Here is a 144179-nt window from a genome sequence, read left to right on the forward strand (position 1 = left end):
TATATAGGATTTCAGAAGACAAATAAGTAAGACTAGAAAAAACCATTTTGATGATCTTAGATAAGAAGTCCTCAAGAGATATGCACGCTGTTTAAGAGATCAGTCACTGATGGATAAATGGCAAGTTTGTCATCTAACCCTATCCTGGGCAGTGCCTAGATATGCTTTTGTCAAGCTGGAATTAGAGAATACCACTGTTTGTGCTCTGCTTTCACTTTGCTCCTAGTTGATGTTGTTTTGAAAGAGAAGGAAAAAAGGTGGGGGTGATTTTCATTAGTTTTTCCCCTTTTATCTGTAATTCTCATGTTCTAGGCCAAAACCAGGTAAGATAATTTTATTGTTATTCTATATAAGAGTATAAATATAAAATCAGTCAGGGGAGAAAACCAGCATGCTTCATAAATAGAAAAAAAAGTTCTTAAATTACACAAGCGACAGTTGTCTTCAAGACACCACCTGCCCATCATTCCCACTTAAATGCATTGTAAATGTGTACACGAAAGAAGCAGAAGATGCAACATTTTGCCTCCCACAATGTTTAGTACTTCCAAACAAGTTAATAAATTCTTATTCATACAGGCCACAAAGATTTTTTTTCTTCATTATCATGGAGGTGACTAAGGTAGGATCTGATTTTATAACAATGTAGTCTGGCATAATTTTGGGTCTGTACTGGTGTACAATGCTCACACCATGTGCTATTCTAGCTTCCTTAATTTATTTGCAACTTGCAACTTTCTCAAAGTTGTAAGAGAGATCGAATCTTTGCCAAAAATCCTTAAAATTATCTGGTGCTTTACTGATCCATTCTTGTGAACACTGATCACACTATATGTGTAAATTCCTTACACCCTCAAGTAGAGAATGCTGGAAAGATAATTTTTAATTTCTTAAGTTACTGGGATTTAGTTGGACTGAAAATATTAGTATAAAAAGATCATATCATCCGTTCATTATCTCTGCACTGCTAAATTGTTTATAAGGCAGCAGCACTTCACATTCACTTTGACCCTGGGCAAATAAAACCAGTAGGTACAATTTAGCAGGAAATCAGAATCTGTTCTTTCTTACTGTTTTTATGATAGTTTACTATGTCTGTCCCTATCAAACTCCTAATGTAATGAACTGCAGTCTCAATGGTGGGCTGTTCTTCTATCTTGTAATCCAAGCAAATGAGTATGTGTGATTCAGTCAAAATAAACCTTTGAAGAACATCGTGTTGTAGTAATTTAAAGAAAAAAAAAAAAAAAAAAGAGAGAGAGAGAGGGGAAAAAAAACAATCAACATTGGTGTTCCTGACACCAAGAAGGGGCGAAACGCTATCTCAAGCTTGAAACTCCATTTATCCTTATGCAACATTGACCATACATCCTATCATGTATTCTTTCTTCTTGAGATCTGCGAAATCCACTTTACAAAATAGTGTATGTGAAACAGGTGTTTATTCAGATGTTTTCCTTGTGTGATAGGAGAATAGATTCCATGTTATTGTAGGACTCTTCACACTAAAGTTTTTGACTGGTACGTGCAGCCTTTTCCCATAGAAGGAGCAGTTCTGCCAATGGTACCTCTACTGTAGCAGGCAGCATTGCCAGCCAGCAAGAGACCAGTACTGTTTCCTCTGCTGCATCTACAGCTCTTGCTTCAGTGGGTGCTGAAAAAGGGAGGTGACTTCAGGATAAAAGTCCTACAGCTGTGAGAGAGAGGAAGAGAAGACGGTCACAGTATCTTCGGTGTTACCTTTCACTTAGTCTCAAACACCAATGTCTCCAAAGTTTTTAAATGTTGAAAAGGGGAAAAAAAAAGAAGAGAGAAACTGACTTTCCTCCTTACCCTTTCTCTCCCCTGTACTCTTGGAACTTCACTGCCAAAAAGCTTAAAAAACATTGTAATAACTGCTGATATCATTATACTGTTTAGGGTAGTCAGATACAATTATCACTGAGTAGTTACTTAGCCTTGATAATCTTTCCTTTTATGGCTAGATTATGACTATATAATTCCACTATGATTAGTGTCTTTTTCAGAGTTACATACAGAAGTTCAATGAGATGTCTATTCCATACTTTGTCTGCTGCTTCCTTTTACCTATCTTTATGGCTTTTTTTAGAGATTAGGAGGCTTTTTATGTTTCTTGTTACTGATGTTACGGCTGGTATAAGAAGGTATAACGCCAGCAAGCTCTGTCACATTACTCAAAAGATGTATGTGATTTTATGTCTTCAGATTCCTTCTGCTTCATATTTTTATACTTTATGCGCAGCTTCAGGATGCCCTATTTTAGCTAATGAGTTCAGCAGGCAGCATTCAGCATTGCAGATTTACATAAATTATCAGTATTTTGGTAAATGTTAAAGGTTCTGATCCCATCTATGTTTATTCATTATTAGAAGACATAAAAACAACAAGAATAACCTACCTTATTGTTGTTTGTCTAAGTATTTACTAATTACTATTAATTTGATTAGTACAGCAAATTAAAGCACAAAAGAGTCAGAGTTTATTCACTGTTAAATTGCAGAAATCAGTGGGTTATACAGTATTTGCATTTTAATTAAAGCATGAACATTTAACGCTATGTGCTTAAAATATAGATGGATTCTCTGACTTCATTGAAATTTAACATTCATCTCATGCTATTTAATTTTTGGTGGAATCTCATATCTGTGTGTCTGCATATGTCCACAGTATAAGCATGCAGTTTTGTTACTAATACAGATCCATAACATGCCAAGATTAACAGACAATTCTTTCCTATAAATCATTAAAACAATCCTAACTCTGCATGACAGGTAATGCAATAATTTGGTTTTATTATCATGAAATAAACTTTAAAATACTCCTTGATCCTTGGCTGTTCAGCTTGGAGGACAGGTATTAAGACAACCTTAGATCTGCAACACTATACTGTATGAAGGGCTGTTAAACTAAGGACCAGATAAGTTCTTCACCTTAGGGTCTGTGCAATGTAAATTCTAAGTAATAACATTTAGAGATCTGGTTTCCATTCTGAAATTCATCATAAAATTCTTTATAGGCTGTTTTTATGTAATACATAGAGGAAGTTAAAAATCTCCCAGGTTAATTCACAGCAACCACACAGCAGTGCAGAGAGGAAAGCCCTCTGTCCAGACCAACAGCCATCTCTGAGCTTCATACCTACAACCAAACACATTTTAATCCCAAACAGAACCTAGGGGACTGCAGCTTTTCTCCAAAATAACTTTTCTTGTTTGCTTTTGATGGATATCAGGAGGATGTAATACCACTCACTCTCTTGTGTACAACAGCCAGGATGAATTATTTCCACTGAAAGGAAGGGGGATATGTAGGCTTCACTATCTCCTCAACATGAGAGAAATCTAACCTGTAACCAAAAACCATTTGAAAACCATTTCCAGATGAAATGAAACCATTTCCAAAACATACTCAGACATTAGTGATATTTCAGGTAAGGAGATTAAACTGAAAATGGCTCTTAACCATTAAATTCTGTTAAATTCAAAGCTTCAAAATTCAATTCAAAACAGGCGAGAGCTTCATCTAGGTCCATTTTATCAGGTGATTGTCCTAAAATCTTATTTTTTTACATTGGTCAAGGAATATGTCTTACTGCCCCATGAAGACTGGAAGAGAGAGATTGGGGGAGTTAAAACATTCTTTAGGCAAATATTTGGCAGTTTTCTCTGATGGAAGAGAAGATCTTGATGCAAACTGGAGCTCTGAATTGGCTACCAAGTGGACACTGTTTTGTCATTCACACAAGCTGAAGCTGAGACAATGGTCCCTAAAGAGATCTGAACTTTTCAGCATGTCTCCTTGTAACTACTTGATAAGTCTGGGAGATCTGGACTTGTAAGTAGGTACCAGGAGATTCAGGGCTATGCAATGATATACTTCACTCAAAATTTATCATCACATTGCAAAAATAGTAAAGATGTTGCCAGGGGATTTTGTTGTACAGCTCTCATTTACACTAATGGAAGCTGTGTGACTAAATCCTTGTGATCAGCAATGAAATTCTGTCCCTTAAGTGAACATATTAGGAGAAATAAGGATTCTTGCAAGCTTATGGTGCAGTGATTGCCTTCTCCACTCTATAGGAAAACTACTTAACTAAACATACAGAAAATTTTAAACTGTGAAAGTACTGAATGTTACACAGCTTCAGTCCAAGCTCTGTCTCCGCTTGGTGCTGTTCTTATTGGTATATAACACATATACCATACAAAGTGCTGGCTTTAAAGGAGTTGGATAGAATAAATGTCAACACTAAATAAATCCTATTGCCAACAAGCTGCCAGGAAACATTTATCACACTTCTGGTAATGTTCAAAACAGTTACTGCACAATGATGAATCATACCTTATATTGCACACATGTTGATCGTAAACATTTATCAGACTTCTGGCAATTCCCACAATGTGGAAGAGACACTATAGTTTGTTGAAGGGAATGTCGTTCTTCCATACAGTATGTTGATTTCTTGACTTAAAGCACAACTTTAACTAGTGTTAGGTGGTTTTGCCAGAGATAATGGGATGATGGAGCTCTTTCTGATGTAGAGTACAAATTTGTATATGTAGAGATGTGCTAATTTTACTGTGTTCTGACAATGTTTTTTATTGTCTGATTATTATTTTTTCAATAAATCTTTGATTTTGTATTTCCTGATAAATCAAGTCGTAAGTTTTTCATGCTATCAGTACCATAGCGAACATTACATGAATTCCTGCAGGTCTTATTTATGAGACTTTGAAGTTAATGAAGTCTTGATTGTGGTTTAATTTGGTACAGACAGAGGCGGTAGTGTCTACTGCTGTAGAAGATACATGCTTCAGTCATAAATCGTGTATATTGAACCCACCACACAAAGGCCACAGTAAATAGACCTAAGTATATTGCTGTATATTTTATGTAGAACTAAGTATATTACATTGGTGACTATAGCAATGGGTTAACTGTTTGGAGAAGGATGATACGTACCAGCTTAAAAAAATAATAATAATAAAAAATTAAAAACTTCAAGTCAGGATCATGCTTCTCTTCCATTCCCATACAACATACGCAAAATGGGTTCTGAACTATAGTACTGAAAATTAAATAATGGCATGGATGAGCTTTGGTACATTTTAGTGTTGTAAACCTGTATGATTTTGTCCTCCAAGTTCTGATGTGTACCAGGCACATAACTTTATGCTACAGATGGAAACTGAGAGAGCAACTTAGTGGTCTATGACAGAAGAAAATAAACTTTTATCCATTTTTATATCCAGCCTCATGCCCTAGACGTCAGCTCATTCTTTCATTTAGACCTTGTCATCTGATCCGATGCTTGATGTAATATTGCTATGATAGATCAGGAGCAGGGAGAATTCAAAGGCATTTGAGGGCAAAGTGAGACTAGTAGTCTATATTTTCCCCAGTCTGAGAAGAATTGACAGTCTCCTTACCTATCCTTTGTTTTAATTAGAGCTGTGGGTTCACATTGCTTTTTCTTTTAAACATAGGGGGGTTTCTGCATTTATATTCTGTACAAAGAGAATGGATCTAAGAACAGGATTATGTTAGGAGAAAAGTTGCAACAAGCCCAGGTAATACAATAAAAATTAATAATTGCACACTTTTATTTTGGACAAAAATCAGAGAGTTTTAATATACTTCACTGGCAGATTTGAAGTACTACATCATAATACATGATCATCGGTTCAGTTATTAACTAAGAATTACTACCTGGTAACTTAGTTATGCAAAATTTAGCATTATTATAAATTTTGTTCTGATAATTTCTCCCTCTTTTAAAAATAAGGGCCAATTTTAAGGCATCAGAAATGGCAATTTCAAAATAGATAAGGGTTGGGTTTTTATTGTTGTTGTTCTTTAGCTGCTATTTCTTTTTGCTTTAGGAGTGCTTTGAGATGTTATAGAGAAGTCCTTTTTAATGAGGTATGTGCTTGCAATAAGAGCAAGGGAACTTCAGGAAATAAAATGAAAATGAGGTCTCATCAGAATTAGTACTGAAAATAATAACAATAAAAAAAACAAACAAACCAAAACACAACAAAACCAACAACCCCCCCCCAAAACCCCAAACCACCTGAGAGTCTGTTATCCAGTTACTAACCAGCTTTTCAATTATCTGTGAAGTCAGAGCATCTCTTACTGTATTATTTATAAAAATTTATCACTGTGGAACCCATACTGTATACTCAGTTCTCTGACATAGAGCAATACAAAGTTCCACACAGCAGTATGACCACATATTAAAAGCCCTTAGGCTCAAAATAACCTTTGCTTCCTGCAAAAGGAGCTTCTTGCAGTGATGAGGTAAAATTACCATGTTCCCTTACTATTTTTCTATTTCAGTAACTGAAGAAAGGAATGATTTAGTAATGGCTCTGGTAATGAGCCAAAATGCATTCTAGAAAGGTACAAAAATACATGCTAGGATTTGCCTGCCACAGCTAAAAAGTGTAAGCTAATGGAACCTAAAGTGATTCAATGTGGAAAGAGCTCTCACACTCCCTCTTCAACAGGATGAAAGAGGGAAGAGAGAAGGTTGTATTTTAGGAGGGAAATTTTACATGTCTTCAAGGGTTTCATCTTCCATATGAAGGGTTTTTCCACACCTTTGTAGTTTTTAAGTTATTTCATTTATTACAGCAGCCAGACTGAATATACAACGTAAAGAATAAGTCATGCCGCAAAGAGCTTACAAGCGGAAAAGCATGAGATGAAAGGCAAAGTGAAATAGCTGCTGTCTGGCTCTGCAAATGAGGAAATAAGGTCCAGGGAAATTAGGAACAAGACTTAAAAATTACTTAGACAAAATCATCATATATGAGAATTAAACCGACTTGAGTACAAATTAAACACTTCTGAAAATACCTGCCACATGCTTTCCTGTACCTGAAGGAAATTGCCAATTACCAGGACTATATACCAGAAACACACTGGTTAGCATAAAGAACTATCAAAAAGGTCATGATTTCTGATACATGCCACAAAACTCACATGCAGAATGACATAAAGTGACTAGGATGATTGCTAATCATGTTCAATTTAATCCCTAGTTGCATAAGGAATGCAGGCTAGAAGTCTTTGTAAGGACATTTATAGACATCCTGAAAAAATAGTAGAGAACATGAGAATTAGCTTTACAAATAACTTCTAAAGTGGGGTTTCAGCCATCATCGATACTGTGTGTTAGATGATTTTGTGGATCCTGAAAACAGCATTCTGAATTTCACCTTTATTCAGAGTATTGAATACCACTTGAAACTTAAGGATTCCATGTCTTTTTTTTTTTCTTGTTTTGCTTCTTCATAACTGCGGTGTTAATTCAGTATATTCTAGATGTGTTGTCTGTATACATATATTCGGTTGCTCAGTAAATGCTTCCTTTTGGCTTTATTTTACTAAAATAGTAGAACATCAGAAAGTAGATCATGAGTGAGTTGCCATGGTGATTCAGGCAGCTGGAAAATTACAAGATACATTGTGTTGTGCATGTAAAGGTACATATGAAAACAAAACCAAAAGTAATTTTTTTTTGAGAACAGTGTGGAACAATACAGTTATCTAGGTGAAACTGAAAAAATAACTACTTACTTTGTAACCACTAAAAAGTTACATGATCTTTTAAACGCAAAATAGTGAGCTCACACGAAATATAAGGCAAAAAAAATAATATAAGGATATTAATACAGAATACAGAATCTTCTTGGTTGGAAGGGACCTTTGAGATCATCGAGTCCAACAAACAACAACAAAAAAAACAAAACCAAAAAAAAAAACCAAACAAACAAAAAACCCAAAACCACCCCCACAACACCAAACACCAAAACCAAAACAAACACCCACAACTGCACACCACACCCACCCACAAACAAACGCAAACCAACAATCTCGGGCACTAGAGCATGCCCTGAAGTGCCACGTCTACACGTTTCTTAAATACCTCCAGGGATGGCAACTCCACCACCTCCCTGGGCAGGCTGTTCCAGTGCCTGACCACTCTCTCAGTAAATTCTTCCTAATATCTAATCTAAACCTCCCCTGCTGCAACTTTACACCATTTCCTCTGGTTCTGTCATTATTCCCTTGGGAGAAGAGTCCAACACCCACCTCTCTACAACCTCCTTTCAGGTAGTTGTAGAGGGCAATGAGGTGCCCACTCAGCCTCCTCTTCTCCAAACTAAACATGCCCAGTTCCCTCAGCCTCTCCTCATATGACTTGTTCTCTAGACCCCTCACCAGCTTGGTGGCTCTCCTCTGGACATGCTCCAGCACTTCAATGTCCTTCCTGTAGTGAGGGGCCCAGAACTGAACACAGTACTCGAGGTGAGGCCTCACCAGTGCCGAGTACAGAGGCACAATAACTTCCCTACTCCCGCTGGCCACGCTATTCCTGATACAGGCCAGGATGCCGTTAGTCTTCTTGGCCACCTGGGCGCACTGCTGGCTCATGATAAGCTGGCTGTCCACCAACACCCCCAGGTCCTTTTCTGCTGGGCAGCTTTCCAGCCACTCTTCCCCAAGCCTGTAGCATTGCCTGGGGTTGTTGTGACCAAAATGCAGGACCCAGCACTTGACCTTATTAAACCTCATCTCATTGGACTTGGCCCATTGATCCAACCTGTCCAGGTCCCTCTGTAGAGCCTTCCGACCCTTAATTTTGACACCTGACACTTTCAAGTGTCCTGAACACCATCTATCACCTTTGACCTTAGAATTTCAACCTCTGGATATAAATATTTTTTTTTTTTTTAGTGGATACAAATTTGGTTTTGTTATTATTTATTTTTTTTAGAACACTACAGACATGGACTAAGTATTAGCCAAAAAAATTAGCCTCTTCAAGTGCCAATTTGGGTCTTTTTATTTGTTCTTGCATGTACAGATTTATATACCATCACTTACACATACATAGATACAACAGTTACTTTTGTTCTGCTCAGTTTATCTTAAAGTTAGGAGTGAGATTTAAAAAGAAGTGGGAGGTTGGAAACAAAATGAAAATTCTACCTTAAAACTGTAGATAAACAGAGTTGAGGTGCATGGAGATGCCTTTGGGCTGTTGATAACAGGTTGATTAGGCAATGTAGAATATAAGGAAGACTGAAAATTTAGAGAATTTGCATCTATCTGGGTATGCCCAAAGGATAAAGCAAACTGGCTTATGTAAGAAGGTGATTTCCAGAACAGAGATAACCTTTTAGGAAAACAAAACAAGTAAACATAATTTTAAGCACAATTTGTGTGGCCAAAGAACATAAAGAAGATTTTAGTTTTGAATTTCAACTTTTATTGTTATATCACAAAATATTCTTTTCTTAGAGATTTATTCAAAGTTTCTGTAGTAGTTTTGAGAATGCACTGCTTTGTTGAAGAGGTCATAGCACAATGAGTGACAGTGTTGGGGAGTTGTTCAGGGCAGCAGTCAAAGCCTATATTGTCTGCATGGAAGATACCCAAGAGAAACCTGTTCTTTAGCATGTCTCAGTTTCTTTGAGAAAGCTTCTTGGATTGTATTTCAGAATCAAAATATGTGTATGTATCAGAGTCCAAAACTCTCTCGCCAAGTTCTTTTAGATATTCCACATCACAAGAAAAGGTGTGACGTTTGATATAAAATGTACTTATTGGAAGATATTTGATGTTACATGGGATTTCTGATTTAGTGGAGTTTTACAAGCTATACTGAAAACACAATATAAATGTAAGTTACACTTGACAAAATACAGTTATTGCAATACACAGTTCAATCACAATATCCATGTGCTTCCTATTACCCGTCTCTATAAAAACATTCTCAGTGTCATGACATGGGGTGTCCCCAGTTGCCAGGCAGGAACACGTGGGTTGAAGACAGCTCAAGCCCATTACTTGCTTTGAAATTCTTTTGTTAGTTATTCAGTTCTTATACACTATATTGGGTATCACTCTCCCCCATGCTGGTCTGGCACTCACACTCTTTTAATGAACTCAGGGAGAAATGTTTACATCACTAGCTGATCCACTCAACTGTTGGTAGCGGTTTATCTAAAATATAGGTCATCCTCCAGTCCCCTTTGTGTTGAGACAAAGTCGGTTTCTTTGCAAGAGCTGTGGTCAGTCTCAACCCACATTATTTCCTGAGCTTCATGGGCGCATAACTCTTCCTCATCTCCTCTAAGCCTTCTTCCATTCTAATGGTTTATTGGTCAGTCACAGTATGAAGAGTATGTACACAAATATAGAAAAACGTCATATATGATGGGGGTATCAGCAACTTTAAGAGCAATAGGAAGAAAGCCAAATTTATAGTGTGGAGAAACCCATAAACAGTAAAGCAAATGTTGCAGATGAGGTATTAACAACTAGTATAACATGATTTTGAAGAACTGTATCACAGCACCTCATTTACGTACACACTGATGTCCTGTTTCCAATAGACAAGGCTGACAAGCAAATCCTTCTTTTGTCGTGCCTTAACTTTAACAGTTATGCTAATACAGGAATATTGCTCAGAAGAGGACTCCAGATCTTAGTCAGAGCATATCCTGGTGAGTGTGGGGAAAGCATTCCCTTTTGTGCTTCTTCTGAACTGCTTTTGGTAAATGTCAAACTGAGCTATCTGGGGAACTTCCTTCATCTACAAAAGAATCCTTTAAAATGTAACCATGGAGCTACGTAAAAAATACTTCAAGCAAAAGAAAGCAAAAAACTATCGTTGACATTGAATAACTGTCTAATTATATGTTTAGAAACATTAGTTTTCAGAATGAACAATACAACTGAAGTTCTTCAAACAGCTTTTGCTTTTTAATTGTCACACAAGCAGTTTTATTTTATGGAAAAATATTGTAGTTTTTACTCAGTTTTCCCACCTGGATCTGTTGAATGAAAAGTCTTGTTACGTTCACCAAGGATAACAATAAAAGCAATTACAACCTAGCAGATTATATTTTTTTTCAGGCTGCATCTTAGAGCTTTAATTTTCCTTTGGTCTTCATCCCAAACTCCATTTTCTAATAACTTTCACTGTAGGAAGAAAAGAGCTTTAAGATCTGTCCTTAGCAGCAGGAATGAGTGCTAATCAGCTACAAATTAGTTCTAGTCATTCACAAACATTTAGAGCAGGCTCATTACATGGAAAGTAATCATGAAAAAGCTAGTCTTCTTGCTGTATTTAATTTCACTAGCAGAAACTATATGGATGATAGGCCAGAAAAGGCTGAGACTATAGAAAATATGAGGGTATTTTTGCTCCTTTTAAGATTTTAAGATCTGTCTGTCTAAGATGCCAAACTAGAGATAGTTCAGGGTGTGTGATTTTTCCAAAAAAAACCTCACCACTAAAAAATTATTGTTTCTCATGATGAATTTTTAGACTTTCAGACTATAAGTGACCTCTAAATACTTTGCTTTGACTGACTGCATTGTATACTTCAAAGTGTAGTTTGTGAAGTCTTGTAAAGTTCCTGCAAAATATAAGATCTAAATGTTTACATAGAGATACTCCTTGTCACAGAAGGAAAAATGATGTTGGGTTTCTGTGATTTTACTGATAGCTTTTACCAGGGCTTTCAATTTGTATCAGTAGGGAACAAATCAAAGAAATCTGCTTTTATCCTTAATTAAATATACTTCTCAAGAAGTCAAACACTAATTTTAAAGCTTTTCCTACCATTTTAGTACTTCACACTTCTACATTAGAGCTTTAGCTACTCAAGTATCAAAAAAGGTATATAATTTTAAGTTAAAAATATTCTAATCTCATTTTTGGTTAGAAAAACATTGTAATACTCAGCATGGTGCAAAAATTAAGATATTTTATTAAAATATGGGTCAGAGAAACATGCTTTTAAATATTGATTTGTATATGTATCTAAGTACAATTTCCACTATTGACATAGATTCATGTGAATGTATCTAGCTATAAATATGAATGATATTCTTACACACAAAAAAATGTCATTTGTTCACATTCAATTTTGGCCTCTGCAGTACAAGAAAGTTACTGACACATTAGAGCAACTTACCAGAGGACTTTGAAGGTAGCTGAGGGCTGGAGCACTGGATGTACAAATGAAAGCTGAGAGAGCATGGCTTGTTCATTCTGGGGAAAAGAAAGTGAAAGAGAGGCTTTATAAAGTTACCTAATGGGAAAATGTAGAGATGATGGAGACCAGACTTGGAGAAGTACAGTAAAAGGGCAAAATGCAACAACACAGGTTGCAAGAGTGTGAATTCAATTCTCATCTTTTTCCCTATGAAGGTAACACAACATCAGAACAGGCTCCCAAGGAGGTGCTGGAATCTTCCTGGGGATGTTCTAACATCAGAAGGACAAGGCCTGAGCAACACAATCTCACTGGATTTTCGCTGCATAAGGGGTTAGCAAAGATGATTTCAGGAGGTCACTTCCAGCCTTCATTACTGTGATTCTATGTTTCTACTTAATGAATGTTGCTAAGGGGTTTTAAAACATTTGTAGCCTAATCTGGTGAATTATTACAGTTCTGCATACAAAAATATTCTGTCTCTTTTATTATATGAGCTGGAAGCACTCCCCAGGCATTGACTACATAAAGTATGTCAGTGTGTGGTTGTCTGTCTGTCTGTCTGTCTATCTATCTATCTACTTATCTATCTTTCTATCTATCCATCCATCCATTCATCCATCCATCCATCCATCTATCCACACAATTATATATACATTTCACGTTCTGTGTCTATGCATTGTGACTATTAAGCAACGCTGTCCTTTTGTCATTGGAATAACTGAAAACATCTTATGATAGTGCAAATACTTCAAAACAGTGAATGCTATTTACTTTCTCTGGTTAACAAACAGAAGAAAAGAATTGGAATAGCATCCCAGTTTAGTGCTTGTACATTCTTAGCTTTGGTTTGCAGTGTGCAAGCTTTCTGAGTGACAGATAATTAAGCCATGAGAATCTCAGGCATAATGATTCAGAAAAGGTATTTTTGGCTTCTAATGGGAATTGTTATATTTCATTGTTAACGTATGTAAATGAAAATTCTTGTGCTGTACCATGGAGCACATTTCCTCCTTAGGCTCAAACTCTGCATGGGCAAATTGTTTTAATATGCAAGCTACCATTCCAGAATATGTCCACCATAGAAATGAAAAATCAATACACTATTTCAAATAGACTGATACCTAGTAACACACAAATGGCTCAACAATTCATCACTGACTGCAGGGGCATATCTGAGTGATATTGATATCAGTAGTATTAGAAGAGCTTAATGTAACAATAGAAAATAATTAGGTCAATGTATATGCATACACCTTTGAAAAAGAAAGAAAATGTTATTTTTATGAGCAATACTGTGCTACTTTGGCCAACAGTATCCACATGTGCATGTGTCAGAAACTGAACAGAAAAATATCTTACTAGAGGTATTTTTCTCCTTGATAAAACATGAGTAGTAAACTCAAAAAGTTATCTACTAATGTGCTACTATCTATTTAGTTTGGAACAATCATTTCAGAATTTAATGGTAAATTAAAGCATAATTTTACTTTCATGAAAGTTCACACAAGCAAGACAGAAAGCTTATTATTGCAGAGGAAAATAAAACTAAACTCCATCTCAATTTCCTCCATTGCCTAAGCACCAAATTACTTCACTTCCAGCACAATTCTTTAATCTAGCAGTTTCCCCCAGTGCTAGCTTTCCTGTGAATTATACATGGCCACGCAATCAAGTAGGAGCTGTCTCAGTTTTGTAATAGAAGTTGATTAAGCAGAGGTTACTTCAGAGTCTTTGAGATGAAGTGGTCTCTGCAAAAAAAAAAAAAAAAAAGAAAAAAAAAGTGATTTCTACATCTTTATGCCATCTCTTCTTCCTCGACTTCATAGGTATAGCGATAAAAGACAGCAGAATCCACACAGTATAGTGTGCTGTAATGTTCATATATGGAATCTATACATCAGCTTCCTTCAGCTGCCATCGATTGATCAACATGAGTCCTGTTTGCAGTAAATTTCCTTTAAAGATAGAATAACTGATTTCTCCTTTTGATATTCACTGGCAGTCAGCTGAGGCCAAGAGCTCATGAATCCACTTAAAAGTAGACTGAACAAAATACTGACATATACACCAGAGATAATTTGGCATTGGACAGAAAATGGATTACATGACCAAGTGGATCACTTTCGCTTCTAACTTTTCTGATTGTTATTAGAGTCAAACTTCTTGATTTTATTTCACCCTTTAAGGTATGTATTTCACTTTTGATTTGCTTCTTTGTCTGGCACAGAAAGAGCTGTCATGGTCAAGGAGAGGGAAAGTACAGTCTAGGAACAGAAAATGAAATATTTTCTTATTAAATGGAAGAATTTTCAAAATATTGTATTTTGAATGCAATCTTTTCACATATTTCTTGGTGATTAGATTCTTCCTCTAAGGAAAGCAAGGATATCTCCTTTGGCCCTTTCCTACAATAACTTTCTCATAATTTATATTTCATATAATATTTTTTTAAAATTTGAATGTTTACTCTGATTTGAGCTCTCCTCCCCAGATTAACCCCCCTACAAATTCAATATTTTTGTAGTATTTACTTTTTTTTTCCTTTTTTCTTTCTTTTTTTTTTTTTTTTTTTTTTTTCGCTTTAAGAAATAACCCACCTATAATTTGGCATATTCTCATGCAGAGTTATTTCCAATTGTTTCTTACTGGCCAGTCTTACTATCCATCATGTCTTATCAAATAAAAAGACCACATTCCCACCATAAAGTATGTACATTTCAGTAGACCAGATATCAGAGTCTGATTAGTTACAAAGACGCTTTAATTGCCAGCTGCACTAGTATAGCCTACTCCTTTTAGTACCATGCCACAAATTATCCATATGGTTTCTGCACATGTTCTTTCCTGTTCGTGGTGCTTACACATCAGATATTTAAACAGTAATAAGGTGAGTAAAAGAGATGCATAGTTAGTATCATAAGTGTGAAGGTGTATCAAAAAGATAACAAGCTATCCAGTTTTATCCCTCTGCAGATGGGGTTCCCCTACTTGTGCCTTTAATGAGGTCATGGCACTGCTGGGTCGGAGTGTTGCAGGCCACTGTCTGCTTTTTTCATTTTTTTCTCATTCTCCCCAGGGATACCTCTGTTTTCCTGTCTATATAACTCATTCATATTTTTTCCTATTATTAAATCTCATTTATTTATTTTCTTCTTACTTCACATGACACTCACATTACCAAAGATGCCATATGCCATCCTACAGTGTTACTTGTTTTTTTCAGGTTATCACACTGAAATGGCAGTTGCCTTCTATTACTCATGTAGTAGGAACATGGTAGTAGGGATAAAAAATTCAGGTTTGGCATTTTTTTTTCTATGAAACAACTAGTCACAGAGAGATACCTTTTCATCCAGTTTAAACATGGAATAAACCTGCTGATAATTCAAGACTGAAATAGACTCTAAAGGTAGCTGAGAATTATTCAAAAAAATATGTCCTTTTTTTATTGCTTGTCATTGAAATATGACCTATGTATACATGCATGTACAGATTATTGCATGTTCTGAACTGTTCAGAAGACAAGAACTGTTGTTCTTGCCAGAAACAGAATTAAGACAGCACTCCACCCATCTATTGCCAAAACGTTTCATTAATTGCCAGAAGGTTCTTAAATGGCTTGGCAGTGTTTTCCCCTTTACATGGATGTACCTGTGCACACTTAAACACACAAAAGAATTGACAGTCATATGTGCCTCAAAAAAACCCACCAAAAACTTTCACATAACATTTGTTACATAAAAGTCTTTAATACCAAAGATTCATAGGAAATAGTTCTGTGACATCTGAGACAAAAGTGGAGCTCTTATGTCTCAGGACTGCCTCAAATGGGACATGTTTTAGTTGCTTTTATTTATTTCTGTTATATAGAAATGATCTACATTAAATTATTAAAGGAACTTTTTCTTAATTTGGAGAAAAAATTTGTAATGAGTACAATTTTCATTCTGCTATACATGGATAGTGAATTCACTGTGAATTACAGGAAACTATGAAAATGTTTTTCTTGTTTGATTTCATAAGTCTTTGAAAGGGGAAGATTCCTAATTTTATTTTCTGTTCTTTCCACAGGAACCAGTTCAAGATGTCTATAGATAGTCTAAGGATCATAGACTCTGTGAGTCCACTCCAGAAAAAGTTATGCGCCCTAGCTATGCCACATGAGAAAGGAAGGCATTTTCACATTTTATTTACTTCAAAATATTTCTGAATTATTTATTTTTGTTCTAGTTTCATCCTGAATAAAGTAAAAATCCATAGATATATTGACTTAAAATAGCATGCTAATGTTTAGTCAGCTGTTTTGTACCACACAGCAGTCGGGAAAGGGGAAGAAACATATGGAGAGAAATAACTGATAGCTTCTCTCAGATACTGATACCTTCTTCCTCTACTAAGGCCAAACTCAGCCACTGGTAAAAGCTTAGAGTATTGGACTCTGATCCAACAATCCCCTTTCAGCTGATTTAAGGAGAATCAGCTCATAATAATCCATATATTTGTCCTTAGCACCTAAGACTGTGATGGGAAATGTCTTCATGGAGACAACAAGAAATAGAAAGATCTTCTTGCATCCTATGTCACCCTGCCAGGACAAAAAATGTGTGGCATATTCTGTTCCTTGTGCCCAGTCTTTTGTTAATTTTAGAGCAGCTTAGTATGTCTCTCCACATGTCCTCAGTGAGCACACAGGGCAGAAATTATTGAACAGTGGGAAAAGACTGACAAAATCTGACCCTGTAAAGCTTTTACATTCCAATCATCTTTAAATGGAAATTATTATCTTCTATCTTGTTTAATGATTGACATTGAACCCTTATAGAAAAAGGGCAGGAGAAATTTTTTAAAGTCTAAAGACGCTCAACAAGTTTACATTTTCAACCAAAGACTATATTCATAATTGCATATCAAGAAGCAGGTGGCTGCATGGGTTCAGTCAGGGCATAAGGAGATAAGTACTCCCATCATATACAGTTAGTAAAAGAGAAAGTCAGGGGAGCCAAATACATAGTGCATAAAACAGTATTTGTTTATCCATCTGCCTTATTTTTCTTCTCCATCCAGAGATTAAGGCATATACACATGCTACATTAAGCATCCTAGAGGAACAATTGCAAGTAGCTATCTTTTTCTAAGCATTGTCGATTTCCTTTTCTAATTACTAAAATAATTAAGAATTTGTGACAGTTATGTTCTGAATTAATGGCAAAGAAATGAGCTGTAACGCATAGAATGCTCTGTTCCATTGCCTAAAACATGCTTTGGGAGAATTATTTGTATTATGCTTATGCTCATTTCTGCAAATAGCGCAAGTTTGACTGGGTGCAGTGATAATTAAAAAGTGAACAAACTTACCTATTTGGCTCATCTGAGAAGCAAAGGAACTCTAAATTGCCCATCTTGAAAGTTGGAATACCTCATTTACTACCGCAGGATGTTTGCTATGCACTGGATGCCCATATACTGATAGTAGGAGTACTCTTAAAGTAAACCACATTTCTGCAGAAAGGTTAAATACATTGTGGAAGATAAGCAAGTGAGAAAGGAAACTGATTATTGCTTACAATTTTTTTTAGAATTATTTTTATAGGTAAAAATCATATTATGCTTTAAAGAAGTAGCTGGCACTTCGCAATCTGTACCTAGGTCTTTGCCCTTCCTTTGATGGCAAAAACTTAGAAGTAAAGCCAGTTCCTGTGGCAATCTCTTTGTCATGGCCATGAGGTCTGAATGAGATACACTTCCTTTTCAGATGCTGAAAATTCATCTACTTTTTTGGTGATGTTGGAACTGGAAGGGAAGCAGAGTCCTCTGTTAGAGGATCTGTATATTTCTGTTGCGAGTCCTCCTCAGTTGCCCAGGAACGTTCTCCTTCTATTTACCTTGCTGAAGTGAAAGAGATTTACCAAGTCAGCACCTATTTATCCTTCTGAATGTCAAATCTGTCAAAAAGGAAGCTTGTAAAATAATTTTTTTTTTTTTAATTAGAATTGTTAGCCACCAATCACATGAGCATAAGTAGATACCTTAAAATGAGGATGAGCTGCCAACTGATGAGAAGAAAATCATATTTTAGTGGAGAAATGTTACAAACTAAGACATATTTTTGACATTTGCTGCTGCGTAGTTGGAAAGGAATTAATGAAGCTGATTTCATGGCCCTTGAAGCTCAGAAATGACAGTGAGTCTGTTGTCTTCTGACAGAATTAAAACTTAAGTTTCACCAGAGACATTAATGCCTTGTGATTTCAGTAGTAGCACCACATTCATAGAGAACAAAATGTTCTTTACACAGTTAAGTACAGATTGGGTGTAGAAGCAGAAGTATTGGAAATCACCTGCAACACAAAACATAAGATATAAAGTCCAGCCAACTGGCTTTATTGGAAGAAAGTATCAATGGTTCTGTGGAAAAGTGAATGAAAAACATTGTCCAAATACTTACCTTCAGGCATACAATAACAATTTCTTATCTTAAAAAGTCATATCACATTTGCAGAGTCAAATAATTTCAGAACATAAAGTCAAGGATTTTGCTGAATAAAGTATTTCATTAATGTATACATTTTTATACCGACCTTAGCAGTCATTTGCACTGAAGGCCCATTAACATGTATGTGTGTCTTTGCCTACACCAAACTTCCAAGTTAGTAAAGACAGAATTACATCCAGGATGCTTGTCTATGTAATTCCTAGGATTTCAGCCATACGGTTGTCTCTGGCTGTTATACTTAATACTGAACTCAAGGATAAGCACAAGAATGTCTTTGTACCATACTCTTTCTTCCACTGGCAAAATTAAATTGTTTCACACTAAATCTTTCAGCATTATTTTTCTCTTTAGAAGAGAAATGAAGGCTGGGTGTATTTTGGATGGCAAGTTTGGTGGTGGAGGAAGGGTGTTTTGAGTTTTTGCTGCTTTGTTTGAAATCCATAATTTTATTAGGAAAACTTTTTCATTTGTAAACTCATCAAGCCTGGCTTTTCAGCAACTCAATATCCATTTACATTCTGATAGACTGTCATCATTACATTGGAAAAAACACATTTGGCCTTTTTGCATTCAGAGGATAAATTGAAGAGCTAATCTTTAATGAAATATTAAAGAAGTGCAAAAGTCTGATCTACCTTCCAAGCTGTCAACACCTAAATTATAGGAAAAGAGGACAGAAAATAGCTATTTATCCACTCTTATTTCGTAATGCTTGTCCTGTTTTGTACCTGTGTATGCACTGTTGAGGATTAGCATATAGAGGGTAAATATGAAATAAACATTAGTAATCATTCATAAATGATACTTCTGTGGAAAAAATTGCAAAACGAAAAAAAAACCAGAATAAAACTGAAACTTCTTGATTCTTCAGGGAAGTAGGAAGGGAAAAGGGGATCTCAGCTCACTACCATTCACTGAGCCAGTTAGTCACCAAAGCAAAAACAAAGCCACAAAGGCCTATGCACCCAAACAATCAATGACTTTTGGGACTATGTACGTATCACCATTATGAAAGCCATAGCTGCCCTTTCTGATTTATATATATGAATTGCATGCTGTAGGGGAAAGTTCCTCACATAAAAGAGGGACTTGTCTTCTATTCATGCATTGACTGAAATATGTCTATCGAGGAGCGATAAGAGGTCCTATATGAGGAAATTTTGCAGAGAATGTGGTGGGTTTTTTTGGTTTTTTTTTAAAATTTTTCCCAGATTCATGTCTTTTCAGATCTCCAGATCATACTTAAAATTAGTTTATATATCTAACTTCCCCCATGGAGTGAATTTTAGCAAGCAGTTCAAGCTAACTTTTGATCAAACCCAGTGAAACTGATACCTGTAACAGCTGGTAAAACTTGGCCTTCCTTTTTGTCATTAGTTGCTGTTATTGTCTTATTTCTATCAAGGATTTGATCTGAAAATATGCTCTAGCATTCTGCAGGATTGACTCTCCACATCCATGTCACAAGTTTACTGGGAAAGAATTCAAATATTGTAAGGAAAAATGCCAAGGTAATTTTTTGTTTGGAAAACATAATAATCAATTCACAAAATAGTTGGATATTGTAGGTTATAGCCTTTTAGAAAGAGCTTAATGCTGATGGTTAAGTGGTGTTCATCCAGCATGTATCTTGGCAGACTATTCTCAAGTGAAAATAGACATATTCTTTAACTAACTAGTAAGGAAAAAAAAATAAACAAAAAAAATCCCAACCCCCCAAGCCCTCAAATGAAAACCAAACCACACAAAAAAAATAGTCACAAAACCTCCAAAAAAAAAGCTGTAAGCAGTAGGTGGCTTCTTGGTTTCAGGCAACTAGATAAATTTATAAATTAAATTTATAAATTTAAATTTAAATTAAACACTAAAGTTTGGTTGATGGCTTCCAGTAGAAAAAAAATGATCAGGAGCAGCTGTCACTGCTAGCAGAAGAATTTAAAAACAAATAAGCAACAGTTAGGAAATATATCTAGAACATATTCCCTTAGCTAGCAGTTTGATCATTTATCCTAGAGACAAAATAATGTCACAGGTTCTCCTTTTACTATAAGGGTGAGCAGTACTGAGATATAAGGAAGAAAAAATTGAAAGGGAACTGTATGTTAAAGTGATCGAAGGTGATATGTAGAATGTGAAAATATTCTGGAGGCAGTGATTTTAGATAGCACAGCACTGGTTTGAAGTAAGTAGTGTCAATGGGCATCTGCTATGCAAGAGGGGACCTACTATCAAAACATGAATAAGAAAGCACAATGAATTTTCATTTTCAAGGTTGGGTACTCTTTATTCAGGAATGCTCTTGCAACTCCCCACAAGTGAAGAGGTACTACAAACAATGAGTGATAAGCAAAAGTGTAGAAACCACTGTCAGGCATAAAGAGATTCTAGGAAGAGGTGATTTTACTTGGAACGGCCTAGGAACACAGAATTTTGCAGTCCACACTCACCTACCTTCAGCCAATCTACCACACCATTGTCAGAGTGTGAAATACTGGTTCTGCTGTGGAAAATATAAGCTTGGCACTGATCCTGGTTAGGCCAGAGTTTCAAACCAAGTGAACAGTGGGCTACAGTAATAATCCTTCCTGTCTTATATTTGTTGTTCTCTTATTCATGATGAACACGTCTCAGTGAAACAAACTTTCAGAGAGGGATGGCCTAATGCATGTGAATTTATAAACTTAATTTGAAATTAGAGTGTGCCAAAAAAGTGTGCACCCAAATAGGTCCTGAGAAAAGCTGTTGGCAAATATGTAATTGTTTTCCCACTTTCCAAGATGGTGAACTAAATTGGGTCTTACACAGCACTGAAAAAGTGTTTTAAGTGCGGGGAGAAGAAAAATAGATTTTTAGTAGTTACGTGAAAAAGGGAAAAGTTTTCAGGAAAAATCCAAAACACTTCTCTATAGTAACTCAGGTGACTCATTCTCTTTTACTGACTGTGTTCCTATATTGCATTAGAGCTCTTCAAGAGAAGAGAGTTATTAAGAGTACTCCTATTAATGTCATGCTGAGCCAATTTAGTTCAGCCAGACACATTTGCTTCATGATAAACATTGAAAGTTGGAAGAACCAAACTAAAAGTACAACATGATATCACAGCACAGTTTGAAACAGAGTCTTTGGAAGTTTAGTGCTTTAGTGAGGAGACTTGAGAGGTGACCTCTTTGCTGTCTACAACTTCCTTATAAGGGGGAGCAGAGAGGGATTTCTTCTTTCTGATGTCCAGTTATAGGATATGAGTGAATGGTTTAAAGCTGCATCAGGGGAAGTTCAGATTGGATATCAGGGAAAAGTTCTTCACTGAGAGGGTGATCAATGTTGTATTTGGGGAGTCTGAGTTTATTGAGCGGAATAATTTTTTTGCTGTTTTGGGGTTTTTTCTATTTGTTTTCTTTTTTTTTTCCTCCCCCTTTGTATCTGCTGAAAAGTAACAGGATTGAATCCTTAAGTTATTATTTTAGAAAGTATTTGTTTCTGCACCAAAAACCCCATATTCCACATTAGTTTGAATCAGTGCGATTCAAAATAAGAACTAGTATAATAATATGTCTAGGAATCAAAGATATAGTAGAAGCAGACAAGTTTAATAGCCCAGAATGTAAGTACTCCAACTCATGCAAAATGCTTTGTTATCCCTGCTTGGAATTGGAGAATTATTTTTGTGAGTTCATGTAATATTTGAGATTGTTTGATAATTCCCAAGTGGACCATAGTGTGCTTCTATGACTGCTGCACTACCACATTGTTGTGTGCTCCTAAATCGGCCTTCAAACAACAGATTCAAAAGCATAAGAATAATTTTAAAGTTCATACATCAGACGTCTCCATTACAAAGACTGACACTGAGCTTGCTCCACTTTCAACATATAAGAAATGACATTTTTGAAGGTTCTGATAGATATTTTTATAGTGAGATTTGCTCATCGGGTGAATTTTTAATAATATGACTTATTTAAATCTGGGTGTTTGTAACTAGTTGCTGTAACTACCTCAGAAATGTTCTAATTACCAAACTGACTAAAATAAACACATTCACTTGTCTAAGCCTTCACTGTAGCAAGCCGTTATTCTCAAAAATAATATGATGAAATAGACAGACTAGACTTCATCCTGAAGAAATGCAGTATCTCCTTCAGAGCTGCTGCTCACAGCTGTGCTGCCTTTCTGCCTTAGTCAGATAACCAGCACTCACCATCCTGGAGACTCATGAAAAACTGGAGATGAAAAATAGGAATATTCTTCATGCTGTTCATTCATCAGGAAAAAAAAAAAAAAAAAAGAAAAAAAAAAAAAAGAAACATGAATTCCATTTATTCAACCTCAAATATGCCATCTCAGTGAGTTCCTGACCAGTACTTCCTCTCTCTCTTTGCTTTCTCTCATGTCTGTACAACCTATTCTGTAACATTTTTGCCTTCAAAATACAGAATTTGCTTTCAGGCACCATTACCTCCCAGCCCTTGTTTTTTCACTTTTCCAAGAAGAACTGAGCTTGCTAATTTCTCATTCCCTTTTTGGCTTGTGAAGGTTAAGTAATCTGCTTTAAAATTAGCTCTTTAGTTAACTTTTAGTTATTAGTACAGCTTTTTAATGTAATCCAGATGTGAGAAGAAAGCTTTCTTTTGGCTGAATGGACTTTTTGGGAACAGAAAGAAATAAAACTTCCATGAACAGAAGAAAAATAATGAGATGAATACTAATATGTATTAAATGAATTTACAACTTCTTAAACAAAAATAAGATACCATAGAATAAATTTTGAAATAGAAATTTATGTGTTTCCATTATATCTAATGGTGGGACTTCCAAAAATATGCAGCATGATTTTGTAGTTAGATAGTCAGAAAACTTATGAATCAAAATGTGTATTTCAATTTTACTCATATATTTTGACTTTTTAAGCCATTTTCTGTGACACCAGTTCATAGATTCATAGATTGGTCCAGGCCGGAAGGAACCTCCAAAGGTCATCTAGTCCAACCTCCCCTCAGTCAGCAGGGACACCCCCAACTAGACCAGGTTACCCAGGGCCTCGTCAAGCTTCACCTTGAATATCTCCAGGGAAGGGGCCTCAACCACCTCCCTGGGCAATCTATTCCAGTGTTCCACCACCCTCATAGTAAAGAACTTTTTCCTAATATCCAATCTAAATCTCCCCTTCTCCAACTTGAAACCGTTGCCCCTTGTCCTGTCACTGCAGGCCTTTGTAAACAGACCCTCCCCAGCCTTCCTGTAGGCCCCCCTCAGGTACTGGAAGGCTGCTATTAGGTCTCCCCGAAGCTTCCTCTTCTCCAGGCTGAAGAACCCCAGCTCCCTCAGCCTGTCCTCATAGGAGAGGTGCTCCAACCCCCTGATCATTTTAGTGGCCCTCCTCTGGACCTGCTCCATCAGGTCCATGTCCTTTCTATATTGAGGGCTCCAGATCTGCACACAGTACTCCAGGTGAGGTCTCACCAGAGCAGAGCAAAGAGGCAGAATCACCTCTCTAGATCTGCTGGCAACACTTCTTTTGATGCAGCCCAGGATGTGATTGGCCTTCTGGGCTGCGAGAGCACATTGCCTGCTCATGTCCAGCTTCTCATCCATCAGCACCCCCAAGTCCCTTTCCTCAGGGCTGCTTTCTAATCCCTCCTCCCCCAGTCTGTATTTATTCTGAGGATTGTTTTGGCCCAGGTGCAGGACCCTGCACTTGCTTTTGTTGAACCTCATGAGGTTCACCTGGGCCCACCTCTCCAGCTTGTCCAGGTCGCTTTGAATGACATCCCGTCCCTCTGGCGTATCGACAACACCACACAGCTTGGTGTCATCTGCAGACTTGCTGATGGTGCTCTCAATCCCTTTATGTCGTTGATAAAAATGTTAAACAGTACCGGTCCCAGCATGGACCCTTGAGAGACACCAGTTATCCATAAGTTCAATGTATGGGTAAGTGTAATTGCCCAGAAAAAAATAACTTAGAGCTGCTTTGAATCCCTCGGGACTAAAATTTGCCAGAAAATACTGGATAATATAAATTTCAATGTCTAAATAAGGAAAAGTGTCATTTTCATTTTGAAATAATATGTAGATTTCTGCGCATCATGAATACATATTCTGAAAGAACTGTCATATTCAAATGATTTGGCCTAAAATATAAAGATAAAGGTATGCAAGAACAGGAGAAAGCAACATAAATACAAGTAACTTATTTCCAAAGTCTAAAATCCAAAATCTAAAATAACATCAAGAAGGAGAACTGTAGTGCCAGTGAGAATGCATTACTGAAATAAATAACAAACTGGGAGGGGTGGCTGACACTCCAGAGGGCTGTACCACCATCCAGCGTGACCTGAACAGGCTGGAGAGCTGGGCAGAGAAGAACCTAATGAGGTTCAACAAGGGCAAATGTAGGGTCCTGCACCTGGGAAGGAAGAACCCCAGGCACCAATATAGGTTAGGGGTGGATCTTCTGGAAAGCACTACTGAGGAGAAGGATCTGGGAGTCCTGGTGGATAGCAAACTTTCCATGAGCCAGCAATGTGTCCTTGTCACCAAGAGGGCCAATGGGATCCTGGGCTGCACAGGGAAGAGTGTGGCCAGTAGGTTGAGGGAGGTCATTCTCCCCCTCTGCTCTGCACTGGTGAGGCCACAACTGGAATATTGTGTCCAGTTCTGGGCTCTCCAGTTGAAGAGAGACAAGGAACTACTGGAGAGAGTCCAACATAGGGCAACTAAGATGATTAAAGTATTGGAGCATCTCCCTTATGAGGAAAGGCTCAAAGAGCTGGGGCTCTTTAGCCTGGAGAAGAGAAGGCTGAGGGGAGACCTTATCTATGTTTACAAGTACCTAAAGGGTGGGATGGAGCCGGACTCTTTTCAGTGGTTTCCAGCGATAGGACGAGGGGCAACGGGCACAAGCTGGAACATAGGAAGTTCCATTTAAATATGAGGGGAAACTTCTTTACGGTGAGGGTGACAGAGCCCTGGAACAGGCTGCCAAGGGAGGTTGCGGAGTCCCTTACTCTGGAGATTTTCAAAACACGCCTGGATGCAGTCCTGAGTAATGTGCTATAGGAAATCCTGCTTCAGCAGGGAAGTTGGACTAGATGATCTCTAGAGGTCCCTTCCAACTCTAAGAATTCTGTGATTCCATGATCCCGTGAAGTTCTGATTTTATATTCCACAGAGATTAAACTGATGAACACTGGACAATTACATAATTTTGAAGGTAGATGGTACATTTTGGCCATGTGCTGAAAAATGAGCCATTTGGGAAACAGACTGGCCTGGCTGAACAGACAGATATGGTTACAACTCAGGATAAAAAAGAGAATTTATGTACTTTGGAAGAAGGGGTAGGCCACTCATGAGGACTACAAAGATGTTGTGAGGCTATGTACAGAGAAAATCAGAAGGGCCATAGCCCAACTAGAACTTAAGCTGGCTTTTGATCTTAATGACAATAAAAAAAGTTTCTATAAATACATTAGCAATAAGAGGAGGACTAAGGTTAATATCCATCCTTTATTAGGTGGGGGTGGAAAAATAGTGACAAAGTATCAGAAGGTTGAAGTACTTAATGCTTTCTTTGCCTCAGTCTTTAGTAGTAGGAGCAGTTTTTCCCAGAGTATACAGCCCCCTGAGCTAGTAGATAGAGGCAGAGAGCAGAATGAAGCCCCCATAATCCAAGGGGAAATGGTGGGGTACCTTCTAGAACACTCAGATATGCACAAGTGTATAGGTCCAGAGGGTATTCACTGAAGGGTACTGTGGGAGCTGGTAGAAGTGCTCACCAAGCCACTTTCCATCATTTGTCACCATGGCAAAGGCTGATCAGCATCCCTGGCTAACCAGGGAGGTCCCAGTTGATTGGTATGTAGCAAATGTGACGCCCATCCACAGGAAAGGCCGGTAGGACGATCTGGGGAACAAAAGGCCTGTCAGTCTGACCTCGGTGCCTGGGAAGTTTATGGAACAGATCATCCGGAGTGCCATTACATGACATATGCAGGACAACCAAGTGATCAGGCCCAGCGAACATGAGTTCATTAAAGGCAGATCCTGCTTGACAAACCTGATCTCCCTCTGTGACCCAGTGATCTGCTTAGTGGATGAGGGAAAAGCCGTGGATGTTGTTTACCTGGACGGTAGTAAAGTCGTTGATACCATTTCCCACAGCACTCTCATGGAGAAACTGGCTGCTTGTGGTTTGGGTAGGTGTACTCTTCGCTGGATAAAAAATTGGCTGGATTGCTTGGCCCAAAGAGTTGTGGTGAATGGAGTTAAATCCAGTGGATGGCCAGTCACAAGTGCCATTCCCCAGGGCTCAGTATTGGGGCCATTTCTGTTTAATATCTTTATCAACGACCTGGACGAGGGGATGGACTAAGTTTGCAGATGACACCAAGTTAGGCAGGAGCATCAGCCTTCTTGAGAGTAGGATGGCTCTGCAGGACAGGCTGGATGGATGGGTTGAGGCCAATGGTACGAGGTTCAACACGGCCAAATGCTGGGTCCTGCACTTTGGTAACAACAACCCCACGCAGCGCTACAGACTTGGCGAAGTGTGGCTGGAAAGCTGCCTAGCGGAAAAGAACCTAGGAGTGTTGGTCAACAGCTGGCAGTGTCCTCAAGTGGCCAAAAAGGCCAACAATATCCTGGCCTGTATCAGAAATAGTGTGATAAATAGGACTAGGGAGGTGATCGTTTCCCTTTACTCAGCACTCACTATAAGACAGATATTGAGGTGCTGAAGCGAGTTCAGAGAAGGGCAATGAAGCTGGTGAGAGGTCTGGAGTACAAGTCTTATGAGGAGTGGCTGAGGGAACTGGGGTTGTTCAGTCTGGAGAAAGGGAGGCTGAGGAGAGACCTTATCGCTCTCTACAACTACCTGAAAGGAGGTTGTAACAAGGTGGGGATCAGTCTCTTCTCCCATATAACAAGTGATAGGACAAGAGGAAAAGGCCTCAAGTTACACCACGGGAGGTTTTAATTGGATATTAGGAAAAAATTCTTCAGAGAAAGGATTATCAAGCATTGGAACAGATTTCCCAGGGAAGTGGTGCAATTGCCATCCCTGGAGGTAATTAAAAGACATGTAGATGTTGTGCTTAGGGACACAGTTTAGTGGTGTTTTTGGCAGTGTGACATTGATGGTTGCACCTGATGATCTTAAAGGTCTTTTCCAACCTAAACTATTCTATGAAACAGAAAAGTTTCCAGATAAAATAAAATAATTTGAATCAAAGAACATTGTCTTAAACACAAAGAAAAACAACAACAACAAAAAAGAATGATCAAAACTATTGTTCCTCATAAGGATGTTAAAGTAATTAAGAATAATTGAATAATTTAGGCTACTAGGATTGTAGAGACATTCAATATCTGGTTGGAAAAAATCTCACTGTATTGCACTTAGCATTAATCTATGACTTTATTAGCCATTATGTTAAAGAAGCAGATGTATTTTGGATTAATTTCCTTGACTTGTGCCGATACAAGACAGTTGCAAGAAACTGCCCTAAAGTGGGTGATTTTTTTTTCTCAGCCCTCACTCAGAAAGAGCAGCCTGTTCTGCTGCTTCTCTAAAAATGAATGTAAGCTTCCAGAAAAAGGGATTTTTTTTTTTTTTTTTTTTATGATTTCCTTACTCATTTGTGTTAGAAAATATTTCCAGGGTTTACCTCCACCTTTTCTCTGTGCAACAGGGTTTTATTGAAGAGATATTGAAGAGACCCCTATTTATGTTTTCCAATCAGGATCTTGTGTTACAACTGAATAACTGTACGTTTTGTCCCTGGTTCTTGATTAAGTCTAAACATTTGCAGCTGGTTCCCACAGCTTTTAACATCTTTCTGGACTCTTCTTTTTTCTACAAACTCACAACCCTCTGCTTTGGTACTTTCAATGAGGTCATATGGTTGTTTACTAGTCCAAAGCAAGCAGATACATGCATATGGATGAATGTCAATTTTCCATTTCCACCATTTAGTATACCTGCAAAAGACTAGAACAATACCGACACGCCTTATTTCACCGAGAGAGGTTTAAGTTTTCTTTACACTTTATATTGAAAGTTAAACTTGCTATTTTGACACCACCCTCAAAAAGACAACCTCACCCAAAACTGAAAGCTTAGCTCTCCATCTATAACTTCCTTTTTGTTCTCTAATAGCCAATGTCTGAATAATATCTGAACAGTAGGAAAAACACTTTTTCACAGGTTAGAAAGCTACATTACACTTAGTATGTGTTTCCTGGTTTTATTCCTTGCTGGTGTAGTCAACATTAATTGACAAGGTTTCTCTTTTTCCCTTCCCTTCCCTTCCCTTCCCTTTCCTTCCCTTCCCTTCCCTTCCCTTCCCTTCCCTTCCCTTCCCTTCCCTTCCCTTCCCTTCCCTTCCCTTCCCTTCCCTTCCCTTCCCTTCCCTTCCCTTCCCTTCCCTTCCCTTCCCTTCCCTTCCCTTCCCTTCCCTTCCCTTCCCTTCCCTTCCCTTCCCTTCCCTTCCCTTCCCTTCCCTTCCCTTCCCTTCCCTTCCCTTCCCTTCCCTTCCCTTCCCTTCCCTTCCCTTCCCTTCCCTTCCCTTCCCTTCCCTTCCCTTCCCTTCCCTTCCCTTCCCTTCCTCTTTCCTTCTGGTTTTCTTCATGTCTTTGGTTTTCTTGTTTCTTTGTTTCTTTTTTTTTCCTTTATTTTCCTTTTTTTTTTTCTTTTTTCTTCAAAGTTCTGAGAATGCTGTAATTGCTGCCGATTAACACAAAATTCAATTAAAGAAGCAGTTCATTGATCAGCTCAGTTCTCAATTGCCAAGTAGCATAGTGATAAGGCTAAGCTTATCTAAACTCTTTAAAGGTACAACCCAATCTATGTGTACAGTGTCTACAGGGCAGTAGAAGAAGCTTTCTAAACTGTACATAGCACACTGTTGTGTATCAAAGATAAATAAAACATTTTTGTCCTTTCCACTCTACCCTAGATAACATTTTAAGGCATCTACATCCATAAAGCTGGATTCTGTGTGATCTGTCCTCGTTGACAAGGAGGCAATTTGACATTAATGGCAAAGTTGGAATGAGGATATCCAAATACTTAAGTAGTTTCCCAGCTTTTGATTGAATAGAGATTCCATGCTGGCACATGAAACCAGTTTTAAATTTTCACTGAAAACAAGTTCTTCCAGAGAACTGAAAGTAACAACACAATATAGCTTCACGGGTCATTCAGATTATAAAATTATGTAAGGTACACCTGTTTTTGGGATGTGGTATGTTTTGATGATATTTTGATGTCTCTAAAGCTTCCACTCATTCAGGACATTCATGGGCATTACAGTAACTTTCAAAGGTATAGATACATATGAAGGTGAAAATTAATTATTGTCTTATTTACAAAATATTTATGTTAATATTTTTTCCCGAAAGAGACGAGTTGGTGAGGCAGAAATGTATGTTTACGCTAAAAGGTAAGAAGTGACTGGATTTTTAGAGTTTACGTAGACCAAATATCATATTGGAAGAGCTGTTCAATGACTTTCAAATGAATTGCCTTTATCAGAATTCTTTAAAGGTGGATTCATATCTTTAGAGCAAAGGGGGATACTAATCTTTGAATTTGAGTGGGTAAAATAATAAATTTATAGAGCTTGATTTTTCAGTTTAGAGGTAGCTTTCTCACTTTTGAAAGATAAAATACCATGAATCACTTCACTGATGTGTGAATTTAATTCATATATAATACAGATTTAACCTGAGATCCTAGTAATGGAAATTGGCCAATCTATTTGGAAAACTCAGTTGGAATTGACCCTGATCCAAGATTCAATACTTGGTGTGAAAAGTGGGTGGTACACACTGCTTTCACTAGTGTATCTTTGACCTTTTAGCTTTTTTTTTTTTTTTTTTTTTAATATATATTTCACCTCCATGCAATTTCTGTAGCAAGAGGCAAAGTCTCGGATGAGTTAGTGCTGTAGACTTAGTTGGAAAGGATGGAATAATCTCAAGCCTATTTCAGTTCATGAAGGGAGCAGCACTACCAATGTAGACTCTTACAATCATTATGGTCTGAAGATATTCATGTGGAAGAATAACCCAATGTAGTTTCAGTATGATTACCCAATCAAGTTTCAGAATGGTAAAGTCATTTAGATACTTTAAAAAATAAAAATTAGGACATACTGTCCTTTTGAGCAATAATATTTCTCTAAAATGTATTATAAATCCTAGGAGATGATACAGTTCTGGACATGGTCAGCTATTCAGCAGTCAATCCTCATTTATCCCACCAACAATTGGAATTGTAGGCAATTAAATGAGAACACTCCCAACAGATAACAGAGAAAAATTTTTTGCTTGCCTTTTCCTTATTTTTTTAGGGTTTCTCTTTCTTTTTTTTTTTTTCTTTTTTTTTTTTTTTTTAATGGAATATTTTTTATTCTGTTTATATGCATAAACAAGACAACATTGTTTTCAGCTGAGTCAGTTCAGTGTATTAGTATTAGTCTTGTGTGTATATTTAAGTGATGTAAAGCTCTGCATGAAGGGATCTGGTGGATAACATGCTCTGCTGTGTGCTCTTCCACGAGCTTTGTGGTCCATCTTTTCTTCTTTCTCTTTTGGCACCACAGCCAGCTTGCAAGAGCTGCTGGTATGCCATGATATTCAAGGAAACCTGAGTTCTAACTTTTTTTTTTTCACCTTGTTCAGTTGTTGACATCATATTAGATATGCAGGAACAACTTCTTACATCTAGGTAATCACATCTATAGCTCTTCCAAGGAAAAAAAACATGTTTTTCAGGCACTTTTATCCTTCTTTGAAATAAAACAAGTGTTGTAAGATTACTTAAAATCCAGTTTTCAGAGAATGAAGTAAGGGTTGCTGTTCAAACTCAACTTTTATTATAACAAATATTACATTAGTTCAAATGTTAATTCTTGAATAATCTGTTTACCTTTTTTTTTTTTTTTTGAGCGCTTTCCAACTTCTAGACTATTTTTCAGTCACTGTTGAACACCAACTCTCTTTTAGTAGTTTCCATATCGGTCTTAAATGTCTGTAGTCTAAATTAATATTTTACTTTGACCTCGAAAAAGATTATGAAAATAACAAATAAGGAATCTGAAGAGTAGTTTCACGTAAGCTATCCCATGTGGCTGACATAGATTAAACTCACCGAGTGTTTGTCAGCTTCAGGACTTTAGGCTGATGTCACTGCTTTTGTTATTACAATACCACATAATTCTGTGTAATTGTTAAATACGTCTTACTTGTAAAAAAGCCTAATTTATGCTAATTACTTGCATTTTAAATCTTATTTCTTTTGAATAATGTGAGTAGCCTGATTATTAGTTTCATTTTTTCACATTCTAGTTCTCAAATACGCAATTTTATTTTTCATGTGGACCACCCCATCCCATCCTTTTAAGAATCATAGTCTGAGTGTGTATGAAATATCCCAGGTAGCATAGGAATGTTAAATGATGTGGTATCATTTACACTATGAAAAAAAAAAAATTACTCTTTACATTATTATTTATTGCTATTTCTCACAAGAAAAATGAAATCAAACTATATTTTAATGGAAGTAGGTAACCTTCATATAAAAAAGGCAAAAAGCTTGTTTTGCATTTGTAAGCTGCTTTACATACATGAGCAGTACTGTTGGCTTACAATTACTTATACAGCTGGGTGGAGGATCACAACCTGCAACTGCAAAAATAACCCTGCTTTATATGAAACTAAACCCACACCCTAGTGCTTTGTAATATATTTTTTTAAAGAAGAGGCAAACAATTATTGGAAGTTCCTAAAATCTCCTTTTTTTTTTTTTCAATATATCTCTCTGAAAAGGTGATGAGAAAGTTGAATTTATTCTAAAGCTAACCTACTTAATAGTGTTATTATGTATCCAGCAAATGCTTTCCCTAGAAAATGAACTGAGTAAGCTAAATACAACTTACCTTCATTTGTGGTATTAAATGAAATTTACTATGCAGATCACAAAAAAACCAGACTGTTAGCTAAGTACTGGGGAAAACAAAAATCAACTTTACAGCAGGAGGGACTCACATACAGAAACATGAATGTTCAGGGTTAGTTAGAATATCCCATGATATCAAAGAGTGGCAGATATAGATGACAGAGCACTCCCTTCTGGAGCTGGTGGTGCAGGCTGTGTGGTATACAAACTGTGCCTAATATAAAAGAGGTTCCTTCTGTTTAATCAACTGAGTCATGCCCAACTACCCAAGAACTTCAGGGAATGTAAAACACAATAAATATATTGAACATATTTGACACAAACAATGGCTTCATAAACAACACATTAAACATTTCTTAGCATATGAATATGGCTTTTATGATACTTGTATATACTAATATTAATAAAATAGGAGTTTGAACATAAGAAGAACTAGATATCTAAGTCTCCTAGGCAGATTTAAAATACAAGGTGTTATGAGGAGCATGCACATGTAGATATGAAATCAGCAAAGGTAGCCATTAACATCTGTTGTTACATTCCTATAAAAATACCTTTTTTGTAGAAGGAATATCATGATTTTACACATTTGCCTGAATATTTTTCTTCTTAAAGAGAATAAAATGGGATATCACAGCAAATACTAATATCCAGAGCATAAAATAAGACTGTCTTGATTTTTTTTTTTTTTTTTTTTTTGCTGTCTTTATCATGATTGGAAATGTTTCTTAACATTGAAAGTGAAAGGCTACTGTTATTCATTCTCATAAAGAGGGCACAACTTCTCTTGGTTTGATTTTCTGCAAATGTTTGTAGTTTCATCTTGAAAAGGATTATGAATAGTTGGTTTATGAAATATATATCACTGAGGTGGAGAAATGACATAATGAGGAAAGAAGGGTGCCATTTTGCCTTGTCTCACTTACCAATTTGATATGACAGAAGAAACTGTTTGGACCCCTTCAGGTGTCAATATGATGGTTATTTCAGGAGCTGGATAAACTGTGTGAAAGGAAGGAAATATTAAGAAGCTGAGCATTGTCTGTGACTATATTGAAGGGTGTTTATATGCAAATGTTTAGCTGTATGTGTCATAATTGCATTGCTGCTCATGCATTAGTTTCTTGACTTTGCTCATAGACAACGAAATTGTACAGCTGTTGATCCTTTCTTTTATCATCACTTCCTGTTTGTCACTAGTGTGGCACTTTTTCTAAAATGGTTTTGGCTATGATCTTATGGCATAGACTTTGTCATGAGAAAGTCAAAAGACACCAAATGAGGAACCAGTATGGATCCGGACATAACTACTGTCTTACTTCTTGCAATGGAACAGACCAAACTCATACCTAACTTAGCAAACAAACCCCAGTTCAGATCTGCATGGAGCTCCTATAGACTGAGCCCTGCAAGCAGATGCATTTGACAGTACCAAAGGGATGAACATTCCTCACTGTAGTTGCAAATTTCATACAAAAAAATATGTCAATTTTCACAGGGTATAACCTTAAAAAAAAAGATATAGCTGTTAGATTATAACTGTTAGCAACAGCAATTAGCCTTTGAGAAAGAGCAATGCCTATCAGATCAAAAGAAGCCACAGAAAATCCTTGTGGTCATTTGCTGATAGAAAACTCTGTCCTTAAACTCCTAGCACCTCTGTCTCTGTGTGAGTTACTCAAGTGACACTTTGGTGATTTCAGGTGATGTCAGAAACGTGGCTGGTATGCAAGCACGTTTTCCTTATATCCCAATTGTCCAAGGAGAATGGACAGAGATATTAGTGAATAATGAATCCTTTCATTTCCTTATGTTTTTCCAACTTTAAGTTAGCCCACCTGTTATGGAGCTGTTAGTCTATGGATAATTTTGTGAGTCTGTATTCACTCTTGACATGGACAAAAATTCCAAATATAATCTGCAAGTAGGCCAATTAGTTAGCCCTCGTCAGCCTATAATGCTATTAGCTCTTACTTGTTCATTTTTAAACCTATCTTCTTCTGTATAGGTAAAAGAAAAACATTGCTTTTTCTTAACAGAACTCAATACACAGCTTGATTACCTGCTATTCACTGAATAGAGAATTGTTGCTTGCATGCTAATGTTAGGTGATACACTTAAATTTGTTTCTGAAGGAACCTTCTCAAATGGATGGTTTCTGATATTATACTGATAATCAGGAGGAGTTAAGAACATTTTAAAATTACTGAAGCAGATGCTGAAGATAAACTACAGGGGTTAAAACGTGTTTAAGTAATTTTTTCAACTAAGCCATGGAGAATGGTGTTCATAAGTGAGCCCTTAGTAACAAGATATGTTAAATAATTTTGAATTATGGTTTAAAATAAGACTGTCAAAGAGACTGCAAAAGCTGTTCCTAGAATCACTATAACCAAAGGGAGAAAAGAGAGAGAGGGTGAGGTAGCTAAACTAATTAAATGTCAATGCTATGCCCTGTGAAAACTCTTACTGAGCTCAGCTTCTGGGTTTCATTACTTTTGTTTGGCAGTGGCCTCCCAACATCTTAATTACTTCTTACCAACACAGAGACATGCAATTCTGGCTAAGTGATTTCTTCAAATTATGCAGTACAGCAATGGATCACATAATAATCTTTTGAAGGATGTGGAGCCCACAACTTCACCTTTAGGCATTTTTGTCTTCTTTTCTAGTAACCTATAAGTATTTAATTTCTATTGCATTTTGGGGGGCAGAAACAGTATCCTTGTTTGTACTTCATGAATCACAACATTTGTCCAAGATGGGTTCCACACATCCATAGAAACAATAAAAGGTCTGTCCCAGACTGAGCTTAATAGAAGATGCAGTGTTTGAATATTTGATCCCAAAGTAGGTCCACATTATGAAAACTAAGCAAGCACCCCTCAGTGTGCGGGCAAATCTCTCTGCTGCAAAAGGGATAGAATCTGATTAATTAGTCTTTGTTTGTGTTTTAATTATAGTATTGCCAGCCAATTTGATTTTATCATAATGTATATGATGGTATTCAGAGATTCCTGCCTGCCCACCTGAGACCTCGTTGGATTTTTAGTTTTGTATGTTGTTTCTCCCAAAACAAAAAATCAGCATCTCACATATGCTGTCTTTAGGAAAACCTTTGATTGCTTTTTAACTACTTTTTTCCCCAAAATTTCCCATCCTCTAGTCTCATTTCATTGTAACTATTGTTGAAACTTTACATGAAGACTGTTCTATGTCAGTACGCGTATATTGATTGAATAAAAAGAAGTAATTTATAATAAATCAATTTAAGTAAGGCTAGACATTAGTTGTTATTAGGCATAGCTCTAAGTCTCTCAAGGGTATGGAATGACATTACACTTTATAAGCACACTGACAATGTTAGCCTGAATGCTACTCTGGATCTGTCACTGCGCTTTGATCTACCTTCTCCCTTCTTCCCCACTACATTTCCTGTACATCTGGCTTCTGTCACAAAGGGACTGTTGATAGTCCTTCATCCTCCACTATTAACCTGAGAATTTAATGGTTTAGAAAACTTGCTTAATTACTGTTCCTTCATTGCCTCCTCCCTTCATTATGATAAACAGCATATTATATAGCCTGCATTTACAGCCATGAGGAGATTGAAGCTGTGTAATTCAATATGGCAAAGTTTAGTGATTTACACTGATGTGTGTGTTTAGATCAAATCAACCCTCAGAATATTTAAGTGAAGGAGGAAAGAATACCCGTGCTTAAGGTCTGCATCCTTTCTCCCCATACAACACTTCACTAAACTGATACACAGCACCACCACCAAAGGTTAATCATGTCCTCAAATTTGTAGAAGGCTCTCCTATAAAATTGGCTGAGAATTTGAAGTGCTAATTTAAGCACAAATGATGTATATGGGAGGGGAAAAAAAATAAATGACAGACTTACTAAAACTAGATCCGTAACTTATTTCTGGAGAAGGAAGAAAAAAAAAAAACAACCAAAACCCAAATACAGCAGCAGCTAATTAGAAGACATCAAAGACACTTGAAACAAGGATCCTATTTAAGGTCCAGCTGTGTTCTCCTCCAAGTGGTCTGTCCACTAGAGAAGATGCAGCTTGCTGGCCACCCGCTCTCCTTGGCTGAGAATGTGAAGAGGATCTTCTTGAGCCCACTGACTGCTCCTTAAGGATGAGTGAAATTATAGCATTGGATGATATGTCCAGACTAATGTATCAATCTGTAGTGTGCTTGATTATCAAGACTGGACACCTGGTTGGAGTATAAGGTAGCTTCTTTTTGCTCATGTTCTGCAGTGATAGCAGTAATAGTAATACCTGGAACACAATGTGCTCCTTCTGATTGTGGTGCCACTGCCTTGATTATGTCATCATGGATTTTTGTCACCACTTTAACCGAATTTTATCTTGTAGACAGAGATATTCCTTTCTTGCTCAATCTACCTAAAAACCAGTCTGTTCGGTCTGAAAAGCCTGTTGGTGGGACTCTGCAAATGCTGTTTTCTATTTCTGAAAAAAACAACCCCAAACTATGGGAATTATTTTTATGAAAGATGAAAGACAAAGGTCTGATATCAGAGGTTTTGGGTTTGGGTTATTTGGGTTTTTTTTTTGGTTTGTGGGTTTTGGTTTTTGTTTGGTTTGGTTTTTTGTTTTTTTTTTTTTTTTTTTTAGAGTATGCTAATATTCGGATCTTCTTATCAGCATACACAGAAAAAAATTCATACTGGTAAAAAAGCATCCATCAGCTGGGTAAGATACGTTATCCCCTACTAATATATGATTTAGGCTGTCAATCCCTGTATAAACCTTGCTAGACTGTTTTCGCACGAAAACATTGAGTTTGACAATATAGCATTTATCACATACGCAAAGTTAACTTTCTGAAAGTACAGGTGTATTGTTTTGCTCTATCACCTCTTCCCTCTCCAAACTGGCTTGGGTTTTTCATGAACTCTAGTGATATTGAACCCCCAGGAGAGTTAATATATCATTCTAGTCCAACAGAAAATCCATGTTTAGCACAGGAATAGTTCACTGAGAGTATTTGTGTGCTTGCAGATATTGTTTTACCTTGCATGTACACAACCTGTACATTGTTAAACATATTTCATTAAATGATTCTCCATGAGTGATGTGACTTCACTAGAAGCATTTAATTTTCATCAAGGGAAGAAGAGGAATTTATATTTCACCTTCACCACAGTAAAACAACAACTAAATGTTAGTAAAGGATCTGCAGTTCAGTTCTACTTAATTTAATATAAGGTCTCCAGCTCTTTTTATCACAACTCAATGAGGAATGACCTGTAGTTGCTTTGTATTTACTGTGAGAGATCTAAGCAAAAATAACAAAACAAATCTCACATTTTCATTATTATTTTAGTGTAAAGCTTTCCTAAATTAACAGACAGTTTGTGAAACACTTTCAAATGTCCCCCTGGTAAAAGGTTATTGGAGGTTAATTTACATATGTCAGGTAAACAAGTAGTGATTTACTTTTAGCCACAACCAGACACAGCTCATTTGGCTCACTTTTGCTGGGGGGAGGTTTAAAGAACTCCTTGGTTCAAAGTTATTTTTATCCTTCATAGATTCTAACATAACCAACATATTGTGTAAAGGAAACATTAATTAAATTAAATAAATTAGTGCTCTCTGGATTTGAAACATATAAAATCATGAATGATGGAAACATTGCTAAATAGCTCTCATAACACAAGAATCAAATTAAAGTACTAAATAACTTGATTAAGCAGCAGGTTTAAAGCTTGTTAAGCAAAGCAGATTTTTTTTATAATGAATAATTAATCATTGGAACACACTGCCACAGGACACTGTGGAGGCCAAAAGTTTAATACAGTTCAAAAAAAGATTAAATCATGTAATGGAATAAAAATTTACCAGGGGCCAGGAAGTGTGAGAAACTGAATGAGATCTTCAGCACCTAAACACATATTTTCAGAATCTGAGAGCATATATTGTGAAAGCATGACTGTGGTCTTGTAGCTTCTGTCAGGATCTTCATACTTGTGCTGGAGAGCTTTGGTTTTATCAAGCATTGTGTTTTGTTTTGGTTTGTTTGGTTGGGTTTTTTTTTGTTTTGGTTTTTTTTTTTTTTCCCTCCAGAGTGGAAAAACTAGCTTATATTATCTCATTTAGGCACTTCCTACATAATGGTCATAAATTACTGTTTCTCATGTAATAGACTATTTAATCTTCTATTTTCCTTTCTTAAGCATCAAGATCAAGCTTACTGCTCATAGCGTGTTTTCTAGTGAAATTCCCAATTAATTGCTTATTTTTTTCCTATTAAAATTTTACAGGGGAGTAATAGAGACAGCAATATCTTTAATAATTTCAGTGATAAATTAAGTTTTCAGGTAAGAGCAGGGTTTGATTTTCTTATATTTTAGAGGGAACTAAATATTTCTAAAAGAAAGTTAAAATTAAAGAATAAAAAGTGAGAGGATTCTCTTTCTATGCAAAGTGGCTAATAACCACACTAAAATATTTTTCAGATGCACAACTTGGGGAACACGTGCAGGTCAAGGAAGCTGATTCTGCCCCTCTACTCTTCTCTCATGAGACCCCACCTGGAGTACTGTGTCCAGCTTTCGAGTCCTCAACACAGGAAAGACATGGACCTGTTGGAACAGGTCCAGCGGAGGGCTGCAAAAATGACCAGAGGGCTGGAGCACCTCTCCTGTGAAGACAGGCTGAGAGAGCTGGGAGTGCTGGGATTGTTCAGCCAGGAGAAGAGGAGGCTCCAGAGAGACCCTATAAAGGCCTTCCAGTACCTGAAGGGGGCCTACAGGAGAGATTGGTAGGGACTCTTTATCAGAGAGTGTAGTGATAGGATGAGGGGCAATGGTTTCAAATTGAAACTTGATGATCTTTAAAGTCCTTTCCAACTCTAACCATTCTATGATTCTGTGATTCTAACATGCTGTTCACAGGTTTTGCTTGTTCTCTAGCAAATAGCCTTTCCCCTGTCTGTGATCAGTATAACTATCAAAGTAAATTACTATTATTGAAGATATTAAGAAATATTCCTTTAAATTTGAATATGAAAGATTCACCTGGCAATAATGTGTGACCTGCTGGAAAACAGAGATTCAAGAGGTCTATAAGAACAGAAGGCACAGACAACATGGAAGTGGATGGTGGCAGCTTTTTCTTCTCAAGCATTTTAATTAATATTTACTGTTAAGGGAATTAATTGGAAAAAAAAAACCCAAACCAACAACCCAAAACCAAAAAACAAACCAAACAAACAGACTGTTTGTATGTGCTGCCGATCCTCTTTTTGTCTTAAGAATTTTCCCAGAACTTAAACAGTACACTTTTTCTTTTGCTCGCATTTTCAAGAAAATATGAACGCACATGCACAGCTGAACATCTCAAACTTCTAACCCTGTAAGCAATGGTTCATCAGCAGTGCTTCTGGAAGGTAAAAGTGTAGTTTTCCATGAATAAAATCATTTAGATGCAGCTAGAAATGTGATTTATTGTGTAAAAACTTGGTTCCATTGGACCTTGATTCTTTGGCGATGTTTATGGCAGCTGAGATAGCAGGAACTTTACACTGAGATATTTGTTCAAGAAGTTTCCTAAGCATACAATTTTCAAGAAAACATCTGATCATAACTAAAATATTAAGTACATTCTTAAGCATTTTACTTGTTTATATGCTGGGATAATTTTCAGAACTTCTGATCTCACAGGTCTCATAATTATGATGGATGAAAAGCGGTGCATGAGCCTCCAATGTGAACTCGCAGCCCAGAAAGCCAAGCAGATCCTGGGCCACAACAAAAGAAGCATGGCCAGCAGGTCGACAGAAGTGTTTCAGCCCTTCTACTCTGCCCTGGTGAGAATCCACCTGGAATACTGTGTCCAGCCCTGGAGTCCTTAGAACAAGAAGGACATGGACCTGTTGGAATGGGTCCAGAGGAGAGCCACGAAGATGATTAGGGGGCTGGAGCTGGCTCTTGTATGAAGACAGGCTGAGAGAGTTGGGATTGTTCAGCCTAGAGGATGCTCCCAGGGAGACCTTATATCAGCCTTTCAGTACTTGAAGGAGAACCACAGGAAAGATGGGGAGGCACTTCTGGTCAGGGAGTGTAGTGATAGGACAAGGGGTAACTGTTTTAAACTGAAAGAGGGTAGACTTAGATTGGATATTAGGAAGAATTTTATGGTAACAATGGTGAAACGCTCGCCCAGGTTGCCCAGAGAGGTTTAGATGTCCCATCCCTGGAAACAGGTTGGCCAGGTTGGATGGGGCTCTGAGCAACCTGATCTAGCTGAACATTTCCCTGTTCACTGCAGGAGTGTTCGACTAGGTGACCTTTAAAGGTCCTTTCCAACCCAAACCATTCTATGATTCTATATTTAAGTTCATAAACAACCTGGAATATCTCCTAATAATATATAGCAGTGGTGTACTCCACCAGGATTATATGAAAATCTATCACAATTGGACAACTATTTATAAGATAGTCATGCAGGCTTTCCAGGCTCCTGCTGCATTGCTTCACAGTTCTTATGGGGAAAAGGTCTTCCTTACCTCCAATCACTCTAGCCCTGCTCAGCTCACTTCCTGCCAGGGCTGCCTTCTCCCGAAAACTGCCTCTGGCCCTGCTGGCATCACAGCTGACACTATTCTTGCCCCGAGTAGGACTGCACACTGCCTATTCCTGAATTGTATGGGGTCACAGTCTTTACATAGAGAAGCCTGTGAGAACTTGTTTGTGAAAACCAAGGCAAAGAAGGCACTGTTCACCTTAGAATTAGCTGTGTCCATTGTCTCAAATCATCTTGTGTTTGCCCTGTTCAGCTTTTTACCTTTAGTGTAGCCATAAGATCTCTTCCCTTGAATTCCCTTGTCAATCTCAACTCTAGTTAGGTTTTGCCTTCCCTAACACCACCCCTCCCAATCCCAGTCAACCTTTCTAAGTTTCTCTTTTGTCATCTGCCCCAGCTTCCACCTCCTGCGTGCCAATTTTTTTTGTACAGTTCCTCACTTAGCCATGCTGGTCTCCTGATGTGTCATGCTGAGTATGGGAATAGCCTTCTCTTACCCATGGAGAACATTACCTTTAAAGCCCTGCCAACTACCCCAAGCTCCCTGGCCCTTCAGATCTGCCTGCCTTTGGATCGCACCTACCTGTTCTCTGAGTAAGCCAAAATCTGCTCAGCTGAAGTCCCAGGTCTGTGCTCTGCTACTCCCATCCCTCATTCTCTGTGGGATCTCATATACATTACATGGTCACAATATTGATTGTTACCTCTTGTCCTGTTCCTCCTTCTAGGTGGACTGCAGATCCAGTTGTGTGTCAGCCCAGTTGGCCCGTCCAACACCTGTACTAAGCAGTTATCCCCAGTGACCTACAGAAATCTCATTGACAGCTTGTGTCCCACCACAATGCCCAACCAGAAGATGTCAGCAAGGTAAAACCTCCAAGAGAGACAATGCCAGTGACCCAGAGACTTATCCAGGTTGTTGAAGTTAGTCCACTACCTGTCCCTGACCAGGTGGTTGGTAATGGGCTCCCACCACAGTGTCCCATCCTCTCTGACCTCCAGCTCTCATGCCATTGCCTGTCCCATAGAAAAGACCCATGTGTCTGAGCTGCTCCATTACACCAAGGACCACCCTGTCCTGTTCTTCCTCCCTACCCACCTATACTGAAGAGTTTTTACCCATCCACTGATCTCCCTAGTATTGCAAGCTGCCTCACCATGTCTCAAGTTTTGCAACAGCTCCTCAGTAGCAGTCTCCACCTATGCAGTGCTAGTGAGTGCTTGGACATGCACCTTCTTAGGTGCTTTGGAAAGAAATGGCAGAATTTGTGGAACTAGCATGTCAGTGAAACATGGAGCCCTTTGGTGTAAGAGCAGAATGCTATTTGCTTTCTAGGTTAAGGCAATAACTGTTTCTCTTGTATTTGATTTGCCTGAGTTATGTGAACATGCTTCCAGGGCCTTTAGAGAGTGTCAAGTCAATTTTAATGGTCATGGAATGGCAAATGCTGTGTGAATGTTCCCAAGTGCCTCCTGCTTAAAGAAAGAACAGACTTAATATTTGTCACAGCTACACACATGTTAAAAACTTTAGGAGAATATAATTTTTCAGGAGAGTTTATTGCTTATTTTAGAGATATAGAAGCTTTCATGTAACAAAAGTATCCAGATGATACATGGTACAGGACAGAAAGTACTGAAAGCATTTAATAAGTGTTATGTTTGTCAGTCCATAATGAGTAGTTTTAAATACAGCTTTTTAGCATGGTTTCTCTCAGGTGATGGTAGTTTCAGCAAGTAACACTAAAGTACTGAAAATAACTTCAATGGATGTTAGAGTTTGCTGAATAGCTGTCATATGTGTTTTTCATGAAAGTGATAAATGCCCATACTGTATCTCTTCCTTTGTTACCTTACCTTTAACTTTTTTTTTTTGTTAGCTTAAAAGCCACTAATTAGCAGCATTTTTGCTGCTGGGGTCAACATGTTGGTGTTTAGATGCTTGGTATGCTGAATGAGGATGCCTGGGATTTTTGCTTTGCTACTTATCTGTTAATTGATTTTGGCCACCTCTTGGCATCTCTCTATGCCTGCCTGTCATATTAAGGCAGGAGATGATTATTCTGAAGTCCTTAAATGACTGAAATTCCCAAGTGAAGTTTTTCAAGAGCATGCTAAGCTCCTACAGCCTACATGTCACTGAAAGAAGTAGAAGCAAAATAATTGCAAGTATTCACGATAGTATCTTACACATATGTGTGGATGCTGCTGCAATTCATTAATTCCAAGCAAGCAGTAGCTTTTGTCACTTTTTGTCATTTTGAATTCTAGAAAGAACTAAGTCAGTTCCAGTTAAAAGTACTACCCCTTCTGAGAGAGTTTATAGAATTTTCAAGGAAAAGAATTGTCAAAATAAAGAAAAAGCTAAACTGGATTAAAACATGAATTCCTTAATTTAATATCTCTCGATCATAAGCATTAGACGCTGCAGAAAAAATAACTTAACTGTCATGGTTTGGGTTGGACTGGCCACTGAAATGAATGACAGATGCTTTTTTTTACTTGTCTCCCCTTCAGAGAAGGATGAGAGGAAAAGGAGACTTATGAGTTTAAAAGAAACTGAACTACTTAAATGAAAATATTAATAAACTAATAAAAATAAAATAATGAAATACATACAATATGTACAAAATCATATTGAGTTCCCAGGATGACAGTCACATCACTGGAAAATCCCAGACTGGAATCAGCAACAGAAAGGAACCAGATTCCAGGTCTGGATTGAGGAATGCATGGATCAGGATCAAAGGCAGACAAACACATAGTCTTCCTTTGACACTGGCTATTGAAGAAAGAGGGCTGACCCTTTGATCCCTCAGCTTTTATACTGAGCATGGGGAAGATGGGATGGAATACCCCTGTTGGTCAGTTTTGGGTCACCTGTCCTGCCCACTCCCCCCGCCCCCAAGTGTGACCTCTCTATGCTTTTCCGATTCTGACCCTCCAATGGGGCAAATAACAAAATTAGCTGACCTTGGTTGTTACAGCAATAAATATAAGCAAGAGCCTCTCTACATACCATTCCTTGGCATAAATTATAAACAATCAGATCTTATCACTCTGGAAGTGGATTACTGTCTTTAAAATACGCTGTTAATTTCAGAGAGTTCCATTAGTTAGAAAAGGATTAACTGAAAAGTAAAATTACTGATCAGAAAATTGGTTCTGTTTTACCACAACCCAGGACACTAATTTGAAAATATTGGGAATGAGCTACCCTACTCATTTAGATGTGTTTTATGAATTATGCATGCATCTTCCAGGCACAAAAATGTTTGTTCATTATTTCCTCTCATGTTTCTGAATAACACGCTTAATGATGTCCAGGATTTGAGGAAAGCAGCATTCTGTAGGCAGGATCATCTGTCTGTGTGTTCATACACCTCTCAGTAATGTGTAAAAGTGCTGCAGTTCCGTGTGTGACATCAGTAATTACCGAATATTAAGAGCAACAGTCTACTGGTACCCCAGGCCACTATTTTGTCAAGAAAACAGTACAGTGGTTATGTGCTAGCTCCCATTGTTGCACACTGTGCGATACTTTAATGGTGCCAAAGAGGTGTAGTAACCTTCACATATAGACATTGTCTAGACTTGAAACACACCTGAGTGTTATACAGTATTTCTCTCTGAAAGCAGAATTTGTGTGAACACACAAGGACTGGTCCACGACATGTGGAAAGACTTGACCTTAATCAATTCAAGGTCAGCTCAATAATCTCCTGGACTGTAACAGCTTCCACAGGTCCTTTCTGTGTTGCCCTTAAATAAAAAAAAATCTCATTAAATAGCTAATTACTCAGGTATATGCTTCCTCATTTATGTATCCTTTTGGGTGCAGAAAATATATAGTCAGAAGTTGTTTTGTTTAACCAATCTAGTACTTGGAGATATGGGCTAAATGTGGCAACATTTGTATTTCTCTTGGAAACAACAATTTATCAAAGCAAACATCTTGACATAAACCACGGAGATCTTGGGTTCAAAAGAAAGGCCATAAATTAACTTCTGAGATATGGATATTAAATCTTCTGAGGGCCTTGCCTGAATTTCAAACCAGATCAGGAAGTTAGCACTGATTTCTTGAACAGATTTTAGCCTTTTCTTTCTTCTCTTTCTTTTTTTTCTTTTTAAATCTACTAGTACACCATTAAATAACTTGGCAGTATTACAATTTGGAAGAACACAGGCATGCTGTAGTCAATAGCAATGTGTGTGTGCGCCTACCTAACTGAAGGTTATTTCCTATGAATATTTGCTGCAGGCGTATGGTCTCCTCCGTTTCATTCGTGCTCCCACCTGCAGCAGTAACATCCTGATGAGTAAATAAAGAGAGGTTTTTCAGTTCTTGCAAGAAATATCTGTGGAGACCAGCAGGTTATAAAACAGTAATATATAAACTGCCCAAAGCATGTACAGAAGTTTTTTAAGCTTAATGGAATTACAAAATATCAGTTGCTTGCAAAGAATGTTCTTGCTTTGCATGAGGCCACCTAGGAAGGAAAAATTAATCCTGATATCTTTGTCAGGCTGTCAGACTGCGGTTTTTTTTGAGTCTATATAACTATATTAAAAAGCTATCACATAGCTTCTTCATGGAATCCAAGCTATCGTACAATCTACAATAGAAATTTGAATCTGGAAAAGTTAACATGCAGGGAAGTGTAAGGAACAATTACTGTAGCATACCTCTCAAGCAACATCATGACTATTTTAATAGTCTATAAGAATCTCCACTGTTTTACCATTTTCTTATTAACTTCGTGATTCACCAGTAATGTCATAGCACATGAAACCTGAGTTATAGTTTATAGTTTATTATAGTTTGCATGTTGGAGGAGTTCATAAGTACCACAGCACTCACTTGGTGCAAATTTGTCTTGAACCTGATACATGAGTAACTGATTTATTAAGGATCTAGTTTCTATTATTTATATCATTCTGTACTACTATTCCTATAGAAATAGAACATAAAAATTAGGAACCTTTAAGAATAAAAAAGTCTTTAGAGATTGACCTACGCAAGGTTTGTGACTTGGCAAGAGCATGTTCCCTCTGATGATGTACACGCATGCTTACTTTTGCAAGCTATCTCTCTGGCAGTGGCCCTAGGAGTGCCCTGATTTTGATTAAGACTAACAATATACAGTACAGGAGTTTAAAAATTAAACCTGTAAAAGCGCAAAAAGCATCTGAGATGCTCAGAAATTTGTGACATTCAAGATGCAAACTCCAGGTTGAAACATCGATTTGCATATGACATAGTGATACACATTTCATCAGCAGATCAGATCATGCATGTTCCATCTCTGTAAGATTACTTTAGCTTTCCTGCCCATTTCAGCTGTATAAGGCATTTCTGGGAAAAAAACAAAAAATAAATACAGAAGCCAAGAAAAATAATTTTGAATTTGTAATAGGTATTCACTATGCTGGTGCTAGTATTGCAGTATTTTTGCTCAAAGGGAAAAATTAAATGGATAATTCAGAATCCTCTAGGCACAATCCTTTACATCACCTTCTTTGATATTCAGGAGAAGATGATTTCCTCAGGGAATGCTGAAGCCTCAGAGCGTATTTTCATAATTTCACATAAGGACAAAAGAAAAGGACCCTGGTTCATGTCAATAGTCCCTTTAGAAAATGGCCCATCTTTGACAGTAGTCCTATGCAAACATTTAGGAAACAAAAGAGCAGCGCAGGTGTGTGTACCTGTCAAAAACATCTTCCTTGTTTTCTATACTTTTACTTTTTACTAGGGACTTCTTGAGTTAGATCTGGTTGCAATTCTAAGTCCTTTCCCAGTGTCCCTTTGAACCCATGTAAACATTTTGCATCTACACCCTCTTTTGACAAGGAATTCTGTACCTCTATTGCCCATTATGTGTTAAATCACCTTACCTGGTTGTTGTTTTTTGCTTGACTGCCACTATTTCCATCGGTGGTTCCTAATTCCTACACTGGTAGAATCCGTTACCAGTTGACTCATTTGTCTACCATATTCATATCACAAGATTTTGTAGAATTATGTATACAAAAAAAGAACAAACTTCCTAAGTTCAAGGATTATTTTTTTCTTAATTGATCCTTAAGTTTAAGTGATTGTTAGAATTCCACAGGATGGGTAGATGGACACACAAAGACATACTCAAGCACAAAAACTTGTTGTTGACCAGCATCATGACACACCCTCTAATGTTTTAAATAAGCAGAAGACTACCATAAGGAAATATCCCTTCACAGATGCAAATATTGTTTATTAGCTGTTTATTAGTTGTTCTGAAAAACATTTGGAAGCACTTGGAATTAGTGTCCATTAATTTACATATGCATAAAAGACCTTGAATACTCTGATATCCTCATCATCTTGCTTTGTTGCCAGTGCTAGTTCATGAGCATGAAAAGTTAAAAAAGAACTGGAAGTTATTAACTGCTACAGAAGCAAAATAAAAATCTGTTTTTAATTCTGAATGTGGTCTCCAGGTAATGGCTCTGCCTTGCCTGTTTGACAAGAAATTTCCTTGGCTACAAGAGAGGACAAGGAGAATAATTTTTAGAAGGAATGTAGCTAATGAGAATGTTTCTAAGTTTCTGCATGTCTACTGAGGGGTTTTTCTAATGTCATATAAAATCACAGAATATTAACTTGGTTGTGGTTATGTCTTCAATGTGTCCTTCATCAGTATTTCAATAAGTATTTCGGAGGTCAATGACTTCTTCGACTTTTATCAATGCTAAAGTGGTTACATTGGTAATCTCTTATCTCAGTGAAAGTGTTACTTTCCAGGTGTAGTGTAAAAGTGGTGGACAGACAGTGGCCTTTGTCAAGAGAATTTGTACTTCTCTAATAATTGCATACCTAGTTTATACAGCTAATATTTGCACCTATACCATAAATAAAAGATTGGCAATATAGTTTGTGTGTCTGAGACAGTAGTTCCACATGAGCAAACTCTGACAGCACTGGACTTTCTGTATAGTCACACTAATATTGGATGGATCACTCAGTATGATTAACTGACTATCAAAATAAGATTTGGCAGTGCCAATCCATTAGCTTTAAATTCTGCCACCCTTTTGTTTAAGTAATGATTTAGTATTACTTACATTTTGTTGATTTGTTCTTGTTGTGGTGATCCATTTCAAAATGTTTAAATTGTTTATAGGCCAAGAATTAGTCACTGTTATTTCAGCTGACAGTTCTAGTTATACCAAACCCCACAAATTCTATGTACATGTGAGGAAGTACATTATAAAAGCCTTACCATTAAAAGCTTCACCTGGCAATATTAGCAGATCTCTGTTACTACAGGTCACAATACACTAGACCTAACTGAAAGATTGGACTCCAGATATGGTTGTTTTAGCTAATGTCTCCAATTACACTAGCTACAGTACTTCTCTACACAGTTTGTAGATTTTAATTATCAGTTGATCCCACAAAATTGTTCTGTACAAAAGTAAGTTATATTTCCATGTGCTCCAACAGCAACGCTATGTAAATAAATTATACCAGCAGGAATACCGAAACTTTTAGAGCATCGTTTCATTGATAACATTTGGCAAAATAATAAATGGCTGCAAAAGGTGTCAAATTTGATAAATTACAGAAAGTATGGGAGATTCATTATTAGAATGGGACAATTTATGCATATTTAATTTACAAGGCTTCAGTGGTAGCACTGAAAACTCCTCTATGACATCAATGTAGAATCTGAACATGCTTAAACTGCGTTTACATAACAAACACTGACTTACACTTCTATTCCCCAGAAAACAGTAAAATTCTAGTTATTATCTACCATTTGGTCACATTCTGTGGCTCTGAGATTTTTAAATGGACTCTCAAAAATGGATTACTGCCTACTTTTATTTTCTTGTTCTTTACTCTAGGACTACTAAAGGCAGAATAATTGTTTTGCACACTGGCAGTCCGATAACAGTTTGTCTTTTCCCGGCCTTGCAAGAAAATATGGATCATTTGTATCACCACCAAAACTAAAAATAATCCACCAAAACCCACTTTGGGCTTAAAGACATAACTAGTATTAGCATTGAAAAGGATATAGACTTACACTAAGATTTCATGTACTATTGATCTTTTCATGATAGTATTTAATCTACTGATACATTCTGAATGCAACCTTTTCCTGATAAATAGGGCATAACTTGTTCCACTAACTACCTAACCTGGTGGTTCCTATGTTAAAGAGTTTTTTTGATTTCAGGTTCCTCTCAGTTCTTGTCTGTGATACACTATCATCAACAATGGAAGGCAAGAAGGGTCAGGTTTGCTATTCTTCCTTTAGGTTGGAGGCACTAATGACCTTGTCATACTTCTTCTAGGGTGGATGTACAAATGACAGATGGCCATCCATTTGCAGTATGACTTGCCTCAAAATTTTTGGTCTTCATTAAAAAAAATAAAAGGAGAGGAATAAATGTATATCAGTAATGCTGTTATGACAGTCTAGTATGTGGCATTGTGACCAAACTTGTACAACAGTTTAGGATCCAAAATTTGGAACTGGAATTCATATATTTGTCTACTAGCCTGGCATTCATCTAAAAGATGAAAAAGCTTTTTTTTGGTGGTGGTGTTAACTAAATTGAATGTTCGCAGTCTTGCAGTTCTTTCAGGCACTTTCTGAATCTAGAAGTATTTCTTCTTATAGACTTGGTAGTTATAATCAAATAGCTGTATGAAAAATATCATCTATCCTTTTTAATCTTTTTCTAGCAAAGCTGCAATGCAAAGCTTGTAAACATGAAACTTAAAGAACGAACAGAACAGAGGCAAATAAAAAAATAATTCCTCCTCTCATTACTCTTAAGTAAAAGGCATGGTCTTTGGATATTTTTGGGTGAATTATTTTTAAATACTGTAGTCTGGCATTTATATTACAAATTTTTTCTCTTTGATAACCTTTTCAGATGGTTTAGGCCGGGTTGGCCAATAACAAGACAACAAATACTCTCCCCGACCTCTCACTCCAAGGAGAGGAAGAAGAGAGATGAAGAGATTTATGAATTTAGGGAAAAACTAAACTACTTTAATGAAATGTTAACAATAAAATAAATAGAAAACAATAAAATAGATACTATATATAAATATATACAAAACCATATCAGGCTCACATGGAGATACCACTGGCAGACACTGGGAAAGTTCCAGACTGGTCTCAGCGACAAATGGGAACTGGATTCTGAAACACACTGAAGGGGATTAAAGGTAGACAAACTGACAGCATCTTCCTCAGGCATCAGTCATCAAAGAAAGAGAGCCATTCAAGAAGCAGCCCTTAGAATAACAGCCAAAGAAGAGGAGCCAACCTGACCCCTTTGATCCATCAGTATTTATACTTAGTATGGCAGATGGGATGGAATACCCTATTGGTCAGTTTAGGTCACCTGACCTGTCCACGCCTCCCCACAGGTTCGACCCCTACACAGGGTAAACAATGAAGTCAGCTGACACTGGATGCCACAGCAACAAATATACGCAAGAGCCTCTTTCCTTAAACAGAAAGGTGGCTCTGCTCCACCCCAAACAAGGACAAGATGACCTGCCAGACTTTTTTCTTTGTTAGTGACATAAACTTATTAATATCCTTTGGGTAAAGCACTACAGGATTCTCAATACAATATTCTGATAGCAATTATTCATCTGACTTCTTTGAACTGGTGTATTTTATAGCTTAGAGAACACACCCATCTACCGGAAAATCCAGATATATACAAACCTCTATCTGTATTTCTCCTATGGTTCTCAGAACTAACAATTGTTCTAATTAATTGATTATTTAATTACCCAGTTTTATGGGTAATTAAAAATCAGGTTGATTTTTTAGATGTATGCTTCCCGTTTAAGACACCAATGAGAGAGAAGTCTTAGGTAGCATGGATAATCAAACCATGGGAATAATTTTCTCAGGGAATATATATAGTTGAATGCAGGAGCAGACTGGGGTCAGAAGGCCTCTAGTCCTTTACTTGAAAACATTTAAAAGTTAAAGATTTTAAAATGTTGCTGTGATTCCTTACTGAACTAATATTTGCTGATCCCACTTAATGTATAGCCTGATCTCACAGGCAGAGCATTTCTGCCATAATGCACTAGGGCACAGACTCCACCAAGTAGCAATTCCTTTCACAAAAAGCTAAACAAGCAAATTTGTCTTGAGAAATAAGGTAGCCTATTTCATCCAGGAAACCCAGTCTACATTTCTCTGACAGTATTTCCAAAGCAGGATATTTTTGCCTTTGAATTTCTGACAAACACATCAGTAAATTAAATAAGGAAAATAAAAAAATTTAAAAAGCTTCAAAAAGAATAAATAGCTGCAGTGATCAAAGTCTAAAAAGCAGAAGAAAGCACTGCAAGCAGATATGATCCATGTGCAAGCAGTGACTCTGTAAGCAGTGTGTGAATGGTTTTTAGCCAGTCAGAACCAAAAGAAAGTTAAATGAAGGGTCATTAAAGTACATTTGTGCTTAGGGCAGTTCAGTAATTATGTGATCGGAATAATTTCTATGATTATAATACATAATGGCCACCTAAAACCTTCTGGCATTAGAGTAGAAGGTAAAGCACAGCCAAGGGAAAGAAACTGAATGCACTGAAGAAAAAATATCTCCTTTAGGTTACAAAATTTTACTGCCCACTGATCACTAGAACACTAACTAGTGTGGGTTTGCTTTATTTTATTTTCTAACATAATTGTCAATGAAACTTCTGGTTTAATCTTCTTTCCTTTTTTTTTCCCGATTTTTTCATATGAGAATATAGCACATCAATCCCATTCATATTCTACATTTCTAGAATACATGAAAGATTACAAGATTTATTAAAAAACTGTGAATTGTATTCAGTGGCTATATTTCTGGTCGCTCTGAAGGGAATTACAAAATTAGTTCAAACAGTGAAGATGAAGTCTATTTTATCTTGCTTTTTCTTCCTTGCACTTCTCCTTTGGTTTAGTAATTCAAGAGAGAAGGCATAAATTGTTCCTAACCAGTTCATCAATTCTGTCTCTGCTGCTAATCACTCAATTACTGCATTATGCAGGAATTACTTTCTAGTTTCAGGTTCAATACTACCTCAAATTCTTACAGATTTCAGGGTTAGCAAGAAAGAATGCTGGTAAAAAGTTATCTCTTTGCTGTAGCTGTTATGGTAGAAAGTAGGTACCTCTAAAAGTAATGCAGATTTTATAATGATGTACTACCAATATTTATTTTGGTGTAATATCTCATGATCCTGGACTTTAGAAGAGCAGATTTTGGCCTCTTCAGGGGTTTCCTTGGCAGAGTACCATGAGATAAAGCCCTGAAGGGAAAAGGGGCCCAAGAAAGCTGCTTAATATACAAGGACCACCTCCTCCAAACTCAGGAGCAATGCATCCCAATAGAGGGGAAGTCAGACAAAAACACCAGAAGGCCTGCATGGATGAACAAGCTGCTCCTGGTCAAAGTCTAACAGAAAAAGGAAACCTACAGAGCATGGAAGCAAGGACAGGTAGCCTGGAAGGAATACAGAAATATGGTCCGAGCAGCTGGGGATCAGGTTAGGCAAGCTAAAGTCCAGACAGAGTTATATCTGGCCAGGGATGTCAAGGGCAACAAGAACATCTACATGAGCATCAGTGATAAAAGGAAGATAGGGAAAGTGTGGACCCTGTCTGGAAGGAAACAGGAGACCTGGTTACCTGGTATTTTGAGAAGGCTGAGGTATTCAATGAATTTTTTGCCTCGGTCTTCCCTGGCAAGTGCTCTAGCCACACTGCCTAAGTCACAGAATGCCAAGGCAGGGACTGGAAGAATGAGATAGCACCCACTGTAGGAGAAGATCAGGTCTGAGAACATCTGAGGTGCATAAATCCATGGGACCAGATAAAATACATCTGTGGGTCCTGAGGGAACCGGCAGATAAAGTTGCTAAGCCACTATCCACCATATTTGAGAAGTCGTGGCAGTCTGGTGAAGTTCCCCCTGACTGGAAAAGTGGAAACATAACCCCCATTTTTAAAAAGGGAAAAAAACAGGAAGACGTGGGTATTACAGGCTGGTCAGTCTCACCTCTGTGCCTGGCAAGATCGTGGAGCAGATCCTCCTGGAAGCTCTGGTAAGGCATATGCAAAATAAGTAAGTGATCAGTGACAGCCAGCAGGGCTTACTAAAAGCAAATTATGTCTGACAAATTTGGCCTTCAAAGGCAGCATTATAGGATTGGTGGAAAAGGGAAGAGCAACAGACATCATCTACCAGAACTCGTGCAAAGTATTTGACACTGTCCAGCATGACATCATTGTCTCTAAATTGGAGAGACATGGATTTGACCAATGGACCACTCAGTGAATAAGGAATTGGCTGGATGATCACACTCAAGGGATTGAGGTCAATGGCTTGATGTGCAAGTAGAAACCAGTGACGAGTAGCATTCCTCAGGGGCTGGTATTTGGACCTTAGAGACATGGACAGTGGGACTGAGTGCACTCTCAGCAAGTTTACCAGTAACACGAAGCTGTGTGGTGTGGTTGATGTGCTGGAGGGGAGGGATGCCATCCAGAGGGACCTGGACAGGCTTGAGAGGTGGGCTTATGTGAACCTCATGAAGTTCAACAAGACAAAGTGCAAGTTCCTGCACCTGGGTCACAACAATCCCAGGCACAAATACAGGTTGAGCAGAGAATGGATTGAGAGGAGCCCTGAGGAGAAGGACTTTGGGTGTTTGTTGATGAGAAGCTCAACATGAGCCAGCAATGTGAGCCGCAGCCCAGAAAGTCAACTGTATGCTGGGCCACAACAAAAGAAGCGTGGCCAGCAGGTCAAGGGAGGCTTTTCAGCCCCTCTACTCTGCTTTGGTGAGAATCCACCTGGAATACTGCATCCAGCTCTGGAGCCCCCAACAGAGGAAGGACAGGAACCTATTGGAGTGGGTCCAGAAGAAAGCCATGAAGATGATCAGAGCGCTGGAGTACCTCTTCTGTGAAGACAGGCTGAGAGAGTTGGGGTTGTTCAGCCTGGAGAAGAGAAGGCTTCTGGGAGAACTTATAGAGGCCTTCCTGTACTTAAAGGGGGCCTACAGGAAAGTTGAGGAGGGACTCTTGATCACGGAGCGTAGCAAAAAGAGAAGGGGTTATGGTTTTAAACTGAAAGAGGGTAGATTTAGTTTGGATATTGGGAAGAAATTCTTTACTGTGAGGATGGTGAAACACTGGAACAGGTGGTCCAGAGAATGTGTGGATGCCATGTCCCTGGAAGGAATGGCCAAGTTGGACGGGGCTTTGAGGAATCAGGTCTAGTGGAAGGTTTCCCTGCCCATATCAGGGTGCTTGGAACTAGATGATCTTTAGGGTCCCCTTCCAACTCAAGCTGTTCTATGATTCTATGAATACCCTAAGGAAAGTGTTTCCATCTGAACCTTCTCTCACAACAGAAAGAGCTACTGCATACTGACATACAGATAAACAGGTATTACACTAACTGGTAGTTTTTATTTCTTTGTGATCACTGTCAGAGAGATCTGTTTTGCTACTGTATCAGGAAAACCTCGTGCTGAAAGCTGGACTTCTACCATAGTGATTCTCACCCAACCTGCTGTTCGGATTAGAGAAAATATTCTGACCAGCTGCATGAAATGTGGAGCTTGAACAAATCCCATCACTGCTGTGTCTCAAGAGGGAAGAGTTCTTCCAGAGACTTCTTTATTAACAGTTGTCTTCTGCAGGTTTTATATGCAAGGAATATAGGAATCTCGGAAGTTATGATACAATGTTAATGGTATCATATTTTATACTGATCCTCACCTAAACTTACTGCTTTGAATTTAGGAGGACATAAAGTAAAACCAATTAAAGATAATGCACTTTTTATTATTTTATGCACTTTAATAGCATTTGAAGACCTTTGCCAAGATTTTGTTACGTGCTATGCAAATCTATAAAGTTGGTCTATGCCCTAAAGAATTCACATTTTATATAACAAAACCAGGGCTAGTAAGTGTTATTAACCTTATTTTACAGCCGAGGAAGCTCAGATTGAAGAAAATAAAATAAACTCCCAAAGTCATATGGAAAATTCTGAAACAGGCAGGAATGAAATGCAGATCTGCATCTGAATGAGATACTTAAAGCACGCATTCTCCTCAGGTCAATCTTCAGTGATGACTGTTGACAGAATTTCCTACCACAAAACAAAGAGTTTAATAGTTGAATACTTGGACATAAGACTCTTAAAACTGGAATGAAAACTTACTCTAGGATATGGAAACAGATATTGACTGACAGGACAACTTTTTTACTTTTTTCCTCCTTTCTGGGTAGAGCTATTGAAAAGCAACATCCTTCCTTACTGTTCTTCCTGTTTCAAAGTCCTACTGAGCTCTCCAGCCCTGCCCTAACCTACAAATAAACCTATAGGAGCACATACTTAAACAACATCAACATCACTTGTTATTTCTCATAAGATCTTCTCATATTCAGCCTTGCAAAATCTCTTCTTATTGTTGCAACGTATACCAGGCAAAGTGAAATGTCATCCACAAAGCAAACATGGTGACAGACCAAATTGTGGGTTGGGTTCAGAGGAATGTGGTCTAACCGATTTTCCCTCTTGAAATATTCAGTTATAGGCAAACTAAATATTATGTGCAAACACGTATTCATATAAATATACTCATAACAAGCTTAAGAAACACAGAGGGTTTTTTGCAAAAATTAGCAACTAAGTGCAGTGTATTTCTGTTAAAGGCAGTGGAGTACATGAAAGCTAACTGTGATAGTAATTAATTTGGTAATATAAAGTGCAACATCTTCACAGGTTTCCTTCATCTAACTTCTGTGATTTCAGCAGCTTTTACAAAATCACAGCATCACAGAATTTTAAGGGGTGGAAGGGACCTTCAGAGAATGTCTAGTCTAACACCCCTGCCAAAGCAGGGTCATCCTGGACAGGAACACATCCAGGCACGTTTTGAAGATCTCTGCAGAAGGAGACTCCACAACCTCCCTGGGCAGCCTGTTCCAGTGCTCTGGCACCCTCAAAGTAAAGAATTTTATCCTTCATGTTCAGACGGAACTTCCTGTGTTCCAGTTTGTGTCCATTGCCCTTGTCCTGTCATCAGGCACCACTGAGAAGAGCCTGACCCCATCGTCTTGACACCCGTCCTGTAGATATTTATAAGCATTGATGAGATCCCCTCTCAGTCTTCTCTTCTCGAGGCTAAGCAGACCCAGGTCTCTCAGCCTTTCCTCATAAGAGAGGTGTTCCAGTTCTCTGATGATCTTCGTAGCCTTACGCTGGACTCTCTCCAGTAGTTCCCTGTCCTCCTTGAACTGTGGGGCCCAGAACTGAACACAGTACTTCATATGCAGCCCCACGAGGGCAGAGTAGAAAAGGAGGATGACCACCCTCACCCTGCTGGCCATGCTCTTTTTACTGCATCCCAGGAGACCATTGGCCTCCTGGGACACCAGGGCACATTGCTGCTTCACGGCCAACTTGTTGTCTACCAGGACTCCAAGCTCCATCTCTGCTGAACTGATTTCCACCAGGTCAGCCCCTAACCTGTACCGGGCCTGTGAGATTATTCCTCCCTCGGTGCAGGGCCCTATGCTTGCTTTTGTTGAATTTCATCAGGTTCCTCGTCACCCAACTTTCTAGCCTGTCCAGGTCTCGTTGAGGGGCAGCACAGCCTTCTGGTGTGTCAGCCACTCCTCCCAGTTTTGTATAATCAGCAAACTTGCTGAAGGTACATGCTCTTCCCTCATCCAGGTCATTGATGAATATATTGAACAAGACCAGACCCAGTACTCACCCCTGGGGAATAATGCTGGTTACAGGCCTCCAACCGGACTCTACACCGCTGATCACAACCCTCTGAGGTCTGCCACTCAGCCAGTTCTCAATTCCCCTCACTGTCCTCTCATCTAACCCACATTTCCTAAGCTTACCTATGAGGATGTTATGGGAGAGAGCGAGAAAAGTCTTGCTGAAGTTGAGGTAGACAGTGTCCGCTGCTCTCCTCTCATACACCCAGCCAGTTGTTCCATCATAGAAGGCTATCAGATTGGTCAAGCATGATTTCCCCTTGGTGAATCTCTGCTGACCACTCCCGATGACCTTTTCTTTTGTTCTACATGCTTAGAGATGGCATCCAGGATGAGCTGTTCCGTCACCTTTCCATGGGTGGAGGTGAGGCTGACTGGCCTATAATTTCCCGGATCCTCCTTCTTGCCCTTTTTTGCCGACTGGTGTGACACTGGCTTTCCTCCACTCCTTAGGTGCCTCTCCCATTCTCCATGACTTTTCCAAGATGACTGAGAGCATCTTCGCAATAACATGTGCCAGTTCCCTCGGCGCTCAGGGTTGCATCCCATCAGGGCCTGTGGATTTGTGGGTGTCAGGTTTGCTTAAATGATCTCTTGCCTGATCTTCTGTGATCAAAGCAGGGTCCTCCTGACTCGAGGCACTCTCTCCTGCCTCCGGGGTCTGGGGGTCTTGAGGGCTGGCCTTAGCAATAAAGGCTGAAGCAAAGGCGGCATTCAGTAGCTCTGCCTTCTCTGCATGCTCTGTCATCCGGGCACCCACCTCATTCTGCAGTGGGCCCACATTTTCCTTAGTCTCCTTTTCTATCTGCGAGGTTGGGTAAGAATCATTAGGGTTGGAGTCCAGCCTTCAGCAGGAGGTTTTGCTAATAGGTGTATTTGTCTTCTCCTAAAACAAGCAACATGCTATAGGAATCTGAAAGAGTAACTTGTTTAATCAAAATAACATAAAAAGTGTAGAGTTAAGTAATTTCCTACCTAAGCTAGCATTTAATTGTGTCATTCATTTTAACAGGGTTTAGATGTGTGACTAAAGTATAGTACACACTTAAAAAAAGGGTTTCTGAATTACACTGAAAGCAAATATCATTGGATGGGTTTCTTTGAGGTAACCTGCTGTGGATTCATTTAACATTTTTTTTAGTTTAAGAGATGAAATCACTTAATAATTTTCTTATTAAGTGCAGTGATATATTTATATTGAAATCTGTAGAAGAAAAGTTATCTGAATATCTTGAAACAACAGGCAGACAAAAATTAGTCCTGTATTTTATTATTAATTAATCACAAAAGTCTCAAAGTTCTACTAGACAGTCATAAAATGAATTAATAAAATAAAAATTAATAAATAAAAATTAAAATAAAATAAAATAAAGGTGGCATGGGATTATATTTGATGACATAGCAAATTGGAGCTAATACAGAATCTGTTCTTTGGTTTGGATCCTCACAGAAAGAAGGGCAACAGGGAAGAAATCAAGACTTTGATAAAATAAATTCAATTTTTTATTAGACCTTTTTCTTTGTCTACTTACTTTAACCTTTTTCCTAATGTTGTTACCAAGAATGGTGACATCGTGCTGGTTTTGGCTGGGATAGAGTTTATTTTCTTCACAGTAGCTAGTATGGTGCTATGTTTTGGATTTGCACTGAAAACAGTGTTGATAACACAGGGATTTTTTTGTTATTGTTGAGCAGTGCTTACACACAGTCAAGGCATTTTCTGTTTTGCACACCATCCTGCCGGTGAGCAGGCTGGGGGTACAGAAGAAGTTGGGAGGGGACACAGCTGGGACATCTGGCCCCAACTGACCAAAGGGAGATTCTATACCATATGACGTCATGCTCAGCAATAAACTAGGGTGAAGGTTGGTGAGGGGCTCCTGCTTGGGCACTGGCTGGACTTTGTTTAGTTGATGGTGAGCAGTTGTTTTCATGTGCATCACTTATCTTCCTTCGGTTTTATTCCTCTCACTTTGTTATTTTTCTATTAGTTACAATTTAGCAGTAGTAGTAGCAGCAGCAGCAGTGGTAGTAGTGTTAGTAGTACTAGTAGTGTTAGAAATTTATTCTTTTTCTATTATTAATCTTTTTTTTTTAATCTCAACCCACAAGTTTTCTCATTTTTATCCTTCTGATTCTCTTTGCCATCCCACTGTGGGGGAGTGAGCGAATGGCTGTTTGGTGCTTGGTTGCCAGCTGGGGTTAAACCACAACACAACACAACACTAGGAATGGCTGTTTTTAAAACAAGCATCCATAACCAGAGTAATGTTTTCACTAAAGTGGTACTAAAGTGGCAGAAGGGATCGGGAGATATTTTTGCTTTTTAAGTCTGAAAGTATTTTATTCTCTTTGTTGTTGCTGTTTTAAAAAATATGTAAGATCCCAAACATAACCTTGAAAAGAAAGAAATGTGGGAATTAAAAGTCTGCCTTGGTTCACAGAAAACTCCAATAGCTGATAGGGTTGAGCCATGCAACCAGCTAAATATTTTACATGGTATAGTATGGTACAAATATGTAATGAAAAATGAATCCACTGTAGTCCAGCAAAGGGGCTCAGCTCGTAACAACTGTGCAACTGAAAATAAGGGGAGAACAAAAACTTCCAAAAGTCAAAAAATAACCAAAAATGTTGGATAGAAATTACTTCTTGTAGATGCTTCCAGCACGCACACCACAACAGAAAGAATTTAAATTAAAATAAATAAATAAAGCAAGCAAACACTCATTTTCAAACAATATCACACTGGGGAACTAATTACATTAATTAGTAACTGTGGGTTCTAAACAAAGATATATAGGATTAATCACACTGTTTCCTGTGCAATTGGTATGGATTGCAGTCAGCATTCAGTCAGAGCTAAAGAAGTGAATCACTGAAAATGCTGCATAGAGCAGATTGTATTCTCCCACGGGCCAATTGCTAAAAGAGAGTCTAATCACACGTTAGAGAAGCTCAAATATTTCTTCAATTTGTAGACAGCATTGTAGCCTTGAGTGTCATAGTCTGCCCAGTGAATTCATAGACACACTTTCGTTCTCTACAGTTGGATGGAAGGCAAGTCCTATGTCATGATACCATGAGATCAGAGAATGGGAAGAATGTTCTTAGAGAACAAAGACCTTTCTATTACTGCAGAAAACCTGTCTTTAGATTGCAAATATAAACTCTGAAGATTTTACCCAGTAGTTTATGAGAAGTGTAAAGAATCAGAGACCTCTCTATCATTTAATTATAAAATGTACCTTGCTTAGGATCTGATAATGAGCAGCAGAATCTTTTAGACAATGACTCAAATCCCTCTGAAGCTGGAAAAAGTCCATGTTGTTATTACTCATTCTGTTTTAGCAGATTTTCTGGTGTTTCTAACATACTAATCACCATTATTGACACTAATGGATTGTTTTCTTTACAACATACATAAATAAATGGGCATGGAAAGGGATAGGAAGTTTATTCTTACTGTGGCAAGAGGACCTTTCTCACATATATTTAGTGTGCAGCGGAGCCCTGGATAATCAGAGATTCCAAGAGAATCCAAGTAGGTATCCAGTGTACATATGCCTCAGAGCATCTTACTGCAGCAGCAATAGCCAAGCTAGTTAGTTTAAAAATAGCCTAATAATGTGTGCATAAACTATAGTTACCACAGTGACTTCTTGTAGACAAACCTCATGTATTTATATCTGCAGAATTCTTGCTCAATTAAACATACAATACAGAAAAAAAGCTAAAATCTTATTTCTTTGTCAAAATCTAGATACATACATTTGTGCAAATTTATATACCTGTTAAATTCCTATCAGCCTTTTCATTATTCCCTTGTAACTGTTGGGAGATTTTTTACCCTGTTTGACATTGGCGAAACACGAACATTTTTCCAGTCTTCTCGAACTTCCATGAGAGTTGAAGATCTATTGAAATTAACAAATAGGTGATCTCTAATTTAAGTACAAATTAGCAAAGCTTGTTTGTGCACAAACATGCTGAAAAAATATTTTGTGTATTTGTGTCATATTCCAATTTCTGTGGTGTTTGAGTCACCACTGATTCTTTCAGCTATCATTGTTTAGTACACAGACATGCTTCACATGTTTTACAGCATATAATGTAAATTAATTGTTCTGTGAAGTGCATAAAATTTAAAGCAGTAATTTTATAACTTTAATAGAATTTTATAATTTTAATATTGAATAACTAAGAAAGATGTCAGAGTTTTTGGTGGAGGAGTCTTAAGAAGTTCAAGGTAACTCATATATTTTTTAATTTTTTCTTAAATAAAGACATGTAAGTTGAAACTAGATTATCTTTTACTAAATTACTTGCCCCTGTCCTACATACTCTCACCAATTTACATTCACGAACATTTTTAAGACAATTTCCTTTACTCTGACGCCTATTCAAATGAAGACAGTGCTGGAGAAAGCAAATCCCATTAAATCCTCCTGGAACGCACCCAGTCTGTACAATCCAGGTAAGATATGTTTAGTTCTTTTATCCTACTGAGAGTTTTAAATTTTACTGTGGGAGAGAAGAGAATGGAACTCTTGCAGCCCAACAACAAATTTAAGAAGCTGTATGTGAATCTGAAAGACTTTTAGGTAAATAATTTCCAACCACGAAAGGAGGTCAAAATTGCAAATAGAGCTGGAAGGAATGTATTCTGGACAATAATGATTAAGTACCTCATCTTGAAATATCATACAGTGTGGGCTACCCAAGAATCTGCACTGTAGGATTACTGATTCCTTCATAGGGATTCATTTTATAACCAGAATAATATCACTCTTCACTGGCAATTATTGCCTACAATATGTTGCCTGCTGCAAAATATAAGTTGAGTGTGCTTTTCACCTGCTTGATTTTTCACCAAATGGAGGCTGACCTTTAATTTAACAACTTTGCCAAAGCAATAGAGAATAGCCAAAGCAAATGGAGATATTCAGGTTTTTTGATCAGTAAGTGCTGTTTGACACATCTGAATGGATTCAAGGTGCAGGTCTTTAAAAAAGTTAAGTATTAGATCTCTGAAATTTATCATCCTTCTTCCTCCTGTGTAAAACCAGAGATGGCTTCTGAAAATCCTCAATTACCAAAATATTTCTTAATAAATTTTGAAAGGTATAATTCACAGAAATTAAAATTTGTGGGTTTTTTATATTCTGACTTCTATTCCTTTACTCAAATTTCTTGAAAATAAATAAAGAACAATGCGTTAACTAAAGGAGTATCAGAAAACAGCAGGACATTAACAATGAGTGTCTTTCAATTTTAATGTAATTTTACAACTGAAGCGAACTATAAAAATCAGTAGAAACATACTGTTATAACTAAAAACTTAATTGATCTCTGTGTGTTTTAGTCATTTTATAGTGATGCAGGTTAGAAAGCTCATTTGAATTAATTTTCAGAACTTGAAAAAAAAAACATCTCACTAGAAAAATAAAAGTAAATTACTGAAAGGCCGGTCACACATTCTAAAGGATAGATAGTCATAACAAACAAAAATTCATATCCATTCAGTAATATAGGTCTGAAGGAACTAACAAATGCTTACTTCTTTCTGGCCAAGATTATGCAATAGTTATACACAAGTGTTACATTCACTTTTTTACATTTTTGTGAGGTTTTTTATTAGAATAGGGTGTAACATTGACACATGAGAGGAACTTCTTCACTTTGAGGGTGGCAGAGCACCGGAACAGGCTGCCAAGAGAAGTGGTAGAGTCTCCATCTCTGGAGACCCTCAAAACCCACCTTGACAGGTTCCTGTGCAATCTGCTCTAGGTGGACCTGCTTTGACAGGGGGGCTGGACTAGATGGTCTCCAGAAGTCCCTTCCAACCCAATATCATTCTGTGATTCTGTGGTTTTATGAAGAATATCTTATACAGGGCCTTCATGCACAAACATATCACACACAATGAGGATACTCTCCCTGACCCCTCCTGCCAGGCTTATTTGCTTTCTAGTGCTGAGCTATCAACACAGTTCTGTATTTCCACAGCTAAGAAGCTGAGAGATAAGGGAATTCAACAATCTAACGACTGTTTACACATCTAATCTTGCAAAGGACTAAGGAGACAAAATAGGCAAATCACAGAAAAGCAGGATTCAGCTTCAAAACAGACACACTGATTCTTTTGACAGTCTTACTCTTCTTTTTTTCAAAAGTACTTAAGTAAACTATGGACTGTCAGCATTAATTTCTGACTTCATACGTCTAAGATGTTTAGTTGGAACTAACTTGTCTTCATAGCATGGGCTAACATTTAGATGGTTTGACTAGACTTTAAAGCAATAACATATCAAAATAGCCCACTCATTTTACCAAAACTTCTGAAAAAATGTAGTAAGACAATCTGAAAACCTGTTTAGTCATAATTCTAAATAGCCAGGCAGTTTCCCATTTGACTTTTTTTTCCCCCTCTAACATGCCAACTAGAGTTATACTTGATGACCGATGTTTCTCATAATCCTGTCTGTAGGGATTACCAGGACATTTACTTACAAATATAACATAGGAAACAAAACTATTTCTTTTAAAGTATAAAATTCATAACAACAAAATCTCTCAAAGATTACTGCAATCAAACCAGAACCATTATTTTTTAAGTCTGGCCAGTATGTAGCAATAAAAATAATTCAAGAGTTATTGTTTAAAGATTCAATGGGAAGATTCAGCACTGATCTGGAAGCTGTAGCAATGCATTGTCCAGATGAAAACTGGGAAGCGTGAGGCTTATCATAGGGATGAGTCGCTGATATGCTATAGCACTCAGAACAGAGGTATTATGTTCTTTCCACTTGCATTTAGTGCTAGATGAAAAAGTCAGAAGCACTGATGACAGTGTCCATAAAATATGAATTATAGTCCAAAGTTTTCCAGTTCATCCTTTCCAGCATCTGTGGGATGGTTGTTTGCACAGCTGCAGGTAGCTTCATTTATATATCTTTGCCATAAAATGTCAGGAGATACATGATTAGTCTGACCAGAGTCATGGCTTGATGACACACTGCCAATATGAAGCAGACTTAAATGCCTCTCTGCTGGCTGGTTTATGTCATAAAAGCTGCTCAGGCTACCTGGAGAAAACCAACAAATTTGGTTTCAGCTGTAGAAGTGCTTTCTAGAAAAGATAATTGCTTACTGGATTAAAAGTAAGGATTCCTACTTCAACATAACAAATCAATAATTTAGTAAGTGATTTTGCTCCTCTTAGAAAGTCTTTCATATAGTGCCTTATTTTCTGTGTACCAGAAAGGCTGGACTGGTTTTTTAGCTCTCACCAGTGTTTTGCGAGCTTGATTTAACATTAGTTTCAGATATTTTTTTCTTAGTCCCTTTGCACATATATTTGCCTTTGGTCCAGATGCTTAATGAATATAAATACATATAGTTCAATCCCAGCTAATAAAGCTATGCTGATTTACATCAGCTAAATGTCTGTCACTTAGGTTTAATGAGTGACTTATCATGAAATATTCCAGGGTAGAATGTTCAAACATGTGATCCCAAAAGAACACCTAGTGTATCTACAGAAACTACTGCCTGGCCACTGAGAGGCAATAGTAGGCTGTGTGTTCACTTATAGTCTCTTCATGCTGTGAAGTAAAATGAGTTAATTTGATGGAGATTCAAGGTGTTCCTTGCAATTGTGGTGCCTAACAATGTGCATGTTATTTGTTACTGCATTGCAGGTAGGAGATGACAATTTCTTCCAAGAAAGTAATTGATCATTTCTGTTTGCATGAACAAATTTTACAGGTGTAAACTCATGCATAAATTGGATTGGAATCAGATCACTGAAGCAATTACTATCCACTGTCCACCTTACCCTTCTCTATGCAATCTTCTTTCTGACATAGGGGCAGATGGACCATGCAGGAGGTTGATGTCCAGTCACCAGCATTTGGAGCATGGTTTATTAAAGTGAAATCTGAACTGGCATCAGATTTAATGATGCTGATTTGTGCCATCCAGGTTGAGTAATCCACCAAATTTAGGTTAACACTTTGGCTCCCCTTTCTATAGGAGGCCCTTGATAGCCATGGAGGTCTCATGAATCTCCCTGGGAGTTTGTCTGTCCAATATCCAGAGACACAGGGTGGTGGTTTCCCACTTGTGTTAGCTGTGTGAGCTGGCTGGAAATAAGTAACCAATATTCCCAAATATAATATATATAATATTCCCAAACCATTTAAACATGTATAATGAGATCGTCTGATAAACAGTTCTGTACAAGAGTAATTTTCACCTAATATATACTTTTGCACAGGAAAACATTTACCTTGTTAGAAGAATTAGTGAGCTTTCAAAAGATCAGTAACGTGAGTCTGAACTCTGAACTGTCATTTTCAATTGTATGTGATTTCATCAAGCTTTATACTCAGCTTCTGATAGGTTAGCAGTACTAGTATCATTTCACATCAAAAAGTTTCATATTTTATAAATTTGAGTATTATGATCCTTGTTTTCCAGAAAGTTAAATTTAGCTACTCAGAATCTACAAATTTCAGTTATTTATGTTTTAAAGAAATGTATTACCAATTATATTGAAAACTGAAAACAGTGCGAGTCCATCTAGTATTACAGCACAAACAGATTTCAAAGTAAAATGTGATGAGACTATTTCAAGAATTCCTAAATTTGGTGAGGCATTTTGCTGAAATGCAGTAGGTGCAAAATGATCCTGATGCAGAAGACACGGTATATAAATACAACATTAGTCACAGGAAAAAAAAGAAATAAAGCTGATCAAAAACCTGGAAAAAGTCTGTTAGTATTGATTTATTTAAATTAAGCTCTCCCATAGACACTATTATTGGACTTCTATTTGTCAGTTTGTTCTTGATGATCACTCTAGACCATGCCCAGTGTTACAACATTTTTCAGGGCTTTCTTTCTGAACATGAATGATTACAGCTCTGATTTACACCCCTGCCACTTTACTCTCTCAGCTGATATAAAGGACTTTTAAAAATAAACAGATTATTCTATGCCTCCATTAACCAGGAACCCTGTACAGTGACTGAATAATAACTTGGAGGACAAGTTGCTATGGACTTGCAGGACATACAGACATGTTAAAGTTTACATTTTTTTAGCTGACATTGAAATCAAAAGCTGTGAATCTGTAGCAAATACTCTGTGTAAGAGTCATGCAAATTCATCTGCAGTCCTGGCTATATATTCTGTGACTGAAGCCACAGACATTCAACCTCACTTCTACAAGCACACGAAGTCTTTTATTTACTTCTTTTTCAGGCCTGACAATTTTCGCTGCATTCATAATTTTGATTTCAAAGTAAGCATTGCTGCTACTGAATATATAGGTATTTATCACAGGGAGTCTGAAATTATTAACAACACATTTAGTGATCATGATTCCACATTATTAAGTTTTATAGGCCATTGTTTTGGTTGCCACATGTCGTGGCACAAAATCATGTTGTTTATGGTTACCTAAAGAAATATTATTGGGATGTATAAGTGCCATCTCCATTTCAGCATGCATTAGCTCTTATTTTTCTTTTTTGGATGCTGAAGGATAAAGGTGTTCTAGCTACAGAATCCACAGTCCAGCCAGTAAAACATGTCTATCCTCTTTCTCCTGTAATTCTTTCTCTCCACATGTTTCTCTTGTCTGCAGTAGCGATGCAGAAACACAGCGTTGCAGGCATTATTCTGCACCTCCCCTCCCAGTTCCCATTTGCTCAGATAATCCTACATGTTGACCCCTTTTGCCCCTGAAGAACCACTTGGCACAGTTACAGAGATTTAAAAAACATTCATCTATTCCTCCAGAGTTCTTTTAAAAGCTGCTACTGTTAGCAGTGGAAAAGAATTTGGAATAAAAATGGGTTCTTAATGAATTCCATTCAGTTGAATCTAAATTCTAATGATCAGCATCAGCAATGAATATTATCACAGTGAATGTTTGATTCCCAAGTAATCACCTCTTAGCTATCACTGGAGAAACTATCATATCCCCTTAGACCACGGCTTGCTTTTGTCTTCTAGTATCACTTTTTTATTCATTTTTTTTTTCTGTACATTTGTAACTGATATAATGGGCACTGCAAAGTGTTCCCTCTCTGCTCTATATGTATTTGCAGACTGGTTTTTGATGCTTTGAATTGAACTAACTGTACAAAATGAAACTGAACTTCATGTTCATTTTAAGACTAAGTCTTGTGGCATCTGGTATTGCATGTTGAAATGTGGGACTGCTCTGCTCCACATGGTTAAAAGTGACAGCAGTACTGACAGTCACAGTGCATATATATGGTAATTTCAGTGTAGTCCATCACCATAGGAAGAAGTCTGTTTCTCCTAATGTTTTGAATGCAGTATCTCAAAGAAAGCTGTAAGTGAACCTAGTGCTGATACCTCTTATTTTCATTTGGATAAATTATCAAAATCCCTTGTTTCGTCAGCTGCTGTGGCTGACTGTCATCCTTATTCTCAAATGTCACTTTATCATCTCAAATGTCTATTCACTGATGGTCAATCACACAAGATTTTGCCACATTTGTTACAGGGCCCGTGCAATGATTTACATTTACATGTTATAAATAGTAACTATGAGGAAGATAATGATAAAAAATGGAAATGTATCAAGAGGATGCTGTGTGGGGCTCAGCTAGGATTAAGAAAATAATTGGAAGTTCAACTCTGTTTTGCCTCAAATTGCCTTTGAAATACTGGATGAACTGAACTTTGTTGGTAGGGAGTAGAGGAGTGCATTCAGGTGGTTTAGAGAAATCTCCAGTAGTCTTGAAAATGCACAATTAAAGTTGAAATAAAAAAAAAAAAAATCAGACAAAGAGGATTAGAAACATTTTACAGGGGAGAAGATGACAAGATGGAGAGGAGAGAATGGATTGCTGCGATGCAAACTAAGATGTGGTTCTGTACATCCAGCTGCACAGAAGCACAGGAGTAATAGCTCTGCAATCTTGCAGAGAGAAATAACTAGAGGAGTGACCAGTTCATCCAGTGCAGGAAATGGTCCTATGGCCTATGGTTAGATACTTGAGTTTAAGTTGGAGGTTTCTCAAGGTTTCACCATGGATTGAAACAAGGAGATAACCTAGAAGACAGTAATGAAATGCCTTTAGTCCATTTTATTGTTTGATCATGAGCTTCTCCTTTGGTGCAGCTCCTATTCTTTCCTTCTGGCAAGAAGTAAAAGAATGGTATAAGTAAATCAGGAAATAAAAAAAGCCAACTTCCTACTTAGGGGCTCAAAGACAATTATCAAAATGGGAAATGTAATAATATGTTTTCACTTCCTACTTAGGGGCTCAAAGACAATTATCAAAATGGGAAATGTAAGAATATGTTTTCATGGGAGGCTTATTCTTATTCTGAAATGTCAAGTGGATCTGGATTCACTGATGATGTCAGTATAATCAACAAATACTATTTTATAGTGACACAAAGCCTTTCACACCAAAATAAGAATTATGAGAATCAAGCTCTAGAACCATGCCAGAAGTATTCTTCATGTCAGCTGACTGCTCACAGAAATACACATCAGCCAGAAAGGAATATTTATCCTTCAGAAACATGATAAGATTTTAAAAAAATTAAAGTTAGATATTCTGTTTCCGACTCACACACACATTCACTCAGAAGGGTGGAGATCATCCAATCTAAATTATCATGGAAACAGTGTCACACAAAAAAACATTTGGTGATATTTGAAGGAAATGACTGTGACATTTTCAACTTGTTAAAAAGCAATGAAACAAGGAAAGATATTGCCAAACTGGGAGAAAATGAGTCTTTCAAGAACTGAACTTCTAAAACCTAATATAACATCTCTATATTTTTCTGTGACAGTATGCTAGAAAGATAAAGCAATCTCCTTCGGGCTTTCCCAAACAAGATGTGTGTTATCAGAAATTTACTGAGCTGAAGATCAAGAAAGAGCAATAGCTCATCCAATCTTCCTACCCCACGTTCCAGACACTTTCCCTCAATTCCTCTGCATTGACTCCATCATGTTTTTGACCACAATGTAATTTCTGTAAAGGTGCCAGCTTAATCTGAAGCTACCAGAAATAGAAAAAAATCAACCTTTCCTTTGATATTTTGTTTCCAGGGTTAATCACCCTTACATTTAAAAAGCTGTTCCTCAGTTATAATTTGAACATGTTCAATGTTAACTTTAAACCATTGCTTCTCTGCTCGATCAAAGGCCCCTTGCAATACCTACATAATATTCTTATGAAGATAGTTATTCCTTGTTATGAATCACAAGCAATTTTCCTTTTAATATTCTTAATATATAATTGTCTCAGTATCTTCAAGGACTGAAGTCCCTTCCAGTCTTTTGCATCCCTCCTCTTCCTTAGTTTCTATTAACATGCAGCTACCTGAATAATATCTCATTAGACAGAATACCTTACTTGGATGCAAGGTCCATTCCTTAATTCTAGTCAGTATTCCTTTTGCTTTGTGGTCCTTTTTATTGCAGTAGTTCATTGGGAGAACCTGCTGTGCTGCATATTAAGTAGACCCTTGAACTATTTTCAGAGTCACTGTTATCTGTATATCCTCTCCGCTTCTATATGTATAGCGTACTGCACACTCAGACAATAACATTTTTGCATGTATGTGAATATCTTTTTTTTTTCACTAAAACTGCCTGTTGAGCAATCTTTCACCTTCTCTTTTGATGTCAGAACTTTCTTGTTTATAAATCTAAAAAATCATTCTATTTTTTTTTCCTTCTGCAATTTTGCGTTATCTTCTAAACCATAGATGAAAATCATTCAGGTATGGTATCAACTCCTATAGAAAGGAGTTGCTGATTTCACCCATGATACCTACCTGCCCTTCATAGTGTGCAAAAGGCTTGCACTGGGTCATGAGCTTCATGTCAGTGAAGTATGTATCACAGTATTGTTATCCACATATCTGAAAAAAAACTTGACGGACCAAAAAGCCTTAAGAAATATCTAAATAAGTGGCTGCAGCAGCATTTTTAAAAGCAAAATCCTAAAAGTAAGGATAATGTAAATTTTTCAAAAGCAGGAAAAAAAATTTCAACAAACTAAGCAAGCCTAATGGAGGTATTTCACATACTTTCCAAAGATGCCTTTTCATAGTGTATACATTATAGCTGGGAAACATTTTGTGAATTTTACTATTTCAATTAACTCTTTCAGGGACATTTAGAACCTAGACTGAAAATGATGCATTTTGCAGCATAAGCATGTTTTCAGTCAGATGTAGAGCCTATAATGCCATATTGGAAGTCAGATAGTTCTTTTCTCATCCCACACACAGTTAATTACAGTTTCCAGTGTAACACACATTCTTTTGATGAATATTCTTAAATTTTATGCATTTTTAAAACATTCTTGGCAAATACATTGAATATTCCTCAGCCCTTGTCATTTTCCTCTTTCTCTATATAGCCTTGTGGAACAGTATTTGGACTTTAAATTACCTTTGAAGGACGGATTTTGCAATCTCACCCCCTAGCTGTGTGTCAGATTTCTCAGTACCGTAACCATGGAGCATGTCTGAGCTGTCTAATGAAGCTTTTCTCAACAGGCCTGATGTTGTAGTGTTGATACCAATGGCAATATTCCTTACTGCAGTACTGGAGCCTACATACACAAAGTCATGATTTCCAAGTCTTAAAAGAAAGTTATTTTAAGCTGACACCTTTTCTTTCCTCTTAGAGCCTTGCTTTCCCATTATTGCGTTTTCATTTGGCAGAGTTTTGCTGCAAGCGTTCTTCTGCAGCCACTGAAAAATTTTCCTATCAGTTGTGTTACTACAACCAAATCCCTAAATTAGTTTATTATACTCCAGACATTGGAATCACTCTCATCTTTGTCTTTCATAATCTCTGTAATTTAATCCAAATGCTTTTACTCTCAGCATACTTTTTTTTTTGGTGATAACTTGATAGATGGGAGCTGTGTCGAATGCCTGACATATAAGGAGTTGTATGTTTCATCTGTTCCTTTATTTCCAAGAGTGTTGTTTTCTGCTTTAATTGTGCACCATTTAACTCACAAAAATATTGGCTAGAAAGCTAACATGAATATTGTTGTGGTTTTTGTACACCACAATCAGTATCTGGTTTTTTATTACTATAAGTTAACATTTCTTTTCCCCTTAAGGATCACTCCCTTCAGGACAAGAAATGCTTATGAAGGAAAACAACTCTATAATGAAGACAGATGTTCACAGAATGATATACTAATGAATATTAATAAAATATCTCTCCGAAACAGGATCAGCTTAAACAAATATTTCACTTAATAAAGGGACTCAATCCAGTCAGCGAGATGATGTCCAAGTTTGTAATAGTGAAACAGGTTCAAAAAATCAAGCTGATTTCTCAGACCAGACATCTGTGACTTGCCACCAGATGTGTCCTGACTGCCATTGAACTGTGACCTAAGCCTGTGTAGTCCCCTTTGCATGCTAATAACATCAATAAAATACCTGCACCTCTTACTGTATTTTTTTTTCACCTTCACATTAGAGCTGCAGTCATGATTGCATCTCAGCAGTCCAGCAATAGACCCCGATACAGGACGGAGTTCTGTCCAGTCTGTGTCTCTTGGGGGAACAGTACACTGGTGGTTTTTTATTTGGGCCTTGCACAACTTTCAGTTTCAAAATAACTTACAGTAGTTTTCATTATTTCCCTCCAAATTCTAAGCAATTAATCTCTAAACATTGGAATAATCTTTAGTATGCCTAGCAAGGCAGCTTGGGATGACAATAACTGTGAAAGTCTTTGTCATGCTGCATTACACAGCTGAGACACCATCATTAAAAGTTTTGAAACCCCACCCAAGGCGCCTCTCTCTATCTTTAGGAAAAGAAGTTTATTCATAAGTTTAGTATATAATATTTATCCCTTTGTCTGGTGCCAAGCTCTGGGAACCACTGTGAGTCAGAACTACATTAATAATACTATTAAAATTGATATATATATATATATATTGATGCAGAAAAAAATGAGCCATTAACATTTAAAAGTTGTATCGATATTTTTTACCAAAAATGTGAGGAAAAAAAACATATAAGAAACCTACTACTGAAAAGTGGCATTCTTGGGGAATTAGAAATATTACGAATGTTTGGTGGTTTTTTTCCTATTTTGATACACTTCTACCTCACTTTTTCCTTTCCTCACCTTCCCTGCACCCTATTATGCTGGAAGAAATTAGAAAGAAGTAAGTTTATCATCAAGGTAATTGTAAACACAGTTTGAATTCCCAGTCCACTTCCATTTTATCTCTTCTTCCATTCATAAATCATTGTGTACTTCTACTTGCACCAAAACAGAATTGGTTATGTTTTGCCTTAGCTGCCTCATCCTTCAGCCGGTAACAATGAACAAGTGCATTCATTTTTTTTCCTCTGAAATGGGTCCTGTGCAGCTCAACAGTCAACCTATACTCATCCTAAAACAATTTAGAATGATATTTAGGGGTTTACCTAATGTTTTGGTATATTACATCTCTATTTTAAATTAATACTAATATGGAGAGAATCCATGAAATTTTTTGCCAGACCAGGTTTTTGTATTTTGTTCTATAATTTGTTCAGGTTTTTTGGAATAATTATGTCGTCACTCAGAGCTCAAGATTGCCTGGCTCTAGTAATAGCCTTAATTAGCAATACATAGCCAGCAACTTTGAAACTGAATTCTTAGAAGTTTAAAGTAGGAGAAATGGATATGTTGGTGTTGATATTTTTAGTGCGTTACTGCAAAAGGTCCAATTTTACAGAGAGGAGAGAAGAGAATCTGTCCTCAAGAATATAGATCGCTTTTATCATGCAATGTGCATTTGACTTTTTCTAACAGTAAAAAGAAAGTCTTGAAAATGGGGAGACCAAGGGAATTGTGGGAATCACCATGGAGGATGTTATCAGATAAGGTTTCACACTTACTGTGGTGGCTTTTGTGCAGATGAGTAGTACATATTCAGCTTTTACATGATGTATTCATGAATAGAGCTCATCACATTTGAAAAAGATACTAGTATCCTCACTCTATTGTATGGTAGGGGAAGCTGTGAAAGTGGAGAGATTAGAGATTCATGTACACTCATCCATGGCCAGCGGCAAAACCCAGGAACTGTACTAAGGATTACATGACTTATAGTATAACTTCACTTGCATAAAACAATAAAAATATTGCAATGTTGGCAGATTCAACAATGGCTTTTTTTGCTTCATGTGTGTACCTGACAGCAGCTGAATTGAAACGCATGAATTCAATGGTGGTTTAACTCTGAAGATCATTGGATGAAATTAGTTTCTTCAATTTCAGAAAAATGTGCAGGTCTTTTGCCAAGCTGTAGTCAATATTTGGCTGTCAGTTTGCCTTTTATGAAACAGAGACAGATGGTATTACGCTATAGCACATTCAGATCCACTGATACTACACTTATAAGCTGCAGAGGTGGCATTCACAACTTTTTAAAATTGCTGCATTTATGATAGACTGGCAAAATTGTCACTGGTAAGGGAAGTGTAAGCTCTTCATATTTTTGTTCTGAGATGATTCAAGGGGACTCCATTTAAGTCCATTTAAATGTGTTGCTTACACTATGAAGTCAGCAAGGGCAACAGGCAGTATTGATGTTTTGTTACTGTTACTAGTTTCTATCAGGCAGAAGCTTGTTTGAGGTAGCTTCAGTAAAGACAAGACAAAAATTAACCACCAAAATATTTCACATTTCAGATTGATGTAATTCCGATCTTCTTTTACGTATGACACTCAAGTGTTCTAGTGGTCTAATTCTTAATTTGTCACCAGAAGCAAAAAAATTAATATTTTTATTTAAATAATATTATATAAATATTTATTTGAATAATCAATATTTCAATATAAATATAATTTGGCTATTCTTCAATATCAATCCACTAATGTTTGTATTCAACATAAAAGTTGTGATATATGCAACTGTTCTGTTAATTCTGTATACTCTCCCAATTATTTCACCATGGAATGAAAAAAAGGCTTCACTGCCTACTAAAGAAGCAACAGCTTCCAAAATAATTTGCTCATTTGTTAGGTCTTTCATCACATTTAACTTCTTATAAGAATTGTTTACCTCCTTCTTACCTTCTTCTTCTAAGAATTGTTAAGTGGCTCACATGGGCATACATTTGGGCATGTTGTCATCTTGCAACATTGTTCAGCTGACATCATCTTATTCTGCTCTTAGATGTTAAAACATCTTCAGTTTTACTACATATAGTTTTCTGTGTTTTATGATATTCCTTTCCTTTCCTCTCCCCAAATAAATTGTGAATCACCTCTTTTCCTCACCTCTCTCCTAATCCCACTTCATTCACTTCTTCTCTGTGTCTGTTACTTCCTAAATCTAGACCTTTTTCTTTTTTCTTTTTTTTTTTTTCTCACCCTCCCAATAGTTTAGAAAGAACTACTTGTCAACATTTAGTTTGAATTTACTTGTTTGATTTCTTCTATTTCAATACCAGTCAAATGGAGAATTTTGAACTGAATTCACTTGTCACTCCCTTATGGGCTGGGTTGCCTAGATAGCCAAATCCCCTGTCCAACTGTACATCAAGCCTCCCAGGTTAGGAGGAATGTCGCTGCGCAAATGAGTCTGATTTATACAGTGTGGAAGCTTAGGAAAGTCCAAAGGATCATGACTAATTGCTAACAGTACTGACAAGACAGAGGTTCTCCCAACCTTCTTTGCCTCTGTCTTTGTTGTCATAACTGAACCACAGATCACAGGATCAAGGAGCTACAACAATGCATGTGTCAGCCCACCAGTAATGGAGGAAGGGCTACTCTTCAGCCTCTTGCAAGTGCTCAGCCCATATAAAACCATGGGCCTGGACAGAGACCACCCAGGGCGGTTAAGAGACTGACATTGCTGCAAGACTACTGTCCTTAATACCTGAAAAATTGTGGATATCAGGGGATGTTCCTGATGACTAGAAGAGCGCAAATGTCATACCATCTACAAGAAGGGCCCAAAAGAGGACCCAGGAAACTACGGGCCCTCACTTCGATCTTACTTCAGTCCCTGGGAATGTATGGAATGATTGCTCCTAGAAATTACTACAAACCAAATTAAGCAAGTCACTGGCAAAAGCCAGCATGGATTTACCAAGGGGTGTTGCAGATCACCTTCTACAAATAAATAATCACAGAATCACAGAGTTGTAGGGATTGGAAGGGACCTTCAGAAAATGTCTAGTCCAACACCCCTGCCAAAGCAGGGTCACCCAGAGCAGGCTGGACAGGAACACATCCAGGCACGTTTTGAAGATCTCTGCAGAAGGAGACTCCACAACCTCCCTGGGCAGCCTGTTCCAGTGCTCTGGCACCCTCAAAGTAAAGAATTTTATCCTTCATGTTCAGACGGAACTTCCTGTGTTCCAGTTTGTGTCCATTGCCCTTGTCCTGTCATCAGGCACCACTGAGAAGAGCCTGACCCCATCGTCTTGACACCCGTCCTGTAGATATTTATAAGCATTGATGAGATCCCCTCTCAGTCTTCTCTTCTCGAGGCTAAGCAGACCCAGGTCTCTCAGCCTTTCCTCATAAGAGAGGTGTTCCAGTTCTTTGATGATCTTCGTAGCCTTACGCTGGACTCTCTCCAGTAGTTCCCTGTCCTCCTTGAACTGTGGGGCCCAGAACTGAACACAGTACTTCATATGCAGCCCCACGAGGGCAGAGTAGAAAAGGAGGATGACCACCCTCACCCTGCTGGCCATGCTCTTTTTACTGCATCCCAGGAGACCATTGGCCTCCTGGGACACCAGGGCACATTGCTGCTTCACGGCCAACTTGTTGTCTACCAGGACTCCAAGCTCCATCTCTGCTGAACTGATTTCCACCAGGTCAGCCCCTAACCTGTACCGGGCCTGTGAGATTATTCCTCCCTCGGTGCAGGGCCCTATGCTTGCTTTTGTTGAATTTCATCAGGTTCCTCGTCACCCAACTTTCTAGCCTGTCCAGGTCTCGTTGAGGGGCAGCACAGCCTTCTGGTGTGTCAGCCACTCCTCCCAGTTTTGTATAATCAGCAAACTTGCTGAAGGTACATGCTCTTCCCTCATCCAGGTCATTGATGAATATATTGAACAAGACCGGACCCAGTACTCACCCCTGGGGAATAATGCTGGTTACAGGCCTCCAACCGGACTCTACACCGCTGATCACAACCCTCTGAGGTCTGCCACTCAGCCAGTTCTCAATTCCCCTCACTGTCCTCTCATCTAACCCACATTTCCTAAGTTTACCTATGAGGATGTTATGGGAGAGAGCGAGAAAAGTCTTGCTGAAGTTGAGGTAGACAGTGTCCGCTGCTCTCCTCTCATACACCCAGCCAGTTGTTCCATCATAGAAGGCTATCAGATTGGTCAAGCATGATTTCCCCTTGGTGAATCTCTGCTGACCACTCCCGATGACCTTTTCTTTTGTTCTACATGCTTAGAGATGGCATCCAGGATGAGCTGTTCCGTCACCTTTCCATGGGTGGAGGTGAGGCTGACTGGCCTATAATTTCCCGGATCCTCCTTCTTGCCCTTTTTTGCCGACTGGTGTGACACTGGCTTTCCTCCACTCCTTAGGCGCCTCTCCCATTCTCCATGACTTTTCCAAGATGACTGAGAGCATCTTCGCAATAACATGTGCCAGTTCCCTCGGCGCTCAGGGTTGCATCCCATCAGGGCCTGTGGATTTGTGGGTGTCAGGTTTGCTTAAATGATCTCTTGCCTGATCTTCTGTGATCAAAGCAGGGTCCTCCTGACTCGAGGCACTCTCTCCTGCCTCCGGGGTCTGGGGGTCTTGAGGGCTGGCCTTAGCAATAAAGGCTGAAGCAAAGGCGGCATTCAGTAGCTCTGCCTTCTCTGCATGCTCTGTCATCCGGGCACCCACCTCATTCTGCAGTGGGCCCACATTTTCCTTAGTCTTTTACTGCTGAGGTACTTGAAGAAGCCCTCCTTATTGTCTTTGATATCCCCTACAGGTTTATTTCCAAGCAGGTCTTAGGCTTCCTCATTGCGTTCCTGCATAAATAACGTCTTCTGCTGATATGGGAGTCAGCAGTGAATGTTGTTTACCTGGACTTCAGCAAAGTGTTTGATGCTGTTTCCAACAGCCTTCCCTGGACAAACTGGCAAGTTACAGACTGGATGTGTGGTCTGCAAGATGGAAGGGAAATTCATAAATGATATTGATGATGTAATTGAAAGCACCCTCACCAAGTTTGCTGAGGACACTAAAGTGAGTGGTGGGGTAGAAATGTCAGAAGAATGAGTCATCTTATGGATAAACACGGACAACCTGGAAGAGAGGGCTAGCAAGAACTAAATTAAGTTCAACAAAGATAGGTGCAAAATCCTGCAGCTGGAACATAGTAACCAAAGAGCCCAGTACAGGTTAGGAGCTGTGTGGCTGGGGAGCAGCCTTGCTGAAAGGGACCTGGGGGTCCTGGTGGACAACCAGCTGAACATGAGTCAGCAGCGCACCACTGCAGCAACAAAGGCAAGGTGGATCCTGGGCTGCATCTGCAGGGACATTACTAGCATAGACAGAGATGTGTTCATACCATTCTACTCAGTGCTTATCAGGCTGCACCTGAAGAACTGTGTCCAGTTCTGGTTCCCATAATTCAAGAAAGACACAGACAGACTGTGAGTCCAAGGGATAACCAAAACATTCATCAAAGATTAATACAAAGATAATCAAAAGGCTGTAAAACCTAAGGAAAGGCTGAAGAACCTGTATCTTTCCTGCCTGGGGAAGAGGAGGCTCAGGAGGGACCTCAATACAGTATTCCAATACTCAAGGGGCGGCTACAAAGAGGACAGAGGCTCTTTCTTCACTATGGATACACTTAGAGGTTGCACTGGGAGAGGTTTCAGCTAAATGTAAGCAATAATTTTTTCATGGTAAGAACAATAGTTCCCTGGAACAACCTGCCCAGGGATGTGGTAGAGTCATCCTCATCACTGGGGCTTTTCAATATGTGATTGGACAGGGTGCTAGATAATCTCATCCAAGCTTCCTTTCCCACAAAATGTTTCACCAAATGACCTTTCGAGAACCCTTCCAACCTGGGCTGTTATATAATTCCATGATTGTATTTCTATGTTTTTTTCCCTGAGCTAGAACCTACACATTAACTGCTTAAGGAGCATCAATAAACATGCAGCAGAGACACAGCTGAATTTAAAGAGCAGGAATTGGGAATTGTAATGTAATGATGCTGTTAGAAATTCTTATACATCTGTGGGAGCATAACAGAATCACAGACACAAAAGCAGGTTACCAGAATAAGAGCTATGGTCAATGTTATACTGTTTATACTCAGGAATTTAGAGAAATGTTGAAATGTTGTTATGTTTTCTTAAAGCGACACATCCTGGAGATTTGGGCTTATATTTAATTTTTAGAGGGTAAAAAAACCCAAACAAAACCCAAAAAACCATATTCCTATTTTTGGGGTTTCACAAAAAAAAACCAAAACAAACAAACAAACAAACAAACAACCAAACCAAGCCCAAAAACAACAACAAAAAGCCTGAAAATGTAGGCTCTGAAATTCATTCATTTCGGTGCTATACGCATAGGGCAACTGGTCAAGCTGAGTGTAACTACTTACTAAACATCTGTAAAAAAGTATTGGAAAATCAAGCTGAGAGTCTGCCCTCCCATCTTACTTTTAAAATTGATTTTCCTATCAAATTCATCTTTCCATTATCTTTTTTTTTTTCTTTTTTAATATATCACCTGGATTTGAAAGTATGCATGGTTTGAAGATTTTCACTGAGGACCTTACATTACCTGCATTGCTGCTCAATTTATTTCACGGTTAAAATACAATTGTTCAGGTCACATTTTCATATCACATATTTACTTTTTTTTTTTCCTATTTCACTGAACCCTAATCTCCATATAATTGAAACAAATGTGCATTCTTCTTATCTGCTGTGATGAAATACAGAGAACTTTGAAATTCTTTTGAAAAGAAAGACCTGGTGCAGTAGCTTTAGGAAACAAATGAAAAACAAAAGCCACTTCTATGGGGAAAAATAGACTCTCCCTTCTCTATTTCCTACTTTGCTGGTTTAGTCAGAATAATTCAAACTCATCTCAAAACTCTAAAAAAACAAAAGCAAAAAAAAATTAAAGCAAATGGATTTGTCCCCAGAGTTCAGGGAATTTACTCTATGTTTGGAGTTATTTTTTTGCAAATGGAGAAACATTTGCATATTTTTATATTTCAGAATGAGTTAACTCAGTTCAGGATTGTAACTTTTTTTAATTCTAATCATGTTTTCTATAAACCTCTGGTCCCCAATGGGTAAACCAGAGAGATGATGCTCTGAACCTGCCTTATTTCTGTCACAGAAAAAGGAGAATTTCAACTCTTTTTTTTATAAAGGAGCTGTAGCCAATTCTCCTGAAAAGTCATAAATTTAGCATAGCAGTAAATTAAAGATAGCAAAGAAAACTCCACTTTCCTTGACCTTTTTTCCTAAATGTCATCCCATTGTTCTTTCCACAGCTGTATTTGAAAAAGCAAAGTAAAGCTCAGGAAGATTTCTCACAATCTTTGGAAAAAATAACTTCTTCATATAACTTTCTATTACAGAACTGTATTATTATAGGTATTTTTATTGTTATTATTATAGTTATCATTTTATGTATTGTTATTTTATTATTATCATTAATATAATAAAATACATAATTTTGGCATAGAAATAGAATTTTGTGTCACAAAACAATATCTGGTACTTTTAACGAGCAGTTAGATCATTATACGGAAAATTAGCTCTTGGCCATCCTTTCTTGCTTTTCCCTTTCCTGGGACCAGATGAGAATCTGCTGATTCCAAACCTGGATGAAACCAGAACAGACACTTCTTGTCTAGATAGATGTGCCATTTCCTTTCCCTTAATTTTCAATGATATGAAGATAAACATGTACTTCATAAAGGGATGGGGAGATAAATATTTGGAAATTGTCTTTTGAAAGTCTGGTACTGAGGGAGGCTGAAGGCAGACAGTACCAAAGAAAGACACAAGAGGTTGGACCTCCATTTTTGTGCTATTAAGTGAAAATTTTCTATGAGGTGTTCTGAAACATGTAAGGCACAGGGGGTCAATAGGAAGGTAAGAAAACCAAAAGAAACATTTTTTATTTCTTACTCAGAACTCCTTCTCTTTCATATTAAGATCTTCTGTGAGATATGACAGACAATGCCTGCATTCCTGCAAAACGCCAGGTGCAGCATTCTGTCAGCACTCACACTGGAAAATTAGCTAATTGTCTTCAGGGTTTGAAATGGGTCGTGTGGGGGTACCCCTGCAGATGCTTCTGTCAAACACTTCTGAAGAAATGCAGGAAAAGTATGAACTTTCATATAAAAGAACAATTTTTCCTGACCTCTGCAACTCTTAAGCCTATGGCCAAAATTCTTGCCACAAAGGATTACATTTAAAAAGCAGAATAAAACAATACAGGCTTGATTGCAAAGCTTGTGTTGATTTCCTGAAGGTTTACATTAACATAGAAGCAGTAAGAAAAAAGGTCAAATATGTCATGTTATCTTTAACTGTCTTGTTTAATGAACTTAAAATGATGTTAAAAAAATTCTATTTGTCACAAGAAAGAGTTAACATTTATTTTTTGCTCATCACTCACTCAGACTAACAGCTCTGGTGCAGGCATATCCACAGTGGAGCTGGGTTATCGCAGAGAAAAGGAGCTTTTCCCCAGATTTTCTGAGGTGGGAAAAGGCTAGGGCAGTGCAGGGGCCTGGCAGGTGTGGGGGCCGCTGACAAGGATGGGATGGTCCAGCAGAGGCAGCCAAACCCACTCTCATAAAAGGTAGCCTTGGGGATGGTGAGCGAGCAGGACCATGGCCACCAGGATGGACAAACAGAGTGTGGCGCGTCAGCCAGGACATAGCATAGCAGTTTGTATGGAAGGGCACACAGGAAGGGCACAAAAATCTCTGGCAGCTCAAGAGGGTAGCTCAGGTGGTGAGAGGGAACTTAGCCATGGTGTCTACCTAGCAGAAAGCTATGTCATCTGCATTTGCCAGAGTAGGAGTAGCCACACAGAAAGAGCTCCCATGGAAATATGCAGGCACCCAAGCCTCAGACTGTAGAGAGTGCCATGACCTAACATGGCTAACGTATGGTAGTAGGGAAGACAGCTGTGTGAGGTGAGACCAGGTGGACAATCTGCTCAGCCTGGTGGCAGAGCTAAGAGAGGAAGTAGAAAGGGCATCAGAGAATGCAAGAAAGAAACAGACTGGTAGAAACATGCTCTGACCTCCCTGAGAGAAAAACAGGGACAGGCACCAGAAAAAAACCAAGATCAAAAGGATCCTATATCCTTCCCCCACAAGGTGGAAGGAGATGGCTTAATGGAAAGCTGTGAATGGAAGCAAGTCTGTGCTGGGGGTGGCAAGCGAACCCCCTCCTTGCCCACCTTGCCTACTCAGGTACAATAGTTATGAGGCTCTGGATGAGATAGGCCAGTCAATGCATGATGTGGATGATGGTCTGACTACACCAGAGGAGTTGCCGGGACCAGAAAGGCCTACAGCAGTAAAACATCCACCTCCACGAGGAAGAAGAGGAGAAGGGTTGTAGTTACAGCTGACTCCCTTCTGAGGACAACAGAGTGTTCAATATTCTGGGCAGACCCTTCTGTTAGGGAAGTATGCTGCCTCCTGGGGCCCAAGTTAGGGACGTCACTAGGAAACTTCCAAGCCTGGTACAGCCCTCAGACTATTACCCACTGCTGCTCTTCCATGAAGTAGCAACACATAGCCCAAGGGCGATTAGAAGATATTTTAGGGCCTTAGAACAGTTAGTAAGGGAGTCTGGAGCGCAGGTTATCTTTTCTTCTCTTCTTCCAGTTACAGACAGTGACATTGGAAGAAGCAGACGTTCTCAATCTATCAATACATGGCTCCGTGGCTGGTGCCACTGTCACAATTTTGGGTTTTTTGACAATGGGATGGCCTACATGGCACCAGGCTCGCTGATGTTGGATGGAGTTCATCTTTCTCAAAGGGGGAAGAGGGTCTTTGCTCATGAAATAGCGGGGCTTACTGACAGAGCTTTAAACTAGGCTTGATGGGGCAAAGGGGTATTATCAGGCTTGCCCATGACAAGGCGAGGGACGACGAACCAAGGTTTGAGGGATGGGATACTAGCAAGGGCCCTCAGCCTGTTGCTCCAAGATGTGCTGTGTACACCATAGCCCACTCAAGTCTTGTGGAGATGAGCCAGGGGCTCCTGAGATAATAGGAGCCAACAAGGAGACATGAGTGAAACACCTCAAAGAAAGGCCACCTGGAGAGCAACACAAAGGAACTGCAGCCAGTCCAGACAGTGAGTCAGCTTCAGTGGGGACACAAGTGCCTCTATGCGACTGCATGTAGCAGAGGGAACAAACAAGAGGAGTTAGACGTGCACGTGCCTCCAGGACTATGATCTCATTGGCATCATGGAGACGTAGTGTGATGACTCCTATAACTGGAGTGTTGGAATGGAAGGATACAAGCTCTTTAGGAAGGACTAGCAGGGGAGAACAGGAAGGGGTGTTACCCTCTGTGTCAATGACCAACTGAAGTGCATAGAGCTCTGCCTGGGGCGGGGAGACAAAGAGCTGACAGAGAGCTTATGGGTCAGGATTAAAGAGAATGCAGGGGCAGGTGATGTTACGGTGGGGGTCTGCTACAGGCCGCCTGACCAGGATGATGGAGGGAACAAGTCCCTCTACAGATGTATTAGAGCAGCCTCAGGTTCACAGGCCCTGGTCCTCATGGGGTAGTTCAACCACCTGCCTATGGGTGGTTGGAGGGACAACACAGTGGGGCATAAGCAATCCAGGAAGTTCTTGGAATGTGTTGATGACAACTTCCTTCTCCAAGTGGCAGAGGAGCCAATGAGGAGAGGAGCTATGCTGGACCTTGTCCTTACCAAAAAGGAGCGGCTGCTAGGGAATGTCAAGCCCAAGGGTAGCCTTGGATACAGTGGTCAGGAAATAGTAGAGTTCAAGATCCATTGGGCAGTAAGGAAGGCAGTAAACTCACTGTGCTGGACTTCAGGAGAGCAGACTTTGGCCTCTTGAGGGATCTTCTTGGCAGAGTACCATGGGATGAAGCACTGAAGGCGGTAGGGGCCCAAGGAAGATGCTGAATTTTCAAGGATCGCCTCCCCCAATGCTCAGGAGTGATGTATCCCAACAAAGTTGGGCAAAAACACCAGGAGGCTTGCATGGATGAACAAGGAGCTCTTGGGAACTCTCATAAAGGAGACCTACAGAGGGTGGAAGCAAGGACAGGTAGCGAGGAGTATAGAGAAAATCTCTGAGCAGCCAGGGACCAGATTAGGGAAGCTAACACTGAGATAGAATTAAATCTGGCCAGGGACATCAAAGACCACAAGAAAAACTTCTATAAGTATGTCAGTAATAAAAAGACGACTAGGGAAGATGTGGGCCTGTCTGGAAGACAACAGGAGACCTGCTCACCTAGGATATGGAAAAGGCTGAGGTACTCAATGACTTTTTTGCCTCAGTCTTCACCAGTAAATGCTCTAACCACACTGCCAAGTCACAGAAAGCAGCGGCAGGGGCTGTGAGAATAAAGAGCTACTCGCTGTAGGTGAAGATCAAGTACGAGACCACCCAAGGAACCTGAAGATACACAAGTCCATGGAACCTGATGAAATCCATCCTTGGGTCCTGAGGGAACTGGCAGATGAGGTTGCTAAACCACTTTCCATTATATTGGAAGAGTTGTGGCAGTCTGGTGAAGTTCCCCCTGACTGGAAAAGTGGAAACATAACCCCCATTTTTAAAAAGAGAAAAAAAGGAAGACGTGGGAACTACAGGATGGTCAGTCCCACCTCTAGGCCTGCTAAGATCGTGGAGCAGATCTTCCTAGAAACTCTGCTAAGGCACATGGAAAATAAGGAGGTGACTGGTGACAGCCAATACGTCTTCACCAAGGGGAAATTTTTCATTTGTCATGCCTGAACAAATTTGTTGACCTTCTATGACTAGGGTTACAGCAGTGGTCAAAAAGGGGACAGCAACAGACACATCTCCTGGAACTTGTGCAAAGCGTTAGGTACTGTCCCGCACAATATCCCTGTCTCTAAATTGAAAAAATTTGATGGATGGACCACTTGATGGATAACAAACTGGCTGGATTGTTGCCAGTTGCATGGCTCACTGCACCTAAAGGGTTGCAGCCAACCACTTGATGTCCAAGTGGAAATCTGTGATGGAGTGGTGCTCTTCAGGGCTCCATACTGGGACCAGTGCTGTTTAACATCTTTGTCAGGGACGTGGACAGTGGAATTGAGTGCACTCTCAGAAAGTTTGCTGATGACACCAAGCGGTGTGGTGTGGCTTACACACTGGAGGGAAGGGATGCCATCCAGAGGCACCTGGACAGGCTTCAGATATGAGCCCATGCAAACCTCATAAAGTTCAACAAGACCAAGTGCAAGGGGCTGCACATGGGTCAAGGCAATCACAAGCACAAATACAGGCAGAGCGATGAATGGATTGAGAACAGCCCTGCAGAGAAGGTCTTGTGTGTGTTGGTTGACGAGAAGCTCAACGTGAGCCGACAATGTGTCCTTGCAGCCCAGAAGGCCAATGATGTCCTGGGCTGCATCAAAAGAAGTGTGGCCAGCAAGTCAAGGGAGGCAATTCTCCCCTTCTGCTCTGCTCTGATAAGACTCCACCTGGAGTACTGTGTCTAGCTCTGGGGCCCGCAACAGAGGAAGGACAGGAACCTGTTGGAGTGGATCCAGAAGAGGGCCACAAAGATGATCAGAGGGCTGGAGCGCCTCTCCTATGAAGACAGGCTGAGAGCATTGGGGTTGTTCAGTCTGGAGAAGAGAAGGCTCCAGGGAGACCTTATAGAGACCTTCCAGTACTTAAAGGGGGCCTATGAGAAAGCTGAAGAGTGACTTTTTACAGGAGCACGTAGTGATAGGATGAGGGGTAATGGTTCAGCCTGGAAGAGGGTACTTTTAGGTTAGATATCAGGAAGCATTTCTTTACTGTGAGGGTGGTGAGACACTGGAACAGGCTGCCCAGAGAATTTGTTGAGGCCCCATCCCTGGAAGTGTTCAAGGCCAGGTTGGATGGGGCTTTGAGCAAATTGGTCTAGGGGAGGTGTTCCTGACCATGGCAGGTGGGCTCAAACTAGATAATCTTTAAGGTCGCTTCCAGCCCAAACCTACAATATTCTATGATTCTAATTACAAACACATATCTTTTTCTTTTTTTCTCCTTTTATATAGGCCACATCTAAAGAAAGATCTTGAAAAAGGGCCCGCAGTATCATGAAACATCTTGGCACAGCAACAAGGATGTCCCTCTCTCCTTCTCCCCTTACCCACTCTCCTCTATCTCTTCTCCTGTCCCCATTTTCTGTCTTCTTTCTCTTTTCCCTTTCTCTTTTCCTTTTTTCTCTTTTTCATGCCCTTTACCATGACAGTGTCCTTCTTGTGGAGGTAGTACCTAGGAAAAGAAGCCCCATGGAGCCATATAACTAGCTGATAACAAGTGAAAGACTGTGCCTGTCTTGCAGGAAAGGCTTTGGCACCCACTCCCAGTTCAGCAAATACTGAGGATCTACTGCCACACAGGAGACTGCTGTGCTGGGATCATGGGGCCTGCAGCTCGAGCCCTCGCTCCAGGCTTCTTTCACAAGCAGTATGACTATGCTGAGGTGACACAAACAGAAATTTATCCCAGAAGTGACAGACTCTCTGCAAGAAAGGGTAAAACTGGGGGTGTCCTGGTACATGTTGGCAGAACAAGGAAGGTTGTACAACAAGTGGTAAACAGGTTGCAGAATGGCAATATGCCTGATTTTGCTGTACGCATTATCTCTGTCCCTTTCTTTGTGAGAATCACAAAGGTGTAACCTCCCCAGAGCAGTAAGTAATTTTTCAGTCAAGAAAGGTAAAAATACTGGATGCATCTGCTGAGAATGGGGCCCATTTGTTTTTAATCCAGCATATTTTGGGAATGAGGTAGATGATCTGCAATGCCTGTTCCTTAAGGCATAGTTAAGACTTAAAAATTTTAAGGGACATTAATTTTTTAGTTAAAGAGTATTCACACATCTATTAATGATGTCTTGAGTTTACCGAAAATTTATTCGTTAGAAACAGTACAGGCAATTTTTATGTAAGTCAGTGTAAGAGAGCTGGGAATCCTCAGTTCATTTGTCTCCCCTAATGGCACTGATTTAATAATAATTAATAATCTTCAGCATTTTTATCACACTTTTCATTCACAGAATTCAAAATTGAGTTGCAAACCCTAGTTAAGATTCAGGGTACCCATAAAACAGAACCTCAGGATGATCAAAATCTTATTTCTGTTATTGTTTAAACACTGTAAGGAACAAAAAGCCCAAGAGAGAGTCCTTCAGGAACAGGGTAACTGTCACTTATTGACATTTTAGGAAAGATATTGAGGGGAAAGATTTGGAAGCAAAAGGTAATGACAGAGGTGATTGGGAGAAGAAAAGAGGTGTTAAAATGAACGTATAAGGTTTTGGATTTAGGTGTTCAGGGAAATAGTTCCTGATATAAAGTTGAAATTGTATTGTGAAACATCCTGAGAAAAAAAAATAATTGGGTTTTGACCCTTCATTCTTAGAATATGCAGCTCTTTACACGTGATACACACATGCTATTTTCTTGCTATTTTCTTAATACGTACCATTATTGGTACTAAAAGTTTTCTAGCTGCCAGTGCCTCATCTGTTAGTACTAACAATGATATTTATTATTTTAAGTTACTGATGTATTAAATGCGTTCTGAGCTACTGCTACTTAAACTTTTCAATGGCTTTATGGTTTTGGTTTGGTTTGGTTTTGGGTTTTTTTGTTTGTTTGTTTTTAATGTACCTTATCTACTTTCTGTCCTTCACTTTCTCCACACATGAATAATGGTTTGATTTCTTCAGGGAATACTTGTAAGAAAAATTTCATTGTCTAAGCTTGTGACCAGGGACTGACTTTCTTTGATCTAATTGCAAGTTGCGAAGAGAGTAAAACACAGAGGCATAAGATCCTCTCCTATAGATATGGAAAGTGCTCATCTATCACTTCAAGTATTTGAGGTGCATTCACTCTCTCTCATCATTTTCTTCTTTTATGACTAATGTCTTGTCAAAATGCCATCTCTTTCAAATTAAACTCATTTTGACTAACATAAGTGAAATAAAAGCCTCTTCTGTGGCTACTTTTCAAATATTTGTGTAATATTAAAAATTCCTAATCTTTTTTTTCCCCTTTCCTTTAAAAAACATGAATGGCAAAAGCTTTCTTTCTAAGAGGTGTTTACAACAGATGTGCTTTAATGAAACAAAATTAATGACAGTAGTAGCCCTTTTAAAGGTAAAAATGTCGTGAAAAGCACAAGATAATGCTCTTAGCATGAAACCTGGGGCCATAAGTATACGGAGCAAGGAAGTAATTGTGTTAAGGTAGTTGAGATTCATTTTATAAAGTATGGAGAGGAATCTGTTATTATAATATCTTGTAGTAGTTGTAAACCATGAATTTTAGGAGTATGCTTTATGGGTGTGTAGTTGATGGGTTCTAGCACCACTTCTAAAGGAACTTCACTAATTATTCATGCATGTGTTTGAAGTATAGTCCTGTTACTGGAGTCCTGCGTAGCCACTGAAGAAGCTGTAGCTGGGAGCCAGATTGCTTTGTGCAGATGCTTTGGGACCATCCCTGTAGGAGAGTTAGCCTTGAGTCATGTAGTTTCCATGTCTCACTATCTCTCTTCTTTGCTGAGAGCTCCAAACACTGTTGTTGAAAACAAAGAAGAACAAGGATAAAGGCCAGGTGGATGTCTTTCTACCGTGTCTTTGTTCAGGTAATAGTGATTTACGTTGATTACTCTGCATTATATATAATATATTATGTATACAGACAATATTCACACTGGTAGCTTGAAACTGCAAAGTCCCCAGTGGTAAGTGGTGAAATGGAAATGAACCCAATAGTTTTTATGTTTCCTAGGAAGATGCTCAGATTCATCAGGATGTTTTGACTCCTTTCATGAAAAAGCTGACAAAAGCAGTCTGAATTTGCAAAAGAAGTGGTTTAGTAATCCATGTGTTTGAATGTGAAAGTTTGAAATGGCATAAATGTTGGTTTAAATATGCAGACAACCAAGAAAACTTTTTTGGTTCTCATAAATACACCTGGTGTGCAAGGAACCAGTACTAGTCAGTCGTTTTTATATATCTACAAGATGTGAATAGGAGAGGGAATCTATAATAGGAAAAGCTGCTCTGAATGTTGTTATGCTCTTGATGTTTACAGCCATGTTAAAGTGAATCTGACATGTTTTATTAAAGAATAGTGATGAAGCAGCATTTGAGTGAGCAGGAAAATCTTCCACTGGATATTATGCTGTTATAGCTAAGCAGTATTTGAAAATGAATGTAAAATAGAAGCTGAAGTCACCTTTCCTGAAAACCTTAGTATAAAGAAGTGTCGCATATATGCTGCAATTATGAGAACGAAAAATCATTAATAACTTAGTTTCTTGCATCTGCAAATGACATTGTAATGGCAATAGTATATTTTTAAGGTACTGTTACCATCACAGAACTGAAAACTCAGAAAAGTTTTGAACCGACATGGTCTAAAATGTACAAATCTTCTAAGTAAGCATTAGATCCGTAAAAAAATCTACATGGACAAGTGATTTTTAATTTTCTTTTGGACTTTATTTTTACCTTTATATATTTAAAGAATGGAAGTTTTGTCTCTGTGCTAACACTAGAATCAAATGTCTTGAATCTCATGGCTATTCACAGAATGACAGAATGATATGGGGTTGGAAGGGACCTCTGGAGATCATCTAGACCAACCCTCTGCCAAAGCAGGTCCACCTAGAGCAGGTTGCACAGGAACGTGTCCAGGCAGGTTTTGAATGTCTCCAGAGAAAAGAGACTCCACCACCTCCCTGGACAGCCCATTCCAGTGCTCTGCCATCCTCAAAATAAAGAAGTTCCTCCTCATGTTTAGGTGGAACTTCTTATATTCAAGTTTGTGCCCATTTTCTCTTGTCCCATCCCTGGGCACCACTGAAAAAAGACAGATCCCATCCTCTTGACCTGTCTTTTTCCATTATGAATTTGTTTAAGGAAGATTTCAAGATACGCCCTTCCTCTCTGTAACACCTAGTGCAAGTCCCACTGTAGATTTAGGTGCTGGTGTACCAAGGATTGAAGGGCCAGCTTTACTGTATAACAGTGAACAGATCCAGAAAAAGTATTATTACATTAAAAAAAAAAAAACAAACAACAAACAAAAAACAAAACAAACAAAACCAAGAAAGAATTGGATTGCTAGAAGGTGGACTGTACAAGCAACAGATAAGGTCAGAATGTAGTCATGTGTGTGAGCTCTGATTCTGTTATGTCACACAATATTAGTTTTGCAGCTAAGAGATCTTGATTACTTCTGATTTATACTTTGTATCAAAATAAACAGATGCAACCCAAAACCGCTAAATGCAATAGCAATTTCCTGTATACAATAAAATAAAAAAAAAAACAACAAACCAAACAAAACAGAAAACAGATTTTCTATTTGACAGTCCTGAAACTGTAGAGAAAATTAAAATGATAAATTTGTTTCTTCGTAAGAAATTAACATTTTATTAATTCTTTAAGTGTTGTCTGGAGCCTTAAGGATAGCAGCAACAAGAATAAATCCAGCTGTGGGTACGGAATGATGGATTATATATCATGGAATCACGGAATCATGGAATTGTTGGAGTTGGAGGGGACCTTCTACTTCTAGAGATCATCTAGTCCAACTCCCCTGCCAAAGCAGGATTGCAAATAGCACATTGCTCAGGACTGCATCCAGGCGGGTCTTGAAAAACTCCAGAGAAGGAGACTCCACAACGTCCCTGGGCATATACATACATATATATATATATCAGCTAAAATAACATTTGCCTCAAGCACTGCGGTTGTGACCCTTCAGTTATTCAACTGGTCAGGGCGAAGTAGGCAAAAGAAGTCTCTCTCAAAAACTTTTATCTAGTGTTTGTTGGTTTACCTCTCATTACAGACCTACGTAATTTGTAGGTTTTCAAGTGGATTTTGCAGTTGCAGCTCATGACTCCATTTTCAACAATGTGGAAACCTTACAGGGATGCTTTTGCCCTTGGTTGTCTTCTTGCCTCTTATTCAGTATTCACCTCATTGTTCTGATACAGCTGTTTGAGGGAACAAACTGCACTCTTTTGGGTATATCAAATTCTCAGCTTCAAATATAGACCTTCCTGGCAGTAGAACTAATACTGTGGAGCTCATGGGCTGAACAACCTTAAGTTTTCAAGTTAATGTATAAAAATGAGGTCTAATTTGGTTTTTTTTTTTTTTCCCCCTGATGACAAATGGCAAGAAAATAGAAGAGAAGGAAGAGCTGTAGCATGAAACAGTCATATAAGTTTAATCGACTGTATTGGGCTGCAGGTCAGCTTTGATTAATAGGATCTTCTGTGCTAAAAAAGGAATACTTTTAGTCTGTGTTAAAATCCTGCACCAGAAAACAAGCCAGTCATATTCCATGTCTTTGCTGAAGTATCTTAAGACCCATAGTCTTTAAGGGTATTGACTTTCTTGTGCTCTATATCGGGCTCTTACAGTTGGACATAATGGCAAGCAAAGACTGATCATAAGAAGTGAAGAAAAATGACAGTCAAGGTAAGTTGCAGCTAGTTATGAATAGATTTTACATTCTCAGGTCCTTAAGGGCCCAAGGTTATTTAAGAGTTTAGGTTTCAACAGCAAAGAGTGAATACAGTGAAAAAAATATATGCAATCCTAGGTGTCTTTCAATACAGAAAACTGTACACTATCAAGTCTAATTTTCTCTTCTGCTTTAACAATATTTGAGAGATCTGTGAAAATACATTAAGTAAAAAACCATTTTTCTTTTGAAAACAGTGTTTTCATAAAAGTTAACTCAAATGCATGGTTTTGTTAGCTATATTGTTCCTGTGCTTCCTGATGTATTTTACATTATTAAGACAAGGTGTATTTTCTTCTGGAAACTGCTAATCCTGGAGTTAAATAAGGTAACATATAGCTTTATGTTTATGTTCAGGCCCTAAGTCATAAAACACACAGGAATAGCAGCCTTTATTATATAGCACAAAATGAAAGATAATAAGCAAATCTTTTGCACTAGTAGTCTTAGAAATTCTCTCTCACTGCATCTGACTCTGCACTATATAACTATTTATCTGATTAATTCCTCTCTAAGTGATTAAATTATAAACACAGAGCTGTGAAAGTATTAATGAAAGCTACTTCACCTTATCATACTACAGAAAAAATATTTTTAATGTCTTCTCATTTCTTTCTTTAGCTGTTACAGTGGACAAATGCCTTTGTGTGAACATTCATGGCTGAGTGTTTGCAGTAGATAATAATTGTCAGTCCCTGAATTACAGTTTACCTACCTCTAAATAGTGTACAAAAGGAGCTGAAAAATGCAAATGGCTTTAAAGATTCTACACATTCTAAGAGTGAATGACTTTCAAAGACATTCTTATATATATTCATGTTTAGCTGTGGTCTGTCACTCAATATGCATGAGGAAATGAAGGAATTTTTATAGTAGAGCTTTTTATTTGTATATCCTTTCTTCAATATCAGTCTGTAGCAAATACCACATAGGAAAGTGTCACAATTCAGTGATGAGTAGTTAGGAAATGTTTTGCTCACTGGGAAAGATAATACTACTTCCCTTTTATTATTAGAAGTTATGTTTAGATAAAACCATAAACAGTTCACATAATTTTTTTGTTTTAAATTTGAAAAGCTGGTTGAAATTGCAAATTGAATTTTTTTTTAAGATCTCAGCATTTTTTTGGTTGTTTTCAATATAAAAACTTCCATGTCTTACACTCACAACCATGTCTTCATGCTGGCAAAAGATCCAAGTATCTTGAAGAGACCACAAGTGCCTTGCATCTTGCAACTTGCAACTTGCTTGTAAAGTTTCTCCAGTATCTATCTGTGAAAACGCTGCTATATGATTTCTCATGTCTTTCTACACAAGAATTACCTTGGATCAGAAGAGTCTAAAGCAACTTCAGGTGTGCTATACTTTCAAAACCTATCACAACTTGTTGTCTAGATAATAAAGCTTTAATATTATTAACAGCTTGTATCTTTACTACTGTAAGTGTTAAATATTTATTATTGCTCATCTCACCAGCACTAAGGTACTGTGAAAAAGTAGAACCAGCTGTATATGTTTAGTAGAAGATTGTCACAGCATTATGCATATAAAAAGATTTTTCCCATCAGAAGGTCTTAGGCCTAATTTCCAAACAGACAGATTGTATTCACAAAATTTGATCATATTGTGTGCCAGATAAGCACTGTGAAAAAAAAAAAAAAGACTCATACCAGAACTGCTAATTTTTTCTTCAAACTTTTGTAGATGTCTATCCAGCAATCTACAGAGAACTGAATGTTTTACAAGCAATTCCATGTGAGCTTTTCTCTTGAATATATTTATAGTTTTCCCCATGATTGAATATTACTACTTCTATTCTGTAGCATTTTGGCACTTGTGGCAGATGCACCTGCCTGGACAAAGCCCTGACAAAGATCTGATAAAGATCTGACAAAGGCCTAACAGAGACCCGGCCAAAGCCCACAATTCTTGTTATGCCCACATGGTGGTGGTCAGTGCATACGCATTTCAGTTGAATTGTTGGGGTCTTCGGCCAATGGGGGGGCTACATGACCATGTATGACCACAGTTCAGATTTGAGGCCCTGTGAGAGAGCCATTTTGAGATGGTCCTCCTCAGAGCAGCGTGACTGTGGTCGGGGACTCTCCCAGTGGGTTGGAACACCATTCCACGGCTCATCTCCTATGCAGGTTGAGAGGCCTCATCTGATAGGTGAATGATTCTGCATATTTTGAATCATCATTTTTAAAGTGTAAGGATTCTTAAGTCATGCAGTATTAATTTCCTCATACATTCTGAACCAATTGTTTATTAATTAGTCAGAGTGTTAAATGATTTTGATTTACCTCATTTCCAATTGGTTCTCTGTTAAACAATTTTTGGTCACAATAAAGTTTATTTTAAGTTTATCGCCTGTGTAAATTTGATTTTGTGAACTGCTGTGACAGCATTGCACTTCACCTGATTTGCCACACTGTGTATGCACTATGATACTCTATGCATCACCATTTGGTGAAGCCACCAAAGAGTTAAAGAACAAGAGAACTAAAAAACTTCTTTGCTAATTATTCAAAAGCTTTCTAAACTATTTAGGCTAGAAAGAGTGGAACGACAGAATAATGTCCAAGAATACAAAGCAAGGTCCTGCACCTGGGACACGGCAATCCCAAGCATAAATACAGGTTGGGTGGAGAATGGCTGGAGAGCAGCCCTGAGGAGAAGGACTTGGGAGTGCTTGTGGATGAGAAGCGCAACATGAGCTGGCAGTGCGCACTGGCAGCCCAGAAAGCCAACCGCATCCTGGGCTGCATCGAAAGAAACGTTGAGGGAGCAGATCAAGGGGGGTGATTCTGCCCCTCTGCTCTTGTGAGACCCCACCTGGAATACTGTGTCCAGCTCTGGAGTCCTCAACACAGGAAGGACATGGACCTGTTTGAACAGGTTCAGCGGAGGGCCACAAAGATGATCAGAGGGCTGGAGAAGAGAAGGCTCAGGGGAGACCTTATATCAGCCTTCCAGTACCTGAAGGGAGCCTACAGGAGGGCTGGAGGAGGACTCTTTGTCAGGAAATGTAGTGATAGGATGAGGGGTAATGGTTTTAAACTGAAAGCGGGGAGATTTAGATTAGATATTAGGAAGAAATCCTTTACTGTGAGGGTGGTGAGACACAGGAACAGGTTGCCCACGGAAGCTGTGGATGCCCCATCCCTGGAAGTGTTTAAGGCCAGGCTGGATGGGGCTTAGAATAACCTGGTCTAGTGGAAGGTGTCCCTGCCCATGGCAGGGGGGTTGGAAGTAGATGATCTTTAAGGTCCCTAATGAAGTTTTTTTTTTTTTTTTCTGGCTATTTTCATTTTCAGATTAAACAACTCCATAAAATGAATCAAAACTGGGAGCTTTCATTCTTGCATTTTAGCAGGAACAATCGGTGAGTTTGCAGAGTTTTCTAAATGAGCTTAAGCGTGCTATTCCAAAGTGTCTGAATTTCTTTGCAACTATATTCAAAATTATTTCTTTTTTTTTTTTTTCAGAATTCATTCACATGATGAGTGAATGATCAAAATCGTACACTAGTCCACACAGAACAGAGTGAGATGAATGTATGGAAAAAAAATAGAGTAGGCTTAGATTTTAGAAAAAAAACTTGGAGGGAGCAAACATGCACAACATGCCCAGTCATAAGTCTCAGGTATGTTCACATGCATATTTATATTTGTACTAGATGGCATGTGCCAACAGGCTTCATTTTTCAAATAGGCATAGTAAAACTTCAGTATCAGCCTCTCAATTTCTTCATTTTTCACATTTAAAAAATACTCTTACTATCCATGTCCTCCAAATAAAAGCTGGAATTTACAGTCTAATAGAAAGTGGAGAAACAAGATTAAAAAATGTAAATACATAAATTCTAGCAGTCTAAATAAACTTTAAAGATAGTTGGCTTATGTCAGTTAAAATGTGTTTGTCTATATCAGTGACACTGTACTTATTAATCAGCTACGTGATTAGTGGAGGAAGCTGATGCAGCTGATTTTCACTGAGCCATTGAGGCAAAAGAGAAAATTAGTGGAGATCAAACAAAACTGCTGGCTTATATGGCAGCCAGATGTTGGCCTCTTGAAACACATTCAACTTTTTAAACAAGGCGAGTTGACCCTTCATTATTGTATTGCATGACTGAAAATAAACTCAATGATGAAGTGAATACTCAAAAGTCCGCTCCAGCTGACTTTCACTTCCTTTTACTTCCTGACTATCATTCTCCATGCAAAGAGTGTGCAACACTAAAGAAGAAATTTAGTTAATGAATGTAGTTAGTATCTCTCCTTGCTTAGAAGATCCCTCTAGGCAAAGTTGTGGTCTTCTACTTGGCAGGGACTTTGCTATTGACTTCAATGAGTCCCAGGTCTACATGTAATTTAGCCAAACAAACTTTATTATATACGATTCCCTGGAGGCACCATTGACATTTTTCAAACCTCTATGTGGTAATTTAATTTATAAAGATATAGTAATTGTTTACAGGAAAAAAAATACTAATCTACTTTGTCCTTGCAAATACAGTCTTCTGCTACACTAAAATTTCAATTAGGCTACTAATGCAGTGTATTGCACTTGACATTGGTGGGACTTTCCACTTTCCCAAAACAGCAACTGCTTAAACAGTGAACTGCTGTACTTACAAACAAACTTGATGGATAGGTGTTAATTTGCTTCCCATACAATTGCTTTTGTGATGTATATGGTTGCAAACTGCTGATGAGATATTTGATTGTTGACATTCTTTGGTTTTCAAAACTTCTTTTTTTTTTTTTTTTTTATTAGACAAGAATAAAAAAAGTTTTTATCGTGACATTTGACTCCACGCTGAGATCTATGAGCTTTTACCATGTGCAGGCTCACCATGTGTTCAGCCTCAAACATGTCAGTGAAGTCAGTCAGTGTAAGTTACTAATTTTAAGTCAAGCAAAGGTTTGCAACAAATACCTTACTAGAAGTAGTACAGTACAAGCAACCCTTCTCACTTTGGGAATACAAACTGTTGTCTCAGAGCTAATGTTGCAATCATCAGTAAATGCAGAAAGCCATCTTCCTGTGACGTTAAAGACTATAATGATTTTTAAAAAATGCATTTTTCAACCCCATTACAATTTTTGTTCTGCTGCAGGATTTCTCATTGGAATTTACACTGTTTCTCCATCTCTGGCTTTCAGCTACATATGTAAAAAAAGTATATTCTTGCATCTTTTTGATGAAGACTAAGAAAATTCTCTTGGTAATGTTATATTTAGAAAACTTTCCACAGGAGCATAGGGAAGCAGACAAGCTACACAATATCTAATTTGAAAATCTGTTATCTGCAGCTTTCTCTACACCTGTTGCCCATAGACCAGAGTCCAGAGCTTTTTAACTGTGAATGGACAATTTTCTCTAGAATCTCATCTTAGAATTACAAAACACCACCGAAATACCAATGTCTACCTGAGTAGGCAGACAGCTTGAAGTAATGATCCCTTTTTCATCTCAGTAAAATATTAGTTCAGATCTTCAGTCACAATCTGACAATTTCCGTACTGACTCCTAGTACACTGGGGCTGGGAAACCATATGGAAAATGTCCCAAAGAAATGGAGCATGTAATTTTTTTTGGGTGTTACCAGCGATGATCATTGTTTTCTTACAATTACCACCAAAATACCTGCCAAAATGCCCATTTATCTCAAATCTCTTATTATAAAAATTTTTCATAGGAGAAAGAATATGGAAAAGATCTTTCTGCTGTTTTTGATTGTCAATCAGTTTCTTTCTCTGCAATGGCAATTTAAAATACATTAACAGCCTATGTATTTGAGGAATTACTTTTCTGACAATTGGTAACAGGATGACATTAACTAGTACCTGGTTGAAGGGTAGCATTTTGTTTAATAATGATCTATTACAGTAAAACACTCCTGGAGTGATAGCTCTATTGGTAGTATATTATACTGATATTATAGCTTACCATAGCAACAGAGTGCTCTGAGGATGCATTGCTGACATACACTGTCAGAGCACCCGAGTCTTCTTTATTTTCACTAATCCAAATCAAGTCCATGCCTATGCTGAGAATACAAGTGTAGTCAATCTTACAGTACAAAGTTTAAGAATTTGTCAATTTTTACATGTGAGGCTGAAAACTGTAGTATTTTAGATGAAATTAAAAATGTTCTGTCCAAAAAGTATATTTAGCCCCATAAAGGAAACAAACTTTTTCCCAGTTTTCTGTCCAAGGGCCCTATTTTATTGTGGCCTTATGCAAAGAGAGAGAGGAACAAAACAATGACTCAGGAGACAGAAGTTTTAAGAGACCTACATTTTTGCTGCAGACCTAGGTATTCCTAGAAAACATAGTAACTTTGAACTAGATTAATTACAAACTTCCTTAGACTGCAAGCCTGCTCTGGAAATCTCACTAGAATAAGTTTCTGAGATTCCAGTATTTTTTTTTCTGTTCTCAATTTCCTACTCCCAGTTAAAAGTTCCAGCTAAACCAAAAATTCAGAAAAGTGACAAGAGTGTCAACAGTTCAGAGCAGATCAGGATGCCATGTTTGCCTGGGTAATATGGCAGGACACCTTTATTTTCTCCAAATCAGCAAACCCATCTCCAAGTTTTCAAAAAAATGGTCAAAAATCTTGTAGGGGACATACAAAGTTGGAATGGATCCAGCATCCTATCCAAAAGGCGGTAAAGCAAAATCTTCAGGGAAAATAATCAGAAAGATAATTGCTCCAGGGGTAAAATAAGGTAACAATTTCTTCCTTCTCAGAGAGACTAAGAAGTCCATAGGAATTACATTAAAAATTCTGGAAAAGCAACACAAAATCTAAGATCAATGAATGACTTGTTTCATTATTATCTGGGTAATTATCTGAAACAGTTTTAATTCCCTGATAATCTTTTTTTTTCAACTGTCCCACATTCCCAGTGGCTTCCACCTTTTCTCTCAATTTCCAGAGAGCCCCAGTGTCCCATTCCAACTTGAAGCATCTGCTATCTGAAATGGGATTGTAAAGCATTCATTTAAAGTGTTTGTTACTGTAATGCTTATCAAACATGTCGACAATGCTGCTAGAAGCTGCAACAAACAGATGAACAGCTTATAGGACACTGTTGAATAAAATACTGCCCATCAATTACTTAGTAAACTGCAAAGCAGAGCAGAGTACAGATAATGATCCTGGAGTTGAAAGCCCCATTTGGAAAAAGTTTGTTTATTTGGTGTCTGTGAGGCTCATTTGCCTAGCAGGGGGAGAGTATTTGCAAGCACAGCAGAAAAAAACCATAATGAAACTGTAGGGGTTTTCAGTGCAAAAATTTAAAACTAGCTTAGAAATTGAACATATGAAGTATGAATTCATGAAAAGCTCAGAAGAATCTAATTTATACCAAAAGATTTTTAAATACACATAAAGCTTTAAAAGTTTAAATTTAAAAGTTATTAGCCATGACACAGTAACACAGATTGTTGATTGCTTTATTTGAGACAACACCCCCTGCCCAAAAACCAAAGATATCAAATTGTGAATTATTAACAGTAATGTATGTTAGTTTACATTTTGTATGCAATTACTGAATATAAACGGTGAATAAAAAGTTACTTAGTCATCCATGCAGTAGTTTTAAATTCAGGAAAATAAAAAAGTAAGCAAATAAGGAGAGATGTTTCTCAGAATTCAAACCACTGTAAATGAATGTAGAATAAGTAGAGATGGGTATTTAAAACTGAAGGGAAATAGATGGCTGCTGGGATACCTTCCTTCCTGAGATGAACCAACAATAACCTTCTGTCTCTGGAGGCCTGAATTGAAAGTGCATGACAAGTTAGTAATGGTGCTCTAGCATTTACACCATTAAACAATGAAAAAAATTGGTGTATTTACTTGACGTGACTGACAGGAAGCAAAGGGCTAGCAGGGGACGGGGAACCAGGCCCAGAATAAGAGGAGTACAATAGGCCAAAACTGAGAAATATTGGCAGGGCCATGTGGGGAGAGGCACAGTGTTGAGTTCTAATTAGTGCCATTAGTTTCCCATGTTCAGGAGTCATACCTGCAGTACACAGACGCAGTACTACAAAGCCCGCATCACAGCAAAGTTCTTGTGTAGGGATGGGAGAGGGGCTGTTGTGGCTCCTGCCGGGTATGGCTGGCAGCTGGTGAGGACAATGGCCAGGGATTCAGGCTGCTTGGCTGGGATGCAGCAGCTGCTGTGTTGGGTTACTGCAACTGCTCACCATAAGTGAGACTGCTGGGACACCACCTTGCAGTCAGAAAGACAGGGACCTTCTGGTGATGGTTCCTGTGTGAAGGTGGCCTTGGGTCACTTTGCCTGACCCCTACAGCCATAGTCGGTGGATGGCAGTACAAATTTCCACTGCAGTGCAAACAGAATATATTAAACTTATTTTGTATTGTGTTCTTCAGACTACAACTTATGGTGTAAAAAATAACTATTTTTAAAGATCCTATATTAATCTGCCTCATTATAACATTTCCCTGCAGCAGCTCTCTACTGACAAACATTTTGGCATTTACATTCTAACATTAGATATGACACTGAAAGCGAAGAAAGGCTTTTGTTGCTTTCTCACCGTAAGAGAGACACGTCACTTTGTGCAAGGGTGTCTCCTTAAACAATTTCTTACCTTCAACCAAAAGGTGGGTATGTAATCGTGTCTATTGCTAGAGCAAACTGCAGATCATAGGATAGTACTTATGATGTAATTATTATTGGACAGTTGAGAAGGAGTTGCTAAGCACCCATTTATTTGTTAGTAGGCAACATCTTTAATGCTTCAGCATCTGAGAGGATTAGCTGATAAAAAGCAGATTTTGTTGAAATATAATTACAGAAATAGACTGAAATATATTTACAGAAGGAAATACTTTTTCTTGTGAAAAGACAGAAGTGTGCATAGTCATAACAAAAGATTTCTAAACATAAATAACTTAAGGATCAAGACAAGAAGCAAGGAGATGCGTATTATAATATGAAAATATGTACAAAGTGGTATTTTCAAAGTGATGTATGGACAACTTCTCTGGCCTGGGACTTTAAATGATTCAACAAAGTTTTTATCTCTGCAGAGAAGCTAATGTTTATAATTATTGCAATGCTCTTAACAGTCTTGAATATTTCCTCTGTTAACAGATCAGAATATCCAGTTTAATAAATTGATGATAGCTGGGAGAAAGAGTGTGAATTGCAGGGTGAAGGGGACGTCTATATTGTTAAGATAGCCGTCTATATATTATTGCATGTATATTGCTAAAATTATTGCAGACACAACACTAGACTAGCATAAAATCAGCACTCAAAACATCTACTTTGGAATAAAATTGTGTCAGATGAATGCACTGCAAATGACTACCCAAAGTTACATAGCGCAGTTGAGCTGAAGATTGAAACCAATTCAATATTGGCCAATAGCTGCCCCGTATGTCAAACAACCAATAGGTTGTTGTTTGTTTTGTTTTTTCTTTTAAAATCCTCTTTTTATGCATGGGAGACTGGGTCATACTGGGAAGTGAAGATCTCAGCAACAGAACTATTTTTTCATATCTATATCATATATCTTTTCAGACTGTTTGGTACTCTCTTGGAGGCACAATTTTTAGACCCACGAGGAATTCCACAGTGGATGTTTCCTCTCTGACACATCCTCCTTCTCTCCCAACTGTCTTACAGAAAACTGTCTTACACAAAAAAACAGTCTTACACAAAACTGTCATTTTGCCATAACATTTGAGATGGAAATAATACGTATGGAAAAATCAGACTGTAAAGGCTTCTTAATTCACTCACCTCAGAAATACATAAAAAAAATATTTCCAGCTAGCACTAGTCAATAACTGCAATTTTGCATACATTTCCAAGGTGTAATGACCACAAGAAAAATCTTTCAACTAGGGATTTGCAAGCATTTAATCATATAGGAAACACCAAAAAATACCCTCATAGAAATCACACTAAGTTAATTAAACAAGAGGCAAAAAACAGGAATAATTTTAAAGCTCATCTTTCTAGAAAGACTAGAAAGTAATTTGCTTAATATTTAAAACTAGACATTAAACTAAGATGGAAACCGGTATAAGACATGAGACAGCCAGGATAGCTTTTATTTGACCAGGTCTGGTGCAAATACAGTGAAGGCATGGTGACATGGGTTTAACACTTATTAACTGCCTGTATTCCTTGTCAGGCTTGTCTTACTGTACTGAACACTATTCTGTGTTTTTTGAGGTAAAATGAGGCTTTTCTCCAGTGCTGTACACACGCTATAAAACCATTCTGTTTCCCAAAATCAAGTCTTTTGAGACTTCTCAACTGCCCCTTGGATAAACACTGCTAATTGTTGCAACTCAGACTGGAAGCATAAGTATGATTTTGGATCGTATTTTCTTACTCTGACAGAGTGTTTTCTTACACAGTTGGTCAGACTGTGCTTACTGGCTGAGGAAACTGAATTTAGATTGTGCAGGTGGAACTGGGCAGCAAGGATCAGCCTACCGCAAAGAAATTCCCTGGTAAAATAATTTACGGATCTAATGAATGTCTACTCTTTCTGTAACTTTGAGTTACACAAATATATCAGGGTGAATTTAACAGCTCCTTCCTTAAGTAACCAGTTTCATCATCAAGTGTAGAAATTAAATAAGAAAATTAATTAGTCATCTATCATTGGTTTCACAATTCCTCTACCAAAAGCAGATAACCTCCTCTACAAAAGTAATTCAGAAGATATGATGCCTTCTTTTAAGACTAACAAAGCCTAAAGACTCTATTTAAAGATTACACCACAAAGGACCTATAAAGTCAGAATAGTCTTGCATACAAAACAAGAACAAGAAGATAAATCTAAGATTTCAACTTCTACTAAATGTTGATAAAACTAAGAGGAAGCCTGAGTTTAATTTGGAGATAAGATACCTTTGAACGTATTCCGGAATTTCTTGTCACAGAATCAAGAGTAGAAAACCTTCAAGTTGAGGAAAAATCCTATGCTTATATACATAGAAGCATAGCACCTATGCAAAAGTTAAAACTAGCCAAGCAATCTCATGAAGGTGCTGAGAAAATGAAAGGATGACAGGCATAGATACTTTAAATTTGGTAAGCCATGACAGAAATATGCTTTTCTCTTTCCAGAAGAAAAGAATATAAAATGTTCAGCAATGAACAAGCAACAGCATGCTCTGATCCCATCACTCAACTTTACAGCACAGCTCTTTCCTGTTCATCCCTGCCAACAAGCCACTAACAACAGCAATCAGACCGAACAAACAGAAGCAAAGAACATCAAGAAAAAACAGCCTTTTATTTCAGCAGTAGAGATGAATTTTACCATACTGCTGATAGCAAATGAGATTAATGTGTTTATTATCATCATTTAGTTTGATACTGAATTGTTTATAGTATACTGATAGTTTATCCTGTTAGTAAACTGTCTTGGACTTAGTTGTGGGGACAGAGAGGCTTATGATAAACTTGACAAATAAAAAGAAATTGTAAGATTGATCTGAATTCAACATTCTTAATGATCATTTATGTCCCAAGACTTTTCCTTGAATTATTCCTTCTGACAAAGTAGGATGGATCGTGTGCCTCAATCTTAAAGACTTAAAAATTATATGAAGTGGAAGCTTCTATTTGCTGGGGGAATAAGGTTCTTGAATTTTTTCCAAAAGCAAGTCTGCATTGAAAAACTGTAAGGTCCACACAGGAAGACATAAGAAAGATTGTAGCTAAAGCATTTTTTATGTACCCATGTTCTTTTTTATTTTTCTTTTGTCCTTTAATAAGCATATAGTCATGATTAATGACCATCTGTGTTTATTTTCCTATGTTTTTTCTTTTAATGACATTGTCTGCTAAAGCGTGTAAGAGATTTTGCTTTAGCTTGTGTTTAAGTAACAGAAGTCATTGCTTGGATCAGTAAAATTTGGCTCCCAGTTGTTGCCTTCCTTTACATTATGAATTACATCTGGTCTTTTAAAATGAAAACCCTTGCTTGTCAGACTGTCAAGTTGCACAAAAAGTCAACTTTTTTGCCTCAGTCTTCACCGGCAAGGGCTTTAAGCACACTGCCCAAGTCATGGAAAGCAAAAAAAGGGGCTCTGAGAATGAAGAACTGCCCACAGCAGGAGAAGATCAGGTTTGAGACCATCTAAGGAACCTGAACGTGCATAAATCCATGGGACCTGACAAATTCCATCCACGGGTCCTGAGGGAGCTGGTGGACGAAGTTGTTAAGCCGCTTTCCATCATATTTGAGAAATTGTGGCAGTCTAGTGAAGTTCCCGCTGACTGGAAAAAGAGGAACATAACCCCAATATTCAAAAAAGGAAAAAAACAAGACCCAGGTAACTATACGCCAGTCAGTCTCACCTCTGTGCCTGGCAGATCATGGAGCAGATCCTCCTGGAATCTCTGCTAAGGCACATGAAAAATAAGGAGGTGATTGGAGACAGCCAACATGGCTTCACCAAGGGCAAATCGTGCCTGACAAATTTGGTGGCCTTTTACGGTACTGCCACAAACTTGGTGGACAAGGGCAGAGCAACAGACGTCATCTACCTGGACCTATGCAAAGCATTTGACACTGTCTTGCATGACATCCTGGTCTCAAAATTGGAAAGTCATGGGTTCAATGGATGGACCACTTGGTGGATAAAGAACTGGCTGGATGGCCGCACTCAAAGGGTTGTGGTCAATGGCTCAATGTCCAAATGGCGGCCAGTGACGAGTGGTGTTCCTCAGGAGTCGGTACTGGGACCAGTGCTGTTTAACATCTTTGTCAGAGACATGGAGAGTGGGATAGAGTGCACCCTCAGCATGTTTGCTGATGACACCAAGCTCAGTGACACAGTCAACACACTAGAGGAAAGGGATGCCATCCAAAGGGACCTGGACAGGCTTGAGAGGTGGGCTAGTGCAAATTGCATGAAGTTCAACCAAGCCAAGTGCAGGGTCCTGCATGTGGGATGTGGCAATCCCAGGCACAAATACAGGTTGGGTGGAGAATGGCTGGAGGGCAGCCCTGAGGAGAAGGACTTGGGAGTGCTCGTGGATGAGAAGCTTAACATGAGCCAGCAGTGCGCACTGGCAGCCTAGAAAGCCAACTACATCCTGGGCTGCATCAAGAGAAGTGTGGCCAGCAGGTCGCGGGAAGTGATTCTACCCCTCTACTCTGTGCTTGTGAGACCCCACCTGGAGTCCTCACACATAGAAAGGACATTGACCTGTTGGAACAGGTCCAGCGGAGGGCCACAAAGGTGATCAGAGGGATGGAGCACCTCTCCTATGAAGATAGGCTGAGAGAGCTGGGGTTGTTCAGCCTGGAGAAGAGAAGGCTCCAGGGAGACCTTATAGCAGCCTTCCAGTACCTGAAGGGAGCCTACAGGAGAGCCGGAGAGGGACTCTTTGTCAGGAAATGTAGTGACAGGACAAGGGGTAATGGTTTTAAATTGGAAGAGGGGAGATTTAGATTAGATATTAGGAGGAAATTCTTTACTGTGAGGGTGGTGAGGCACTGGAACAGGTTGCCCAGGGAAGCTGTGGGTGCCCCATCCCTGGAAGTGTTTAAGGCCAGGCTGGAAGGGGCTTTGAGCAACCTGGTCTAGTGGGAGGTATCACTGCCCACGGCAGGGGGGTTGGAACTTGATGATCTTTAGGGTCCCCTCCAACTCTAACCATTCTATGATTCTATGATATGTCATGCTGATGTTACATTTACTTTGTTTTAGTGATAGTGTGGACTGATGTAAGTCAACAGAAAGAATGTAGTCAGCTAACTTGCATCTACAACACTGTTCTCACCATAACAACAATAAAAAACAGCAACAACTAATTATAGTGATAGTTCTAGTAACTGCAGTTAATCATCTGACCTGTGATGTTTTACAGGTTACCAATACAAAGCACATTTACCCTTTTGCACTGGATGCATAGGCTGGATTCTTCAGACCATTACATCTGAGTAAGAATAGCATGATGGTAAATCAGGGTCTTTACTAGTAGAGCTGAATTCAAGAAGAAGCTGAAAATAACACTGGTGACTTCATGTGCTTTGGCAGGCACAGTGTCTTCTAATACCAATAATACACATTTAAGTCAATTGACTTAAAAAGGTGTTTGGGAATTATTCCCTGCTTTAAGCTTTTACGCTAGGTATCCATGCAAAATTGAAAAGTGATGCCACTCATTCTCTTGGTGCTTTTGTAGGCTATGTACACTTAATTGCATGCTTAAATGGCATTAAAGAAACACTGCCTTATTTGCTCCACTTTAAAACTTACTGAGCAGGAAGGTTTGCACATGTTATTGCAATCACATCCAAGGAAGCTGTTCTCTCTTCCCTAAAGGACACAGAGATATAGGAAAACTAGTAAGCAACCAATTAAACATACATGATAATAATAAATTTGCTTTTAAGTATCTATAAGTAGCTTTGGTTTCTCTGTCCCCATTAATAGTTTATTTTCTGGTCAGGAGTATTATTGATTGTTCTGCACTGAAGCTATTTTTTCCTCATTAGCTTTCCAAACTTTTTCTTGCCTCTATTTTCTTCAGATACAAAAGCTGAGCAAGATTATGTGAGACTTGTTGCTTAGCAACAGTCTTATTCCTAAAATGATAATGGCTGAGCACTCCATGTCATCTTCTTGTGAAAAAATTCAGATATTCCTTCCTTTTCTCTACAGTATTTCAGGACTTCTCTCTCCCCCATTTAAAAGGAAGAAAAAAAAAAAATTACAATTATTCTCAATTTCACAATTTATATTATGCTGTTACATGCAACTTACATGCTATTTAAATTTGAGTCACTTGTATTTGCCTCTGTGAAAACAGATGCTTATATTTTATCTCCCTACAGAGCTGGAAAAAGTACCTAGAAGTGTTGACCACCAGCAAAAATTAATGGAGGGGTGGGAGAAAGAAGGATAGAAGTGGGAAGTTTTGGGGGAGAGGAAATCCCATCCTCTACTACTCTCAGAAATATTTTTACCCTTCAAAGAATATTTTTGGCACTTTTAGGAATAATAAATGCCTGGTACCTTGATTCCTACAGAATTACACAGTGCAGAGGCTTACAGGAAAATGAACTTTCTATTTAAGAACTGTTAAATTTATGTTGTTGTTTGTTTGTTTTTTTTTTTTTAAAAAAAGAGCTAGTCATTCATTCTTAATCTATTCACCTCTCTTTAAAACACAAAGAGCAGTCCATTTACATTCCTGTTATAATTGTCCATAACTAAAAATCCTTCTTTTTTAAGAAAATTAACATGCCACTTAGGGGAAGAGTGCACATCCTGTACAGAAAAGATGACAGGCCCTATGGGGGAACCATTTGAACAAACACTGAGAGAATCTGAATGACAAAGAAAACAAACAGACATTGAACAGGTAAAAAGCATCGAAAATATAAAAATATTGAAAAGTGGTCAGCAAAAGAAAGCAAGTCATTTTCTGCTGTAAGTCAGAAAGAGGTCTGAAATGGCAAAAAGTATATTCTGTATATGAGCCCATGACTGTACGTTTGCACATATTCATTGACTTCACCAATGGTGGGGACAGAGCAGCATACACCAGTATTGCTATGAATATATGATCAAGCAACTCCTGTAGGAAAAAGAAGTTAAAAAAAAAATAAAAAAGAAGAAGAAGAATGTGACAGGACCCAAAGGGTAATGGTTAATGGAACAGGTTCAAGCTGGAGGCCTGTAACCAGTGGTGTCCCCCAGGGATCAATACTTGGTCCAGTCCTGTTCAACATATTCATCAGTGACCTGGACGAGGGGACAGAGTGTATCCTCAGCAAGTTTGCTGATGATACCAAGTTGGGTGGGGTGGCTGACACCCCGGAGGGCCATGCTGCCATCCAGAGAGACCTGGACAGGCTGGAGAGCTGGGCAAGGAAGAACCTTATGAGGTTCAACAGGGAAAAGTGTAAGGTGCTACACCTGGGCAAGAAGAATGGCAGGCACCAATACAGGTTAGGCGTGGACCTGCTGGAGCCAAGCTCCGAAGAGAAAGATCTGGGAGTCCTGGTAGACAGCAAAATGACAATGAGCAAGCAATGTGCTCTTGTGGCCAGGAAGGCCAACGGAATCCTGGGCTGCATAGGGAAGAGTGTGGCTAGTAGGTCGAGGGAAGTCATTCTCCCCCTCTACTCTGCACTGGTGAGGCCACAACTGGAATACTGCATCCAGTTCTGGGCTCCCCAATTCAAGAGGGATAGGGAACTACTGGAAAGAGTCCAGCGAAGGGCAACAAAGATGATTAAGGGATTGGAGCATCTCCCTTATGAAGAAAAGCTAAGAGAGCTGGGACTCTTTAGCCTGGAGAAGAGAAGGCTGAGGGGAGACCTTATTAATGCCTATAAGTATCTCAAGGGTGGGTTGAAGGAGGAGGGAGCCAGACTCTTTTCAGTGGTTCCCAGTGACAGGACAAGGGGCAACGGGCACAAGTTGGAACATAGGAGGTTCCACTCGAATATGAGAAAGAATTTCTTCACGGTGAGGGTGACAGAGCCCTGGAACGGGCTGCCCAGGGAGGTTGTGGAGTCCCCTTCTTTGGAGATTTTCAAGACCCGCCTGGATGCAGTCCTGAGTAGCATTCTCTAAGCAATCCTGCTTCAGCAGGGGAGTTGGACTAGATGATCTATACGGTCCCTTCCAACTCTAAAAAAAAAAATTCAGTGAAATTCAGTGAATTCAGTGAAGAAGAAAAAAGAAGGGAAACAGTGTCTAAAAATGGTAAAATGTTTCTCATTATTAGGGAGCAAATTGACTTAAACCAGCAGTCCAGAGGTAAGTGAAGCACCCTGGTTTCCAAAGAGACCTCTTCTGCATACAGATCCTTGTTGTCTCATCTGCCCTGCGATGAGATAGTCAATGTGCCACCACTTATGAACATCTCCCAGCTCCAACTCATCAAGGACAGGTGACATTGGAGGACTATAAAGATGTTGTTCACCACTGTAGGAAGAAAACTTGTGTGGCAAAAGCTCAATTCGAGTTTGGGCTGTCACTGTGAAGGACAACAAAAAGGGCTTTTTTTAAATAAGTTAACAGGAAAAGGAGCATCAGAAATAACATTTGGTCCGTTACTTGATGAGGTTGGTAACCTCACAAATGAAATATGTAGGTAAAGTGGAGACATTTAATGCCGCCTTTGCCTCTGTCTTTGACACTGATGATGGACCCTGGGACCCCCAGAATCCTGTGTTGGAGGACCATGATGAGGGGGATGATAAACTCTCAGTTGACCCTGAACTTGTTCAAGACTTGCTGCTCCAGCTGGATGCATATAAATCTATGGGGCCTGATGGGATTCATCCCAGGGAACTGAAAGAGCTGGCCGATGTTGTTGCGAGACTTCTCTCCATTATTTTTCAATGATCTGGGAGTCTGGAGAGGTCCCAGTTGACTGGAAGATGGCAAATGTTGTTCCAGTTTTCAAGAAGGGTAAGAAGGAAGGCCCTTGTAATTACAGGCCTGACAGTCCCACTTCAGTGCCTGGTAAAATTATGGAGAATGTTATTCTGGGAGTTACTGAAAAATGCTTGGCAGACAATGTAGTCATTGGTCGTAGCCATCACTGGTTTATGTGGGGAAAGTCCTGCTTAACTAACTTGGTTTTGGTTTATGAAAAGATCACCCATCTAGTTGACCAAGTGAAGCCATTAGATGTGGTGGTTTTAGATTTAAGAAAAGATTTTTATACTGTCTCTCACAGTATCCTTCTGGATAAACTGTCAGCACTCAGCTAGACAAGTCCATAATAAGTTGGATGAGCAATTCGCTAATGGGTCAGGCTCAAAGACTTGTAACAAATGGGGTTACATAAAGCTGCTGGACACTCACCAGTGGGGTTCCCCAAGGCTCAATTGTAGGGTTAGCACTCTTTAATGTTTTTATAAATTATCTGGACACAGGAGTTGAATGCACATTAAGTTAAGTTTGCTGATGATATTAAACTGGGAGGAGCTGTGGACTCCCCTGGGGGTAGGGAGGCCTTACAGAGAGATCTGGATAGACTAGAGAGCTGGGTAATCAACAACTGTGTGAAATTTAACAAGAGCAAGTGTCAGATTCTCCATCTGGGACAGGATAATCCTGATTATATGCACAAGTTGAGGCATGAGAGGCTGGAGAACAGCCCCGCAGAAAGACATCTGAGTGTCTGGGTTTATGGCAAGCTGAATATGAGTCAGCAGTGTGCCCTGGCAGCCAAAAGGGCCAACTGTGTCCTGGGGTGCATCAAGCACAGCAGAGCTAGCCAGTCAAGGGAGGTGATTGTCCCACTCAGCACTGCACTGAATGTGGCCCCACCTCAAGTCCTATGTGCAGTTTTGGATGCCTCATTATAAGAAGGACATCACACTATAAGCGTGTGTCCAGAGTGGTGAAAGGCCTTGAGGGCAAGACTTAAAAGGAGTGGCTTAAGTCATTTGATTTGTTCACTTGGGAGAAGAGAAGACCCCATCACAGTCTACAACTTCCTCAAGGCAGTCAGCAGAGGGAGAGGTGCTGATTTCCTGTCTCTGGTGACCAGTGATAGAACATGAGGAAACTGAATGAATCTGCATCAGGGGAAGTTCATATTGGACATTAGGAAAAGGTTCTTCACTGAGAGGGTAGTCCGTCACTGGAACAGGCTCCCCAGGGAAGTGGTCATGGGACCAAGCCTTACAGAATTTGAAGTGTCTGGATGATGCTCTTAGTCATACGGTTTAGTTTTAGGTAGTCCTGAGAAGAGCAGGGAGTTGGATTTGGTGATCCTTATGAATCTCTTCCAACTTGAGATATTGTACGATGCTGTGATTTGTCTGCCCTGAGGAGTTGAGGAGGGACCATGTACCAAGGAGTGAGCACTATGTGTTATGGTACGGATGACATCTGTGCTTTTCTTCTGCTGGTAATCCATGTCCAAGGACAGGCAAATTTTTGTGAGGTCTGTTCTGGGTAGTCTGAATCTGGCAGTAGTGAAGAACAGACTGTGAGGATGTTGTTAGGAGCAACTTGAAGTCTTGGACAGTACTGGATTTTCACCTTCAATACCTTTTCATCCTGTGGCTGTTGGACTGAGACTTGGGTGTCTATCCCCAGGACCTTGGTGGTCCATAACGTATTCAGTTTGTTTTGCGCCTAACAGAGGGTACACATTGTTACAGGAGTTGCCTTTGTCCTATGTGGTGAGAATAGCACTGGCAGTTCACTTTTGCCTCCTTCTACAAAGGCACCTCAAAAAATAGGTAGTTATAAAATTGCATGCCTCAGAGGTTTACCTAATAATAATAAATCAAATAAACAAAAATCAAGCATTCAAATGCTTTCTTAGCCTGAAAACTCAAGGTCAGATCCTCTCAACATTAAATTATGATTACCTATCCAGTCATCGTTCTTACTACTTTTTAACATGTCTGAATATACCCTTTGAACTTCCAGTTTTCCTAACTGATTCTTAAAAGTGTTACTCCACAATAACCCCATTATTCTACGTTTCTTGTCTCAGGTGCATCATGTTATTAACTATGTTATTAACTCAGTAACTTTTTTAGTCTTTGTCAAACTTTCGTCACTGCAAAATGGTTTTCTCAATGCTTGTGCCATAAAATTAAGCTCTACCAAGGAAGGGTAGGCCTAAGGAGCAAGCAATATCTTTGTATTGTGGGACTTCTTTAGTGGCTGTGACACCCTCTACTTCTGCAATGTGGTTTAGCAGTATTTTATTATATTGATGTCTAACATTTTTAGTGATTTTATCCATTTACATTATGTCTCTTGATCATGGCAAGGACAGGCAATCCTTTCCTTCCACTAAGATCATTTGCTGAGGAGATCCCAGACAATGAAAACATCTTCACCAACCCAGATACAAAAATTCCAGCAGAGAAGCTGTGAAACATAAATCATCTAGAGCTTATCTTTGGAGAGTGCCCAAAACATGGCGTCAAACCCAACTGAAAATAATTTTTTTTTTTTTTTTTTTCTGAAAGAGGTCTACAGATAATCAAGTTTTTAAGCCTTTTTTTTTTTTTTTTTTTTTTTAAATTTTCCCTCTGTGTATATTTAGAATAAATCTGTTTGAATGATTGAATTCATATGGTCCTTCTTACTTCTCAAAGTATTTCTAGCATCCTTCAGTCACTCCACTGGCTAGAGGTGAATTACTGTGACCCTTCTCCCACCCTTTCATTGAGGGACAGCCTGTCAGCCGGGGTCCACAATAGGAAAGTAAGAAACTGTGCTGCTTTTGGCTGAGTTAGAGTTAATTTTCTTCATACTAGCTAGTATGGGGCTAAGTTTTGGATTTGTTTTGAAAACATTGTTGATAACGCAGGGATGGTTTTCTTATTGCTGAGCAGTGCTTACACAGAGTCAAGGCATTCTCTACTTCTCACAACATTCCACCAGCGAGTAGGCTGGGGGCGCACAAGAAGTTGGGAGGGAACACAGCTGGGACAGCTGACCCCGACTGACTAAAGGGATATTCCATACCGTATGACATCATACCCAGCAACATAAAGCTGGGTGGAGAAGAAGGAAGGGGGGATGTTTGGAGTTATGGCATTTGTCTTCCCAAGTAAGCATTACATGTGAAGGAGCCCTGCTTTCCTGGAGACAGCTGAACATCTGCCTGCCAATGGGAAGTAGTGAATTAATTCCTTATTTTGCTTTTCTTGAGTGTGTGACTTTTGCTCTACCTATTAAATTGTTTTTATCTAAACCCATGAGTTTTCTTACTTTTACCCTTCCAGTTCTCTCCCCCATCCTGCTGGGGTGAGTGAGTGATCAGCTGTGTGATGCTTAGTTGCTGGCTGAGGTTAAACCACAACAGAAACTGCAGAATAAGGGTCATTCTGTGTAAAGCAGAAGAAACTTTTCTGCAGACAAACCTCCACCAGAAATTTATGGTTTTAATGTAAGGAAAAATTGGCTCCAAAGACCAGTAGAATCCAGGGCTTATGAAACCTCTTTCAAATAGTGGTTTGTTTACATTATTGTGGGGATGGAGGAGGAGCTCTCTTCATGAAGGACTTGCTTTACTGGGTCAAGGAGCATGGAATTACTAGTATAATACAGATGTAGCATTTGGGATCATGCTGAGGTTTGGGTTTGAACTCAGAAGGGATAGGTGATTTTCTTGACTGTTATTCCACCTCAGATCCTTGATCTCTTCTAATCACTGAGATGCCAGGATAAGATGAGGTGGCTGGAGGCAACGTCTCATCAGCCTCACAGAGATTCTGTAAAAGGTCCAAGGTCGTAGTAATCAAGTTAGGCACACCTGAGACAAAGAAGTTATGTACCAAGTGGAAGGAGTTCAACGTTCACTTAATCTCTTCACTTGGTCTGCAATTTTCCAGGCAGGACATTTAACCCAAGAGACCAGAGGATACGCAACTTCAGCCATGATACAGACAGGTATATTCAAGCCAGCTAAGGTGGGAGCAATACAAGTACAAAATTTCCACAGTCTTGGATGCTTGCTAGATATCTTGAAGTCCTGATAGCGTCCTTGCTTAAAAGCAAGGGAGTCCTGGTGACATAAGGACAATTTGCTATCATGGTAATATGGTGCTGGGTGATCCACTCTTTTCCATGCATAAACTTTTCAACTCCACTTTTCCTGACATAAACGTTTATTAATCACCTATTATTTTTTGGCCCTCTTCTGTAGTTCTAATAGAAGAGCTGTCCTCTATGCATCCATAACTTTGCTTTCACATATCACCTTGTTTGTCTTCCTCATTGTTAAAACAATGGATATAACTGAATGTGTGGTACAGATCTTAGCGTCTAATGTAACCCCAAAATCATCTATTTGTAAAAGCTACCAGGCCTTTAAAATTATCTTCCACTACCTTTACGGAAGACTGAACCATGTGTTTGCTCTCCTCATTTATTACCGAGTCAGCCTAAGTCAACAGCTCTTTTCTAGAAGGCATTGGCTGCTGTAGCACACACAAAAAGAGGACTTTAAAAAGAGTGAGGTAGTGTTGCCTGTTTGGTGTATTAAACAAAGGATGTCACTGTAATATTAAAGTCACTGTATGTACCAGGAAATCTGTATTCTGATGGAATTTATAATGTGCAAAATAAACATAGAAAAAGTAATTTTTACAAGTACATTTTAGCTACTCAAATGAGCAGCTGCAAAATGTGTAGCATTTTGTAGTTCAAAGGAAGAGAGAAGAAAAATTTCCCCCTTTACTTGTTCATGTCTGCATCTTCTTGTGCTCTGTATGCCTTTTTCTCCTTACAGTTACCATGGCCTTTCCTGCAGAGCTTTTGCAGCAAATGTTTTCATTTTGACTATCTATGCTCATAACCTGTACTTACTAAGGTCTCCCATTGCCCAGGTTACTGTGGCCCGCTCTACCTAGCTACGTATTAAATGAGACTGTAAGTTCACACTGTGTCTGACAGTATCATTAGTTGTTTAAGGTGTCACTGTCTCTCTTCTTCCACTGACCTCTTCCTCACAGTCACCCTTCTTTCAACATTGCTACTACAACAGCTGTAACAGTCACTCATTCAGCTGTACCAACTAGTTGTATATCTCCTTGCACACCAAAAAAAAAAAAAAAAAAAAAGAAATAGGGGTGCTGCTCAGGGGGGGGAGGCAGCAATTTTTTTGGTTTGGTCCATCTTCGGATAGAAATTTGGCTTGACTTAGTTCCCTCTGCAACTGCACAAATAGTGTTCATACTGCAATCATAGGTAGGATGTAAAGAATGGGAAGCAAAGAGAGAAATCAGGGTTTGTGTTGTACATGCATTGTTCCCCAGGTCTCTCGTTTCTATGCATGATGTAAACAGGTTTAAGAAGTCACAACCTCTCCCTCCCTGTTATTTCCCCAGAGTCAGTACATAGTGAACTGAATATTGAATAAACTTATACCATTGCCAAAACTCCTGTGCAAGCACAAAGCATGAGTTACTGCAGTGGTCAAATGAGCTATCAGGGAGAAGCAGTGACAGTTTATGCCATGACTGCTGTCAAAAAGTTGTTCTTAAAACAGCACTTAAATATTAATCTTTCTATTTTTGAAGTGATTATAGGGCTCATAGAAATGGTTAAAGTATGTAGTTCAGATGGAAGAAATCCTCCTATAATCTGAATAATTATAAATAATGAGAAGACTTGTGCATCACCTGCACTTGCAGCAGGTTTTGAACCAAAGCTCTTCTCTACCAAAGTCATAAACTTTTGTTATGAAATATTTGCTATGTAACTTTTGCTATCAGCCTGTAACAATAGTGTATTTTTCTCTTCCAGTCCATGTCTCTCCAATTCAGAGACCAAGGTGTCGTGCAGGACAGTGTCAAATCATTTGCACAAGTCCTGGTAGATAATGTCTGTTGCTCTTCCCTTTTCCACCAGCCCTGTAGTGCTGTTGTAGAAGGCCATATTTGTCAGACATGATTTGCCTTTAGCAAAGATGTGTTTGTTGTCATGATCACTTCTTTATTTTCCACGTGCCTTAGCAGAGTTTCCAGGAGGATCTGCTCCATGATCTTGCCAGGCACAGAGGTGAGACTGACTGGCCTGTAGTTCCCACATCTTCCTTTTTTTCCCTTTTTAAAAATGGGGGTTATGTTTCCACTCTTCCAGTCAGCAGGAACTTCACCTGCAAATATGATGGATAGTGGCTTAGCAACCTCACCTGCTAGTTCCCTCAGCACCTACAGATGTATTTTATCAGGTCCCATGTATTTGTGCACCTTCATGTGCCTTAGATAGTCCCAAACCTGGTATTCCCCTACACTGGGCAGTTCTTCATTCTTCCAGTCCCTGCCGTTGCATTCTATGACTTGGGCAGTGTGTCTAAAGCCCTTGCCAGTGAAGACCGAGGCAAAAAAGTTGACTACTTCAACTTTCTCCATATCCCAGTAACCAGGTCTTCTGTTTCCTTCCGTACAGGACCCACATATTCCCTAACCTTCCTTTTATCACTATCATACCTGTAGAAGCTTTTCTTGTTGCCCTTGACATCCCTGGCCAGATATAACTCTGTCTGGACTTAAGCTTGCCTAACCTGATCCCTGGCTGCTCAGACAATTTTTCTGTATTCCTCCCAGGCTACCTGTCCTTGCTTCCACTCTCTGTGGGCTTCCTTTTTTGCTTTTCAGTATGTCCAGGAGCTCCGTATTTATCCACACAGGCCTTCTGGTGTTTTTGCCTGACTTCCTCTTTGTTGGGATATATCACTTTGAGCTTGGAGGGGGTGATCCTTGAGTATTAAGCAGCTTTCCTGGGCCCATCTTCCCTCTAGGGCTTTATCCCATGGTACTCTGCCAAGGAGATCCCTGAAGAGGATTGTTTGCTCTCCTGAAGTCCAGGGTAGTGATCTTGCTGTTCTAAGTTTCTTGAACTCCATCATTTCATGGTCACTGCAGCCAAGGCTGCCCTTGAGCTTCACATTCTCCACCAGCCCCTCCTTCTTGGTGAGATCAAGATCCAGCATAACACCTCTCCTCATTGGATCAATGAATGCTGTTGATTTTGTAATTGTGTGCTCTCTGCTGCCATTTCATTTCTTATCTTTATCCACTTGTACCTAGGAAATTGAGCTGAACAAGATATTCTTCATTTGTATAAAGATATTCTTCACATGTTTATCATATACTTGAGAATTTCTGTACAGCTTCAGTAATTTCATTCCTTTACATTTCAAAGTCAGTCATTTTGCTCTTGCTTTAACTTCTGGGCATGTCAGTTTTATTGTATGTGGAATAAATCCTGCATTCATTAAATCTTAACACATTTTATGCAACTTCCTTTAGAGTTCAGGAAGTATCTCGTTAATGTTCTCTTGCTTTGTCAAAATATTATTGAGTTTAATAAATTGTCCGGCCATTTAAAAATATTATTGATTTATTAATTTTTCTTCCTTTACTTTTGTTTTTACTAGAAGTTCTGCTTTATCTCTTTCTTCATAATGTTTTTGTTTTTATTTTTTTTCCCTTCAGCTTGTATAATGATAATTTTAGTTCCATGCTCTAAAGGTTACTTGATTCGGTGTCCTGCTGAGAGTATTTTTGCACAGTTTGTTCATCAGGATATCTCCCATATATATTATCTTCTTTTAATCTTCTCTTTCAGTTCTTACTCTGTTAATATTTCTCTCTCTCTTACCATTCAACATGCTATTACTTTCCCCATTACTATGGTCCTGCTGGTATATCATAAAAGCATGGATCATACTTATTGTAGAAATGCAAATAGTTGCCCATTTATTGTCCTGATAATAAATACCCAGTCTTCTAAAAGAAACACACTCAATGGTCTGGATGTACATTTTGTTTTCTTTAACTCACTATTTAATGTCCTAATTGTGTCATACTCTTCCATGTAAAACAAAATTGCTCACACATATGGGAATATAATTCTAAACCTGTATAGTGCTGAGGTCCTTTGTCGAGTCAAAACTAATACTCCTACCCTATCTTAGTGTGATCTGCATGGGCTCATAAGGCAGTGTGGGTTCACTCATTATTCTTTCTGTGGAGAAGCATAGGAAATATGTAGTTTGAAAACATAGTAAAAAAATTATGGAGCACTTTTTGTTCCATTTTCTAAGAAAAAGTTTTGAGGAGTGTTACAATTTGAAAATATTGAGTGTGAACAAAATAGAGAGAGAGAGAATTAGGAAAAGTTTTATCCTTGTCTCCAAGGCGAACAACTGTCAGGAAATTCCAAATCCACAAGTCTAAACTCTAATAGCAGGACACTCTGGAAGAGATCCAAGGAATGATTTGCTTTTCCTGTGCTTGCTCTTTCAGGTTTTCAACTGAGACAGTGTGATCTGGCTGAACCTATCTTTAGGCTTCTGTAGAAGTAAAAGAATATTAACTCAGTTTAATGTGTCCAGGAGCTGCATGAAAACTGTCTGATGCTGCTACTAATTAATTCATCTCTGTATGTGAGCTTATATAAAAACAACAAAGAAATTAAAACTTTTTTTTAATTACATGGCAGTTGCATTGAGGATGTCCTGTGAATGACAACATGGGGGCTCTCAGGGATTTTTTGGTAAAAGCTATGCAGAAGTATTCCTCACTTTTCCACTTCTACCCTTCTCCCTCCCCCACAAAGATGATTAAAGTCCAAATAAGTGGGTATTAAAAGGAGTCCTTTGCATCTGCTTTCTCAGGCCTGCTGAAGTTGAAAAGTCCAGGGAATATTCTGAAGAAGATTCATTCACCCTTGGTTCAGCTGATGCAAGATTACCACAGAACAGATAATTCAGCTGAATGACTGCCTCCAGCTGAATCTGGGGAGTTGCCTCATTCTTTGAAAAATGAGGAACACCAGATCTCCCACCTTAGAAGTACCTCTGGCTTAAATTCCATATTGAAACTTACTCAGCCGATGTAACTATGTCCATTGTAGTAGCTGTAAGGAAGGACAGACCACAGGAAATAACTTTCACATTTTCTTCCCTTCCCTTCCCTTCCCTTCCCTTCCCTTCCCTTCCCTTCCCTTCCCTTCCCTTCCCTTCCCTTCCCTTCCCTTCCCTTCCCTTCCCTTCCCTTCCCTTCCCTTCCCTTCCCTTCCCTTCCCTTCCCTTCCCTTCCCTTCCCTTCCCTTCCCTTCCCTTCCCTTCCCTTCCCTTCCCTTCCCTTCCCTTCCCTTCCCTTCCCTTTACCACATCCCTCTTCCTCACCCAGTTCTCTATGTAAGCAAAATTTTCTCCTGTGCTGAAAGGTGCCACCCTGCTCTTTCCTCCCAGCTCAGCTGTTGAGCCAGCTTTTCCTTGTTGGAGACAAGCAGATGCCAATTTCTACCAGCACATTCCTTGAGTTCTTTCACAGAGCCGCGTCCCAGGAGCACTGCAAAAGTACTGCATATACTGCAATGATGCATCAAGTCATGCTGTGCATTAGAGCAGAAAGGACAGAAAAACAAAACTTTACATTGCTGTTGTCAAGTTTTCTGCACTAACATCATCGCAATAACCCCCCTATAGTTTTGCTGCTTTTCTTTGTCTTTGTCTAACCCCTGGCAGGGAAATTGGATTGAATGACTTGCCAAGGCCTTATAATGAGATCGCAACCCTGTTTGAAATTCCCTATAGCAGACTCTTGTTGATTGTCAATCTGTTGATCATGGTGAATACTGTCTCCCTCCACTACAGCATGGTTTCAGGAAGTTAAAGCAATCCAAAAAGCAATGAGCCTACTTTCTGTGATGAGCTTTGGAAACATGCTGCTAATTGCCATGGCTGTGATTCTCAGTTTGACTGATAGCTCTAGGAATCAAAGCACTGTCTCTGGAGTTCCCATGATTTACAAGTGAGCCCTCTGGCTTTCTTACTGAGTCACCATGCCAACCATAGTAGTATTATTCACTAAATGCATAGCACAGCCCACAAGCTTTTTGACCTTCAACACGTGACTGTAAATGGTTTACAATACACTGATTTTAGTTTACCATAAAATACAGTTTTCTTCCTTTCCTATTAAGCTAGGCCCATATATATGAATTAAATGTGTACATAGCAATCATACCGTAGTACAATGTCATTTGCACATGGTAATTCTTCATGTGATTCACTGTGATTTTTTTTGTAGCTTTTACTGATGCATGTACATTTAGTTAAATAATATATTGTAACTGCATAAATTTAAATCAAAAACTGGGCTTATTTTGTCTTCTGATTATCCTCTATATGGCACTGATGTTCTGTTTTTTTTTCCCAAAGTCTCTTAAGATTGGAACCGTTTCTATAAAACAAAATACCCACGGAATGTCAAATAACGGGAAGTTTTCATATGAAAAAGATGGATATCCATATAATGATGTAAGAACAAAAATATTTATAGTTTTGTGAAGCTTAAGAGGACTCTTTTATCAATACTTTTGTCAGAAAAGGAGTATGTTTCCCAGTGTGAAGTTCTAACACTCATGTAAATGTGTGTGGGGTTATGTGTGCATATCTTATTATGTATGTGTCCTGTGTCTCTACATAAACCACAGAGTTCACTTCTTGTAATACAACGTTATTTAACAGAAATTTTTATGTTAGAAAAACCTCACGCTGTTGTCCTCTTGCAAATAGGCCTCTAATTAAAAAAAAAAAAAAAAGAAAAAATATCAGTCTTCACAAACATCTCCCAGGACTCTGTGCTTAGAAAAATGTGTTTAAGGACAAGAAGGACCAACAGTAGGTGAAAGCTGATTCAGAAATTACCTAGACAAACTCAGTCCATACAGTTCTGTGGGAGCTGGAGGGGCTGAACCTGTGAGCTGGGTGGTGTCCTTGTAAGTCCACTGTCAAGTATCTTTGAATGGTTGTGGATATCAAGGGAGATTATCAACAATTTGAGAAATGCAAGCATCACACACCTATCTTCAAAAAGGACAAGAAAGGTGGTGTGGGGAATAGCCAGTCAGTTAATTTGATTTTGATTCCCCAAAAAATCATGAAGTGGATCATCTTGGGGAACATCTCGGGGCACATGAGGGGGAAGAGCATGATGGGAAGTCAGTGTGGTTTGAGCAGGAATTGGTGCCTGACCAGCCTTGTGGTTTTCCATGATAAAATGGCTGGATTTGTGGATTAGTAGAGAAGAGGTGATGCCAGCAAAGCTTCCAACACTGTCCCACCATATTTTTGTAGCCAAGCTGGAAGTTACGGTGCCTGGGTGGGTACCCTACAGGGTGGATGAATACCTGGTTGGGCAGTTGAGCTCAGAGGTGGTAAGGCACTAGGTCATATCTGCGTGGAGGCTGGTGTCTTATGGGATCCCACAGGGGGCTGCAGGTTCCGTTCTGGGGCCTGTCCTGTTTAACATCGCTATTCATGTAGGGAGGTCACAAAGTACACTCTGTTAGGATTGCAGGTGATGCCAAAGGTGGAGACCATTTAATGTCCATGTGGACAGGGTTGTCATTTCAAAGGACTGCTATTAGTGGGAGGAAGGGGTCAACAGGGCCCCCATGCACTTGGGTCAAGAGTAATGGGCAGGAAACCAGGGGCAGCTTTGTGGAGAAGGCTCTGTGCCCTGGAGGGAAGCCAGCTGAACAAGGCCAGGGAGGCTGGAAATGTGAGGATGGACAGACAATAGGTCCAGGGCTCAGGGAGGTGGTGCTGTCTCCCTCCTTGGAGGGCTTCCAGCCCATGTTGGATATATCCCTGATCAACCTGGTCTGACCCTGTGGTTGAGCCTGCACAGGGCAGGGAGTAGCAGTAGAGAGATTATGAACACATCACAGACAATCAGAAGTATAATTTACTTTGGTGGTTCAATTGCCTTACAAATGTAAAACTGAACTTTCCCTTGAAAACTTTCTAAGGGTTCTAAAACCTGGAAGATATTTTACCTTGTTTTATGGTGGCTGTTTTCCAACCTTATGCAAAAAAAAAAACAATAGAGAGAGATATCTCGGGAACAGGCGACATTCAGCTAGCAGAGGGAGCTGACACACATTTCCATTTCCTGATCCCCCTGGGATCAAGAACTGGAGAAAACCAGCTTATTTATTTATTTTTACAAAGTATACATTAACTGCTAGAAGCAATCTTTCTCAGTTGGCTGTGGTCCAAGTAACCTCTAAATAAATCAGCATTGTGAGTCATAAGGGTGAATTTCTCTGTGACAAAAACTCTTCAGACGATGAAGGGTCCTTGTCCTACCTCCTCATTAGAGCAAGGCTCCTTTTTGAGGGGAGCCAGGAAGTATTCATAATATAGGCACACAGCGTTTCCAGGTTGGATGGGTCAGACCAGGACATCTGAAAAACATTGTAAAGAATATGAGCTTTTAAAGCTGGATTTTTTTTTTTTATTTATTTTTATTTTTAACACTTTAATTGCTGTGTGGAAGTAGTGGTATGATGAACAGATTTATCGCTCTAAGAAACTCACAGTAAATAGATTGTGTTTTGAAATTTTTTTCCTCCTTCACCTGTATAAAATTATGTCAGTCTCATCATCTGAAATTTAGCAATACAGATATTTTAAAGGACAAGAGTTCTAAAGCACAATAATTAGAGTTTTTTATTTTGTACTATTATGTTCCCAAAGTGTAGTTTTAGGTAGATTTCCTCTGTGTTCCTGGGCAACATCGGTTTTACTCAACTAATATATTTCTTTTCTGAATTAAACATTTTTCATGCATATCTGAAATGTTGCCATTCAAAGTCTTATGTTTGGGACTTCCTCCAGGCTCATCAAATTGAAGGGTTGTGGAGACATGACTCTTGACATTCAGGTTTTTGTCTAACTGACACTGTTCAGAATGAGACAGTTTTGGATATACTTCCATGTGCCATGGAAATTGCTGTTTCCTCTAATAATGAGTGGGGAACTTTATTATAATACTGAGAACAATACTAGCTTTGCAGTTTCTTTCTCTACTTCATTCATGGAGATTTTTTTATCTCTTGTCCCTTGAGAGATTTTAAAGTCAAACACATAGGTCTGTAGCTCTGCCCAGATTCTGAACACTATCACCTTCCATGATGGAGGAAAACCCAAAACGTCACTTGGAATGTAATGAAAAAAAAGCAAGTGTGTCCATGTGGAAAGAACAAGTAACGAATCCCCTGACTTCTTCAAAACAGACCTTCCTATGTTAGAGACATACTAATAGAGAACCTTTGATCAAAAATCTTTCTGCAATTCACACATTTATTGTGACATGCTGGATAACACTTGGGCAGTAAACCCAAGTTTTACATACAGGAAAAGAATCTGCAAGGAGAGAGAAAAAGTGTCTAGACCATAAGAATAGAAGTAGTTGTAAAGCATGTTTCTTGGGAAATATGATGACTTAAACATTTTTTATATTCCTGATAAATATTTTTATTTCCTTTTTCTCTAATTTGCTGAACTAAGGAGCTTGAGAACGAGGAGTGGAGACAATCTGGATCACTCAAAACACAAAGTGAAATGTATAATTCCAGATCCATTATTTTACTTTTCTCTTTTTCCTTTAGTTAACAAACTATGTAGAACTGACGCATTGCGAAGTTCCATGCTTTAGAATGGCATAAAAAATGCAGTAAGGTTTACAGTACTTAAAAAAAATTTAAAACTAATTTAATAACATTTTCATGGGTGTTATTTTCAAAATTTTTATCTATTTCAAAAGCACATTTCTTTTGGATATTTTTTTAATTAAAACATTATTTCAGTGGAAAATTTCATTGCAAAGGAAAGATATGTCATCTAGTACAAAGATATATGTTTCCATATGCTTATTCAAGATTCAAGTCAAGGGGTGATTTGAGCAGTGAACAATTTTTCTATTGGAGAAAAATGATAGCTCTGCACAAATCAGCCAGGGTTTTGAAATGTTATTTTAAAAGACAGAAGGTTAATAGTGTCCAGATTAAACAGATATATAGCCCAAGTTGAAAACCACTGTTGAAAACTGTGGGGAAAAAAAAGAATGTGTTTTCTTTGCACGGTTAAGATGTAAACTTGAATGTTTAGTTCTCAGAGTAATATAACAAACTTAGCAACAGGCTGCTAAAGAAATCTAATGAACTTTGTCCAGTTTTCACCCTTGTTCATTTAGGATCAATCCTGGCACCTTGTAAAGTACTCTCATATGCCACTTGGCCTTATCTTGTCTCTACATGTGCAGATCACTAATTATGTCATTGTTGCATTCACCCTCTTTCTGTCCGTGACCATAAGATAGTTATCCAAATAATTAGATTCTCTGACTTCTTAAATTAAATTTGGCAGTATTTTGACACCTTTCTTGACACTCATCTTCACCTTAGCCCAAAATAAAACTAGATATGGAAAATTTCAGCTAACATAACATTTATTTGAAAAATACCAGGTAGAAGTTCTGACAACACACATATTATACAGCCTGATTCTTGCTTTCCAGATATCCCGAGAGTGCTTTATACCCATGTTCTAAATAATTTATTTTTAGCCCAGATTTCACAATTGTCTCAAACAGCAGCATTTTCCACTTCCATTTTGAATTCAAAACATTCAGATACAAATAACGTTTTTTAAGTAGACCACTGTCACTGAGGTCTTTTGACAAGACATCATAGTTTTAAAAACAAATTTTTCTGGGAGAATCTGAGTATTTAATAAATTCAAGTTCATTGTCATTAAAAAGGGGGTTACAATTTTCATGACCTGAGATCCCCAAAAGGAAGTGATCAATCCTGCTGTAATAAAGCCATCTATTGACATGATCAACAGACCCTGTCTCAAAAGATCTCATTTATGAGGAAGAGAAGAAAAGGTTTTATGAGAAACAAAACTCTGGGGATCATGATGGATCCATAGTTTTCTCTGTGTGTGTTGATCAAAAGTCCAATAGCTGACATTTATTTCTTACTTAATAGAAAAATGACAAATGAACATTTATGTACTGGGTATAAATATCTTAGCACAAGGACTCAGGAGAATACGTTTTTTAAAGGTGAATAAAGACCAACATCAAAAGCCTTGGATTCTCTCACCTGAAGAGTAATGTAATGTTACATTGCATGCAATTACATACACAAACACACGCCCTCCCTGCAAGTGAAGGGCTATTCAAAACCAAAGGTGCTGCAGCTACAGCAGCAGTCCTTCCCATAAACCATAATGCTTTATATATTTTATACATAGTAGTATGCTATTCATAAAAGAAATGATCGACGAAAAGAGCCTTACACAAGGGAACAAAACAGTCTAAATAAAGCCCTTCAGAGCTTAATTGGTGAGCTTATAACCAAGAATGTTTTGCTTAGTTCTAAAGCCCAAAGACAACAACATTTAAATCAAGCACTGACTAGAAATGTTGTGGTCGTTATTCCATTCAAAATATAATTATAGGTCCAGTCTCCCTAGCAAGCCAATAATTTCTTTCACTGGACAGTCTTAATTCATAAATGATACTTTTTCCTCGATCCAAGCAAAGAGAGAAGAAAGCAAATTGTACTTCATGTAAGAAAAAGGATTTCTCCACCATCTATTTTGTGAGATGTGACAGAACAAAATGTCTCATAGCTCTTTCATGGTAGAATTTTCTCTTCCTTCTTCTTTGTGAACACAGAAGAAATGTCAGCATTTGTTTTTGGTTCCACCAATTCTTTTTCTGAGTTCTTTATTCATTGGCCCTCAATCCTGCCTCAACTCAATGTCTTTCAATAGTGGATGGACACTGAAACTCCATTTGTCTCTCTTGTGGTTCAACTCCAGTAGAGAGTACTGGAAAAGTAAAAGTGACAAAACTCTAGAGTTGAGATAAAGACAGATTAAAAAGTAAAACCCCACAACAAACAAACCCCCCAAACCCAAAGAAAAACAAAATGAAGAAAAACAAATGGTGCAAAAGTTCTCCTCCAATAGCAGACTGATGCTCAGCCAGTCCCTGAGCAATGGCAGCTTTGGCGTGCTTCTTCCTCCCTAAGTTTTATGGCTGAGCATGATGTCATATGGTATGGGCTATCCCTTTGGTCAGTTGGGGTCAGCTGTCCCAGATGTGTCCCCTCCCAACTTCTTCCCTGGCCTACCCGCTGGCAGGACAGTGTGAGAAGCAGAAAAGACCTTGACACTATGTAAACACTGCTCAGCAACAACTAAAACATCTGTATGTTATCAAGTGTTTTCAGCGCAAATCTAGAACATAGTCCCATCCAAGCTACTATGAAGAAAACTGATTCTGTCCCAGACAAAAAAGTATAGCATCTTTGAAAAAAACCCACCTGCTAGAACCATGTAGAATAATATCAAATGTACAGAAGAAGTTAATATATTTTTTAACTTATTTACAAATAAGTGTCTTTCAAAGTGTCCATCAGAAGACTGTCCTTTTCACTTCCCCCCGCCACCTCCTCTATATATAGCAGGTTTGACCCCCTCCTGCAGAATCGCTGTCCATGTGCTGCTCCTGTATCAGTGTGAATTATTCCAATGGTAATCTGAACTTTGTACAGAAACTCAGAATTGGCAGGATCTGGCTGGTGTAAAATCAGAACACTGAAACATTTGTGTATGACATACCAAAAGCATCTCACATGTAGAGGAGGACTTTACCTCCCTATGTATAGGCAGTATTGTTGTCATTTATTTTAATCTATGTTTCATCCTCTCTTTGTCGTCCTCATCCTCTCACATCCTCTGTGTTTTGCAGATTTACATGTCCACCTTCTCAATTAATACCTTTAGTAATTTTCCACATTTTTAATATCTTCTTGTTTCCTCCAAAAACTTGGTATATTAGTTGCAATTTACCCTGCAAATTTCCCACCCTGCAACCCTCTTTGCAACAGATTATCATTTATGTGGGTGTCATGGTTCGGGCTGGATTGGTCTAAGAGATGAATGACAGATGCTCTCCCCCACCTCTTTCTCCAAGCAGAGAAGGGAAAGACATAAAGATATTTATGAGTTTAGAAAGAAAAAAACTAATGAAGTATTAATAATAAAATAAAAAGAAAATAAGGAAATAGATACGATAAATACAAAACCATATCAAGCCTCCAGGATGATGATCATGTCACTGGCAGGCACTGGGGTAGTCCCAGACTGGATTCAGTGATGGATGAGAACTGGATTCTGGATCTGGAATCAGGAATGCACAGATTGAGATCAAAGGCAGACGAACAGACAAAGTCCTCCTTGGACAGAGGCCACTGAAGAAAGAGGCCTGACCCTTTGATCCCTCAGCTTTTATACTGAGCATGAGGCAGATGGAATGGAATACCCTGTTGGTCAGTTTTGGGTCACCTGCCCTGTCTGCTCCTCCCTGCAGGTGTGACCTCTCTACGTTTTTCCGATTCCAACCCTCCAGCGGGGCAAATAATGAAATTAGCTGACCTTGGTGACTAAGACAAAATTTAAAAGCTGTAAAAAAAAAAAAAAAGAAAAAAAAAAAGGACTTTGGAGATACACAGAATATAACATTGTTGATGAATTAGTGAGAAAATCTCTCTACACAGAATATAACATTGTTGATTAATTAGTGAGAAAATCTCTCTAATCTGAGATTAACCATGTAATATTTGTTGTTCTGATGTACCAGTCTCAAATGCAACCTGATTTTATTATTCTTCTGTTGATGGAATGATGGAGAACCAAGGCATGATCTTTTATTTCCAATTTAGCAGTACTTACATAAACAATAATGTATAACTTTCAAGAGAACACCCCCAAAATTGTTGTTATTCCTCTTTTAGAAAAAATACGTTTGGTGAACCTTAAAGAAATAACGTCTTTACAAAACAGGTGGTTTCCACCTCTCTCCTTTAAGAAATTAATTTTAATTTGTTTTTTGACAATTAATTAATTGTCAAATTCTGTTGAATTTGACAGAAGAATAGAAAAAAAAAATCTTAACACAATAAAATTACCACTTAGCAAAATTCATTTTACCCTGTGTTTTTAAAAAGTTACTTAAAACCTGTGCTAATCAAACTCTCTCTTTCTCTTTAGGATCATAATTACTTCTCATCCCTTTTGCCTTATTGTTGTCTTTGTATAGCTTGTCCTACTCCTTCTACCTTTGTTCCGCAAAGAAGGTGGTTCTTGATTTGTCTGTTTTAGTGAGGTGCAGTCTTTAACCAAATTGTTGCACATAATTCCATGTTAAATGAGCCTTCCCCTAGAAGGAGGAGAAGCAGATGTTCTCCTATGTGGAGCAATGGAAACCAAATGAGTAAAGATATTTGGCTTCCCTTTTGCATGTGAATCACTGGGCATGAAACACAACCACGTTTAACACGGAAGGAGCTGAAGCAAATTTGTTTGCTTGCTGTGAAATTATCTATGAAATATCATAAGCACATTCCCAACCCTAAAATCATCTCAGAAGGTGGGAGGTAGGATTGATCTGCCATAATGTATGATATGATTAATCCTTACTCTTTTCCTTTTCCTTTTCTTTTCATGTCATTGCTGTTGCTGGTGGGTTGGGTTTTTTTTTTTTCACCATAGGAGTAATTGTAGAAGCACTACAGAACACTCAATACAGAACTCAGTCTGAGGGGAAAAGTTCATAGGAGATACCTGAGTTTCTCACAGTCAGTACTTGTCAGAGGCAGGCTTTTGTTGTAAATTGCAAAAATATACATAGAAGTAATTTTAATCAAAGGCTTTTAACAGTATGCACAAAAGCAACAGTAAGCAAACACCAACTAAACAGTTTTGTAAGATAAATCCCATGGATTGTTGTGTTTGTCATTCACACAGGTAATGAAAAGAAATAGACATCTTTGTTATGTATTTTTTTTATATCCTGGAAGGCACTTTTCTTTCAGAGCTCAGTATGTCAGTTAGACTTCGTCCCTTGCATAGACATTCATAAGAGCTTTGTCTGTGCTTGATAGGACCTGATCTGAAGGCCCAAGCCACCTTCTATCCAAGTGGACTTATGACAAATGTCTCCTCCAGAAAACCACTCCATAATGCTTGAGGTCCCAGATATTCCTGATGCACATCAAGTTGATTTGGTGACTGTCACTAATTTTGCAGTTCCAACAAGCCACATCCAAATAGTCTACTGTTGCCAAAGTTATTTGTTTTGACAATGCATCAGATTTTCATTATTCTAATTTCTTTGGTCTATATGTTGATGACTCTGAAGTCATATTATATAAAACCATTTTGTACTGAGTTTTCTGTATGTTTTGAATTTTTGCAGCTCCCTACTAGCTCAAAGAAATCCCCAAACCAAACTTTTATCATTTACAGTCAACTTGAGTTAAGTTCAGACAAAATCCATCAAGCAGAACAGGAACGTTGAGGTTCCTTTACACTGCAGTGATGAAACTCTAGCAGCCACCCAATAGACGCAAAAACGAGAGTTCAGTGACCAAAACACTGGACTGTGCAACTGTTGGTGCATTGTCCTTGGTTGACTGCTGGGTGCCCACCAAGCTGCTTTATCACACCCCCTTGTCAACAAGACAGGGAGAGAAAATATAACAAAAAGCTTATGGGTCAAATAGGGACAGGGAGATCACTCAGCAGTTACCATCATGGGCAAAACAGACCTGACTCGGGAAATTAATTTAATTTATTGCTAAGCAAATCAGAGAAGGATAATGAGAAATAAGAACAAATCTAAAAATACTTCTTCCCCCCAAATCCTTCTTCCTAGGCTCAATTTCACACCTGATTTCTCTACCTTCTCCACCCAAGTGGTGTAGGGGGACAGGCTCCAGGGGTTGTGGTCGGTTCCTTATGTGTTGTCTCTGCTTCTCCTCCACCCTCACACTCTTCCCCTGCTCTAGCATGGGATCCCACCCATGGGAGACAGACAGTCCTTCATGAACTTCTCCTCTGTGGGTCCTACCCACAGGCTGCAGTTCTTCATAAACTGCTCCAGTGTGCGTATTCTATGGGGCCACTGGTCTTGCCAGAAAACCTGTTTCTGCGTGGGCTCCACTCCATGGGGCCACAACTTCTGCCAGGACCCTGCTCTGGCATGGACTCTTCAAGGGCTGTACCTTCCTTCAGTGCACCTGCTCCGACATAGTGTCTGGCAAGGGGTGCAGGCAAATATCTTCTCCACCATGGACCTCCATAGGCTGCAGGGCAACAGCATCCCTCACCATGATCTTCACCATGGGCTGCAGGGAAATCTCTGCTCCAGAACCAGGAGCACTTCTTGCCTCTCCTTCTTCAATGACTTTGGTGTTTGCATGTTTTTTTCTCTCACATACTCTCACTCTTCTCTTTCAGCTGCTACTGAACAGAGATTTTTAACCCTTTCTTAAATATATTATCACAGAGGTCATGCTACCAATGTCACTGATTGTCTCAGATTTGGCCTCTTTTTTTAGCAGGCCTGTATAAGAGTAATGGTTTCATTCAGTTTTCCCCTTTACAAAAATGTTTTTGGTGTGGTGGTTTTTTTTCTGGTTCTTTACAAAAGCCTGACTAAGTTGGACATTGAAATCAGGTTGTGAAGCAGAAGATTGGCCTTGCATAGTTTGGTGATTACATGTATTCTCGAAAAAGTCTTTTGACTGAAAACACAATCCAATTGTCAGCAAAGAATGGTTTGGGAAATTATGCATGTTAGTTGTGTGGAGTGTTTTAATTCAGGACAGACAAGCATGGAAGTAAACTATTACTCATTCAAAATTTTTTTTTTTTTTTTTTTTTTTTTTACATTAATAACCCTGCTGACCAAACTGAAAAGTACTGAAGCACAGCATCGTGTGACACCTATCAGACACAGGTGGAAATGGAGATTGGTAAAATGGGAACTGTGTTTGAATTAAAATCTAAGAATCTAAGTACTATCTATAACTAAAAAATGCTGAGAGGTGGTTATGTGGAGCAGACTCAGTAAGTTTGATATGACTGCACTGACATATCCTTTCAATAACATGAAACTTAATAGACTGGAAGTATATTTCCCATTATAATGAATCCAGTGACATCTGTTGTTTCAAGATATACGGTGCTTGAATAATTGCAAAATCACTGATAGTGATAGCTAGCTTTAACAAGCAGAAAACTTCTCATGAAGCTACTAAGAACAGTTGTGTAGTTGTAACAGAGAAGCTTATAAAATATCAAGACAGGCTGCTGCTTACAGGCCCTTGCAGTCTGTGGATATGCCTCCTCTCTCTCCCTGACCTTTTTCCTCAGAAACACAGTTCTGCATCTTTTGGACTGGCAGAGAATTAGCTCTCTGGAAACCTTTTTCTCTATTATCAGTAACGATAAACATTTCATTACAGAATTACAGAAGGATCTACAGCTACTCCTCAGATGGAGTTGAACCCTTACACTAATTTTTTGTATAGGGTAATCCCCACCTGGGAAATCTTAGTACCTAGAAAGACAAAACAGGGGTTTTTCTACAGGCTGAGGTGAGATAGCTTGATAATTGGAGCCAGATGGCAGTTTGGTGGTAGTGCCAGGGCAAGGAGTCAGTCAGTGAGTCCTGATCAACAGGCATTTGGTTCACCCTTTGCAGGAATTTAGACCTTCCAGACTGACAGAATGGTTGAGGATTCACTCCTTCTGTTTTAAATTTTTTTTATTATTATTATTTTTTACAAAACGAGTTCAGAAAACATCTCTGGCGCTAACACTTTTGAATTAAATAAATCTGTTTCTAGATTCCTGGAAAGATACTGTAAGCATTATTGCTTCCAAGGTCCAATCTTGTAAACTGAAAAACCTACATTTCAATGTAGGTCATCTTCCTAATCTCACCTGCAGATGAATTCTCCCCTCAAAAAATTAGGAAATTCCTTTTCTTTTTAGAGTCTTCTTTCCCCATGGAAGAAAAACTACAGCACCCAGCACTTCTTTCTTACTGATAGGTTCATACCTGAAAACGAAATGTCTCTAGCAACATTAAGTTCTGCATATGACTAGTCTCAGAATCTTGCTGACTTTCATCTTGTTATTGTTTGTTATATGCATTTGACACAGATTGGCTTAAAACCATTTGCAAATTCCCATGGCTGGAACATATCTTTTTTTTTTTCCAAAAGAAATTAATTCTTGGTATAAATGTAATGACAGACTACTCATGTTAGGTGATACTGAAATCTTGTCCAAAATTGGAACCTTTATACATCGTTTCAATAGGATTAATTTTCTTTTCTGCTTTATTTTTAAAAAAGTGAACGGCAGAAGAAACAACATAGAATATAGGTGGTATAAAGGCTATATAGCATCTCTATATATTTTAGAATGCTTCACTGCATACCTAAGAGGAATCATTTAGACCAGTTTAGCAGAAAAAGATGGGAAAATAGCCCTGTGTTAACAGAGAAACATAGCTTTTTTATTGTTATTTTTAAAAAAATTATTTTTAAGATATTAGAAAATATTCAGCCCAATGTAAACCACTAATTTTGTTGCTTCATGGATATCTTAAGCTGAAGAAATCTTATTTCAAAAATTATAATTTATTTGTTGGTGTTCTTTTTTTTATTTAAATTTAGGATGTTTACTGTCTTTTTGCTTCTTGTATAAATATGTAAGACTGGATTCACGTGTTTATAAAAACATGGAATCAAAGTATAATAGTGGTTATATTTTTCATTCATTTATTTTTGTTGTTGTATGAGTTATAAATATAGGCATACACAGTTTTGCAGAATAAATAGGATGGCTGGGAATAAAGTTTAAACTGCTGCTCTGGGCTGCTTTGCAAATTCTGATGACAGTTTTATTGTAAGCAGAATGCTGTGGGAAAAGAAAAAAAAAAAACAAACCCAGTGCCAGGCTGCCATATCTCTCACTGACAAAAATAAGGCAAGAAAACTGTACGTTGTCTCCCTCAAGGTGGCACCGTGGTAACTCTGCAGTTCTCAACGGATAGAGAGATGCAACCCATCTTCCTGTCAACTGCTACTCTGTGGTGCTGTTCTTCCCCACCTTAATGGGTTTCTAGATTCTTGTGTATACCTGTGTATTCCTGTACATATGATATGATATGATATGATATGATATGATATGATATGATATGATATGATATGATATGATATAACATATTATATACAGGGGCTTTCCTATTTTTGGGCTGTGGGTAATCAGCTCAGGGAAGGACCTGTGATTGTGATAGGACCTGCAGTGGCAGAAGATATGTCCAAGAGTAGCAGTCTTATGGGAACAGAAAGGGTATTTTTCTTGAAGTTTAGTTCATTCAGTGCAGAACTTGGCTGCAAGGTGAGTCATGCCTAAAAGCTGGTGTTTTTTGCAGATACATGGGTGCCTCAAATACTGGAGCAAATGCCTGGCAGTATCTCAAAAGTGTGTGGCTACACTGAAGTCAAATTGAAATTATTCAAGGTTCAGAACTTAGTTTTATGTTTGTATTTCTTGTGGATTCCAGAATTCCCAGAGGAATTTTCTTGGGAATTCCCAAGGTTTCCAGGGGAAAATGTTTGCATCAATTATAAAACCTGTAGAGGAACTCTAAAAACAATCAAAAGTAAACCCAACAGAAGTCTCTTTTTGAAACATTTTTTCCCTTAACTGAAAATCAAAGTGTCACCTTAGATATGATTGAAGCTTCCTGTGTAATAGAAGATGGTCATACCACTTCGCTGCTTTTCGGAGTCCTGCATGTTTATCTGTTTTGAATAGGTCTAAAAGCTGAAGTGTAGCACTGAGCTTTATATGTCTTGTGTTCAAGGGTCTCTTTCTTTTGCAAAAAAACTGCTTACCTTCATAGATTCCATCTCTTCACTTTTCTACCCCATTGCAGATTACAATGTAGTTGTTTCATTTATTGTTTCACAATGGTGAGGCAAATGGTTTTAAGGTTTCATCTTCCCCATTTGGTTTCCCTGATACCATGTTTGAAACTTGTTATTATGTCCCTGGTGCTTGGAGCATGATGGGGCCACTGGGAGTGGGCCAAGTCTGATCACAGAATCAGAATCACAGAATCACAAAACCATAGAAGAGTTTGGATTGGAAGGGAGCTTTAGAAATCATCTAGTCCAACCCCACGTGCAGTGAGCAGGGACATCTTCAACTAGATCAGGTTGCTCAGAACCCCATCCAGCCTGGCCTTGAATATTCCAGGGATGGCTGGAATTAGGGGCACAGAATCTAGTTGGAGCTCTGTAAGAAGTGGAGTCCCCCAGGGGTCAGTACTGGGTCCAGTTCTCTTCAATATATTCATCAATGACCTGGATGAGGGGATAGAGTGTACCCTCAGCAAGTTCACTGACTATACAAAACTGGGAGGGGTCGTTGACACGCTGGAGGGCTGTGCCACCATACAGCGAGACCTGGACAGGCTGGAGAGTTGGGCAGAGAGGAACTTGGTGTACTTCAATAAAGGCGAGTGTAGGGTGCTGCATCTGGGGAGAAATAACACCGTGCACCAGTACAGGTTGGGGGCTGACCTGCTGGAGAGCGCCTCTGAGGAGAAAGACCTAGGAGTCTTGGTGGACAATAGGATGACCATGAGCAGACAATGTGCCCTTGTGGCCAAGAAGGCCAATGGCATCCTGGGATGCATCAGGAAGAGAGTGACCAGCAGGTTGAGGGACGTTATCCTCTCACTCTAGTTTGCCCAGTTGAGGCCCCATCTGGCGGACTGTGTCCAGTTCTGGGCTCTCCAGTTCAAGAAGGACAGGGAACTGCTGGAGAGGGTACAGCAGAGGGCTACAAAGATGATTAGGGGCCTGGAGCATCTCCCTTATGAGGAAAGGCTGAGGGACTTGGGTCTTTTTAGTCTAGAGAAGAGAAGGCTGAGGGGAGATCTGATCAACGCTTATAAATACTTAAAGGGTGGGTGTCAAGAGGATGGGGCCAGTCTTTTTTCGGTGGTGCCCAGGGATAGGACAAGAGGAAATGGGCACAAACTTGAATTTAAGAAGTTCCATCTAAACATGAGGAGGAACTTCTTTACTTTGAGGGTGGCAGAGCACTGGAATGGGCTGTCCAGGGAGGTGGTGGAGTCTCCTTCTCTGGAGACATTCAAAACCCACCTGGACATGTTCCTGTGCAACCTGCTCTAGGTGGACCTGCTTTGGCAGGGAAGTTGGACTAGACGATCTCCAGAGGTCCCTTGCAGCCCCAAGTGATTCTGTGATTCTGTCTCATCTACAGCCTCCCTGTGCAACCTATTTCAGTGTTTCACCACTCTCATTGTAAAAAATTTCTTCCTTATATCTGGTCTAATTCTACCCTCTTTCAGTTTAAAACCATTACCCCTTGTCCTATTGCTACAGGCCCTACTAAAATATCTTTCCCCATCTTTCTTATAAGTCCCCTTTAACTATTTAAAGGTCACAATAAGGTCTCCCTGGAGCCTTCTCCAGGCTGAAGAACCCCAACTCTCTCAGCCTGTCTTCATAAGAGAGGTGCTCCATCCCTCTGATTATTTTCTTGGTCCTCCTCTGGATGCACTCCAACCAGTCCATGTTCTTCTTGTACTAACGATTCCAGAGCTGCAGGCAGTACTCCCGGTGAGATGTCACAAGAGCCAACTAGAGGGACAGAATCAGCTCCCTTAACCTGCTGACCATGCTTCTTTTGATGCAGCCCAGGTAGCTTTCTGGGCTGTGAGCACACATTGCTGGCTCATGTCCAGTTTTTCTTCCACCAGTACCCCCAAGTCCTTCTCCATAGGACTGCTCACAATCCCTTCATCCCCCAGTCTTATTGATACCAGGGTTGCCCCAACCCAGATGTAGGACTCTGCACTTGGTCTTGTTGATCCTCATGAGGTTCACACAGGCCCACTTGTCAATCTTGTCCAGGTCCCTCTGGATTGCATCCCGTGCCTCAGGCATGTCAACTGCACCACTCAGGTTGGTGTCACCTGTAAACTTGCTGGTGGTGCACTCAATCCCACTCTCTCCGTCATTGATGAAGATATCAAACAGTACTGGTCCCAGTATTGACCTCTGAGGGACACCACTCATCACGAATTCCTATCCAGACATTCAGCCATTGACCACTACTCTCTGGATGTGACCATCGAACCAATTAATCATCCATCGAATAGTCCATCATCAAATCTATATCTGTTCAATTTAGAGAGAAAAGTGTTGGGGGGGACTGTGTCAAAGGCCTTATAGAGGTCTAGATAGACAACATCTGTAGCTCTTCCCTTGTCTGCTGATGTAGTCACTCCACCACAGAAGGCAACTAGATTGGTCAGGCAAGACTTGCTTTTGGGGAAACCATGCTGGCTGTCTCAAGTCTGCCCTCCATGTGCTTTTGCATAGCTTCGAGGAGGGTCTGTTCCATGATATTCCCAGGCACAGAGGTGAGGATGACAGGTCAGTAGTTCCCAGGGTCCTCCTTTCTGGAGAAGTCTACCTTCTTTTCTTTAAAAAGTCCACCTTTTTCAAAAATAGGTGCAATGTTTCCCTTCTTCCAGTCTCTGGGGACTTCACTTCACTGCCATGACTTTTCAAATATCATGGAGAGTGGCTTGGTAACTGCAACAGCTAATTCCCTCAGGACTCTGGGTTGCATCTCGTCAGGTCCCATAGATTTCTGTATGTTCAGGTTCCTCAGGTGGTCACAAAACTGATCTTCTTTTACAGTGGGAGGGATATTGCTTCCCCAGTCGCTGCCTTGTGGTCCATCCACTTGAGACATGTGGGAAGAGAAACTGACAATGAAGACCGAGGCAAAAAAGCTGTTAAGTACCTCAGCCTTCTCCTTATGGGTTGTTACCAGTTTGCCAGCCCTGTTCATCAGGGAGGGTACACTTTCTTTGACCTTCCTTTTCTGGCTGACATAGAAGCCTTTCTTATTATTCTTTGCACCCCTTGCCAAGTTCAGCTCCAGCCGCATGTTGGCCTTCCTGATACCATCCCTACACAACCAGCCAGTATCCCTATATTCTTCCCAGAATACCTGTCCCTGTTTCCTCTGCCTGTGAACTTCCTTCATGCCCTTTAGTTTGACTAGCATGTCTCAACTCAGCCATGCTGGTCTCTTGCTTTCCTTTCCTGATTTCTTACACCTGGGGATCAAAAGCTCTCATGCTCTATGGAAAGTGTCCTTAAAGATCTGCCAGCTCTGTTCTTCTCCCTTTTCCCTCAGGGCAGTTTCCCAGGGGGTCCTATTGACTAACTCCTTGAACGGCTCGAAGTTTGCTTTCCTAAAATTCTCTCAGGACTGTGAACTCCACTAGTGCATAATCACTGCAGCCCAAGCTGCTTCCAATATTGATGTCTCCGATTAGCTCACTTGCATAGGTGGGTGACCATCATGTCTAGTATCACATCCCCCCTGGTAGGGCTGTCTATTATCTGGCTTAGAAATTACCCTCAATGCACTCCAGGAATCTCCTGGATTGTCTGCTGTGGCTACTCTGCTTGAATATTCTTGCTGATACATTGTATGCCCTACTATTTTGTTTAAGGCAGGATAAATTAACTTTAGTTCAATTTTGCAGACTACAGTTAATGCAGAGAGAGGAGAGAAAGAAAATATCAGAAGTAAATGCACTGACTTTTTTGTGTGGGAAAGCCTAAATAAGACAACATCTCATTCTGCCTGTCTTCAAAGTTACTTGAGCCACCTAAGGTGCTTTTATAAATCATGATAGTTTAAACTGCCTTAGCATGCCTGCATATCACATTGCAGATTAGACAACCTCAGTTATCTATTGCTTACTTTCTTGTAATTAAAGCTTTTCATACTTACAGAGTCAGATTCTGAAAACTTAGCTATTTTCAGTAAAAAGCATTTAGATTGTCCCAAGAAGTTTCACTTTGCTTGGAAACAGATTTCTCCTCAGTTTCTACCTCTGTGAGTGACTAGTTTCTTTATAAAAAATTTTCCCTGACAAAATGTTTTCTAATACTGAAGAATTATTTATTTTTTTCTATAAACCTGTATATTTCAGTTTACTAAAATAAGCAGACATTCAAGCGTTCAGGGGTGTTACTGATACTGATTGATACATCTCCGCTTTCTCTTCATTCAGTAAGGAAGAGCTTGGCTTATAAATTTCTCATGGGATAAAAAAGTGTTGTGTCTTTCAGTGACCATCTCAGAAATAAGGGCTTATTACCTAGGGCTGTGGCTGAAAATGTGCAAAGAAACCACAAGCATTAAAGGAGAAAGAGAATGTGCTTCCTAAAGACACAATGCTCTTTGGGAAGGGTGTTCACTAGTTAAAAGCTTTAAAGAGAAACTTTACCTATAACACACAAACATGGTAGGCTGTTTTTCTTTCTAGCACCCCTGAGCTTTAATCTCAATTGGTCCCCAAATAACTTGAAGGTATCAAATAACTGCAATGAGGACAGACTAAAAGGTCAGGGAAGTGTTTTGAGGACAAAATAAAATCAGAAGCAAATCCTTCAGAAATCTTTGACAACAATAGTAAGTCCTTCCACATATCTGACTTCAGGATATGAACATAATATTTCTAGATCAGAGCAATAAAGCAGATGAACTGAAGTGCATGGTAACAAGCAAAAAGTTGATACTCTAACACCAAAAAATAACCAAAACAGTACTGATTTCTTTGTAATATTCATATCTGCTCCTTCCCCACTTTGGATCAGCAACGAAATGGGCTAATGAGTGGAGACTGCATACATAATTTTGCAGGCAAAGACCATCAGGACCTAAAACGTAGGAACAAGTAATTTCTTTTATCTTCAAAAACAGCCAGCATTCACAGGCATAGTCAAATAAAAAGGCATCCATAGCTAAATAATATCAATGACCACGAGCATAGACTTAACAATGGTATTAATAGCTCTCTGAAAATGTTTTGATTAACAAGTTGCTTAAAACCTAAAGCTTCATCTTCTGTTTCCCAAGATTTATGTTTTGATCAATAAAACATGTTAGATGTTGTATCACTGTTGCTATTGTACTATGCTCAGGACTTGAGGGTGATGGTTACTCCACACAGAGAATCATTAGTGTACAACCCCCCCAAACATCTTATTTATACCATCTAAGAGTGGAGCATGAGTAAGGAAGGATTCCTGAAAAAAGGGAGGGAAAAGGGCAGAGAAATTACTTCTAAGGTTTGGACTTGGAATACAATTTAGCTTCTGGCCATGATAGTTGAGAACTGGATTCAGAAGATCAGAACTTCTGTTGTAGTCCTCCCCACTGTGCTCTGGATGAGTCTAGCTATCTGTCAGGAAAAGCACAGAAAAGAAATGAATCCTCTGCCAACAGTCCTTGTAGCTGTGCTCATCAGATGTATATTTATTCAAGAGTTCAAAAGAAATCTTTGATAGTTACCAGACACTATGCTTTGAGTCAGGAAGTGGAGTAATATGGTAATGAAGGCTATGGCTGTCATTCTAAGCAACACTGGTATTAATCCAGGAGTCTAGCCAAAGCTAACAAATTAATGTCCTGTTAACAGAATTTGTGAATGGATCAGTAGGTGGGGTTTTTTTTGTTTGTCAGTGTCAAAATTCAACAATGTGAAGAAAAGTGGCTAACAGTGTAGGTGGATAAACAGTCCCCAATATCTGACTCTTGCCTTCTGGAAGCATAAAAGGATATGAATATATGGAAAGATGGGTTCTGAAGAAGTACTTAGACATGGTAAAATGCTAATATAGACTCAGAATAAATCTATTACTTTTTATGAAATATTTGATTTTACAACAGGATAACAGAGGACATTCTCAAAAGAATGTCGTTGTTAGGAAGCCTCAGGAAAAATACAGATATCCATCTCTTGTTCCTTCTCCTTTTTCCGTTTCCGACCCTCTAAGGGGCAAATAACAAAATTGGCTGACCTTGGTTGTTATGGCAATAAGTATAAGCAAGGGCCTCCGTGCATACCATTCCTTGACATGGAGCACAAACATTGGGCTTATCATTCTGAGAACGAGCAGTTTTCTCCACAATATGCTGTTAATTTCAGAGAGTTAGAGGAGGCCTAGCTAGGATGTAAAGTTACAGAACAGAAAATTGGTTAGGTTTTACTTCAAACTGGGACATTAATACACTTTTTACACATATTTTTATTACAACCTCTGCAACAATAGCCGTTGACAAATATTCATACACACTTCTTTTAATAGCATTCTTGACAGAAGGATGCATTGTATTTTCAGAGCTGTCCATAGGGACCTGCTCCATCAAACTGCATAAATGTGTTTAATTATAAGAGTCTAAAAAATGTCTAGGATTTCTCACATTATTAACACAAATTGCTGAAGGTTTTTGCTTAGCCTGGATACAAGAGGATTAATTATTAACCTGCTCACTGTACTGACCAGTTAAGGAAAGCCTTATTAACTTCCCTAGCTCCAACTCTCAAAGCTGGTCCAAATGTTTGCATATTTTTTGACAGTGAAATAACTACAGTAAAGAGAGCACTGTGCTGCCTGTTTTTACATAAAGTACTTTTCCTGCATTGAAAAGGCTCAAGTGATGTGTACCTTAACACTGTGTGTAAGTATTACAAATGCAAAAAACTTCCCAAATTTATCTGCCTGAAAACTCTTCAATAACATTCTGTATCAAAATCCTCCACTGTCTTTTGAATATTCTTAGCAACACTTTAATAGTTTTTCCAGAAATTTTCATAAAAGTAAGCTTGTAAATTAATCTGGATTTTGTTTTTTCACCATCATGTAAGATAACCCTGGCTCAAAATACCAGCCCACATTAAATATCCAGAAAGTAGAAAGGTTTAGGCTGAAAGCAAAATGAGTTCTGTAGCAGCTTGTGCTGTCCAACAAAGGAAAAAAAAAAAAACAAATTGCAGATACTAATGACTCCTGAATCCAATGGAATTTCAGCAAAAGAGCTATCAGGCTCTTTAATTGAGAAAATCAATCTTTGTTTATCAACAAGTCTATTTGAAAAGTTACTTTAAAGCTGCGTGCTGTGGAGGATTTTCTCAAGGATTGCAAAGGATACCCATTCAGTTGCAGCTTGATTAGAAGCAGGAAATCTGGAGAAGCTGTTGTGAAGAAATGATCATGCAAAATAACTTGCACAGGGTGGGAAGAAATGGGGATTTTGAATAGGGAAACCAAGGTGGTGGTTTGCTTTTGGAAGCAGGCTTTTCTTATTGAAATAGATTCAAAACTATTTGAAACTGATTCAAAAGAAAATAATTCTGCATACTGGACATCCCCTCAGACAAGTATGCCCACATTTTTTTAATATCAGAAATACTGGAATTCTAATAACATTTCTTACATTGATCTCTTTCAGCTAATGACTTTATAAAACAAGACAGATATTGAAATCTCATATTCTACACAGTACCTTTTAAGGTACAGTAATCACGTTTTGAAAACTAATACTCTTTCCAAAGTATAATATAAAATAGAAATCTCACATTAGGATTTAACTTAGAACAAGTTTCCCTATAGTAACAGAAAGCTTGGCGTAAACTGCAAAACCTGAGACAAAAAGGAAATACTCAGGAAACAAGATTTGAGAAAGTATGTCTACACAGTGTTGCAACCATAAAAGCAATTGCATAACAATAGCAGCTGCAGATGTACATCTTAGCCTTTTATAAGGTAAACTGGACATGAAGCATCCTTGTTATTAGGTAAGAATCTGGAGGAACATCCAGTAAGAAAAAATCATGTGTACATAGATTACTGTTTGTGTAACTGCTTTCTGCAAATTCTTCCTGCCTGGATGACTGTGTCTTTTGACTTAAGCGTCAATCAAAATGCATGGCTAGGTCAGAAGTCTAAAACTGTGTTGCTGCTTTGACATAATAGCAGACTGCGCTGAAAGTGCTTGCCACCAACAAGATAACAAGTTGTTGCAAAACTGCCCTGGATTCTTTAGCGGGCAAAGTCCACATGGTCAGTGAGCACAGCACTCTCTCTCCTGCCCTTCTGTCAAGCAGACAGACAGCGTGGGCTGAGCAGTTGTCCTGAACACTGTTGCAGCCCCCATGGATCTCTACAGTGCCTGGATTTATTCTTTCCTTTGTTCTGTACAGATTCAATAAGTTATAAATGATATGGCAGTAAAAAGAACATGTGAATAATAACTCCTTCTGTTACTTTGATACAGTCAGTTTCTTTCCATGTCAGGGTAATCTGTGTGCTAGGATGGTAATATCAATATGTTAGTACCAGTAAAACTAAGCAGGAGTTTGAAGTCAAATTTTATTAACTTATGGATTTTTGAACCATGTTAAAAAACCAGTGCATTTATTCACCTTGTTAAATAAAATAGTTTTTCAGTAATTCTTCAGTGATGGGTGTTTTTTAAAAGTGAAAGGCATTAGGTACCAAAAGCATACAAAATCTTTGTCTTCTTTGGAGCTCTGGAGACCTACGCTGTCTGAAAATCTGAGTGACACATTATCTGTACAAAGAAAGTTTTTATGCCTCTGAGTAAATCAAGGCACAAAACAGTTACTCAGATTGTGCAGCAAACCTCAATAACATTGTTATCATTATTACTACAAATTTCATTCTTCTGAATACAATTACTTGAAACCAGTGTACAACGTATCAAATTTCTCCTTTAAAAATTTCTAGGTATATGAGGTACAAGTGAGGTGTTGGTGTTTGCCATACTTTCTATTGACTTTTCGGGACATGAAAAATCTCATGGATTTACAGCAGGAAGAGGTAGTTGGTGAGGGGATGCGTATAAATTTTGGTGTATTTATCAGAAAGTGCATTAACAGAACCAAGTTTCTAATTCATGAGTAAAAGATCCTGGATTTATTTTCTTTTCATATGGGAGGGAAGAAGGGGGAAGGAAAGATTACATTTCATACATCTTAAGAAATCAGTAGCAAGTTTTTAAAAACAAAATTTGTTGGTCAAAGCTTTTTGTGAAAATTTAGGTTGACTAGGCTATTTTGAATGTTATAAGAATGTCTATCCTTAAAAACTGAAAAAAATAAGTAAAATCTACCTGGTAAGCATGCCAAACAACATCAATTAATTTCAAAATATATCTGTCAAACATTTGTTTTTTTTTTTTTCCAGAAATGGAAAATCTTATGCAATACACTAAACTTTTATTTCAGAAATTATAATTACCAAAACAAATACATAGCTTTATTTTCAGTTTTGAAAACAAGTCACATGAACATTAGGAAAATCATTAGTTACATTCCATCAATGCAACCAGCTGCTTCTTTTCCTTGTGATACTACTATTCTAAAACAGTACCCGTGATGGTGGGGCAGGATGTTGAACTAAGAGGACTGAAGAACAGGGAAGTAATCTGCATGGTGGTATTGAGGGCATGGAAAGAGAAAAGAAAAAAAAAAAGTAATTAAAAAAAAATAGAGGGAAAGCATATGAGATTTTATCAGTGGCCAGCAGTGTATCGCAGCTAGAATATGTCATGTATATTATAGGCACAGGGTGGAAAGCGCTTGAAGAAACTTGTTTAAACTTTTGGCAGCATATCATAGCAGAAACTACTGACTTGTGGGCCATGCACTTTAGGTCACAGCAATCATTGCTGTGCTTTATGCTGGTACTGTAGCCTATTCTAGGTAAGATAGCTTTTTACCTTTATGAACACTCTGTCAGCTCAATGAAGGGAATGAAGCTTGTGAAGGAAATGTTTCTGTTTTTTCTTTTTTTTCCTTCTCCCCCCACCCCGCCCCTCCCCTGCCACCCTGTAACAGTCAGTAATCTGCTGCCACTGCAATTTCACTAGTCACAGCCTTGGCATTCTGGGGACAACAGCAGTTGCCTCCATTTAGGTTCTTTCTAAATATCTGTATCATCTATGTTAAAGATACTTTACTACCTATGCAGAAAAGTCGGTTTTCTAGAAGGGCGTTAAGAGTAACCTGCCATTTTGTGAGGATACCCTGCCTGGAACAAAATTATTTTTTTAAGCTGTTAAAAAAAGATATGGCTCTAGAAGGCAAGTACAAGCTAATTATACTCCACTATAAAAAAAAAAAAAAAAAAAAAAAACCAAAACAAAAAAACCTACCATTTGGTTTGTAAAACCTATTCCCATACTCATCTGCTGAAGTAACCTAGATTTAAAATACAGGCCTATATGCATTCTTTTCTGCTGGAAGTATCAAAGCTTCTACTTTTGTTTTGCTCAGTAAATCTGCCAAAGATTAGAACTTCTGGGTTTTCTGTCCCTAGTTTATTGGGTTTTGACCTAAAATGATTGGAATCTGAAAAATTGTACCATTTGTGTATATCCTGAATAGTTAAATATGTAAATAATTCAGTATGTTTCTATTTTACAACTCCATTACTTTTGTTTCCAACAAAACAGAGCACAATAAATCATAAAAGGCTTCTCTGGCTGTGAATGGTGCCAGTTATCATAGGATCATAAAATGTCATCAGGTTAAAATATTCTGTGTTATCAAAAGTAACCTTTTGAGAAGACATATTAGTATGTATGCTTCTTTCTGAAGACAAACCTCAGAAAATGGTACCATAGGTCAGTGCTACTTTGTTCTGTAGAATAACTGAACATTTCTATCCTTTTCTGACTCTCCAGATGACCAAATTTGACTGGCTTCTTTACAAAAGTGTATGATTGTTCCACTTGCCAACAATAATATTTCAGCAACCTTTTGGAAGTACTTACACCTTGGTCTTGCAAGGGTTTGTCCTTGCACAGATGTATGAGTGATTGTTTGTCATACATCTGCTCTCTGTGGTCCTATGCTTTTGTTACCTATCCCTGTGCTGGTTTTTGGTTTATTCTCCTGTGTGCACATTTGGAGAGTATGGGAATGTTTGGGTCTTTGATAAGGGTCAGGAAGGTCCATCTGCCTTCTTGTTACTGTCTTCAAAACAATAGTAAGTTGCTGCCAGAGGAATGTTGTACATTAGGGATGATGCTGACGGTCCATAAAAGAGAAAGACTTCTCCTTCTGACAAGAAACCCGGTGTCAATGTGACTCTTGACTAACTCCCCTGCAGAAATGGAAAAAATAAGTTGTGAGCAGGAAGGAAGGGCTTGAGACAAGGGTAGAGACATCAGTTGTGATAGACCTTTGTAGGACTTTGGAAATAATGCAAGAAAAGTTATTCTAGCTGTGGTTGAGGACCTTGTGAGGTTCCCCTACACTGAAGACAAGGATTTGCATCCAGACTAGAAAGTTTAGCCCATGTAAATGAGCCCTTGGGAAGAAGTAGGCAACTCAGAGCCCTGCAGCTGATTTAGTAGTACGTGATCATTGCACAGAGAGTTTAGGAGAGGTCTGAGGTCTGGAAAACGGTTTCATCATACTTTCTGTCTAAACAGAAATCACCAAATTCAAAGTGAAAAAAGTTCATTTCTTCCATCATCTGTGTCAAATTGTTGACTCAGTAAAGTTTAAATATCCCTTTTTGGTTTTCATTTGTTTGTTTGTTTATTTGTTTGTTTGTTTTGTCTTGTTTCACTATGTTTTCCATGAGGAGAATTTTGGGGGTTTTATCATATTACAACTGAAATTCTGAAACATTTCCAAAAAGCAAAATAAGAAACCTTTATCAGAAGATATATCTTCAGCTTTTTCAATTAAATTCTAAAGAAAATTCTAGATAATTCTCTTCAGACAATTCTATATACTTTAGGTGGTCAAATAACCTTAATAGTAGCATTTTATAAAGTCATTCAATGACTCTTTTCTGTGTAGATAATTGATCAGCAAGTTAGTGTCTCAGTGCACAAAATCTGTGTATAAGCAGGAAAGCCATGCATGAGAAATGAGAAAATAAGAAATTTGAATAGGACTTTTTTAGATTAGTCTTGAAAATGTCCCATGAGAGTCTTTGTTGTCTCCACTCACACAGACTTTTAGAATTGCCTGGGGATTTCAGATTACTCAGATACCTTCAAGGATGTGAATCAAATATGTTTCTATTGATATGAGCATTAAATGGCTTTCTACAACCTGTCATTTCTTATATTACTGAATGTCCCCATTATGCCGTAAATGTAGGCAGTTTGTAGTCCCATTTTTAAAAAGAAATTGCAGAAATATTTTGAGCATCTGCATTATTTTATTACTGAAATACGATTGTTGCAAGAAGCCAATGCCAATAGCGGCAGTAGCAGTTGCTGTGTGCTGGGAGGAGTGTGAGGCTTGTCTGAGG

This window comes from Numenius arquata, chromosome Z (assembly GCF_964106895.1).
Source record: "Numenius arquata chromosome Z, bNumArq3.hap1.1, whole genome shotgun sequence".
Classification (NCBI taxonomy): Eukaryota; Metazoa; Chordata; class Aves; order Charadriiformes; family Scolopacidae; genus Numenius; species Numenius arquata.